General features: G+C 45.0%; 1 protein-coding gene across 1 annotated transcript; it reads right to left on the bottom strand.

The window, feature by feature from the left end:
• Positions 1-26,273: 26,273 nt before the first annotated feature.
• LMNB2 (lamin B2) lies at positions 26,274-78,977 on the bottom strand. Its single transcript, XM_085639894.1, has 12 exons — positions 78,595-78,977; positions 73,113-73,249; positions 63,153-63,309; positions 61,711-61,836; positions 61,191-61,361; positions 53,162-53,287; positions 52,626-52,846; positions 51,655-51,997; positions 50,255-50,362; positions 48,406-48,525; positions 35,477-35,578; positions 26,274-32,936 (listed from the first exon to the last, which is right to left on the bottom strand). The coding sequence occupies exons 1-12, from the start codon at positions 78,802-78,804 to the stop codon at positions 32,895-32,897; spliced, it is 1,863 nt and encodes a 620-aa protein (XP_085496020.1). The 5' UTR covers positions 78,805-78,977; the 3' UTR covers positions 26,274-32,894.
• Between the last annotated feature and the right edge of the window lie 58,976 nt (positions 78,978-137,953).

Here is a 137,953-nt window from a genome sequence, read left to right as displayed (position 1 = left end):
TACACTCCATTGTATGTGGTCGTTTTGAGGAATGTACTTTGTTTGCATGCCTTGCAATGGCCGCAGGGAAAAAATCCCTGCAACCCATGTGTGTGTCTGTCAGGGTACAAAGTGATGTCGCTGCGTACCAACATGTCCCTGATGTTCTTCCCCTTCCTGTATGTGATACTGGGTCTCTTAGGAATACTGGTGCCAATGATGTTATCAGTAGTAAGAACATTCCAATGTTTGGTCAGGATATGTTTGATGTTGTCTGAATTGGTGTTGTATGTCATGATGATGCGCGTGGTATCGTCATCATCCTTGGATGTCAGTGTCTGTTCGTTGGTCAATGTAGAAGTTCTAGAAATCCCGCTGGCCCTGTCTCTAGCTCTGTTGAGTACCCAATTGGGATAGCCTCTCTCTCTGAAACGTTCAAACATCCCCTCACTCACTTGCAAATAGGCTTCCTCTGAGTTACAGTTTCTTTTGGCCCTCATGAGCTCGCCAAATGGGATGCTCCATTTAAGTGTCTCAGGGTGGCTGCTCAGTGCATGTAAGATGCTATTGCCAGCTGTGGCCTTTCTAAAGAGAGTGGTGTGCAGTTGGTTGTCCAGGATGTCAATGCTGACATCAAGATATTCTGCCCTTGTACTGCTGACATGCCCCGTAAGAACAATATTGCTGGAGTTATGATTCAGGCACTCGATGAAAGCCAGTGCTGCTTCCTCATCACCATCCCAGACAATAAAAAGGTCATCAATATAGCGCAGCCATCTAATGACGTGCGCAAAATGATGGGCAAGGTCTTGCTTTGCCCGTATGGTCTCCTCCCAGTGACCCATAAATAGGTTGGCAAAACTGGGGGCAAAGCAAGATCCCATCGCGGTACCTGTTGTTTGCCTGTAGAGTGTACCATCAAATAGAAAGATGTTGTTGGCGAGACAGAATTCTATCATCCCCAACAGCATCCTGCTATGTTCCCTGAGTCTGAGAGGTCTTAGCTTGAGAAAATGTTCACAGGCCAACAAACCTTGTCTATGTTCAATGATCGTGTAGAGGGATTGTACATCCAGTGTGATGAGAAAGAATTTCTCATCCCACTGGATGTCTTGGATCTTGGTGAGGAAATCTTTCGTGTCCCTCACATAGCTAGGAAGTGCCATGACAAACTCCCTAAGGAAATGGTCCACGTATTTGGAGACATGTTCCGTGACACTCCCTCTCGATGACACGATGGGGCGTCCTGGGGGATCTATGGGGTTTTTATGTAGCTTGGGCAAAAGGTATAGTACTGGGAGCACAGGATGATCGTTTTTGAGGTATCTGTACTCCTCCCATTCTAAGATCCCTTTATCTTTCCATACAAGGAGTTTGTCCCAAAGATCGATAATGCTGAGATTGTATATCTCCATGGAAACAGAGATATAGCTTTGAGAATCATCTAGCTGTCTGAGAGCTTCCGCTACATACTTGTCCCGACTGAGAATGACAACATTGCCGCCCTTATCAGCAGGGCGTACTACCACATTGGAATCATTGGCAAGCTCAAGAAGAGCCTGCCTCTGATCGAAGGATAGGTTGTTAAATTTAGAGTTGTTTTTCTTCTTGTTTGTTCTGTAAGTACATAGGGCTTTGGCAACACAGTCATGGAACGTATCAATGTTGTCATGTGGAAGGGAAGGGAGAAACGTGGATTTGGGTTTGAAACCTGATGATGCACTGTCATCCATGACGACCCCACAATCGATAAGGGTCTGAGTGTTGCTGGTCGAAACAGAGTTATCATCCCCATTGATCACGTTGTGGATGTTCACATCAGTGGCACTCGTTGCTTCTCGTTCTAGTTCTATGAGATTGATCAAGGCATCCATATCTCCTGTGGACACCTCATTCTGGTGTTTTGGGATGAATGATTTCGTGCCTACAGTATTGCCCAATCTTTTGAGTGCATGCCATTTTTTCAGCTTTAATTTACGAGTGAATTTAAACAAATCAATCCTTGTCTCAGTGAAGTTGAAAGATCTGGAAGGGCAGAAGGACAGACCCAGGCAGAGAGTTTTTTTCTCTAAATCACTCATGACCCTGTTTGACAGATTAATGACAGTTTTATTTACCATAGTCATATCCATTATCGCATCCTTCTGGAGCGGGTTCTGTAGCTTCCCATGCCGCCCCTTCCTCTGCCTCTCCTCCCATCGTTGGTGGATTCTCTTTCTTCTGTTCCTTCGTTTCCTCGTCCCCTTCCACGTCCTCGACCTCGTCCCCTCCATCCTGGTGTTGTCTTCGCCGGAGCCTCCTTTGTCGTCCGTCTGCTCCGGCGCAGGTGACGATATTCCTCTAAAAAATTAACTTGCCGTGTTGTTGTCTCAAGGCTGTTGGTTTCTTCCGTGGAGATGTCAGATTCAATATCACTGGCTGTGGACGTTGATGGTGTTGGTTCCGTGTCTCTGTCATCCCTCGTGGATGGTGGTTTATCTTTATGCTCGTACAGATGGTCATACTTGCGGCTAAAAGTGAGAATTCTGCCAGACTCGTAATCATTATAGTCCCTGTTCATCTTTCTCTCCTTCCGTGCTTTAATCTCCTCTTCATACTTTTTCAGCCGTTCTTTCATGCTCTGTAGAGATTTCTCTATGGTCTCTTTATCTATGATATTTCTCAATTCTTCAGTGATTTCCTGTATTTGTTTCAGAATTGTCTCTCTGTCAATCCAAGCGTATTTAACTAAAATCTCAAGCATGCGCCTGGAGCTTGTGGCTGAGTTCTCGGACCATTCCTTGAGCATGGCTGGATTGGGTGCTTCATAGGTCGGTGTTGTAAAAATTCTTAGACCCCTGGGCACCATTTCCTGGTCAATGTAGTTCTGGAGTGAAATGGCCTCCCACCATTTCGAGATTTCTGTTCTTTTGAGTTTCTCAAGTTTACTCATTTTGTCGTCTGTGGATACCATCGTGGTTGTTCCTGGTTTGTTGCCTGTCAGGCTTTTGGGTTTCTTGGCAAATATCGCCAGGGCAGCCGCCCTGCGTTCCTCCTCTTCTTCCATGTGCACTACACCCGAGTGCAATGTCCGCTAAATGCGTGAGTACTGTTCCCCTTGTGAAATACAAGTTGCTCCTGCCAGTCCAAGGTTTAACTGGTGTAAAGGGTGCCTAGGAAAGCTCCACTGTGATGGAAATAATGCTGCAGTGACCCCCTAATTACTGTAGATGATACTAATGCCACATGGTGTACTTTTACACCATGTGGCATTAGTATCAGAAGAGGAGGAACGCAGGGCGGCTGCCCTGGCGATATTTGCCAAGAAACCCAAAAGCCTGACAGGCAACAAACCAGGAACAACCACGATGGTATCCACAGACGACAAAATGAGTAAACTTGAGAAACTCAAAAGAACAGAAATCTCGAAATGGTGGGAGGCCATTTCACTCCAGAACTACATTGACCAGGAAATGGTGCCCAGGGGTCTAAGAATTTTTACAACACCGACCTATGAAGCACCCAATCCAGCCATGCTCAAGGAATGGTCCGAGAACTCAGCCACAAGCTCCAGGCGCATGCTTGAGATTTTAGTTAAATACGCTTGGATTGACAGAGAGACAATTCTGAAACAAATACAGGAAATCACTGAAGAATTGAGAAATATCATAGATAAAGAGACCATAGAGAAATCTCTACAGAGCATGAAAGAACGGCTGAAAAAGTATGAAGAGGAGATTAAAGCACGGAAGGAGAGAAAGATGAACAGGGACTATAATGATTACGAGTCTGGCAGAATTCTCACTTTTAGCCGCAAGTATGACCATCTGTACGAGCATAAAGATAAACCACCATCCACGAGGGATGACAGAGACACGGAACCAACACCATCAACGTCCACAGCCAGTGATATTGAATCTGACATCTCCACGGAAGAAACCAACAGCCTTGAGACAACAACACGGCAAGTTAATTTTTTAGAGGAATATCGTCACCTGCGCCGGAGCAGACGGACGACAAAGGAGGCTCCGGCGAAGACAACACCAGGATGGAGGGGACGAGGTCGAGGACGTGGAAGGGGACGAGGAAACGAAGGAACAGAAGAAAGAGAATCCACCAACGATGGGAGGAGAGGCAGAGGAAGGGGCGGCATGGGAAGCTACAGAACCCGCTCCAGAAGGATGCGATAATGGATATGACTATGGTAAATAAAACTGTCATTAATCTGTCAAACAGGGTCATGAGTGATTTAGAGAAAAAAACTCTGCCTGGGTCTGTCCTTCTGCCCTTCCAGATCTTTCAACTTCACTGAGACAAGGATTGATTTGTTTAAATTCACTCGTAAATTAAAGCTGAAAAAATGGCATGCACTCAAAAGATTGGGCAATACTGTAGGCACGAAATCATTCATCCCAAAACACCAGAATGAGGTGTCCACAGGAGATATGGATGCCTTGATCAATCTCATAGAACTAGAACGAGAAGCAACGAGTGCCACTGATGTGAACATCCACAACGTGATCAATGGGGATGATAACTCTGTTTCGACCAGCAACACTCAGACCCTTATCGATTGTGGGGTCGTCATGGATGACAGTGCATCATCAGGTTTCAAACCCAAATCCACGTTTCTCCCTTCCCTTCCACATGACAACATTGATACGTTCCATGACTGTGTTGCCAAAGCCCTATGTACTTACAGAACAAACAAGAAGAAAAACAACTCTAAATTTAACAACCTATCCTTCGATCAGAGGCAGGCTCTTCTTGAGCTTGCCAATGATTCCAATGTGGTAGTACGCCCTGCTGATAAGGGCGGCAATGTTGTCATTCTCAGTCGGGACAAGTATGTAGCGGAAGCTCTCAGACAGCTAGATGATTCTCAAAGCTATATCTCTGTTTCCATGGAGATATACAATCTCAGCATTATCGATCTTTGGGACAAACTCCTTGTATGGAAAGATAAAGGGATCTTAGAATGGGAGGAGTACAGATACCTCAAAAACGATCATCCTGTGCTCCCAGTACTATACCTTTTGCCCAAGCTACATAAAAACCCCATAGATCCCCCAGGACGCCCCATCGTGTCATCGAGAGGGAGTGTCACGGAACATGTCTCCAAATACGTGGACCATTTCCTTAGGGAGTTTGTCATGGCACTTCCTAGCTATGTGAGGGACACGAAAGATTTCCTCACCAAGATCCAAGACATCCAGTGGGATGAGAAATTCTTTCTCATCACACTGGATGTACAATCCCTCTACACGATCATTGAACATAGACAAGGTTTGTTGGCCTGTGAACATTTTCTCAAGCTAAGACCTCTCAGACTCAGGGAACATAGCAGGATGCTGTTGGGGATGATAGAATTCTGTCTCGCCAACAACATCTTTCTATTTGATGGTACACTCTACAGGCAAACAACAGGTACCGCGATGGGATCTTGCTTTGCCCCCAGTTTTGCCAACCTATTTATGGGTCACTGGGAGGAGACCATACGGGCAAAGCAAGACCTTGCCCATCATTTTGCGCACGTCATTAGATGGCTGCGCTATATTGATGACCTTTTTATTGTCTGGGATGGTGATGAGGAAGCAGCACTGGCTTTCATCGAGTGCCTGAATCATAACTCCAGCAATATTGTTCTTACGGGGCATGTCAGCAGTACAAGGGCAGAATATCTTGATGTCAGCATTGACATCCTGGACAACCAACTGCACACCACTCTCTTTAGAAAGGCCACAGCTGGCAATAGCATCTTACATGCACTGAGCAGCCACCCTGAGACACTTAAATGGAGCATCCCATTTGGCGAGCTCATGAGGGCCAAAAGAAACTGTAACTCAGAGGAAGCCTATTTGCAAGTGAGTGAGGGGATGTTTGAACGTTTCAGAGAGAGAGGCTATCCCAATTGGGTACTCAACAGAGCTAGAGACAGGGCCAGCGGGATTTCTAGAACTTCTACATTGACCAACGAACAGACACTGACATCCAAGGATGATGACGATACCACGCGCATCATCATGACATACAACACCAATTCAGACAACATCAAACATATCCTGACCAAACATTGGAATGTTCTTACTACTGATAACATCATTGGCACCAGTATTCCTAAGAGACCCAGTATCACATACAGGAAGGGGAAGAACATCAGGGACATGTTGGTACGCAGCGACATCACTTTGTACCCTGACAGACACACACATGGGTTGCAGGGATTTTTTCCCTGCGGCCATTGCAAGGCATGCAAACAAAGTACATTCCTCAAAACGACCACATACAATGGAGTGTACAAAGAGATAGAACAATTTCTCACTTGTAGCACCACATTTGCCATCTATGTGATTGTATGTCCTTGTAACAAATGGTACATAGGGAGCACTACCCTCCAGGCCAAAAAGCGGGTACTGGAACACAGTAGGGCCATAACACACATGGACGAAAAATATCCTGTCGCACGGCACTACAGGGACCATCATTTCTCTGATTCGACATTACTGAGATACTTTATTCTTGAACAAATCCCCAGTATTCCCAGGGGAGGCGACAGGGTACTGAGGTTGAGACAAAGGGAATCCAAATACATTGTTGATTTCCAAAGCAAAAACCCTGGTGGTCTCAATCAGGACGAAGAATTGGCCATACACCTTAGAGAATGATGTATTTGGACTATGTGTTTATGCATGATGTACATATGGTTGGATTATGTCTTATCGTTGCAACTAGTGTGCACTTTCTTCCCTTCTTCCCATTTTAGAACTTGCACTAGAATTGTGTATGATGCAGACTCATTTGCATCTGTTTTTAACCATGTATTCTTATTTTCTTTTCAGGAGGAGAGGAAGGGGCCCCAACACTGACACTCACTCTGCACGGGCAGCCTACCCTCTCTCCCCTCCATCTCACCGAGGTCATCACCAGTTCTGGACACATGGGCGTGTGAAAGACTTTGGTCCATCACTTGGTCAACACGGTTAGCCCCACTTGGGGAACACATACTATTCTCCTTCTGTCGCCATGTTTTGTCTACTGCTATGCTCGTCCTGACATCCCGCATACACAGGTCACATCTTCTGCCTTTGTAATTTTATCTCTCCATTTGGAGTCACATGGGGTGGTCTGCACATTCTATCGCAGGCACTTGCCAGGTTATAGGATATAATGCAGCTCAGATATCGTTTATGTTGTTTAATTTATTTTGTTCATTAGAATTGTTGCTTATTTGTTCTCAATGCAGCAGTAGGACAACTTGGGAGCGTTTACTTCCATGCTTTTGTTGGTATTTGACCACTCTAAGATGGCCGCCACAGTAGGATACTGTATGATTACCATGTACTTGGTCCTTTGTCTGTCTTGACAGCCCTTCACTCTTTTAAGTTCATTGTCACCATAGCACTGTTATTCACGTGATCAAGGCTTGTAAAGTCGAAACGCGTTGTGAATAAACACCCGTTTCTCCGCTATCTGTGTTGATCTACTTTGTTCCTGAGAGCGCACGTTATCTGACTTTTGGAATATTTAATTTCCGGCGTGCTCCGCCGGCGTGTGCGCCAGCTCCCTTGGGTCGCAGCAATTCAGAAGGAGCGTTGTCTTGGAGTTTTATATATATATATATATAGATATATATATATATATAGATATAGATATAGATATATATATATATATAGATATAGATATAGAGATATAGATATATATATATATATATATATATATATAATCTACTGGCGGTCGCCAGTAGATAGTTATAGTTAGGACCGTGTTTCCATAGGAAATCCTCAACATTCTATTTGGAATAACTTTGGCGCCGGTCGACGAATCCTCGCGAAATTTTCAAAACTAATGGGGCGCTACGCTCCGCTCCTACCCTGAAAGTCTCGGGGGGATTCGTCAAGCGGGGGCTGAGAAAAAAGGGGGGTCCCAAAACGCGTTTTCCCCATGCATTTTCCCATAGGACCTTTAGTCCGAGCTACAGCCCGAACGGCTGAACAGAATTACTTGAAATTTGGCAGAGAGGTAGTCCTCAGGTCAAGGATGTGCCTTTTGTAGGTCTGGTGTAAATCTGTTCAGTAGGTCCTGAGAAAATAGCATTTAAATCAATATATATATCTGTAAGCGCGCTCCGTGCGCTTACCGTAAGCTTACCGTACGCGTACGGTGCCGTGCGCGAGCTCAATTCTGATTGGTGGTTACATGACTGTAAACATTCGAATCGGTCGAATTCAGGAAGTGTCGGCCGCCATTTTCTGTCTCTCGCACTGAGAAACAAAGGTGGGGAACGTAAAAAGGGGGCAACGAAGAGAGTTGCAGACCCCCTAGTGTTTGTCAGGGGGTCCAAGAAGGACCCAAAAGTACGAAAAATACATTTAATAATATTTAAAAAAAATCGCGGAGTGCGCGTACGGTAAGCTTACCGTACGCGCACGGCAAAAAAAAAAAAATAATAAATAAAGAAGTAACAATCACATTTATTAAATAAATTAAAGGACCCACAAGGGAGAAAAAAACAAATGTTAATATCTAAAAAAAGGCGAGGCGCGCACGGCATGGACTGCGCAACGGTGCGCGAACCCCCCACGTGCGCGCAGGGTGTGCGCACAGTGAAAAACCAGAAAAAAAAATAAAAAATAAATACATAACTTAGCATTTAAAAAACCGTACAAATTCACTGAAAAAACCATAGGTTTCACACACGTTATAGTTAGGAATTATCATTTACAAAACCTTGCAAATTCACTTAAAAAACCATAGGTTTCACACATGTTATAGTTAGCTGTACATTTCACTCGTAAAAAACCAATGAAATTCCACGTTATAGTTAGATCAGGTAACTATAACTTGCGCGACCGCAATCCACAATGTGTAATTTCAGATGTCATCATTGATGTCATGAGTGATGTCACTGACCATGTCATGAGTGATGTAATATGTGACGTCATCAGCAGTTTATTGTGGGCGCGCAAGTTATAGTTACCTGATCTAACTATAACGTGGAATTTCATTGGTTTTTTACGAGTGAAATGTACAGCTAACTATAACATGTGTGAAACCTATGGTTTTTTAAGTGAATTATATATATAGACCCACTCCCCCCGCCCCCTTTTTTCTTACTTTTTTGGGGGGGGGGGGGGGGAAGACCCCCTCCAAACCCCCTTTTTTAATTTTAGCCTTCAACACACATTTCTTTACTACGTATTTCTTAGTAAAGGAATGCGTGGTAAAGGCTAATCGTGGTAACCACGCATGCGTTGTAAAGCATGCATGGTTAAATGTATGCGTGGAAACGGCCGCGTTGTAGTGGCTGTTTCCCGGGCAGACAAGACCTGAGCCAACATAAGAATCTTGGACTTTTTCTTCTTGAGGAAGAAACTGACAGTCCGGATGTCCAGAACAGGACGTGGACCTTCGTTCTTTTTTGATATCAGAAAGTAGTGGGAGTAATACCACTACCTGCTTCTGAAAACAAAACCTTCACTATAGCTCTTTTGGCAAGGAAAGCTGTAACTTCATCTTGGAGTCGTAATAGATAATACTACACCAGCTGTTCTGGAATGCTTGGAGGCTGCAGTTGCTGAGGGCTGGGTGGCAGATGACTTCTGGCTACCATTCTCACGAGGTCAGAATGTACCGTATCCACTTCCTTGTACAACTTGGGGTGTTTGTGCAGGACAGTGGCTGGGGTATGGCTGATGCAGTTGAAAACCTCTCCCATTGCCACAAAACGCAGACTGGGTGCAAGGTGTTACAGAGAGGTCCAAGAACCTGGCATTAGCACGAGATTCCTTGAAGCGCTCCAATGCAGAGTTTGCCTTCTCTCCGAAGAGATGAGTCTCATCAAAGGGCATGTCCATGATGTTGGCCTGGCCATCACCTGAGAAGCCAGATGTCCTCAGCCAGGCGTGGCACTGTAAGGCCTCAGTCAAAGAAACCCCCCTCTACCCAGCGAGTCAGTCATATCTAAGCCACACCTAATGTTGAACTTTGCTGCATCTCTACCATCTTTCAATGCCTGGGAGAGCACAGCCAAGGCCTCCTCCGGAACCTGTGGCAACATTTGCACAACTGTTTCCCAAAGCGTGAGCGAGAAAAGGTCCAATAAGCATGCAATGTTCACAGACCGCAAGGTTGGTGAAAAAAAACATCTTCCCATCATCCAGGCTCTTGGTGTGCGAAAGGGAAAGCCCCATGTGATGTGGAAGCCGGAACTATCAAGCTCTCAGGAGTGGGTTGTTAGCTGAGGAAACTTGGATCACCTGGAGCCAGGCGATGGCAGTGTGCTATTTTCCCGTTCACAGGAGCCCCTGTGCTAGGCAAGGACCAGGTGCCTAGGGCATCTGTCAGTGCCTCTTTAAAGGACAAAAGGGGTTCGGATGAGGAAGCCCCAGGTTGGAGCACTTTGATCAAGAGATTAGTCTTGACCTGCACAGAAGGCAACTCCAGGTTAAGGACCTCCACTGCCTTCCTCACCACTATGGCATAATTTGCCCCCTCCTCCGAAATACCATTAGGCGGAGAGCATACCAGTATCTGGAGAAGTGTCTAGTCCACGGACTTCTCCAAGCTCCTCATATCAGTCCAATTCCTCACAAGAAGCTTCCAACTGGTGTTTCAAAGGGTCCTGAAACCCCTCAGATTCTTCTCCCATGCCTGAAACCTCTACAAAATGAAGAAGCAATGGCAAAGAACCCTTGGGCTCCGTTGGCATCGATCCAACTCAGTCGTCGGGTATCAGAATGGAACTGGCACCGAGAGCATCGACTTTAGAGCTCCCAACAGGGAAGGTCACATTGGCACAACCCGCGAAGACCCAAAATCGGATCCATGAGACCCCACCAACGCAGAGGCCAAAACCGTCCGCCTGGTGGGGCTCCTCTGACCCCGCGGGGCCCAAAGGTGCACCAAAGGGATCTGCCTGCTCAAAAACGCGGCGCATGGCTTCATAAAACTCTTTATCTGAGCAAGAGTCGCTCTGGCTCCCAGATATAGGGGGAGGCGCCGAGTCGGACCTGGTAATGATTTAGCGGAACCGTGCCTGGAAAATCAATGCTCCCCACCAGTCTTATTGGCGGACGACAGGTGAGGTGAAGTAAAAGTCCGTTTGGGCTTCTTTTTCTTATGTCTCTTGCCAGAGTGTCCAGACGACCTTGAATGCGACGAAGAGGCACCCACAATTCTATGGATTACCATGCTTAATTTGTTTATGTGTGTATGTAAGTGTCTTGATGAAAGCAGGTCTGTCTGTAGTGACCTGTGTATGTTCTGCTGTTCAATGTGTGCTTGAAAAATCAGGGCGAATTAAGTGATATAAAGGTTTGATGCGTTGTGCATAATCTGGTATGTATGATCTGCCAAAACTGAAGAATCCTAATCCAATGATTGTAACCTTTTAATGATGTTTGGAGATTGTCAAAGAGCACATTTCTCTAGGAAATTTGGTACCAGGCTCTTTACCTTATTTGATAACTCTTATCCTAAAAATAGGACACCGAGATAGATAAGGTTTGTTTTCTTGAAATTTAATTTGTCGCCGTGTTCAGCAAATCTCAAAACAATGCACTCTACTCTGGCTAAGTGTAGGTGTAAGCCATCGTCCATTAGATATATATCGTCAACACAGGACAATGCTTCAGGGACAATATCATGCCGAATATAACATTTCCCAGCTATTGTGAAGGAAAGTTTCAATTCTATTAAGGACGCGGAGGCGAGGATTATGCTCAACTCTTCCTTTATTTTCCGCTCAGCAGTCTTAACTTAAGATAGAAAAAACTACAAATCCTATGAGTCTTTGTACTAGAAGCAACAACGATAGAAGTAGTCCTATATAAACAATAGCAAGGAGCAGGTGTTTTCCCGCTTTCCTTTCAATAATTTTGCTTCTGATCCGACCCTGCTAAGAACAACCGGAAATAAGGTAAAACTGACATCAAATACGACGTCAATCCACAATTCATATAAGACAAGAATACAATTTAGTGAAATACTTCTAAGAAACATATCAAACAACTCATCATAGATACACAAACGTACACCAGTAAGTGTCAGAAAGAAGACATGATTAACTTTCGTCAGGCAATTATATTTATCCCACATCCTGGAAGGGTACAAGTAAACAGGTTTTACCACTTGGGGGATATAATCCTCGCTTCCGCGTTCTTAATAGAATTGAAACTTTCCTTCACAATAGAAAATGTTATATTCTATATACGTACTGGAGGCTCAGATTATGCTAGTACAAAGCTGATTGATCACTAGCGAGGCCATGCTTGAGATTGGCTTGAAATAGAAGGCCTTAAATGTGGAGTCCTAGGACCAATCTGCTGCTCTAAGAATGTCCTCGAGACTACTCCCCGAAGACAAAGTACCACACACAACTTTGGGTGATATGGAAACGTTGGATAATTAATCACTCTGGTACTGGAATTTGTCCGCTGGGAAATCGTAAAAGACACCCCTTCCGGGGCAAAGATGCGAGAAGAGATTTCCAGCACTGGTACATCCGACACTCGTTTACAAGAGATCAGGCACAGAAGCATGGCTAGTTTTCCCATTAGCTCCTTTTGTGAAAAATAACGATAATCCTGTCAGGATTCAAGACGTCTGAGGAGAATGTTAACGTCCCATAAAGAAGAATACTTTGAACGCAGGGAAAAAGACAACCGAATACTCCTCATCAATTTACAAACCAATGGATGTTCCCCCACCGGGACTTCAAGAGGGGGGAACATGCCCTGCCGAGATTGCAGATCGACTGGCATTGATTGACCGGTAGGCCTGGCCCATGTCAACCAATTCTAAGTAATTCACTATGTGAACTATATCTGACCCCACACGATCCAAACCCTGTCGCAAACACTGTGACAACTTTCGCCACGCAGATTTGTAACGCTTGACTGTATAGTCTGCTCATGCTTTCCTGATAAGAGACAAAGTCTCCGCTGAAAGGCCCAGGATTTCCAAATGACCCCTTTAATCCTCCAAGCCATAAGCATAAGTGTCCCTTCTTAAACCAGAGGGTGCAAGTTTTCACTCCAGTTCGTCAAAAGATAAGGAGTGTAGGGCAGTTGGATTGGAAAATCCGTAGAAAGTTCCAGCAGACTTGGAAACCAGACTTGTGATTTCCAGAACAGAATCACCAAGATGACTTCCGCTTTCTGCCGCCTGACTAATGCCGTGAGCCTGGGTATAATGGAGAATGGGGGCCAAGCATACCCCGAAATGGTGTCCAGTCCTGCAGGAAGATTCGAGGTAGTGGTAATTGAGACGAGAGGCAAAGAGATCCACAGGACAGGGTCCCCAATGCACCATGAGGCTCTGAAAGATCAAGAGATCGAACTTCCAGGCACTAAAGTTCTGCTGATGTCTGGAGTGAGAGTCCGCCGTCTGATTGAGACTCCCCAGAAAATATTCCGCTGTGACAGACAGATTGTGACAAATCTTTGGCCAAGTACGCCAGAATGTTGGATCTCGTGCCTCCCCAAGCAATTGGTAGATCACAGAGGAGATATTGTCCATCTTTAGCAAGATGGCGCAGTACACTTTGTTGGCCACCAGACTCCAAATCGCGAAGGATCCGGCCAGGAGCTCCAAACAATTCATATGGAGAGACTGCTCGTGCTCTGACCAGTGTCCACCCGTGGTAATGTCCCTGCAACGGGCACCCCAGCCGAGACTACTGGCATCACTCGATCACTAGTTCCAGTGCTGAGCCGAAGACGGCTCTCCCGTTCCAGGCTTGCATGTGTTCTACCCACTAAAGCAGTTCTGAGCGAGCCTCTGGAGAGAGAGCAATCTGTTGGGTATATGTCAGACCCCGATGTAGATGTTGCGTTTTCAGGCATTGTAAAGCCCGGTCATGTAGAGGACTGGGGGAAATTGCCTGATCAAGGACGACAAGAGGCCGACAATCTGAGCCAAGGGTCAGAGGGAAAAAGTCTTCTTCGCCAACATACGGCGCAGTTCCCTGCGAATCAAGCACATTTTCTGTTGGGGTAATGGAAGGCATTGCTGCATGTGTCCACCATGAACCCCAGGAACATCATCCGTTGCGCCGGCGTGTACACCTATTTGAGGTTGTTCAAGATAAACCCTAGGTCTTGCACTAGGGTTTGAGTCATCTGAAGTAGAGTAAGTAACACCTTTTCCTGGTGCATCAGAAGGATGTCGTCTAGATAGATCATAGATTATGAGGTAGGTGTCTTTTAGGTAAAACCGTACCATCCAGTCGCCCGGTAGTAAGACATCTCTGAGAAGGTGTACACCCTCCATTTTGAAGTGGCGGTAAATCACCCATCGATTGAAATCTCGAAGGTTGCACACTTTGTCCTTCCTTTGACCAGTAAGAGGTTGCTGATGAAACCTAAAGGGTGAAGTATTGTATGTACAATGGCCCTTTTTGGAGGCGGTCTGCTACCTCGCTGTCTACCACCTGAGCTCCCTCCAGAGAGTAGACTAGAGGCCGTGTTTGGGACAGTTGTTGCATGGTCCGTGGAATTCTATGTGAAGCCGGTGACCGTCTGCGGTAACAAGCATCCTGTGTAACAGTTGCCCACTTTTGTCTCAACTACTCCAGCCTTCTTCAGAATTCAGCATCCCTGATGTATCTGGGATGTTGTTGGTTTGAGGTGCATCCATCCGGGGTTTCTTGGCACTCCCTTCTGGGCACCAGGGTCTACTCTGCACTGGCTCATTATCAGAGTCCCCATCTGGGTCGGTATGTCCTCCGATTTGTCCTCTGCCTCATTCAGGGGGCAGGAATCTTCATCAGGGGTATCGCCCGGACGGTAATCCTTTTGAGCGACGTCATATAGGTGCCTTTTTAACAAGACCTGGCACAGCCTCTCAAAAGCATCCAGGGAGGCAGTTTTTGGAGAGAACATGGCGGCCGCGTAGCACGCAGGTCGCGGAGCATTGACTGCACCCACCAGTAGCGGACCGGGAATACCCGTAAAACCCCCACCTCCCACAGCCGATGACGTCCTAATGTGCCTTACAGTTCCCGATCTTCTGGTGTCGCCAGTCTCGGACTCGTTGGACCGGCAGTGGCGTCAGGAGACAGACAAGAGGTAGACCATGCTGGTCTAGGGCCGCCCTGGAGCTCAGGAAGAGCCGCAGGGCAGCAGCGCGAGGCTTCCTTGGTGCTGGCGGTGGCAGCGTCAGCACATATGCTGCACCCGCACGTACTGGAGTTTTGACGAGCTCTGGAATGCTAGAGGAAGCACCGGCTGGTGTGAGTCTGGGTCTGGTCGCCGTTAGCAGCAGAGGGAAACTGGACCTCAAAGGTAGGGGAAGCGGTCGCTGGGATCAGTTTCTGTGGAGCGGTAGGGCAGGCACTAGCTAAAGCCCGCACTGAGAGGGGGATAAAGGCTGTGGATAGTGGGGAGGAACAGACTCCCTTTTTGGAAACTGGTGATTCGCTTGGCCCATTCCCCTCTTCACATTTACAAAAGGGTCTCCCTAGAGAGAAATCTAGGAGGGAAGTGGAAAAAAAAAAGTGAAAAAATAGATTAAAAAGGATGAGATTCCTGATCCAAAACTGAAGATTACACCCTCTCTGCGATCCTTTAAGGTATAGCCATCAATATTAACATTGGAAAGACCAACACAAGCTGAGGCAGAGCAGGTTAGAGATAATTGGAGTACCATAGCAATGGAGGCGGGAGAGCAGCCCTGCCAGGGTACACCCCAGGAAAAGAGCTCTAAAGCCGTTAGTTTAGGCCGAATTAAGCTGGGTGGGCGGTAGCACTCAGGATAAGGATCATGGAGGCCACATACCAGATATAAGCCCCAAACATTCCAACGGTGGAAATCAGGTAGTAACTTTGGTTAGCTCTCTGGAGGCGAGGCTTGGGTCACTCACTGTAGACATCAAGAAAGGGTTTGCAGTATCGGAAGCGAATCAGTGCGAAATACGCGGTTTCTGTGAGGCATTAGAAAAGAAGATAGATACATTATCCAATAGGACACAAACACCTGATAACACAGTGGAGGAGTTAAAAAAAAGATTTTGGGAGTTGCAAAATGGAGCTCCAGGCACTGCGCAGAGACGAGCAGGGTCTTCAGGAAAAACTGGAGCAGTTAGAAAAACTCCAGGACAAAATCTGAGAATTCTGAATATTCCTGAAGGAAAAGAGGGGGATAAGTTAAAAACCTATGTGATATTTCGCATAAAGGCTGCAGTTCAGGTGGATGAGCGCGAGGTAGATATCACAAGGCATATTCAAAGAATACACAGAGACCCCTTCAGGAGAAATGCAGGTAGCGTGAAGCCAAGGAAGATTATCAACTTCCAGACATATGCCCTAAAGGAAAAAAACTCTCGTCTGCATTAAAACTAAAATCCTTAAAAGGCCCAGAAATCTACAAGGTACCTCATTTCATAAGAACTATGGGAATAGATAATTTCTTAGTAGTCTGGGGATACCTTAGATACTGGATACAAGGCGGCCCATTTATCAGATCACTCGGCGGTTATATTAACACTTAAAAACAGCATTAGGTACACAGAAAGTGGACGCTAGACCGCACCACACTGGCAGACAGAGAAGTAATGGACAATCTGAAGGTAGAGGTTAGAGAATTTAATAAGATCAATAGTGGTTCAGCTACAAATGGGATTGTTTGGGATACCCTAAAGGCATTTATTAGAGGCAAGATCACTAGTGCAGTTTGATATAGAAATAAATGCTATAGGATTGAAATCTCTCGGCTAGAGGATGAAATGTAAGGATTAGAAATAGAGATAAAAAGATCTGGAACAGAGAGAACCAGGGCCGATTTAGAAAGGAAGCACCTCCTGTTTAAATCCAAATGTCAGAAATCCTCCAAGCTAGGATTAGAAAGAGGTGGGATGCTAGCACATTTTGAGTATGGAGAGGGGACAGGGAAACTCCTAGCCTGGAAGATTAAGACAGTTCAGAATAGGAATCGGATTAAGGAGGACCAGTCCGGGAATATTCTGAATAATGAGACCAAGCTTGAAGAGGCCTTTAAAGAATTCTTCTTGATCCTATATATGGAGGAGAATACTGCAGATGCAGAAATTGAGGGATGGTTAGCTGATTGTATTCGACCCATAGACCCTAATCAGCAAAAAGTCTTTAACCAGGGGATCACCCAAGAAGTGGTTATGGCCATTCAGTCTAGTAAGGGGGTAAAGCCGCTGGGCCAGATGGTATTCCAGTAGAGCTATATAGAATCCTTGTGGAGGTGTTCTCCACTTTTGACATTGGTGATGGTTGAGATATTAGATCAAGGAATGCAAAAACTAAAATCCTGGAAAGAGGCCACTGTAACCCTCATTTTGAAAACGGGTACAGATCCGGCTATATGCGAGTCATATAGACCAATATCTCTCCAGAATTCAGATAACATTTTTACAAAAATGTTGGCAAGTAGACTAAGATTGCGGGCCAAGTGATACATAAAGATCAGAGAGGCTTTGTGAAAGGGAGGTATCTGCATGAGCTTACCTATCAGCTAATTGGGGCCATTGATTTTGCAACAACTTATGATGAACACTACAATAACATTAGACGCCTCTAAAGCATTCGACAGCGTGAGTTGGTCTTACCTATTGTCAGTTTTGAAAATATATAACCTAGGAGATAAATTCGGTAGAGCCATACAACTAATATCAGGAACCTGCAGCAAGAGTCTTGGTGAATGGGAAGCTATTGTCACCTTCTAAAATACTTAGGGGTACAAGACAGGGCTGCCCTCTTTCCCCCCTCCTGTTTAATTTTTATATGGAACCCTTTGCCCTTAGACCGACAATCGACACTACCCCCTTTCACCAGGGAGAGTGGGTTAGAAAGGTCGCGTTGTATGCAGACGATCTCATGGTCTATTCCTCTGATCTTGGTACGGCTCTACCGACTATTCTACGAGTAGCAATAGAATTCAGGGAGGTGTCGGGGTACTCAGTTAACCAACACAAAACAGAGGTTATGGTATAGAATCAGAGAAGCAATAGTCAGTTGATCAAGAAGGAAATGCGAATCTTGGTTTAAAGATAGTACAAGATATAAAGGCAATCGCAGAAATTAATCTGAGGAGAGTGTTTAAAGAGATTGTTCAACTAATACAGGGATGGGCACACCTCCTGTTAACGATTCTGGGGAGGGTGAACCTGGTCAAGATGACTATATTGCCAAAGATCACTTTCATATTTAATTCCATACCACTGTATTTTGAAAAAGACACCATACACAAAATTCAGCAGGCAATAAATGCGTTTATTCGGGCATACAAGGGGAACAGGATCTCCTGGAAAAAGCAGCGGAGGAAGAAGGGAGGACTAACCCTCCCAAATATACAATACTATGCATGGGCCTTCCAATTGACCAATTCAAGAATGCTCGCAAAAACACCAGATGGATCTATAATAGGCTTAATGTTTTTGGCAATGTTAAAAGAAAAGAAGGCAGATGGCTTCCTTTTTAAATTCGGGGACCCAAAATAAATAAAATTAAATTAATGGTATTACATTTGATGGCGAAGATATGGTATCACATTAGGCGCCTTTTGAAACTAGACTACTACTCTCATTTTGCCCCGATTTGGGATTCGCCAGGGACTCCGGAGTGTCTTAATGATAAACTGGCAGTACCCATTAAAAACACTGATCTAAGGAGCTGGGGAGGGGAGTCTTAACCTGGCAAGATCTAAACGGGTTGATGAAGGGCAACCTTTCAAAGTTTAAATACATACAATTAAAAAGCTTGGATCAAAATCGATAATGGGCATTGGGTGTAGGTAATATCTTGGAGGAACAACTGGCCACAAAACAATCAGGAAATAAGGAAGTCGCATTCCGGTACTGGCAAATACACAACATCCTGTACGGAGATTTTAAGCTGGCAGAGGAATTGTGGGGAAGATACTTGCCGAGGGAGCAGCTACAGAAAATTTGGCAAGTATCAATGCGCACACTCTACCTCATTGTCAAACCCGCTTTAAAGAGAAACCACTTTTTCACTTCACAGGGCATACATAACACCTGAAAAATTATCAAAGATGGGGAAAGGAAGTCGAACCAGCTGTGCAAAATGTGGCCTGGAAAAAGCAACAGATGTCCATATGTTATATCAATGCCCTGTAACCAGAGTGTTTTGGGATCAACTGGAAACAACCATGTCAGGTATTTTGGGACGTCAAATGAAGGTAAGCCTAGCATTGGTTATCTTTGGTGTGGTGGGTGGCCTTACGGGCGTTCTTAGAGATCTGCTGTTTTATGCAATCCTACTTGCTAGAAGAGAAATTTGCCGTAAATGGGTGAATGGCGTACCACCGCAGCATTCGGAATGGCTGGAGTCCCTCATATGTATGTCTAGGATGGACCTGGCCGTTTTATTGTACATCACTGTTACATAAATTATTACATCTATCCAAGGTTTTCGGTGGTGGAGATCTATCTTGTGATTTTACTTTTTCTTTTTTTGTTTGTCCCAGTGTTTTTAGAACACTCTGGTGTTTGTTCGGTATTGTCCTTTTCAGAACTACCTTTAAGCTGTGATGATGGATTCACAATAATTTGTAAACTCGCGCTCTTGGTCTCCTACCGCAATTTGTGCCAGGTGTTGGCATTTCGTAAGAGCTGCTGCTTCCCCTTGAATACTGCTGAATATGATGGAGGATACTGTAGCAAAATTTTCAATTAGTTTCATCCCCAAATTCAGTGCAGGGGCAGCCCCCATATTCGTTTTGAATCTGTTTTAGCACTTCAAGCAAAATAGCAAATGATGGTGTAGCATGAGCTATGGTATAGATTGTAGTAAAGACAGTACCCCAAGTGGCACAGTCCATTGGGGGAACCATCCCAAGTGGCAAGCACATATAATTCTCACTGTTTATCCTGGGGTCCCCATACGGAGAAATCACTGCTTCAGGCGGATTAATAATAATGGCATTGATAGTTACAGGACAAATCACAGGCACAGCTAACTGCGGCTGAAAAGCAGGAACAGTCCTCACTGGTCAGTTATTGTGTGCATAACAAACTGTGTTATAAGTCTGCATAGTCTAACTAGGTCATTCTATAGTTGGCAAAAATGACCCACATTTAATTGTTTCTTTTGCATATTTCGCCTAAGTGGGAAGGGTATGCCCAGACGTGGGTCCCGTGCTCACTACACCACTGGATTTAAGCTAGCCTGGCTGATGAAGAGTGATGCCCTAAAACCGGTCCCAGGATGCTCGTTTCCAGTCCAGGGAGGACCTCGCTTGGCAGTTCGGGCTGGACTGTTCCTACATGGAACAGGGTCAAGACTGATTTGCATATGGCTGGGTCTAAACTGGGAGGGGGGCGAGCAAAAGAATGATGTATTAAACCCAGATCCTTGTGACTGAGGGTGAATGTTTGCATTGTCCAGCATTCCGTCCATCAATAGCTTCTTTTGCACATTAGGATACAGAGTAGTGGTCATGTAGCCCTTTCATAGCTGAAGGGACCCAGTCAGATGTTTTGTAATTCATGTGCTAGGGTGCCTTAGAAATACCAATAACATTTCAGAAACAAACATTGGTTCCAAGTCATTATAAGCTCTGCATTGGCCTGGTTAAGGCAGCTTCAGTGTACGTGCGAAATATATGTGTTTTAGCATCTACTGCTGGAAAAGCGACCCAGGAGTAAAATACTTCAGTTTTTCAAGCTTTGTGAGCCTCAACCACAAAGGTAACATCTCCATCCTATTGGGACAAGGGGTCTGCAATTCGCAGGGATACTAATTACATTTGCCTTTGTAGTGAATGGAATTCAGAAAAGGAGCAACTATGCTGGGGTATCCCTTTGAATGTTTAAGCTTGAACAACCATCAGACACAAATAGGGATGAATCCTCTACATTATAGGGAGCACCTAGCACCGCAGACATCTCAGTTTAAAGATTAATAGGGGACCATAGGCACACAAGGACTACTCGGGAGACCGGTTACACAAGTACCGGACCTATAAACATTGGTGGTGCCATATTATACAGTTCCCACTAAAAAGGGAGGACTGCATATTAGGACGTCAGAACTTTAGAATGTATGGACTGAGTCCATTGACAACATCAGAGACTGTCAGGTCAATTCCTAGCTAGCTCACAGTGCATCACCCGAACCACTAACGTTCCTGGGGTAGCATGTGATTTTGGCAACCTTGAACAGGACACGGATCCCCAAGGGAATTGTCGAAACAGATCTTACCCCTTGTTGCTTACTTATACATACCCATAGTAAACACAAGAGATACAAATAAAGTCTTCAATACATTTATTGAAAGGATCATAGTCTTGCATAGAAAGAATTAGCTGCGATTATTAGGCAGATGAACCAAAGCAATGTACCAGAATTATGAACATGGTGAAAAACAGTCCAACCATGGCAGTCTGATTTCTATACATTTCTACCTATCACTACCCCTAATCTGAGAGATTAGTGTGTGTACCCTCTGCCTGATCTCGAAGGTTAGCCTGAGCCCCCATATCTGGATAACTTGTCCAGGGAACAAGCCTGCATTGGCACTGAGGATTCCTCTCTGCAGGATGAAGGATCAGCGTCAGCAGAGCTGCATGTGGAACACAGGATTTATTCCAGGACAGTCGTGACCGGAGTGCTCCTGTGACCCATAAAGGGGAAGTGCACCATTTATATAATAAAAACCACACTGTTAGAGCTACCACTCTGATGCAATGGTATGTTGAGATGTTAGAAGCGGTCTCCAAACAGGCAACGCAAGCACCAGGATAGCCTGTTCTGCGTTTCTAGCTTTGACCGGAATATACTGATTATAGAACGAGAAAAGCTTTCCAAAAACATGCAAGATGTGCAGCGTCTTCTCAAAATATAGTGCAAGCAAGACATAACAATATTGCTAAAGTGTGTAAAAGTTAAAATGGAGAACCAAAGTGGGCCCCATTAGGTCTTACGATAATGGCACCAAGCGGGACCTATACCTCTTCCATTAGAAGAGGGATGTGATCGAGCGCCATACGTGTTTTGGGTCTACGATTTTTCATCAGAAAGCCAACCGAGCACACTATCTGCCATTATGAAGGTCTGCCTGCCCGATTCAGTGTCTGGCAGACTGTCAGTGACAGACTACCTGTCCCCACCTGAAATCCCTCTGGATGGGAAGCTCACATGAACCACTTCACTGTCCAATTAAATTTGCTGCAGAAAGAGAGCCTGGCTAGTAACATATTAGAAGCCATGGTAGTTCCCATAGCCTTGATTATCTTTTGGCAGCATGAATCTGTTCCAGATTCACATACTATGCCTCCTACATCTAAAGATTTGAAATGTTTTAGGTCAGGTTTCTGAGAAGAGTTCAGGTGACGATGGTGCCACTCAAGAGGACTTTGATCCGACACATATCATTCCACACACTCTAGGTACCAACTTAAGGTTATTTTTGTCATATGGTTCAGTAGTTCTTTTGCTGTTGAGGCTGAAAAATTAAAGTGGTCAGTGAAAGAGCATGGGGATTTTATACTTTGGGACTCAGTGGACAATGTCAGTGCTTTAACATGTTGCTTATGTGGGTGTGAAGTTGCAGTTTATGGTCAACACCAAGCCATAAAGATCTGCCAAATAAGAATGTCGAGCTGCAATCCAGAGTAAACTAATCTGACCAAAATGTAATTGACCGGTTTGCAAGAATCATATTTTTAGGGTTTAATAGGAAAGTAATAGGTACTTCATGCTTACATTTCTCAGTGGTTGTGACAAAATTCTTCAGCTGGTCAAGTGAAGAAAACATTACATCCAGCAATATTTTTGGTGGAGACAGACTACTCCTGTAGATTCATCACCTCATTAATACTCCCTTCCAGGCTTCAGACTGGCTCTCTTGTGCCAGAAGTTTGGCAACGCAGCACAAGGCACCCTCCGCCACCCCCCGATGTGACGTCACAGGAGTGGGGGCATGCTGGAATCAGTTTCTGCTATTTTTTTCATGCCCCATCATGGTATGTAGAAAGCAATCAAGAGCTGAAACAAATACATCACATAGCATGCTTGCATATGTTGGGGGCACTAGTTCAAGAGGCAAGCGTGAATGTATTGAGTAATTTGTAAGAAGATTATGTATCCACCAGATTTCGCACTTGATGAACAAGCCCCAAAACAATATTTGCCTGCAAATTGTTTTTTTGTGTTCTGCTAGTTAACCAAAGAAATCAAGCAAGAAAGCTTGTGCAAAGCTCTAGTCTCTGTACATGCGGGAACAGAGCTTGGCAAAAGGTTTAAAGTTTGGCCATGCAGCTGTCAGGAACCAGTGTGCATCTAGAAAGAGCAGGTAGAGCCAACTATGTCCTGGTGGAATGAGCATGAATACCCTACAGGGGATATTTCTTGGGGGTTATACAAACCAATATCACCATAAGGAGTTTGAGAACCCCAAGCAAGGAATATTTTTGGTGCCTGATCAGATCAACTGTGAGTTGCATTACCCATTTTATACTTATTCAAACCCTATACCAGACAATATGTACTTGTACATTAAGAGGTTGAGATAGAGAAAAAGGGAGCCACAGAACAGTTTCACTTTCACAGGGGCCCTTGAAAGGTAGGGGCCCTGGGCAAGTGCCAATTAGCCCATACCTTAAAGCATCTGTGACACAACTAATATAGTTCATTTTGTCATGGTCTGTGACCTTTTTAGTTTCAACGAAGACCATAAAATGCTTGTCCTCAAATCTGTCCTGGCATGAGTGGCTGATGTATTTGGACACTCACCGTCTTGAGTTCCATCTACGCAGCCATTCCTTCTCTTAGGTTGGATGCAAAAAAAGGACAGTTATAAACCAAACTTACTCTGAAGCAGTGTTAGCCCGTAAAACACTCCATGTAGGTGAAAAATCAAGGCCACTGGCATTTTGTAAGCCCAAGTACATGCCAGTGCCAACACTATAAGGTGGCACAATCTGAACAGCTTCAGTTATCTGTGGCTTACAATCCTCATGCAAGTCAAGAAACTAGACTAAACAGAAAATCACCACCACGTAGGCAAACCTTTGTGCCACATAGATGTGTTCACAATAGGTTTTATTGGTAAAAGTTACCTACCCTAGATCTGCTCCTTTGCCAAAGATGAAACATTCCACTTTCAACTCACTGGCAAGCACCAGAGTTGGCTCTGTGGTTCACATCGAAATCAGCACAAAAAATGTGCCCGAGTGATTAGTCGACACCACACTACTGGATTAGACTCCAACTCTAGCCCATATTTTTAGGCACCAAATATCACCCAATGTCGAGGAAGAGCCTGCATTGGGAAAATGCATCAACGCTATGGACACAGGTGTGGAACTCCCTCCTTCAGCAAGAAGACTTATTTCTATGGCACTTCATATTGTTTTGGGAACAGTCAATCTTAAGAGAATGTTTCCCTGATGAGGACTTACCTTCAGGAGAGTGAATTCACTTAGGAGTCTACATATGGGCCAAAGCCAAAAATAACTTCCCCTCCCACTCCATGAAGGTCTTCAGGTGCGTGGCGGTAGAATAGTCTTTCCCAGGGTGCAATGCTCAAAGCATGAGGCCAGCTGCCTGCATACTTAGCCTAGTTGTTGTCAAAAGCAGAGGAATGCCTCTGCGAGACTATGACAGAGCATAGGGGAGGTATTCAAATCCCGTTATGCAGAGACGGGGACGTTTTTAGACATGATCCAAGAGGGTCTATTAAGAGTTAAGGTTATGAGGCAATTTTTGAAGCCTACAATTTACAGGTTTTTTTTGTTTAGGGGCATTCTTTTGTGGACAACAGCCATTCCTTCAGTCTTCCTTTTTTTGAGATTTGTCAAAAAAGTTTTGCAGCAAGCAGATATGGACTTATGTAGAGCAGGTCTGGCATCATTGCTTGGTGTATTCTCAATTACTAAAAGCATTCAATTTCCAGAGCTCTAACAGAAGATTGTAGACTTTAATGTAGTACTTGATCTAAGCTCTGGTAAATTTAGCACTTAAGTGTTTTTTATGCTAGTGATGTCGGAGGGGTTTGAAGTGAACTCTAGTAAAATCACTGAGTGAAATAGGTTGAGGTGTGTAATTACATGATTGGGAAAGAGGTAAGGTGGATAGGTTGAAAGAGTGTAACAAGCAAGAGAAGAAAGATAGTAGCAGAAGGGAAATTGTATATAGTCGCAGTATCCTAGGTGGCCTCTGCACAGCCTTCATGTTCTGGTGAACTGCATGTCTATTGGATGGATCAGATTGGACCTAGAAGCAGAGCAGGATGCATCAATAGTTCTTGGTGTGGGTTAATATTACCCAACTATTACAATCTTGTATGTAACCTGTAACTACATGAAGTCTCTGTTCTACCTGAACGTGTGAAGTGGTTTTCTCATTCAAAAGGGGCAAAGAGGAGAAAAAGGAGTGCGACAAGATCTTACCGAAATGAAAGGAAAAGAGACCGAGTTGGAAAAGAAACCGATCAAACTGGCAGCCTCCTGAAACAAGTTTCTTTTGCTCTGTAAAGTCTTATTGCAAAGCAACTTTTCAGCATAGTTGTGTTTTGGAAAAATGCTATGTAAAAAATTTGTAGCTAGAAAATTTTCTACTAAGAAGTTTGCATTTATGCTAGATTCAACAAGGTGGAGTATATCAAAGCTGAATATTTGTTGGGGTATTAAACGGTTCATTCCTAATGTGTGTATGTGAGGTACAACATGGGAAATCTACCTTATATTATTTGATATGATGGATGATTTCATAATTTAGAGTTGGTGTCTGCTTTTTACGCGAGTGCCATTTTTTTCCGTATATTCTTTGATTTAGTGTGTTTTATAGGCATATTTGGTGAATGAGTGATGTAAATTATAATTGTTTTAGTGTTCTCTTTGGTGTACAAAGATGTGTATGTGGAGTGTTGATCTTTATTCGGAGGGCATATGAAAGGAGTAAGCAAGTGCTTTGGGGATTAGGTGCTTGCCATGTGAGTTTCTATAAGCTTTGTATGCCCTTCATCTAGGTGTTGTGGTTCGCGACTGTGCGCAGACATGAGGAAGACTAGGAACTTACAAGCATGTACCTTGATAGTTGCACTCTACTTCAATCTGTTAATTACGGTAGTTCTATTTGTCGTGTGACATGAAAGCGTATTCTCAGACCCTGGATACGAAACACAAGCCTCTTTTAATCTAAAGTGGGGCTCTCCAATTTTAGATTGGCAATAAAGTGCAGAAGTATTTGTGATTAACATTTTTGTCTAGGGACATGATATTTAATCCATTAAGTCGTCAGTGTTGAATGCTGCAGAACTCTGCTATACACTCTCAGAAAACTTAAAAAAATAAAGTGAACTAAAATAATCAATATCAAGTCAGATAAAAGTCAAAACTTTTATTGGGAGTGTTGTACAAAAAGGTTCCAGTCAATATGTATTTTACAAATCATTGATAGACATTTGGCATGCATACTGGTATTCAAACAAAAACATTGAAATGATAAAGTCTAGATTCTCTTGTAGATTTAAAAATCTGTGTGCGAATATCGCTTGCAGTTTAGATTTCATCTGCTTTTTGTAGTTCATTGTACAAGCCTACAAATGTTAAAATCTTTATAAGCCATACAAAAGCTCTTGTACAGTAAAATTGAAAAAAACCCTGATAAGTTTACAATTGGGGTAACCACTGTATAAATAGAATATCAGTTACTCAATAGGTTGATAAGATTTAAAAAAAAAAAAATACATTTCAAATCAGAATGTATCAATTATCAAAATAGATTTCAGATAAAATAATGAATATTTCTGAAGCCGCACGGTTAAGCTCTACCTACAAAAGCTTATTGCTGGTTTATTGTGACTGCTTTGGCAGCAAATAGAAGCTCCTTAACCCAGCTATAAGGTTTACACATTTGTCAGTGACAGCAATGCAAGCAATTAGCATTGACAGAGGTTACTCTGTGTAGTTATATAGACATTCGAGCATTAGAAACCAATGGTATGACTTGAAAAGCATGTGTTTCACGGGCGAGTTACATTTTTTGTGTTACCTTTAGTCAACATGGAATATCGGTACTAAATGAACAGAAGCGGTTTTAATATTTGTTAAAAGTAAAAAGAATACTGGTAATCAGTGCCTCAGGAAGACCCACATTAGCTAGCTTTCCTTAACTTCTTCCTCTTAAAGTAAATGGAAATGTGTAAAGAGTCAATTTAAGTGCTATTGCCTAAACCCTGTCAGACAAGTTAATTTGTGCTTCCTTTGTTTTTTACTTTTTCCAGGCGGATACATTTTTATTCGGTCTAGACGTTAGCATTTCAATAAAGGCATTATGTTTACAAAATATTCAATATATGCTAATACAATCATATAAAAATCCCTTAAATTAAGTAGTCTAAAGAAGCATATAGGAGAGCAAAACAAAAATTCTGTTTCCCAGGCATTTTAAACCCTTTAAATAGGTTTTTGGTTATCCAGGGATCCTTTCATCCCGTTGTGGTTTTCATTCTATGATACAATCAACCTTCCATTCGCTGTTTTAAACAACCTTGTTTTGCTGTACAAACCAAACGGTGATGGATTAACGTAAATGTAGCTATATGGCAACTCAATGGAACTGCCATTAAAAAAATATATAGTATAGAGGATCACTTCACAGCTTTGTAGATTCACAGTGAAATAGTGTCTGGACTGGAGCAATCACAGAGCTCTAAAGTCACATAAGTCCTGGCCACTTTACTAGCGATGGAGGTCACTTTATAGCTAAAGTGAATGTACTGCAAATGCTAGTTCAGTCAGAACTGCAGACAACCTGTTAAGACTATAGGCTAACTGTTTGTTATTCTGTCACAATCTGTGTGCACCAAAATGCTAGGCTGACTGAGGAAGTAACATCTTAGTTATCTGTTAGAGTCAACAGAAAAAAGCCCACCGAATAGATAGTGAGATTCAAGACAGATTAGTGTATAAATTACAAATCATGTCTTGAGAATTTTGAAAGTCATTTATCCAAACCTAAAACCACAGTGCAAGTTGCTTTTAAACACTCAATCCCCTGATCCAAATTAGAGGATAGAGATTGTTTATGGTAGAGAACGTTTTGCATGATAAAATCATTTATGTGAGGTCTACCCTAAAGATTGCCAAATTTAACTAGTTGGTACTTATTAAAAGTAATGAACCATGAATCTAATGAGTGGAGCATGATCACTCATTGCAAGAGACAAATGTTCAATTTTTATTGAAGTAAATATAAGACCTTCCTATAAAAGAGGCATTTTATTTGGTGTTTCTTTAAACAAATCCGGCCCCACATCAGAAACAATTTTTGAAGCGCTCAAAAATGCTGTTCACAGTTATTTTTAATTTACCCAGTGTTTAACTGCTACATAAACGATCCTCTTCAGGAAGCACTGTTCTGGTAATTCTTAAACGATGCAATCAAAAGAATAGGCTTACCTTACTTCGAAGAGGACAAAACAGTCAAGTTCACAACTCAACTAAAGTAAAATGTACGGTAAATGCATGAGAAAGTCCGCAAAACGAGAGTTTTTTTACAATTTATTCCCTGTTTTAGACCTAAAGTTGACAATCATATAGACTATGTTTGACCTCCGACCAGTGTAATGTTTAGCCTTGACACTTCTTTTTGGGCTGCTCAAACAAAGGACTATTCCCACTCTTCCTATGGGGTTATTCCCCTTCGTTGCATTGTAACACCATTTTCTACAGTCTCTGAAATCTGATGTCTCTAATGGCTTTCAATTTTCATAGAAACTGTTGAGTATCTGGAAATATGGAACCTAGTACTTAGCCCTACACGGGACGATCTACGGTCAGCTTATAGATATGTATGACCACACTGGTTGGAATAAGGGGCAATTTTAAGATACACAGACCCCGACACTTTACTTGCTTTCAAATTAACACCACAGTATGGTCACAATTCAACATATTTGACTAGCCTGGTACAAGTTCAGAATTTAGTTTCAAAATCAGAAACACCAACATAGTATAAACTGCGATTTCTCCAAGAACTTAGAAGCGGCGTTTGAAATTAATAAACACTAAAAGCAAGTTTCAGAGGTCATCATTCGGCACTGTCAAGAAGAAATACAGGACACTCTTCACAATGGTGAAAAACAATTGATTCCTGCTTTGTGTTCCGGAGTCAAAAGATTGAGAAGTGCTGTCGCCACTTACAACCGAAGAAATTGCTTAGACTCACTACAGTAGTGTACATAATGCAGTTCTGATGTTCACTCCCTGCTGCACAGATTTTAAAATAGCAGGGCCTGTTCAGTACACCCAAACTGCACGATAGATTGGTATCAGGCTAAATAAGTTCATTTGAAGACCCAAACCTACGGCATTAACAATTTAACATCTTACTGCTTTCCACTGAAAAGTATTGTAGGATATTTTTTTTAAATAGGAGAAACAGTTGATAGCAAATTTCACTGTGTTATATGAATACAACTATTTCAGTGATAACCGTGAAAAAGGTGCAAATATGTGGCTTCTAGAAGGGGGTAGGCAATTTTATACTGTCAAGTTATTCATTTTTCAGACAAAACCTACATAGTGAACTGCATTTTGTGTATTTAAGATTGCTATCGAACAAGTGTTGGATGCCTCGAAATTACTCAAAGCAATGTTGCTTTACTAGGTGTACAAAATACTTTAATGTGGAATCAGTTTTGGATGTCTTATTCAATAATGACTGGGGCACGTGTAACTGGTACTATAATAAAAACCTAAAAGACTCCCTTTAAAAATTGCTAGTAATAAATTACCATCATAAACAAGATACAATACAGTTTCCTGTACCAATCAAATGATTTAACCAACCCAAACAATCATAATCTAAATTCTTAATCCGAATCTTTTAATGTACATTAAGCTGAAGGAAGCAATACGTTGATTATTCCACAAATTCAAGTAAACAAAAAATGGCACCAGTCCAGAGAAATTCTGACCCAAATTCTATTTAAGAGTGCATATACTAGCCATTAGGAAATATTCTGTGATGATCAGTGGGCAAAACGCCAATTTAAGTCTTCGGTACGCATTGTTGAACGGCTGCAGAGAACATGCACGAAAATGTGTTAATTTCCTGGTTATGTGCCTATTAGACGAATCCAAACTTTTATTAACTTGAGGTCTAGAAGGTAATTGGTGATTTTTTTGTTGTTTTTTTTAAGTGCACAAACCATACCATGTGTTTGACTCAATGTCAAATAATTTCCCTTTACTTCTTCCAAACTGCTATTACTGCCCGTTCTTTTTAATGACATCATAGAAGATAATATACAACTTTGAAAACCAGTCCACAATTTTTCATGTCAACCTTTGTGCCCCTCACCAGGTAAAGGCTTTCAGAGAAAATCTGTTGCACAAATCGCGTTATTGCAACTTGTAAGAAGTACAAGAACATTAAAGGTTCAACTAGTTGCCAGGATGAAAATTGTTCCGGTCACTGCCTGCTATCTGGTAAATGAGCAGTACAGATCATACTATACCTGAAGTGGGAAACTTCCACTGGAGGCACCCATGTACTTGCACACCACAGCTTTCATGCACCTTGAAAAGTGGAATTACAAATGGGTGGTAGACTGAATGCCCTAAAGACTGAGTCATTTAATCCTCTAACTGGAGTAACAGAATTATTAGACAGTGGAATCTTTCAACAGCAAAAATGCAAAACGCAGATTGCCAAAAGGCAAATCACATGCCAATCATGAGGGAAAGTGAATACACTGCAAAAGTGTGGAAAAGGTAGAGTTTCAGGACCAAGTGCCCAAAATAAAGTAAATCAACAAATGGATTTGTACTGAATTAACCCAGTGTAGAAAGTAACTAAATGTGTGTAAAAACCTGTAACTAATAAAAATAAAAAAATGTTTAAGCTTGCGCTGGAAATCTTTGAAAACCAGTGTAAAAGAAATACCAAACAAGGTGACCTGCCTTACCCATCTAAAGTCTTACTGTCCAATTCCGCTCCTCAAAGACCGTCCAGTTCTGAAACTTGAACACAATGCCCTGTGCACGCAATACTAAAGGCAAACAAATGACTGTCTTGCCCCATGGGCAGTCCAAGATTCACCAATATGTAAATAGGGCAGATGCTTTCAAACAATGCAATTTATCAAAACTTTTTGGATGCCCATGATTCATATAGTGCCTGCAAATATTAGATGGCTGCACGTATTCTGAAGGTTTGAGAATTAGAACAAATATTTGAGCAACTCAAAGCTTCTTGTGGAAAAGCATATATTTCTCAACTCAAGACCTATTTAAAACTAACTTTAAGCTGGCTCTAGCATATTGCGGAATGATAAATGTTGCCTTAATTTCTGAATTCGAACAATACATTCCTCCGAAAAGCAGACCATTGAACCAGTTTACTGGCACAGATTTTTAAAAATGTTAAAAAAATATAGGTTATAAATATATTCACATGTGATGCTTTAACATGGTACGTTAGCAAGGACAACTTGTGTACAGCAGTTGGAAGGTGTATTATAAAAATAGCATCTCAATTAAAGAAGCTGCATATCAAGTTAATCAATTGAATCTCTGAGAAACATAATTTCAGTTGGATATATTTTACATACATACAGTTGCATGATTATACAACAATCTGAACAATTTACTCAAGCAGGGTGGGAAGTGTAGTGCAAAAAAACGGCAGAGTGCCTTTATAATCTGCACAATTAAGAGTTTTTTTGGCTCCTAAAAGAAATTACTTTGAGTTTGCTATTGCTTTTCATTCTTTAGTGATCTAAAAAAATTCTGCCTTTCATTGTGAAATTGAGCACCATCAACTAACTCATTTGACATTTCTGGTTACTTGACAACTATTTTTGCACTATTACATTTCCACCCTACCAGCATTTCAGCAGTCATCATTTAAGCTATAAAAATTGAATATCTAGATAATATCTGTCAGTCTAATAACTTTCATAGAAGCGAGTTTCCAAATACCACCAAAAAAATTAAACACATGCAATTCCAAAATGTACAACAAAGCACCATCAGGAGCGGTGGTAGACCTATGGCTCTTTACAGCCAAATACTAGGACCTGCAAAGCTTATATCTACAGCTCTCTGGAACAGTGAGTTTTAACGAAAATGACTTAACATCCCTATGCAAGAATCCATGCGGCTTAGCAGCCACTTTCATATAGGTGTTGGGCGGCGACTAGGCCAGAAAACTCAGGTTCTATGGTTTTGGTTATGCTTTGCAGCAAGTTGTCTAAAATAAGTTACTTGAATATTACCATTAAAACATGGGATTCTGGATAAAAGGGGATGCCATGTTTTCCAACTAGTCAGATTTTGCTGAAGAGCTCTTACCACAAAGAAAAAACTTAAAGACTGCAGCAGACATGTCAAAAGCAGACTGCTACTTTTCTAGTTCGATGTGGACTCAACCTAAATTGATTTTGAGTGTTCAGGTTTAAATTGCAAATGCATTAAAATATTAACATAAAGCTGTCATACACAGAAAGCCATGGGACAGCTTGAGAACAAGGCAATAAGCAGAGACAGAGAACTTACACAATCACGAGAATCGTCTCAAGGTCTAGTTTCCAAAATAAAGATTTGTACAGATGTGCACCTTTGCATCCACTATTTTCATTACTAAGCACAACTGATCAAATCTATCTCCATATCGAAAGCATGACGATTGAGGCGGTCAACATTTACTCTGCACTCCATGAGATCTTACTCATTCCTTTCCTTAAGAGAAAGTATTCCTGGAACAATGTCTATAAAACAAATGTGATTTACCTTCCAATAGTGTTTTCAGGAGGAAAGATGGAAGCTATTTAAAAGTTCTGGCAGTTTTCTTGAATTAAAAATGTGTTCTACAAAAATGTAACATGAGTAAAATTATAAAGGAAAAAAAGACATATAAAAATAGTTTTCAGTGGCTCCAAGGGAAAAATGCAAACAAATCAAAGTCCGCAAAAATAAAAATCATATATAACACTTTTTACATCACAGAACAGCCTCTCGATGTTGTTCTAGGATCACCCTGAAAGAGAAAAAAAAAAAGGTTAATTGCAAAACAAATAAGAGATTAGATAATCTATAACTACATTATGCAAGCCAGATCGGTAGAGAAGTATAGCTATGGGTCAGCAATCCAGACAAGCTAACTGGATAAATTTACCCCACCAACGTTCCTTTTTCACCGCTTCCAACATTGACATTTGGAGTTGGATTACAAAACAGTCAGACGTGTGTGTATCCCAACGATGTTAACCAGGGGTCTGATTAGAACGCGTACACAAACCAGTCTTTGAGGCAGTTAAAGAATGCCTTTGCCCTCAAAGTACAAGATATACGATCACATTAGGAAAAAAATGTGCACAGATTTGTCAGCTCTCTGTACTTGAAGTTACCAGTTCCTCTTTTCCTCCACATTGGTCAGTTTGCAAACAAGCCCCAGTCTTTAAAACAGTTTTGTACAACAATTATGTTAAATATTGTGTTTTCTTGTAGCAAAAACTAGAAATGATTGAGTACTAGTAGGCCTTCAGGGTCGGGTAACAACGGCGTGCATGTGATAATTTTTTTTTGGTTAGATCACAAGCTATCCCACACAGGCTCCACATCCCTATAGTGAAGCATTCACCAATGGAAGGATAACCCGATATGAATGCACTCTCAGCATAATCTTATTCAGAATTAAAGGAGAGCCCTGCATGACTGCTGGAGCTAGAGGTACCAGAGCATGTTCGACAGCTTTTTGAACAATGAGCCAAGCACAGCAGATTTCCCTTAAACATACATTTCCATTTAGGAGAAAAAGGTATATTTGGAATAGAAGTCTCTCCATTAAAGAAAACTTCATTTGACCAAAATCCATTTCCGACATGAAATGTTCTATACTGGATCGTTAGTGATTTCTGAGGAAGACAAAGCCAAAACCTTTTGGTAGAAAGGTTCCTGGCGTGTATTCCAAAGCTTTTTCTTTTCCTACAATTATAATATTGATTGTCTTGCCTCAAAAGGCAGGTTTGGCAGACTAGAGGTAGGATACTGTATTTGGCAGTAGCTCAAATCTTAAAAAGGTTGCAGAAGAAAGCCTCTATTTCGTAAAAACTAGAGTAGGACATTGTGTCAAGAACACCCACTGTGCACGTCTAGTGAAAATTGATTGGAGTGGACAGAAAATCTGATATGAGTAAGCAACTTGAATGTTTACTTTTCATCACGTTAAATGCCCCAAGTCCCAGACTGGATCTACATTTCTGATTCAAGCCCTCTTGCATAACAAATAGCTATCACCAAATGGGTTTAAGAAATGAAAACCTTGCCGGCCGTTTCAGTCAGATGTTGGATATTATAGGGGGCAGCTAATTGGGAAAGGTCACCTAGGACATCAAAGCAATTGTATACAATTTCCAACCTCTCATCAACTTTACGTTAATTCAACCCTTCATCTACTTTACGTTCATGGTCAGATTCAAATAATTCCTACAGTACTGTCGTAAATAAGGGTTTGAATAAATGTTAATACTAGGAGTAGGCAGACTATTTAACTGCTGCTACGGGACCCTGAGGGAGCGCTTCGGGTTTTGTTCAACGTTTCTACAAATTTCAGTAGTTTAACCATGTCTGACGCCTGACAATGTCAGCAAATATCTTCTCTCATGGCCAGTCCCCATCAATATCCAAGCAGTTCAAGGCCTTACACGTTCCCTGCAGCACGGATAGCTTGATTAGAGGAACTGGAGATGTTATCAAAGAGTTTCCAAGAAGTCTTGGATAATGTCCATGGGTATATTGTGTGCAATCCTCAGCACAGAACCCTACGAGGGCACTGAATCTTCGCAGCAATGCTAAAAGGTCCATGAGGTAGAGAAAATGTTACCCTCAACCTTACCTAAAAAGCGTAACCACTGAAAACCAGGAGGAGAAAAATGTAACACTTATCAGAAATTAAAAGCAGACTCAAGTGGTCAAAGGCAGAACCTGGCCGTAAGCCTCCAAAACAGCAAACATGAGCCTTTAGAATTCTTGACTGCCAGTAGACTGACAATATCCTTTCAAACAAACTACAAAAAAGACGGTCTACCGAATGGCATTCATCTCAAATCTCCTCCAGTCATTTCCAAACACTGGGAATTTAAGAAGGATTGATCAAACCTCGCCACTCAGAAGACATCAGTACAATCACATTTGGCAAATTCTCTCCAACAGTCCAAGTAAAGACACAACATGACCAGTGCAGTGTTCAAGAACCTACACAGAAACCGTGATTCACAGGTCCAACCACTATAACAATGTGGTAAAACACCTGCCTTCATAGGAAGTGATTAAGAATATCCTAATGGATGTTAGGCATTACATATTATTCGAAGGAACAAAGAAAAACTCTAACTTCGCCATGATATGGCCACACTTTCAGTGGCTAATGCATCATTCATTGGATAGAACTGTTTAAGTGTCCAGCTCATGTTAGTCTGTTTAAAGGGAGCAACCCAAATCAAACCAGATTCACAGCTGTGATATAAAGCATGTTCTTAGGGCTAATTCAATAAGTGTTGCTGTAGGTCTTTAAGTCACCTGCTGGTGAAAGAGGTCCTCATCGCCAAAATCTGCTTCATCATCATCTTCCTCCTCTTCACCATTTTCAGTGGCTTTCGACACAGTTCTCACTGCAACTTCCTAAATAATAAGAAAAAGTTTAATTCACCATTTATTAAATTGCAAGTTGGTGTAATACTTTAATGGTTAGTTTGAGAGGAGTTTAGGTCTTTGGTAAACATTAAGAGATATAGTGTGCACAGAGTCCAATAAGTCTCCAAAAGTATAGCAGAAGATAAAGGAGATGATGCATTACTCTCAATTTAGCATTAGCTGAGCTGAGCAGAGGTAGTGTGAAAGCATTTGCTGTACAAACTCATACAAGGCAATGTTTTTTAAAAATATTACTAAAGTTACTTTTATTTTAGGAACCAAGTGGAACTCAGTTACCTGTAAGTAGGCTTTTCAGAAATACAATACTTTCAAAATACAGTTGGAAAATGTTTGCATAGCAATAAAAATACTTAAGATGCATGAAATACTTTTCAATGTCAAAGAGATACTTGTACTATTCTTAAAATCAACATTGAGCGCAATACAGAGAGAAACCAATGCAATCCTATGGGAGGAAAGACAGCTAAGTAATTTGTAGGCAAGCACTTGACTTACAAGTTCAGTCTTCAGGGGGGTTGGACAAGGGTCAAACCAAGGTAGGTACTGCACTACCAGCAGCATTGGAGGGGCTGAGTGCAGAAGTCACTGGGCACCATGTAAGCCTATGATAGCTGGGGGCACCTAAAGAGGCACCGGTAGCAGGTAAGTACCCGTGGTTCAGGGACACAGGCCCTGGGGGTTGAGGTCAGCACAGCAGGGGCCACCAAGTAGGACTAAAGCTGCACCACCAGCAGCACAGGGGTGGCCGGGTGCAAGGAGGCGTCGGGTGCCCTGTAGAAATCAATGGAGATCCTCAGTTGGAGACAAACGCTGCAGACTCTGTCCAGAAGACTGGCTTAAGGAATCCAACGACTGGAGAGGCAAGTTAGATAGTGGGGGGATGCCGGCACACCATCTGTTGGGCACTCCTAGGCCTGGGGGACACAGGCACAGGGGTACCTTGAAGACACTGGTTTTTCCTCACCGGATCAGGTCAGGGGGACCCTACAAGATGAGGCTGCAGGTGTCAGGGGTTTCAGGAGAGGTCTTCGAATGCTGGATCCTAGCTCTGGCCGCGCGGAAGGAGGAGCAGCCTCCCGATCTGGGCTTTCTGGTGCGGGCTGATCGTAGGGTCCTTTGGGGTGTGTGGAATTTGAGTCGGCTGTTCAGGTATGCCTGTCCAGTGTCGTGGAGGGCCTTGTGAGCGTGGGTTAGCATCTTGAGGGCGATTCTAGCTTCGATGGGGAGCCAGTAGTGTGCGCAGGTGCTGGGAGATGTGGCAGTGTCTTGGCAGATCGAGGACCAGTCTTGCGGCGGCGTTTTGTATGTTCTGTAGCTTGCGGGTGAAGTTTTTGTTTATTCCAGCATTGAGTGCGTTGCCGTAGTAGAGCCTGCTGGTGACCAGGGTGTGAGTGACTGTTTGAGGAGGATCCATTTGAAGGTCTTACGTAGGAGGCGGAGGGTGTGGAAGCAGGACGACGAGACTGAGTTGATCTGGCGGTCCATTTTGAGCTCGGAGTCCAGGATTCCCAGGTTGCATGCGTGGTCCGTAGGGGTGGGCGGGCTTCCGAGTGCAGGGGGCCACCAGGTGTCATTCCAGGCATCGAGGTTGGGCCCATGAGGAGTACTTCCGTTTTGTTGGTGTTTAGTTGTAGGCAGCTGTTTTTTATCCATTTGGCGACAGCTTCCATGCCTTTTCGAAAGTTGTCTGGCGGTGTTGGGTTCGTTGGATAGGCAGAGGAGGAGTTGGGTGTCGTCTGCGTATGACACAATGTTGAGTCCGTAGGTTCTGACGATGGGGGCGAGCGGAGCCATGTAGACGTTGAAGAGCGTAGTACTGAGGGAGGACCCCTGCGGGACTCCGCAGGTGGTAGGGTCCGAGAGGAAAGGGGGAGGGGGGGTAGAAAGAGTCTGAACTGCTGCGTTCCGCCAGAGAGGAAGGAGTGGATCCAGTCGAGGGCCTTGTATCGTGCAGTCTGCGTATTAGGGTGCAGTGAGACTTGAATGCCGCCGAGAGGTTGAGGGGGATGAGGGCTGCTATTTCTCCTTTATCCAGTAAGGTATGGATGTCACCTGTTTCGGTGAGGAGGGCGGTTTCCGTACTGTGTTTTTTGCTGAAGCCGGATTGGGAGGAGTCGAGGATGTTGTGCTCTTCGATGAATGTGGCGAGTTGGCTTTGATGGCTTTCTCAATGACTTTCGCTGGGAACGGAAGCAGGGAGATGGGTCTGTAGTTTTTGAGGTCAGTGGGATCCACCATGAGTTTCTTCAGGAGGGGGTTGATCTCCGCGTGTTTCCAGTCAGGGAACGAGGCAGTTGCCAGGGAGCGGATGATGGTGTGGCAGAGCATGGGTGCGATGGTGTTGGCGGCTCTGTTGAAAATGTGGTGGGGGCAGGGTTCTGTGGGGGCCACGGAGTGGATTGACTTAATCATCTTCAGTGTGTCTTTGGTGGCGAGGGCTGTCCAGTTGTCTTTCGCTGGCTTCAAGATGTCGGGGGTGGTTGGTGGGGTTTCAGTGTGTTGGTTGTCTGAAGTGGTCTTGATTTTGTGGTGGAAAAAGGTGCCGAGTTTGTCGCAGAGGTCGTGTGAGGGAGGGATGTCGGTGGATTTACTGATGGGTGTGGTGAACTTGATGATGTTGAAGAGTTCTTTGCTGTGCATGAGTGGAGATTGTCTTCAATCGCTTTTTTCCTCGTTTTTCTGATGAGTTGGTGGTGGGCGTTGGTGACTGCTCTGAAGTTGTAGGCTGAGGATTTGGTGTTCCTCCAGGCCTTTGAGGCGGCGGCAAGTGGGTCTGGACTCTCGAAGTTTGGTGGTGAACCATCTAGCTTTCTTGGCGTGGGTGTTGTTTTTCTTGAGGGGGGCTATGGTGTTGGGAGATCCATTTGTGCAGGGTTCGGGCTGCAGTGTTGGGGTCGTTTTCCACGATGGTTGGGGTGGAGTTGCTGAGTGACGAGGTTAGCTGGTCGTCGGTGATTTTGGTCCAGTTTCTTCGTGGGAGCAGGTGCTGGTGTCCGTGGATGGTGGGTGTTCTGAAGGTGAAGTGGACGCATCGATGGTCAGTCCATGGGAGTTCGGTGGTGTGGCTGAAGGTGATGGAGTTTCCTGTTGTAAAGAGGGGGGGGGGGGGGAGGCCGAGGGTGTGTCCTAATGAATGCGTGGGTTCGGTCACGATCTGGCGGAGTCCAATGGTGTGGAGGTTGTTCAGGAGGGATGTGGTGCTGGGGTCCAGTTGGTTGTCGAGGTGGAAGCTGAGGTCTCCCAGTAGGGTGTAGTTGGTGGACGCAAGGTCATGCCGGGAGATGTCCGTGATGGAGTTGGCGAAAAGTCTGCGGGCTCCAGGGGGTCGGTAGATGAAGGTTCCTCGGAGGGTGGAGGTAGGGCTGGCCAGTATCTTGAAGTGAAGGTATTCCATCAGGTCTGTGGGCTCATCGGAGGGTGCGCTTAGGCGGAGGGTGGATTTGTGGATGATGTCGATTCCTCCTCAAGGGCGGGTGGGGCGGTCCTTCCTGGAGATCTTGTATCCTTGGGGAATGGCGATGGCCGGCCCCGAGGTGGTGTTGGTCCAGGTTTTGGCAATGAATGCTACGTTCGGGGTGGTGCTGTCGAGGAGGTCCCAGATTTCGGTTGCGCGTTTGTGGAGGGATCGGACGATGCATTGCAGGGTCTTTGGTTCGGTTGTATTCTGCGGGCGGGTTGCGCTGGGTCCGTGGTCTTGGCGGTGCTGCTGGTGGGCTGGCAGAGGTGACAGCTACAGGATCCGTGGGTGTTGGCAGGGTGGGACCAAGTCAGTTGTCTTCTCCACTGCTGCATGGCTCTTCAGTACTTCTTTGTAAGCCGTTGAATCTGAGGAACAAGGTTCGGGGTAGCCCTTAAAGACTAAATTTATGGGTGCTGAGATTGGAGGGCCGTAGCCAACAGCTACTGTCCCCTAGGGTGATTACACCCTTTGGGTGCCCTTTTTTTTGAGAGGAGGGGCACATCCCTGTTCCTATTGGCCCAATTCTCCAAAGCAAGATCGAGAATTTTAAGGAGAGGGGTTCACCTCAGCTCCTGGCCACCCTAGGGGTGTGCCAAGCCAAGGTGGAAACTCCTATTCAACTTACTAATTTTCCCGCCTGTCCAGCAGGTCCGCCAATACCCTAGAAGCAATTTTTTTTCCAGCAGGCATCTCTAAAACCATTTTATAATAAATCCACCACAGGCATCAGTGTGGGTTTATTATGGTGAGAAGTTTGCTATCAAACTCTAGTCACCAGTAAAGCCATCATGGAGCTATGTAGTTCCTGTTGACAAACTCCCAGCTCATGGACTCAAAATGGCATCAGACACTGAAGGGGCATATTGCTCATGTAGCTATGCCCTCATCTGTGGTATAGTGCACCCTGCCATAGGGCTGTAAGGCCTGGCAGAGGGGTGACTAACCTAGCCCAGGAGTCTGTAACATATCAACCCTTAGTTTAGCTACACCACAACACATAGCCTGCAATGGCAGTGTGCACGTTTGGTGTGAGACTCATTAGAGTGGCACAATACATGCTGTAGCCCTAGGGGACCCTATCTGGTCACAAGGCCCTTGGTACCACTGCTATCTGTTACAAGTGACTTATATGTGGGCCAGAGGTGTGCCAATTGTGGGAGCAATGGTACAGTTTAGGGAAAGAACACAGGTACAGGGAACCTGATTGGCAGAGTCCAGTGCACCCTCAGTCAAAGTTAATCAGAAATCTGGCAAATAATGTGAGTGGGCGGAAAGTTGGTACTGCAACAAAAACCCACTTTCCTATTAAGCATCAGCCAAGCATTGGTAGGTTAGGCACTTTTGGAATTTGTACTGTGGAACAAGTCAAAGAGGTGCAACTATATTAAACTTCGTAAGCACGCTGCCAAAATTCTAGACCCCCGCACATTACCAAACTGTTTTTCTGCATAATGTAAAATTTAGTTCAGAGTACTGATAATATGTGTGCACGTCAAACTTAAGCTAGTAAACATTAAAATCTCGATACAAGGAAATTTAAAAAAGATCACAATAAGATTTAGGTCAAACAGCATGGCGGATATGAGAAAAGATATTAATGTAAAGATAACTGGCAAAAGTTTGAACACACAAACGTGTGGTCGTGTTCTTTGTCTCAAGGCAGCGCTTGCTTAATTTTAGTGAAGTACACCCACGTAATAGCAGTCAGTGGGCCTTGCCTTCGGAATAGCGGGCAGTGGTTTGTTTTTGCCTTCTGAAAGCTCATTTAAGCTTGGAATAAAATAAACCTTTAAGTACTGTATCAGAGTTGAAACCTCTTTTTGTAAAATACAGTTGGCAAACCTCATGCAGGGCACAGAAGGAATATGCTACTTACCAGTATGCATCTGTTCTTGGCATGTAGAGCTGCAGATCTACACACTTGTGCATAGATCGCCATCTGGTGTTGGGCCCTGATGTTTGCAGTTGTTTTTCCTCTTGGAAAGTCTTTGGAAGTCACGAGGTCGGTGACTCTTCCTTTGGATCGTATTGCGCACGGGCTTCTTCTCCATCCTCAGATTTTGCGCCAGCAGAGGAATGGAGCGTAGTAATAAACAGTGAAGATGCCCATATGTGTTGTATCTAAATAAGATAAACTGGAACATATAAAGGTAGCCGGGGGAGGCGTGTGTAGATCTGCAGCTCTACATGCCAAGAACAGATGCATACTGGTAAGTAGCATATTCCGTTCGAGGAATATGAGCTGCAGATTAACACACTTGTGCATAGATTATATAGCAGTACCCCACCGTTAGCGGCGACCACCCGTATCTGTTGCAGTGGTTTGAAATAATGTTTTGAGTACAGCCTGGCCCACACTAGCTTGGTGCTTAGTTTGCACATCTACACAATAGTGTTTAGTGAAAGTGTGCTGTGTTGACCATGTAGCTGCTTTGCAGATATCATCTAATGGGATGTTTCCTATAAAAGCCATTGAGGCCCCTATTTTACGTGTAGAATGGGCTTTAGGGGGAACGGATAGCGTTCGTTTTGCTTTGTGGTAGCAAATCTGAATGCATTTGACAATCCACCTAACTATCCCCGACTTGGAGAAGGGGTTGCCCTTGTGTGGTGGAGATAAAGAGACAAATAGTTGTTTGGTCTTACGGAAAGGTTGTGTTCTCTCGATGTAGTAGAGTAAGGCTCGTTTGACATCTAGTGTGTGTAGAGCTCTTTCTGCAACAGTTTGTGGTTGCGAGAAGAATACTGGTAGTTCTACAGATTAGTTTAAGTGAAAAGGAGAAACGACTTTAGGGAGGAATTTTGGGTTGGTACGGAGAACAACTTTGTTATGGTGCATTTGTAGAAAAGGTTCTTGAATGGTAAATGCTTGTATCTCACTGACCCTTCTGAGGGTAGTGATGGCTACGAGAAAAGCGGTTTTCCAGGTTAAAAACTGGAGTTCACATTTGTGCAATGGTTCGAAGGGAGGCCCCATTAGTCTCGTGAGAACGATATTTAGGTTCCACACAGGTGAGGGTGGCACTCTGGGGGGAATTATTCTTTTAAGGCCTTCCATGAAGGCTTTAATGGCAGGTACTCTAAAGAGTGATAGATGTTGCCTGTTTTGTAGGTAAGCTGCTATAGCTGCGAGGTGCAGGCGAATGGACGTATAGGCTAGATTACACCTTTGTAGGTGGAGTAAGTAGCCTATGATGTGTTGAATGGAGACGTCTAGGGGATTGATGGTGTTGTTGTGACAATAGACAACAAAACGTTTCCACTTGGCGGCGTAGCACGCTCTAGTGGTGGGTCGCCTAGCTTCCTTGATGACGTTCATACAGTCAGGGGGAAGATTTAGATAACCGAATTCTAGGACTTCAGGTGCCAGATGGCAAGGTTGAGCTGAGCTGGGTCCGGGTGCCTGATCTCTCCATGGTTCTGGGTTAAGAGGTGTGGAGAGAGGCGTAATTTTCGGAGCGGCACTACAGATAGTTCCAGCAGTGTGGTGTACCACGGTTGTCTTGCCCAAGTTGGAGCTACTAGGATTAGTGTGAGGGAGTGTTGCTGTAGTTCGCGCACCACTAGTGGAATGAGTGGGAGAGGCAGAAAAGCATACGCAAATCTGCCTGACCAGTTCATCCATATCGCATTTCCTTTGGACAATGGGTGTGGATATCTGGCAGCGAAGTTTGGGCATTTGGTGTTTTCGTGGGTGGCGAAGAGGTCTATCTGTGGAAGCCCCCACATCTGAAAGTACGGGTGTAGAACTTGTGGGTGGAGTTCCCACTCGTGAATTTGTTGTGTTTGTCTGCTGAGCAGATCTGCCATAGTGTTTTGGACTCCTGGGACATGCTGAGCTAGGAGAAAGATTTTCTAGGGTATGGCCCATCTCCATATGCTCTGTGCTAGCTGAGAGAGCTGTGGAGAGTGTGCCGCCTTGCTTCTGAATATAGTACATGGCTGTCATGTTGCCTGTGCGGATTAGGACTGCTTCGCCTGAAATCTGTGTTTGAAAAGATTTTAGGGCTAAGAAGATCGCTAGTAACTCCAGATGGTTGATGTGGAGAAACTTTTGTTGAGGTGTCTATGTGCCCTGCACGGTGAGATGTAATAGATGAGCTCCCCAGCCGGAGAGCGATGCGTCTGTGGTTAGTACTATCTGGGGAACCGGGTCCAGGAACGGTCGACCTGTGGAAAGGTTTGTGGTGGTCCACCACTGCAGAGAGCAATGGGTGCGACCGTCGAACACCACCAGATCTGTTAATTGACCCTGGGCCTGGTTCCATTGGCGTGCTAAGCACTCTTGGAGAGGACGCATCTGGAGTCTTCCGTGAGGTACTATGAAGATGCAAGAGGCCATCTTCCCTATTAGTTGCATAAACACCCGAGCTGGAAGGGAGTGTTGTGCCATGAATTTTACGCGTAGAGCCTGAATGCTTGCAATCCTGGCAGGATTGGGGTAGGCGAGCGCTTTTGAGGTGTCTATAGTGGCACCTAGATATTGTTTTTATGTGGGATGGTTGTAGATGGGACTTTTCGTGGTTTACCGTGAAGCCTAGCTAGTGAAGTAGCTGGATCGTGGTGTGTGTGTGTTGTACACACTGATTGTATGAACTGGCTTTTATCAACCAGTCGTCTAGGTATGGGAAGACATGAATGTGTTGTCTTCGCAGATGTGCTGCCACCACTGCTAGGCACTTGGTGAATACTCGTGGTGCGGTTGTGAATACTCGTGGTGCGGTTGTGACTCCGAACGGGAGGACTTTGAATTGGTAGTGTTGGCCGTCCACTACAAATCTGAGGTACTTCCTGTGAGCGTTGTGCACTGGAATGTGGAAATAAGCGTCTTTTAGGTCCAAAGTCGTGAGGAAGTCGTTTTGGGAAAGCAGCGGAAGTACCTGCTGAAGCGTCACCATATGAAAATGGTCTGAGTGTATGTATTTGTTTAGGGGCCGATGGTCTATTGCCTTTTTGTCTAGGAGGGAAGATTACCTCCTGCTTGAGTAGCAGTAGATGTTCTAGTGACATTGGGCGTTGTCTGGGTGGAATGTTTGGGGGGGGGGGGAGTAGATATTAGTTCTAGGCAGTAGCCTGACCAAATTATTTGTGTTACCCATTTGTCTGAGGTGATGGTAGTCCAGACCGGAAGGAAATGTTTGAGTCTGCCCCCGACGGAGTGGGATGGTCTGGGGGAAGAGGAGGGAAGTCATTGGGTAGGCACGGTGGCAGAGCAGGCGTTGTTTGTTTTGCCTCTGCCTTTGTTATTGTTGCCCCTGTAGCCGCCTCTTTGGCAACCCCTTGTAAAGGTGGACCGAGTAGGGGATTTGTATGAAGTGGAAGCGGTGTCTGAGGAGTAGCCTCTGGATGTGCTCCGAAAGGAGCGTCTGGGAGGGTGAGATTGTAAGGCTCCCATGGATTTTGCCGTGTCGGTGTCCTTTTTCATTTTCTCTAGGGCGTCATCCACTTTTGGGCCAAACAAATGTTCCTGGTCAAAAGGGATGGTTGAGGATGGAGGCTTGTACTTCCGGTTTGAAACCAGATATCCTTAGCCAGGCATGGCGATGGAGGAGAACACTAGTATTGATGGCCCTAGAGGCTGTATCTGCTACATCTAAGGCACAACGTATAGAGGTATTAGTAACTGTTTTGCCCTCCTGAATTAGCTCATTGGCCCTGGCTTTGTATTTATCAGGGAGATGGTGCATTATGGCTTCTAACTCGTCATAATGGGCCCGGTCATACCTCGCTAGTAGTGCTTGTGTATTGGCGATACGCCATATATTGGCCACTTGAGATGCAGTGCGCTTGCCTGATGCGTCCAAGAGTTTAGACTCTTTGTCAGGTGGTGGTGCGTCGCCTGACGCCTGGAAGTTGGCCCTTTTCCGTGCTGTGGATACTACCAGGGAATCTAGTTGCGCTGGCCCTCTGATGTAGGAGGGATCTGTTGGGGCGGCTTTATATTTCTTTTCAATGTGCGGGTTAATGACCCTGGCCCTGACTGGGTCCTTAAAGATCTCCGGCGCATGTTTTATAACACCTTTAAGCATAGGCAATATGGAGGTGGTCCTATGTGTGGTGTCAAATGTATCTAGGAGGAAATCCTCCTCCAATGGGTCGTTATGTAAATCTACCCCGTGGTAGTGTGCCGACCTTTGCAGTAAATGGTTGAACCCCAAGGAGTCTTCTGGTGGAGAAGGTCTGGAAGGGTAAAGATTGTCTTGTGGGACGTTAGGGATATCAGTGATATTATAATCGTCCCATGGGTCTGGGGATCCTGTGGGAGTGGGGTCCCCTGTAGGTATATCTTGGGGCACATCCCCTATGTCATCATATGGATCCCCTTGATCATCATCATCTGGGGATGGGGTCGGGGAATGATGAAGTGGGGGTGGAGGAGGTAGTCTGAAAGGGGAGGTAGCAGAGTCCTTCCTTTTTGGAGGTGGAGGCGGAGCAGGTTTCTCTAACTGTCTCTTTTTTGATAGAGAGCATAAAATGTCCAGTTTTGGGATCCTTAGCGTATTTTGTAAGGGATCTGGTGCGAATAGTTCCGGAGAGGTTGGTTGGTCCGTCGGCGCCGAAGTCGTTGGTTTCTTAGGTTTATCGGTGTTGGTTCGTTGTTTGGAACCATGCTTGGAAAGCTCTGATTGTTTAGTAGGTGCCGAGATGGATTTCGGCTTCGAAGTGTCGGTGGCCTTGTGCGCTTTTGTCGGTACCGAAGATGGGGTCGGTGCCGAGGAGCTGGGTCTCGACCCCGAGTGTTTCGGTGTGGGGCTCAGTGTCGAGATGGATGCCGGTTTCTTTTTCGGTGCCGAAGAGTGTTTATCGGCTGAGACGGTGGGCTGGCTCGAGCCCGAGCCGCCCGAAGGCTTAATTGGCTTCTTCACCGGTCCCGGAGGTGCGGTGTCGGAAGCAGTGTCTTTGGTCTTGCTTAGGCCCGAAGGCGTGCCCGAAGCCTTTTTCGGTGCCGGTGAGTGTGTGGGGGGTAGATTAGTACTCACGACCCTCTGTGCCGGAGTGATGTCCTCCACATCTGAATCGTCTGCTTCGGATGCGCTGACGAGTCTCTCGTCGGTGTGTTGTTCTGGAGCGCCGACGCCTTCCCCGAAGATGTCGTCCGGGATTGCCGTCGAGGAGTGTGCCATGGTTCTTCTGGCTCTTCGGTCCCGAATAGTTTTCTTGGACTGGAAGGATTTACACGCCGGACAGTCTCGAGTCTCGTGTTCAGGGGAGAGGCAGAGATTGCACACCTCGTGGAGATCGGTGTGGGGGAATATGAACCCACATCGAGGGCACTTTTTAAATGGAGTCCTTTCCATTAGCCAGGACCGGAGCTTGGGTAGGCCCGAAGGCCGCCGTCGACGACTGGAACCGAAGGTGTTGCCGATGAGGCGCGTCGAGTGGGGAGATCGAGATCGAAACAATACCACGAAGTTCGGGTGAGGATTACGCGTCGATCGTCGAACTGGAAGATGTTCGGAACCGGAGCGCGAAGAATACATCCGAGCCCGATGGCGGAAAGAAACAATCTGAGGATGGAGCCGAAGCCCATGCGCAATACGATCCAAAGGAGGAGTCACCGACCTCGTGACTTCCAAAGACTTTCCAAGAGGAAAAACAACTGCAAACATCTGGGCCCAACACCAGATGGCGATCTATGCACAAGTGTGCAATCTGCAGCTCATATGCCTCGAACAGTTTGTATTCTGTAAACTGCAAGGACCTATGGGGAAAATAATTGGAGTTTGGGTGCAACACGTGGTAGTCACTGATGCATGCATGTGGCAATCTACAGATGATTTGCCTTCGTATACTTGTTGAACACCAGAATTATGTACCATGGCTAGCTGAAGGTTCTTGACTATGATCCAATGGCAAGCGTTCCTCAAGAAGATTCCCAGTATACGCCTACTCCCTGTGTGACTGAATTCCTGCCACAATTGACGCTAAGAAACCTTTCTGAATTGATCTTGCAGTTGGATGACTGCTTTTTTCTATCATCTCTAAGAGAATTTCTGTAGCCAATAGGACTGAAAGCTTCAGGTCTTACTTTTTACCCCTTAGTAGAGTAATACGTCCAGTTCTACATGCACATGGTGCAGTCTGTAGGAAATGAGAAGCCTCATTTTAATCCAGAGTAAGTATGTAGCAGATTATTTTGCGCAAGCATGGAGAATGGGGGCCTTTACTTGAAGTTATTCATGATAAATTATACTTTAATTTACAATGACTCAGTCTTGATAAATTGGTAGTCAACTATGTGTTTTGGGTAATGGAGCCATTGCCCGTTATAACTTTGGATCTCTGACGGTTTTGAACTATTTACTTCTATTTTTGTAATGTTCCTAGATTGCACTCAACATATCAATAGGGTGTACAGAAGAACCACCAGAGACCTGAGTATCCCTCACAGGGAACGTAAATCTTTTATCGTAATCAATATTAAATTCAACATAAAATGAGTGTTCGCCCAGTTAGTAACTTCAAAGACATTACAAAAGGAGCAGGAAAATTAGCAGACAGGTGCCAAAATTAGAAAGAAAATGGGCAAAAGAAGAACAAGTTGGAGCACAGGGCTGTGAAGATGCAGTATAGACGTGGGTACATTTTAGGGAGAAATGGGGCAGAGATACAATACATGGGCTCAGAACTGCGGGGCATCATGGTATAATGAGAGGAGTTAAGCTTCATATCATATTGCTATGTCGAGTCACATTTTATATGGACATGCTATTTTTGGGCCTACTGGTCCTTTCTGGCAGGAGAGCTGAAGCAGGAAAAGGACACATGGTCTGTTAATTCAGAAAGTGAAGGCGCAATAAAGATACATTTAAACCTGATTTTAATATGGTCACATTTGCTGTGCATTCGAAGGCAAGTAAAATGTCAGCTTATGTCTTCTTACAAATTGTTGCTCATTTTATCCTTGAGATTGGTTGTCTTTTCTATTTCTGACAGCAAACTTAGTTAAGATTTAATGGCAACAGTTTACTTAAGATGTCCTTTGGTGTCGAGGCAACTGCTCGTATACTGCTTTCAAAGCAAGACAATCCAGTTTCAATTTGAAACAGATTTCAAGAGGGTGGTGCTGTTCTCTCAGGGAATGGGGGGGAAAAGGTTATACGTACCATTGTTCCATAAAAGTCTTGCTGGAGAATAACCACTTAAACGAGAAGTACATAAATTTGCATTCAAACAGTATACATTCTAGGCACTAGGATCAACGTATCCTATTTGATATCACTACGCTTCACAGTAGAACACAGAGGTTAGTTCCAATGACCTACCATGACCCCACACGAAAAATAATTCAGAATTCTCATAATGTAAATGGAGATTCTGAATTATCACTTACCTCTCCGTCAGCATTAACAAGAAACGTCCTGACACTGGACCCTGTACCCCAGTTATTTTGACCTTTCCATACAAGAACAGAAGGTGGACTATGTGTAACACCTGCATCCGCACCATAAATCTGAAAACAAAAGTCTCAAGTCAGGGACATTTTCAGTTTGGATCATAAACATGTCAATACATCACAAGTCTCTTTCTCTCCACCATTTTAGCTCTGCAACAATTCAGTTTGTGGTGCCGAATTAGAAAATCTTTAATTGCGCCATCGTTTCCTGGGCAATGACGGCACTAGTTTATCTGGTTCCCAACTCTATCACTGTATAAGAAGCTATGCTCTATACCCACACACAAAAAGGACACTGTACGGCAAAGCATATTTAACCACTTTAATCTTTCTGCAAATAGCACAGGATTACTACCATCAACTAAGCTGCCAAACAACAAGATTGTAGTAGCTTAAATGCAGATTCTAGCAAAAACGATGAAAGAAAAAAAAATCTAATTACAAACTATTTGTTAGAGGGAATTATGGTGTTAAGATTAAATGTAGGTTGCTATGGGCATATTTACAAAGCCCAGTAAAGGTATAGTTGCAAAGTGGTGAAATTATAGAACGCCAACCCAGATGCATTACAAGCCTCTTCCATATCTGAAATCTCAAATCACATGTGATGAAGCCCTTCTGTATATTAAAACCTGTGGTAAATCCTAGCTTCAGTCTGCTTTTGCCAGTAAAGAAATTCCTGCACTTCCGTCCCGATCGGCTAGGAAGGCGCTTGTTATTGCCTTAATTATCTCTAGGCTGGACTTTCCAACGTACTTTGAGCATCAGGGACTATCTGATTAACAGACTTCTGTGCAGAATGCAGCAGCTTATTCTTGAAATAACTTTTAGAGCATAACTCTTTTCACTGACTCCCGGTTAAGCTGATTTACTATAAAGTTTGAGTTTTTTCTGCTCCGGACCTCAATATCTGGAAGTCTGAATTCATCTCAAGTCTCCAGTGAGGGAGCTGCACGCGTCTCATGAGGCTTTGGCTGAGGTTCCTGCTGTAAGGGTAATCAGGAGGGGCAACAACGTTTTTTTTATTGCCATCTTTACCCTAGAATAAAGTCCCTATTGAGCTTTGGTCTGTACCCTCAGAATCATTGTTTAGATAACAGCTCAAGACTTGGCTCCTTGTTCAGGCTTCATTCTTACCACTTGTTAGTCTTTAGTGCTGGGATACTCTTTGGAGCAGAGGTTGCTCTTTCAATTAGTCATCTTGCGGGACCATTGAAACTGCCTGTATTCAGCTTTAGCCTCACCACACGCCTACATTCACCTACTCAGCGCATGGATATCCTCACTGGTGACAAGTAGCACTCTACAAATCCATCTTACATTACATTTATAAGCCTATGTTCACACACACTCCTGACTTCAATGCCCAGTAAATTTAGAAACGGTGAAGTATAAACAGAGAATATAAATAGTTGACACAGTTTCACAATGAAGTTGGTTATGACTGCAAAACAATGTTGTTGGATCAGGTAGCCTCTGTGCCATGTTACGAGTCAGAGGTCATTTCTTTTTTAATGTGCAGCCTCATAAAACAATGGACGGGTAACATGCAATAAGGCTACACAAGGAACCCATACTACATATACAAAGTCAGTGACAATTGTAAGCATTAAGTCTCTGGACTTCAGACTTCATTCTTAGATGAACTGACAGATATGAACTGCAATACAGCATCCAATTTAACACACAGGAAGAGACATTGGATTGCTGTTAACTTTCAAATTAAAAGCATGCTGAAATAACGGAATTTAAAAAAAATAAAAACGTGTACAACTTAGCAACATACCTTTACAGTCTGCCCAGCCTTTAGAGTATACTTTGGTGTAAATTTGTAAGATATTTCTTCTTCATCTCCAATCTGTCGCTTAAGCCTCCAGTTACCTAGAGACTGATCCTAAAATAAAAATAAATATACTTAATGCAACATACTAGTAAAATCAAATCACTCCAGGGCCAGAAGAAAAAAGGACTCAGAGCAAAGTGCCCAGGAATGACTAATACGGACAAGATCATAAAATGTTTAAACTAGTATAGGCTCGAATATTTTGAAAATCCCAGTGGGTAGCTTAATATGCTACTATCTTTAGCTTTGTGCGGCGCTTCTGAAGTGTTATAAATAGCGAGACTGACCCTTACTAAAACCCATGGGTGAAATTCTGCTTGCACCCCTTGTTAGCAGCCATGCATTTGTTGCTGCTCAAGGTTCAAAACTATGCACGGGTGTAGAGTTCACCACATACCTTTTAGTACCCACACCTAGACACATCTTAATGGAATGCTTTGCACAGAAAAGACCAGTGTTCAAGTACTGGGGCAAAAAATGTGATCCATCACATACTATTGGTTTGTGTGCAATCACCGGTAATAGCACAGATAAAATAAATCAAGCTATTGTAATTGGTCAAGAATTACTGCTAAATCTCCAATGTTGCAGGAATCAGTAGTGCTAGTCAAGTTCGCACAATACAATACATCAGCTGTCAAAAAAGTACACAAATTCCCATAATCAGCTTAACTGAACTGATTTGGAGCCTAGATTTCACTATGGTGAGTGTGTATCAAAGCTCGTCAGACACCCATATGGAAACTGAAGGACACATCAAGATTTGAAGCTCACATGCTCTAAAATATGAAGAACCATACCCGCTAACATAAGATTGTCTATACTTAAAAACTATTAAAGAGGCACCACACTTTACTGCCAAGATTTTTGCTTCATCTGCAAAACCAATCATGGGGCATTCCAGCTGTCAGGGTGCTACTGTTGAAGCTCGAATTGCAACCTTTCTGTGTTAGACAAGCAGTCCTTACCTGCATGCCACGAGCAGGACATTTGCCAGAATTAAGTCTTGATGAAATGTTGGGTCTTTGACGTAGCAGGCATCCTCTCTACACTCAATCGTGTTTAGCCACCTTAAACAACCGCTTAAGTCTAAGGTGTAAAATTACTTTTCTGTCCCATCCCATACACTTCAGGAGTGTATGCTCAGCACCAATTCTATTCAATTGATGCTGCAAAATGAATGTTGTCCCGGTTATCAATGAAACAGGCACTTTACTGGACATGCAAGCACTTAATTTTCTATTATGATCACAACTGGAACATATTCACATCCAGTTACAAAAGCCTACTTAAAGAAATGCTAAAGGAAAGTATGTCCCAAATGCACACCAATTGCAACTTACTTTCTCAGAGTTATTTTTCAGCTCCACGTATTTCCCCTCCAGATCTATTTCTTCAATGCTAATGCTCCCAATGGCTTTTGCTTGCTGCGACATATGGAAACTGCTGCTGCTCCCACTTGCACCTGTACCGCTGATGCTTGTTGCGGTAAATGCAGCTTCGCCGCCCCCAATTCCGCTGCCTGAATGCAGACCGCTGCCGGAATGCAGACCACTCCCTGAAAGTTCTTCCGTCTCTACGCGTTTCCTTTTGGTCCGAGAAGAACGGACAGCAGTTGAGCTGCTGCTGCTGGAGGTAGCCCGTGAAACCGTCACACGTGAAGATGGGCTTGGAGACAATTTCAACCTAAAACAAAATTTGGAATGGATTTTAACGCCATATGAACACAATTGTGGGCTATTTATAAGTTGCCACATCAAATCAACTCACATTTGAAATCAAAGATCAGCCAAAATACCAATTAGTGGTCAGCTCATTGCTTAGCAGGTTTTACACACACCAGAACTACTATCCGCCTCCAGATCCAACTCTACCCCACCCATCTTTGATCACCTATGTCAAATACAGACAAGCCAGTTAGCAAAAATGGCGCCTGGTCAAAATGTAATGTCCATGAATATATTGGTAATCAAAATATGGATTGAATGAACATGTTGGGTAGGGTTTTGAAGGTTGCATTGAAAATCTGATGACCGCAATGGTTCCAATCTAAGGCGTTATTCACGACCGCAATGGTTCTAATCTAAGGCGTTATTCTCCAGTATGTCCTGCATCACTAATATGGTCACAAACGGTTGGTCATCAGATTAGGTAGTTCATTAAGGGTCTGAAAGATTAAACTATCTAATTCTACCGAACTTAAATGACAATTCAAACAGAGAACAAAATCTTCAGTGGAAATGCAAAAATCAATGAACAAACAGTGGGCCAGAACAATCAACTATGAGTGTTAATATTCAATGAGTGAACCAACCGTTCCTCCTCTCCTTCCAGCAGCTTCCGGTAAGCGCTGATCTCCATGTCCAAGGCCAACTTGACATCAAGCAAGTCCTGGTATTCGTTTAGCTGCTGCTGCATCTGTTCTCTCATATCAGTCATTTCCCGTTCTTTTCCATCTAGTATCTTTCTGTACTTATCTCGTTCACTGATCAACATTTCTTCCAATTCTCGGATGCGATCTTCAGCAGCACTAGCCTACATGAAACAGGAAAAAGGTGATTGGGTCACATCTGCACAATTCATTTTCCATGTTATTTTACCCACATCGCCACGCACAATTTAGCTGCTCTCCCACATTGAAATAAGTGCCCAATTTTGACCCAGGTCTTGCATATTTCGCCAGCATTTGAAACAAACTCTAGGCCCTATATGGGTTTAGGTCTTCACATACTTACAAGATCTAACATGCATCTTCATGCCAGTGACCATGACAATGTCCTCCAATTCTTTGAGTTAAGACTTTCGTTTGAGCGCCACAGTGTAAAATGTAAAAATCAGTCTGTACAATACCTGTTTCTGCAGGCCAGAAAGCTGGTAGCTGAGACTTTCTATTCTCATCCGGGCTTCCTTCAGTTCTTCACGGGCAGCACCAGCCATCTGGTCATTATGGTCAGAACTAAGCTTGGCATTTGCCAGCTAAAAAAGAAAATTACCATCATCAGACATGCTAATCTTTTAAATTATCATTTTGTTTCTTGGACAAGAAACCATACTCAACGATGGTAACATTATATTTCCCTTCCTTAGGGTCACTTTCCACCCCTAACTCCATTGGGTAAATTCTTGTTTTTTTTAAAGTGATGGGAAAAAAAAACTCTTTAAATTAACAGATCAATGCAGTGTCCCTCACGTGGTTTCCGAACACTGAATACAGTGGAAAGCTTTGTCCTTTATAAATCCAGTGCTAAATCAGCATCAGCCTGTTTCCTTAACCAGCCTGACTTATTTAGGGAGCCTGAGGAAGCAGCCAACAGTCCACGGATCCCACACCTGATTGGAAAATATGACCTAAATTTTATGAGGCTAGGAAAAACAGCTGCTTTTGCTTCCTAGGAGACTGTGTATTCAAATGTTTATGCATTATGCAAAGACCGTTACACTGAAAAGTCTGGAATCGAGGAAAGGTTTTTGAATAATGAACTTCCTATGTCCTACTGCTCTGCCTGTGAACGGCAGCTGCTTGTATCCAAGGCCTTTCACTCTAACATCTTCGCCCTAGACTGAGGAATGATCTGCCTCATGCTACGTATAAAATACATCCTCTTTGGTTGTAGAATTTACTCAAAACTCACGTATTTTGTGAATATCCTTGTCCTTGGTTGCTAGCAAGTTCACTTTCTCTAGAGCTGCATAGCCCTTGGGGGGCATGTTCTTTATAAATAATAAATACAAATAAGATTGCCCACATGAGATGATCCGAAATGATATATGGTTTATAAGTGCAACAATATAGGCCACCCAAAGAACAAGAAATCTTTCAGACGCTCAAAACACAAATCAACCATTCTAAATTTGCTTATTTGGTGATAGCAATACACCAAGCCCCTTTCATTCAATTGTTTTCACAGATATTTTGTCTTACAATATTTCTTGTGTTTTCAGATTTCAAAAAGAAAACTAGTCGTGATCATCAACAAGGAGTAATATGTATTTGTTTTCACAGATATAAACTCATATGCGTATTGCAGTTACCAGGCGTTTAAAATGCAAGAAACTATCTGTCAAGGAATACCATGTTATGACATTTTTTATTGATCAAGAATACCCAAGCTTCGTCCTTAACTATGTTTGGTGAAAATGGTAGCTCTTTTCAAACTAATGCTTACCCAGAAAATAAAGGTTTGGGGACAAGGGTATTCACCCCTTCGGGTATATTATTACATATAAACTATCTATTATATTAGTGATCGTTTCCAATATTCGGGACACAACAGCAGCAGACAACCGTGGCAATTCTGTATTTAGAACACATTTCAAAGAGAATTACTGAGCCTTTATAAATACAAATCATGAAAAACGGCTGTCCCAAGAGAACATTGGGTCTGAAGCACAAGTTACTACTTGTGAAACGATATATCTGTAAGAGAAGTTAGTGATAGATTCCTTACCATAGAATATCCTCAGACGTCAGACTGGATCCGGAAAAGATTTGTCAGCAGTACCCCTGCACGCCGGTAAGTGGCGTTGTGCGGCTCCACGCCTGTCGCTGGCGTGGTAAGCGCCGAGCTGACGTCACAGAGACTACTTGGGCGCCACCCATGCGTGCTGTCAGTTCTGTACACAACTTTCCACACCAGGAACGCAGAACCATGCAAGAAACTGACCCCTAGTGCCATGAAACTAGGGCCCTAAAAGGGATAACCTTAACCCTAGAATCAGTACGCAGACCGGGGAGGATGGGTGGGGCGGTATGGAATCTATCACTAACTAATGTCTCTTACAGGTATATCGTTACACAAGTAGTAACTTGTGCATCTGAAAGAGACACGTTAGTGATAGATTCCTTACCTTAGAATAGATACCCCAGCAATACCAACCCCGGTGGTGGGTCTGCGAACAAGATTACACCAGAAAGTCACGGAGAACAGAACAGCCAAAGAAGCCGTCTCTCCGGACTGGACTGTCAAGGCAGTAATACTTAGTAAATGTGTGCAGCGAAGCCCACGTAGCTGCCTGACAAATGTCCTGCAAGGGAACGCCGCGTCCCAAGGCAGTAGTGGCCGCTATTGTCCGGGTAGAATGGGCATGCCGCCCCACAGGAGGCTCCTTCTTGGCCAACAAGTAACATGCTTTTATGCACAGAACAACCCACCGAGAGATGGTTTGTTTGTGCACAGCCCGACATTTTGTGGCGCCCACGTAGCCAACAAAGAGTTGGTCATCCACCCGGAACTGTTGTGTGCGCTTCAGATAGAACGAGAGCTCACATTTTGGGTCCAGACGGTGGAGCCGCTCTCCATCTTTTGAAGGATGCAGAGGCGGAAAGAAGGTGGGCAAAGTGATGGACTGCCCAATGTGGAAGGGTGTGACAACCTGTGGAAGGGTGTGACAACCTGTGGCAAGAAAGAAGGACGGGTCCTTAAAACCACCATGTCCGGATGAACAGAAAGGAAAGGATGTTTGGAAGAAAGAGCCTAGAGATCACTCACTCTTCTGGCAGAGGTGATCGCTACCAGGAAAGCAGTCTTAAGAGCGAGAAGAGGCAAAGGACAGGTTTGAAGGGGCTCGAAGGGAACGCACATCAGATATGTCAAAACAAGATTTATGTTCCACTGAGGCATTATGAACGGCAAAGGAGGAAGTGTGCGCGTAATGCTTTTCAAGAAACGGTCAACCAGGGATTTAAACAGAGAACGCTAATCTGGAAGCCGTAGGAAGGCAGAGATGGCCGAAAGATAACTTTTGATAGTGCCCAAAGCAGAGCCCTGCTGGGCCAAAGAAAAAAGTAACAGAAGGACCTCAGAAAAAAGGGCAGAGAGGGGATCCACAGCCTTTGCTGTGCACCATGCCACAAACTTATTCCATCGGCAGGTGCATACCGTCTTAGTGGAGGGACGCCTGGCTGCCAAGATTACATCACAGACTTCGGGAGGCAAGTCACATGACAACTGCCGCCGCTCAATCTCCAAGCATGGAGGTGGAGGCTGGACACGTTCGGTTGGAGGACCGTCCCCTGCTGCTGTGACAGAAGATCCTTCTGAAGAAGCAGTCGGATCGGGGGAATCGATGGCCATGTAGAGCAGCTCGGGATACCAAACTCTTCGTGCCCAGTCTGGAGCCACAATAATGACTTGGGCCCGGTTGTACCTGATCTTCACTCAGGGCAGAAGTGGTATAGGCGGAAAGGCGTATAGAAGACCGCAACTCCACTCGTGATGAAAAGCGTTGCCGAGCGAGTGCCTGCCTTGGAAATTCCAACGCACAGAAATGCTGACATTGCGCGTTCTCTTCGGTGGCAAATAGAGCGAAACAAGGCTCTCCCCACTGCTGAAAGAGACCTTGCACCACCTCAGAGTGCACCATACTTCCCCGGACAGAGGAAAGGAATACCTTTAGTACAAGTCGGATCGCCCGAAGCTCCAAAAGGTTGATATGGAGTCAGGATTCCGCTGGAGAACAGAGTCCTCTGACCTCCGCCTCTCCCAAGTGGCCTCTCCATCCCAGGAGGGACACATCCGTCACCGCTGTGTGCTCCGGTTGGGGAAGGGAGAGGGATCTGCCAATGACCCAATCACGAATCGTGAGCCACCACTGCAATTGTCGTACAGTGCCCTCCGTGATCTGGACATGATCGGACAGGTTGCCCTGATGCTGCGCCCACTGGAACTTCAGGTCCCACTGCAGAGCCCGCATATGCCATCTGGCGTGTCGCACTAGCAGGATGCAGGAGGCTATCAGGCCCAGGAGCCGGAGGGTCATCCTGACTGAAACCCGGGATGGAGGCTGAAAGATCGGAATCATAGCCTGAATATCCCGGACTTGCTGCTCGGGAGGATAAACCCAAAACCGCTCTGAATCCAGAACCGCTCCGATGAAGGGGAGCTTCTGAGAGGGACCCAGGTGTGACTTTGGCACGTTGATGGAGAAATCCAGCAAATGCAGGAGGTCGGCCGTAGTCTGGAGGTGGGAGACGACTGCCTGGGGCGAGCCCGCCTTCAACAACCAGTCGTCGAGGTAGGGGGAAGACGGACACCCCTGACCTGCGCAGATGAGCTGCGACCACCGCCATCACTTTCGTGAACACCCTGGTATGGCCGAAGGGGGGCACGGCAAACTGAAAACGCCCCTGGCCTACCGTGAACCGCAGCGAACGCTGTTGGCCCGGCAGGACAGGGATTTGAAAATATGCGTCCTTCAAGTCCAACGCTACCATCCAGTCTCCAGGGTCGAGGGCAGCCGAGACCAGAGCCAAAGTCAGCATTTTGAACTTCTCCTTCTGGAGGAAGCGGTTGACGGTCGAGGTCCAAGATGGGACGCAGACCCCCTTGGGAACAACCACCACTCCCTACTTCTGGCCCAAGAACGCACTCGATGGCCCCCTTGGCCAAGAGGGTCGTGACTTCCTGCTGGAGAGTTACCAAGTGTTCCCCCGACATGCGGTGGTACTGAGGTGGCATGGCTGGAGGGCTGGACTGAAAGGGAAGGGAGTAACTCTTGCGAATGATCTGCAACACCCGCTCGTCCGACGTGATAGCGCGCAGTGGGAGAGGTGAAGGCGTATCCTGCCATCCACTGGCGTGGGGTGCCCCCCAAAGCTTGGATTAGGAAGGTTTGGAGGTAGAAGCAGCTGGAGGTGGACTGACCCCTCCCCCGCTGATTCCCAGACCACCCCCTGCGGAAACCGCGTCGAGGCTGGTCCTGCGCCGGCTTGCTGAAGGAACGTGCCTGGGCACCCCTTTCGTGGCCACGAAGGGAACGAAAACCAGTAGTGGCTGGGCTTTTCGTGGAAAGACCCAAGGACTTGGCCATAGCTCGCGAGTCCTTAAAACGCTCCATTGCACTGTCAGCCTTATCGCCAAACAGGTGAGTGCCATTAAAGGGCATGTCCATGAGTGAGCTTTGTACATCTGGCGAGAACCCGGTAGATCTCAACCAGGCATGGCGACGAAGCGCCAAAGTCGTTGAAATTAATCTACTTAGTGAGTCCGCGGTGTCCAAACCACACCGAATGGCGAACTGAGTCGCATCTTTACCCTCGGCAACAGCTTGAGACAGCACAGCTTGGGTCTCTTCAGGACACTGAGGGAACACCTGTGCAATGGCATCCAACACCACGGGGAATAGTGGCCCAATAGGCATGCGGTGTTCACCGACCGCAGCCCTAAGCTGGCCAAAGAGAACAACCGCTTGCCAAACTGCTCCAGCTTTTTAGAGTCCTTATCCAGCGGAGCCGTGGGAAAGGCACTCTGGGACGTCGAAGCTTGGATGACAAGGCTCTCGGTCGTAGGATGAGTGGTCAGAAAGGCAGGATCACCCGACACCGGGCGATGACGCCTGGCGACATTCTTATCCACCGGAGCCCCGGAGGCTGGCCGCGACCAAGTGCCCAGTAAGACGTCAGTGAGGGCGTCATTAAATGGCAGCAGGGGGCTCTGACGGAGTGGACGCAGTCTGGAGCACCTTAGTGAGGAGATTAGTCTTAAGGGCCACTGTAGGGAGATCACGGTGGAGCACCTCAGCGGCCCAACGGAGCACCATCGTGTACAAAGAGCCCTCCTCCATGGTAAGCTGAGGAGAGGCAAACCCCGGGTCAGAGGAGAGATCAAGGCCGCCGGCCTCCTCTAACTCGTCCGCCAGGTCCTGCTAGGAGTCACACTGATGAGCAAGAGGGTCCTTGGACCCCTCTCAGTCGTCCTCCACCTCCGCCGTACGTGGGACAGACTGCGGCGGCAGGGACCAGGGAAGGAACAAACTGTGCCTGACGGAGCCAAACCGGCGCCGTGTCCCAATGCGGATGTCAGGTAGGGGCAAAATTGTCAGAGAACCTGGGCAGGGGTGGAACAAATGGCACCCACTGTGGCGCCGGAGCTGGCAGCGTGGGACCTTGTGGCACTGTGGCTGGAGTCAGCAGAGCAGGATCCTGCGGGGCCGGAGCTGCCGGCGGCCCGACAGGATCCCGACACAGGACCGCGGGGCTCGAAGGCGCGCCGGCGGGAGCCTGATGCCTAAGCAGGCGGTCCGCATCCGGGGAACGATGGGGGACGTCAGAGAGCGACACCGCTTCTTCGACTTCTTTTTGTGTCGTCTCTTACCCGAATCAGAGGGTGAAGACTTGGAGCCCGAGGAGCGATGATGGTGGCCCCGCAAGCGTTCCCTGGAGTGGCACCTGGACCGTGAACGGCGCGGGGACGAGTGCCTGACCTCAAACAGCTTCCGGCGCCGCTCCCACAAGGCCATGGCCAAACAGTCCATACAAGACCGGGAGTCGTGGTCGCTCTCCAGGCAGCAGAGACAGACGTCGTGGGTTTCCGCCACCGACATATTGCGACGGCAGGCCCCACAAGAATTAAAACCAGTCATCCCTACATACACCAGAGTAGACTCAAACTTACAGGAGACAAAAATGCTCAAAAAGATAGTCAAAAAGTGACTAAGGTACGTGCTCTAACTGGATCTGCGCTTACTGGCGCAAAAAAAAAAAAAAAAAAAAAGCTGACGTCAGCACGCATGGGTGGCGCCTAAGTAGTCTCCGTGACATCATCCCGGCGCTTATGACACCAGAGGCGGAGCCGCACAACGCCACCTACCGACGCGCAGGGTTACTGCTGACGAAAAACTTTTCCGGAACCAGTCTGACGCCTGGGGATATTCTACGGTAAGGAATCTATCACTAACGTGTCCATTTCCGATAATGCTACAGACACCACATGTGGCAATTCACACAGGGGAAATTGAGGGACATTATTTCATCAGCTCAGTATTTTGTTTTTATTGTTTAACGTCGACACCTTAAGGGGTGATAAAAACTCAAAAATTTCAGTCACTGAACTATGCAGATCAGAATCTTCTCTCATAACTAGCCGACATACTTAAAACTGGTTTCAATGATCTTAAAGCTTTCTTTTTTGTCTAGTCGATAGTACTATTAATGCCTTGTTTTATGCTCTACGGGTGACAGAAGGTGAAAGCTTTCTTAGTTGTCCACTTCACTGCTTAAAGCTTTCTTTTTTGTCTAGTCGATAGTACTATTAAAGCCTTGTTTTATGCTCTACGGGTGACAGAAGGTGAAAGCTTTCTTAGTTGTCCACTTCACTGATATAAATCCATAGGACAGATGCCTTAAACTCCGGCAGAAGAATAGGATGCGCAAAACAAATCTCATACTTTATACTAAATAACAAGCCTAGAAGCATAAAATGCTCTATAGTTTACCACTTTAGCACGCCAAGAGGTTAGGCCCTCCTATTTTTAACTGGGTACTATTTGTTAATATGCGGTTACATGCCATGCTGTGGTGGTAATGTCCGTTGGAGTGTCATATAAATCATATAGCGGTTAACAGCAAGTGGAGATTGGTTTGACTTTAAATTCTAGATCAAGTGGTTGAGTAATTCATAAGTATGTGTTACGAAATACATTAAAAAATATATAATTCTATTCATATTGCAAAATTTACAACCAATAAACACGTTTTGATGAGGTTACTACAACGGATCAAGTTCAGGCAGTTCTGTTTGGACAATGCCAGAAAGCCCTACTAGTCAAGCAGCTTAAAAATGTAATTTGCATTTTAAACTTATTGTGAAGGAAACTGTATACTCCTATACGTTCATCATTCAGAAATAAAATTAGGTGTCTTACTGAAGACTGACTCTTGCATTAGACCTTAAGGTGGTTTAGGACCTGTGCACTTGGCAGGAAACACTAACTAGATGCCCGATTATGCGCAGAATGCAAAACTGGTGTGCCATACCTACAACAGCACCTGATAAATGTGGTTTCGACTACTACTCAGAATGAAAATTGTAATGCGTAGTTTAATACATGAAAAAGGATATAGGACAACTCAAATGAAAGTAGTAGTGTAATCAAGTCTTACTTTAGCCTGGAAAGTCTGCTCCAGTTCGGCCTTGTACATCCGTACTTGCTCGTCATGCTGGTTTCTCAGTTCCTCAAGAGCCATTGCAAGCTTAGATTCATAATCAAAGCTGCGGCCAGTGTCTACCTCAACCATGCGTCGTTCTTGTCGCTTTCTGGTCTCGCGGGATTCCTAAAGAGAAAAGAAAAAAGTAACCAGGCGATGTTACGTTGAAGAAAGTGGAAGAACAGGAAATTTGGGACTCATTGGAAAGCCGGGATGCCTTTTTAACTTGACCGGTGCGTATCAAGATTCCACTGTTACATATAAGCTGTGCCGTTGACCGTTCGAAGTGCTCAAGGACAGTTGGATTACGGTTCTACTTGGATACCTTAAAGAGGTTAAATTGTCGAGGACGTTCCTACATCCTATAGTGCAGTATAAACTTGTACCTAGCCGAGAAACCCAGCTGATCGGAAATAACCAACTCAAGCAAAGCCATCGACCGTGGGAGATGCTGCCGCGCAAACGGTTTCAGTACCTCCGCATAGACATTCTTTTGGAAGTCCAGTTCTTCCTGCAAACTCTGGCAGCGATTTTCAAAGTCCACCCGCATAAGAGTTTCCTTCTCCAACTGCTTCTTGGCCACAGCAAGTGCATCCTCAGCCTGCATAAAATTAAAAGATGAAACATTGACTACATCCACCAAGCAATGCAATTTAACTGGACGCAAATCTATGACTTCAGAGTAATAGTTTAACACATTTAAGCCAAGGATATCACAACATCTATTGGGTCAAAGCGTTCTCTATATTTGAAAAAAAGCATTAGAGAAAGTTGAAAGAAAACCTGGCGTAAAATAACTGAGGCTAGCAATTGATTTAGCAATATAAAATAGCTGTCAATTTAGCAAGTAGAGACAATATATTGCACTCTGAGGTTTGTCCAATATTTAAGTTATTGTTATTTAAGTTCAAGAATTTACAAGTCATCATGGGGCAAATAACATCCAATTTTTAAATTATTTTGTATAGCCATTATACATTCCCATCACAACTACCTGCGGCCTAGCAAAAACACTCTGGTTACTGACATAAAATAGGATTATGGATCCCCAGCTGGTAGTTTCTAACTAAGCGCAGATACGCTGTTTACGGTGCATTTTTGGATTTGCCCATGGTGCATGCACCACTTTAAAGCACAGTCATTTGTAGTACATCACAAGTCCCTAAATCATCTGAAACTAGACACAAAAATGTCGCAGCTTTGACAAACCTATCATACTAGGGCATCAATTTCATTGCACTGCCCAATCCTCTACTAAACCCATCCACGTTGTACTAGACACTCAACTATAAACTTTGTTTTGTGTTGGCATACATACACAAATCCTTAAGATTACAATGTTACACATGTTCTATTCTGCATTTGAAAGATCACCCAATTGCTTGCAAATAAACATTTGGACATTGGCATCTCCTTAAATCCAAACAACAGGCAACGCGGAGGGATAAAAAAAAAAAATTCACTAAACACTTCAATTAAAATCAAACTGTTACTACCATGAGTACTACAGAAGACAGTGAAGTCTCACTTAGGCAAATGGCAACCTATGCCACAGGATCTCTGCTAGAAAACCACTCATTTGAGGTGGGCAGATTTAGAGCATCAGTTGTGTTGGATAGTGCAACGTGTGAAGGAGTTGCACTCCATGTAAAACACACAGTTTCCTGCTTCCTTGTTTGCATAAATTATGCATTCCAAGCCTGAAAGAGTACTGTCTTGAGATTACATATACATATACACACACACACACACACACACACACAGAGCTGTGTAGCATGTGCTAGAAATAATGCAACATGCAGGTACTTCAGCTAAGCAAAGCAGCTCATGCAGAAAAGAGGTCATCAGTGTTGCCTCTCTTCAGTAGGTTGGCAGATTCGTACGAGCACAGAACAAGTTATGCAACCTTAAACATACCTTGGCAAGCTGAGCCTGTAGATCAGCAACATCACCTTCCAAGGTCCGTTTTTCATTTAGTGCAGTATTGAGCTCCGCTTCACTCCGGTGGAAGAGCGCTTCGAGATCTTTAATGCGGGCGAGAGCTCCGGCCAGATCAGATTCTTTCTTCTTATAGCTAAAGGCGAAAAAAGAAACTGGATTAGCAAAGCAGTATCACTCTTCAGACAAAATACTATTTTCTATTGCATCTTCTCAGCTAAATGTATCTTGCTACATTAAAAGGAAGATCGACAATTGTCTATTTTCTATTGAAGATATTTTTTCCATTTGGGACGTAAACAGACCAGCACATTAAGCGATGGGTTTCACTGAAACACAAGAACCTGGAAAATAAAGGCCAACCTAGACTTTCTGTTCATTGTATTATTTACCTATAAAAGCCTTACATCAATAAAATTTAAGAGAAGAGCTGCTTATAATATAAACTTCGTTATCCAAGAAGTAGACAAGCATGACTAGGATTATTTTTTCTTGCTAATCTCCAGCACAAATCAGAGAATCAGGTGACTTGGCCTCACGTCAGGCATGTGCTTCTCCCCAGCAATTCCAGAGTTATCCTAGAATGCGATTGTGTGGGTGTGCATTTTTAACGAGATTAGGCATACTATGCAGCAGCTCAAAGGAAAAAACAAAAATCATTTAGGGAAACTCATTTTAGTTATTCTATAAGTCTAAAAGTAAATTAAACGTCATAAGACCTATTTAACTATTTCACAGCCAATTGCTAGGCTCCGTTTCAGGAAAGGCAACGAGAGAAATGTAAAACCATGTAATATGCGGTTAAAAATCCAATTCCATACGAAAGACCACCACCAAGCATGTGACATGCCCTAACTATCTCATCTGTCCCCAGTCATAGAAAGCATTACACGGTTTTGCACCTACACTTGACCTCTACAAAAATGTTGCTTTGAATCAAAGCTCCAATGCACTCTGGCAAATGCATGACCCGCATTACCAATCACACTACCTAGATTGCAAAACCGCTTCTACATACGTCCAGATAAGTTGGTACTTAATAGGCTGATATAGGTTACTGGTCATGGGTGCTATCATTTAATGATATAATGGAGAAACACTACTCAGGTGCACAACTTTATTTAAAGCACCGCAGGAGCAAGAATGCGGGATTCTGAAAAGTCAAAGATGGAATCAAAAACTGAACAGTCAAACATCACATGAAACCTAGAGCCAAGAATGCTGTGACGTGACAGTTTATAGCAGGCCAGAAGTCCTTATGTGCATACGGCACCACGCTGAGGTACTTGGGGATCAATGACTATTCTGCAGCTTTCAATTTTTTACCTAAAGAGCAGGTCAAGAGTCTTTTTACGGAAGGAGTGAAGGTGAGCAGTTCTGATAGAATGCGAAGTTAACATGCCTGACTATTATTCCACAGCTTTACTGCCTTAGTCTTTTCAACATAGGACATTCCAATATTTGTGAAGGAAAGGGTCCATTTCATTATCCAAAAATAGCTCTGCTAATATAGAAAGGTGCAATTACAAGCAATGCTTTTATAGCAATGACAACCTCCTGGATTAACTGGAACGAAGGATGGGTCTCTCTGGCCCTGTATTAAACTGGTTTGCCTCTATTCTTAACAACAGAACGCAAAGATTTAAAGTGAATCATTCCCTCTCTATTTGCCATCCACTCTTGGGCTCCCCAAGGAAGCTGCACTCTCTCCCACGCTCTTCAACCTTTTCTTGGAGCCGTCTAATGAAATTACTCAATTCATCCAACATTCACTATCACATGTATGTCGATGGCACCCAACTGTACCTGAAAATTTCCTCCCCAGACATCAAATCACTCAGCTCAACCCTACTCAAAACCCAACACTGGCTGACTTCCCAACATCTTAAGCTTAACTCCTCCAAAACGGAATTCCTCCTGATCGCGCCAATCAAACAGTCTAACATCCTCGCTGAGTATTTGAACCACCCAACAGCTCTCAACCGTACCCCACACATCATTGACTCGGCATGGTCTCTTGGAATTATACTTGACAAATCACTGAGCATGCAGGAACACATTAGCTCAGCCACCAAAAGTGCCAAGTACCACACGAGTATACTAAAACATAAAAACCCTTCCTCCCGCCCAGACGACTTGAAGTCTGATGTTCAAGCTCTAGTAATTTCCAGGCTAGATTACAGCTGCACAACACTGTCGGCTACCCAGCTTCAAGTTGGCTCCGCCCAGGGCTAGGAGTACTAGCACTTTGCTGCTGACACCTCAAAAATTCCAGAAAAAGAAAACATATAATCGGGTGTTCTTGGGTATCACCCCGAGAATCTGGAACTCCCTGCCTCCACACATCAGACTGACTCCCTCTACGGCATCTTTCAAACAAGCATTTGCAATGCAATAGGTCTCTCATTTGCGAGATTTTGAGCTATTGGCATTGTAAGTGACAATGCCTTTTTATTTATGTGTTTTGAAAACCTGCAAGCAATGACAAGAAGTACAAAGTGCACATAACTAAAAGGCATTTTCATTTACAATTCCAATAGGTTAAAGTTTAGAGAATGCGAGACCTATTGCATGTAAATGCTTGTTTTTCTTGTGACAATTACTTTGGTCCTAGTTGATGGCCCTGTCAGTTTCCGCCACCATGTTATATTCTATCTAGAAAAGCTGATTCTGTGTATTTGTCTCTCGTTTCTACTGCCTTTCAGATAGGCAAGTGTACTAGACTTCCTTCTTTCATTGCCCCTCCTCACAGAGGCGCAACTAGAGCCAAATTTCGGGGGGGGGGGGGGGGGGGGGGTCGAGAAAAAATTTCCGGGGTGGGCTGAATCTTTAAGCAATAGGCAGAGTGGCGCTGCAGGGACTCTTAGAAGGGGTGAAACAGCAAGGCCTTATTAACATGCAAATGGTCTTTAAAAGACCTGTGAAGGGCTCGGGTGCGGCTGTGTGTGTGCACGGGAAGTTGTCTCATCCCGGGCTGACACACACGACGGGGGGGGGGGGGGGGGCTGAAGCCCTTTGAGTCCAATGGGTGCTGAGCGCCTGGCTCCTCATCCTTTCCCGGAGGACCAGCGGTTACAAATGCTACACCCCCTGCTAACTTTCTCCTATTCCAAGTTCCAAATCTATCCCTTTTTTCCAGGGAAATAGGAGCGCTCCAGCTGGAAAAATGCAATTTTGCCTGGAGCGCTGTACATGCTTGCATCGTTTTTGGAAGCATCTCCGACACTGGAGATGTCAGTATCTTAGAAAGAGTTTGAGTCATACAGACAGCTGACAAGTGATAGTCATACAGACAGCTGACAAGTGATATCCTTATGTTTTGCAGTTAGTCCGTGTAAATTAAGCGGCGTATTGGCACGGAAAGTGCGGCGGAAGCAACTGTAAAGCGTGCGCATATGTTTAAATGGCAGGAGGGAGTGCGTGGCAGAGTGAAAGGCAGGGCAGGGAATAACACCAGGATAGGTGGCAGGATAAAGTGCGTAACACAGGAAGAGGCACGGGTAGACAAAATTATAAGGATAAGTACCAGGACACACTGCCAGTGCCTATTTTTCGTCCTAGTCCGACCCTGATGAAGAATCCTAGCAGTAGAAAGCACTGTAGTAATGCTTACAGTTGCAGAACATATTCATTCTGGGATAGGCTAGAGCAGTGTCTTTTTCAGTTAACAGACTTTCAGGGCATGAGAATTTCCTTTTAAATAAACATCGAGCCACTGCGGTCTGCAGCGCCTTTGTGGGAGAAGTGAATTAGCACGAAACAGACAATACTGCCTTTTCATATAATGGGAATCAACGGGAAAAAACAATCACACAGTGGCACGATAAGCCGAGCTGTAATTGGGCGCTCCGAGTATCGGCGTCTCAGCTGCCGCTTCCGGTAAGGCGAGGAGTCTCACCGCCTGCCTCATTTATTCTTTCCTTTTTCCATGAACAATAGTAAAACAAGCATTTACAATGCAATGGTCTCGGCAATATTATAGGTAGAGCTATCGGTATTGCTCATTATTTTGTTATCATTTTTGTATCCCTAAATAAATGGCATTCATTTCTATTGGCATTAGCTTTTTTTTTGTTGCATATGTGATACCTATTGCATTAGCAGAGAGAGTGAGGTAGTGAGATAGAGCGAGAGAGTGAGGTATTTAAATAGAGAGTGAGGTAGTGAGAGAGTGAGGTAGATAGAGTGAGGTAGTGAGATAGAGAGAGTGAGGTAGATAGAGAGAGTGAGGTAGTGAAAGAGTGAGGTAGTGAAAGAGTGAGGGAGAGGGATGTTGTGAGGTAGTGATATATAAGCATAGAGTGATGTGATGTAGTGAGATAGAGAGAGAGGTAGTGAAAGAGAGAGTGAAAGTGAGTTAGTGAGATAGAAAGAGTGAGGTAGTGAGATAGAGAGTGATTGAGGTAGTGAGTGAGAGAGAGTGAAGTTGTGAGCTTCCAATTCTGAACTCTGCATCTTATTAATTTTCGGTCAATGCATATACGCTGTTCTCTTAAACCTACTCTGCACATTTCTTTGAAACCTCGCTGGTTTAAGGTCGTTCTGTGTAACACAATACATTCATAACATAAATTAAGCAGTGTGTCCTGCTAAGGAGATCGGGAGCAGTTTGTTCTGCTCTGTAGTGTTTATCGGCAGCATTGCCTCGTGGTGTTTTTTTCGGATGCCCATCTGAAATACTAACAGTTGGTAAAGCCGGCGACCATGTAAAGCCTGTGCGTCGCAAGGCTGCAGAGAAATTAGCCAATTGTCTTTCTTTTTTGGTTTCATGCTGCCGTGGCTTGCGTGCTATTGTTTTTACTGCACTGACATTTTCAGAATTCTGCACATTTCTTTATCCATCTGAAAGGTGGGCCCTGCCACCCTTCAGAGTCGCTGGGGTGCTTAACTTGCTAAAATAGTGCAAAGGTCTAAAGTTGTTCTTAGGAGCCCGCCGCTGCCGAATGCCAGGGCTGCAGACTAGTACTATTCATGCCAGTTCTTGATTCCTTCTTCCCTAAACCCACACGTCATATCTTTTTAGTTCACTCTTGCATGTTCTTTTCCCCCTGCTTTCTCCCCACGTAGCTGATTTATGTTATCGTTATCTGCGTCCTTCTTTCAAACTCTCTTCCTACGCTCCTCAATTTTGCTTTAGCTCGGAGTCGGATACTGTAAAACAAATCCGCTCCCCAAAACTGCTCACCGCCTGTCCAACGTGAGCACCGGACAGAGCGGGCACGTTTCGTCATTTCTGAGGCGGGCCCCTGCTGCCCCAGCGCGCGGTGTTGCAGTGTCCTATTGTCCTCACTATCAGCCCTTAATAGAAGACTCCGGCCTGCAGCCTTTTGATGCCGAGCGGAGAGCAATCCACTTCGAGCGGGACAAAGGCCGCAAAGATGGCAGATTAGATGGGTCTGGCTGTGTTTGAAGGGCTCGCAGGCTTCATTTGAATACAATGAGCTCCCAGGTCTCTTTAAGCGTTAATGAATGTATCGCCCTGGACTCTGGCCAGGCATGGGGGGCGAACGGGGGGGGGGGGGGGGGGGGGGCGGGCATTCAGCCTGTGAAAATGACCGGGCTGTCTTTTTGTTTTTAAAACATTTAAAGAAACGGCATTGTTATTTACAATATCAATAGCTTAATCACTCACTGTTCGCTCTGTTGCATATCTCTCAATATGTAGAGCACACGCAACAGTACCAACTCGCCTCACACGCAGAACAAATGTATTGCACCCAGAAGCAGTGACACTTCCCACGCACACGTGACAGTGGCAGCTGTTGCACCAGATTCTTCCAAAACACAGACAAGCTTCCCTCCCGCACAACAGACTAAAGTGGGCAACAGAAGCAACGCAAGCATCATTCATGGGGTAAGCGCAGCATGGTCACCCGCACACAGCACACGGACCGAGCAGATATTTTAAGTCCGTATATGTTAAGTTCCTGCGTTGCGTCCGTATATGTTAAGTTCCTGCGTTGCGTAGAGTTTTGTTAATTGTCAAGTTTTGTCATCTGCAGACTCAACACATTTTCAATCGAAACCCCAGTTGAAGCCAAGTTAATCCCGTCAGGCTCGATTCCTCTGCGGCTTGTCTTTGTTTTCTGCTACGGCTAGCAGTCCCTTCCGAAACAAACTTCGCCGCCGCTTTCCTGCTGCGGCGTTGCAAGAGCAGTCTCCCGCCTGACGTTTTCCGTGGGAGTGGATTTGGGGCGGGGGAGAGAGCCGCTGTCTAACTCACTTCCAGGCTCACCTCTTCTCAGGTGTTCTTTCGAATGGGGTCCAAGTTTGCGCCTGCGCTGCCCGGGGCCACCAGCTCTACAAAAAAAAAGTGACTAACTGGCGGCAAATAGATACTATGGAAAGGAGTGGAGGAGGAGGAGGAACCAGAGGAGGAGGACGCACGAGCGGATAGGGTAAATGAGAGAGTTGGTGATGAAGGAGGTGGGAGAGCAGAAACAAGCACGTACCCAAGGAGAAGATCGCGACCTGGCTGGAGGACTGCAGGTAAGCCCCGACTTTGGAAACTTTTTGCTGCGCAACTCTTACGCGTCAGTGTGTGGGGGCATTACGTCCAAGACATCCATCCTTCCATCAGCAAACAAGCACACCACCGCCTTTCTCCGAGGCGAAGCAGAAATGCCTCGGCGAAACGCAGTGGCGTTTCAGATTCGAGGGCGTGTTTTTCTTTTCTCTCCTCTTGCCATTGGCTGGAGGAGAGAAAAACACGCCTAAAAAGGGCATGGCTAAAAAGTGGAAAGTACAGCAAGGAACACGCCCCCGAATCTGAAAAAGACGGAGCCTATTTGGAGGGACGGCTCTCTCCTCCAATGGCTGGCCTCCGTTTAGGAAGCCAGCCAATGGAGGAGAGGCAAAAAGAGGCGGGCTAAGGAGCCACTCTCAGAAACATTAATATTAAATCTCCGACTTCCGGTTCTGCCTTCGGCAGACGGGACGGTCCTCGACCTAAAAACGGCAGAAGTCATCAAAGGGAATTGGAGATGTTCCAGGAAGGCTGCAGCTGGGAGGATTGGCGCTGACGAGGACAGAGGCCCCTCTTACCTAATTTCTCCTCACTCATGTTATTTGACGACTGCCTTGTTTTATCCTCCTTTCAGCTGAGGAGAAATCATGCACGCAGTGCTTCTCCACCCGGTGCACGCCATCATCATCCTCACCGCGGAAGAGGGTTGCGAATGCTGGTATATTTTCTGAAGTTTAAAACCTGTCTATGTCAAGTCAGGTTATCTGCATTTACATAAACATTTCAAAAGGAAAGTGGGAGGTTAAACAAGAAAGACGAAAGAGAAAGTAGAACAGGAGAAGGTAAACAAGTCCGGCAGAGCGTGGCGCGCGCCTGGGGGTGGGGAGCGCACCCTTTGAAGTGCTCCTAAAAAGCAGATGGCATGGCGGCACGATGCGCGTGATTGTGCGCGTGCTAGCCATGCAATCCGCTTTTTGGGAGCACTTTTCAATCCCGCTTTCTATAGTCTCGCTTTGCGATCGCTTACGCGATAGCAAGGTCGAGACCTAAAAAGAAGTGAAAGATCCATGGATGAACGCCCTTGTTTGACGGCACCTACCCCCATCGGGTACCTCTTGTGGTTGGCTCCGCTACTGGCTGTCTTTTCACCTTCTCCACTGACTTCCTCGCCCTGATTAACGCTACCTTATTGTTTTTTTTTTTTGCCGGGGCTCCTATGCTTTTGACTGTCTGTGACTTAAAACTTTATATAAATAAATAAAAATGCTTCTATAATCCACGCTCTTTAAACATGTATTTTCCTACAGAAATACAACACTGGTCAAGATTCACTTCACCTGAAAGCGAATGGGTGCAGAGTTTACAATAGTGTGCTATATCAATAGCTCAACATTGAAAGAAAAAATTATAACGAAAGGTAGAATGTAGCCATTTTATGTTCAGGACCTTCATCTTAGCTAAATGAGGAAGCTCACTGACTCGGCCTATGAATCCAACTGAAGGCCATCTTATCACAATACAGTTTTGGTGTTTTTAATTAGATAATCGGCCAACAAACATTGCTGGTACATTACAACTAGATAGCTGGAGTCTTTAAGGTAGGACATTTGCATTATGAGCTAGAACCGTCCGTGATGGACTGTTTGTGCAATGGTATCCAGAAATCAAAGAACTACACTGCCTTGAACACATGACGCTCAATGTGAATGAACAGAATAAAATATGGACTCCTCAAGGAACGAGGACAACAATGCTGGCATCTGTTGGTAGTGTCGACTTGTACCATCTCAGTATTCAGCTAAAAAGGGGGGTTTTGCACCATTTAAAGACAGCAGTGAAGCACCACTACTATCGCCTGTTCAGACTGATAACGCCTGGCATCGTGAGAAACCAGCAATAAAGTTCCCAGATCCATATGGGTATATACAGAGCACCTGGTCGATTAAGTCATATATAGAGAGAGAGACCAACACTAAGAGCAGATATCTTACCCTGACACTTGAAGGGTTGACAAGGCACAAATCTCTAATCTAAAACAGGATTCTGTTAGTCAGAAAACGAGAGATGGCATTAACTAGGATATCGCCGACTTCTGGCTCTTAGTAGAAAGCATGTGGATTGAACTGCATGCCAAATTAACTACATTCACTGAAAAAACATTCGGATTGAAAAGCACCAAGTAAGCAGCAGCTTTAGAAGCAATGTCCTGTAATGTCTGAATACTAAGTTTTTTCACTTTTGTTCCATACTCCAATTGAAAGTGCTTCATTTGCAACTGTTAAATATCCGTTTTCAGCTGTCTCTTTTCAACATTAACGGTTTGAGAATTGCCCAAACTCTGCCCCGTTTAAATGGCACCTGTTCTTTTGGAGCACTATTTGATGGCTCGCAACAGCTGCACACACCACCCAGCATACACAGCTGAACAAACACGCCACCTGTGCAAAGGGAGTAGGGACAGTAGAAATGTAAGCAGCAACCCAGTGGCAGGAGATGCAAGGGCTTCAGCTAAGTAAGCTTTTCAGCGGCCACCCAGTGTCTAGAGCAAAATAGGCTAAATACACAACTAAAACGCAACTTTTAGGAGGGCAACCTACACACAGCTGAAAGGGGCTATAAGCAACATGAGCAAAATGCATATAATCAATGTCTTCTAGAAGTTTTAACCACACCAAGAAGAGACTTTTCAGTGTTTACTTTCCTCAAAAGTAACAAGCGGAATAAAAGCTTAAAAGGATAAGAATGTAAGTGTGTGCGCTTGAGCATGCAGAGGCAAAGCCGGTGTAACTTTGGTAACCGACAGACCTCTTTACTAATAAATAAACTTGCATGAGGATTGAAAACAGAAGAGAAGACTCCAAACCACACTCCCTACCTCGGGCTGAATTAAAGTACCCAGCTGGACACCATCTCCATCTATGGTACATGGCTTACCAAAATGGAAATGTGCAGATATGCAGCAGATGGTCTGGAAAACGGGGGTGATGAGGATAACTGGCTCTGCAGAACACATCTAATGGCAACCGCCGAGGCTCCAGCAAACAAAGTAAAAGCTCAATATGTAATAGATGGCAAAATATTTACTTTAACCTGCGAAGACTCACCCCTTTCTTTTGGTCACCCTCACCGCAGCTCCTCTGGAAGTTATATTGCCAACACGGCTGTCTTTCACCCTCACGCATGGCCAGGACTTTGTCCTAATATCTTTTATCCAGGACATAGGACCTCTGGTCGATACTGGAGGTGTCATGTCAAGACTACCAGTTGCAGTAAAAATGTGAACCCGTGATTCACGCACTATTTTCCCCTACTTCTCCCGTTTACCTGCAGCCTACTTGTGCAGTAAAACTTTGAAGAGCTGAGATGTGCGAGGCTGTTCTTAATCAGGTTGCAAAAAAGAATTTAATCACTAAACTTCAGTAACCAACAACATACATCGAGCATTTTACACCACGCCAAGGTAAATGTCTTACTTTTTGGTTATCTCGTCCAGGTCAGACTTGAATTTCCCAAGTTCGATCTGAAGCTTGGCCCTCTCTCTGGCAGTCTCATCAAGCACTCGCCGGGCATCGGCCAGCTCGCCCTCATACAGCGCTTTGACACCAGTTACCTACAATGGGAGGAGAAAAACAAATAGTGGCGACTTAATAGGACATGTCTGAGGTCATACAAGTACTCAAATCCCAATACACAAACAGATAACTAAAATGGGAACAAACAAGATCCGTCAGCGATACACAAACATCTAATACAGTAGTCCATTGATCACATTAACAAGTATTAGGTGATGCTCATAAAGGACATACGGGTAAATGATGTTTTAATAGCGCATCTCACACTCGTGCAATTACAGTGATGGCAGATTATGTGGGGATTGGCTATTGGCTCGCATTGAAGTGTAAATCCCATCTTGCATTAAGAACTGCAGCTGCTGTCCTCTCACAGGGGAAGTGACATTCTCGTGGACGATGTCGTAAAGTAGGCATTGATTGATTGAAGGGGTATACAACTAAAGTTCGCACGCTGCTGGACAAGTCAAGGATGCTATAGAAAGAACAAATACGAAGAACCGATGGCGAGTGGCAAGTTAGGCTTGAGGCTTACTGCAAGAGCCCTTTGTTTTTGCTACCACCACCCTGCACATGACAGCTTTGCCTATGTCCTGATGGCGTGAGGTCAGCAGCTGACCTGCGCTTCCATTTTTGCCTGGATATGTTCCACAGGCCGTAGATTCAGGGCAGGTAAATGCGCGGCTGTCGCCTCCAGTCACCTGGAAACAAAGGCCGCTCGCTGTCCCTGCAGTGTCCTTACAAATGACCTAATGGGGCTCCAGGTGGTTGTCTCAGCACTACAAAGCCTACCCCTGCAGGTAAAAACGGAAATTCTTAGGACATTGTACCTTCTTTCTACAAAGCGTTTTAAAGACAGCAATCTACATTCCTAACTTTATCTCAGCGTTGCTATGCTTCACAAAAAAAGTTATTCCGAGGTCAAATAGTTTAAATGTTTTGGAGCAAGCCCCGTGTCCATTTATTTGCAGTGGGGCGAGCGCAGACTGGAGAGGCGGAATCCTACGTGTCCCAGTGTCCGACGCATGACGAGTTACCTGCTAAGTATTTTCTTTATATCACAATACCGACAACATTGTACCAATGCGCCCCGTACCGGTGCCTCAAAGCACTTATCGCAAAAAAATAATGCAAAACAACGCCTTAGGGTTTACAACATTACTTTGTAGGATATTATTGGACGGCACGTTTATGCCCAAGTCAGTTCAGAGAAACTTCTCAGGATAGTAAGGAAAAAAACACAATGGCCACAATGTTAACAGATGCAAATTCGTATGCATTGCACCGAATGGGCATCTTTAAGGGCTGTGATAATACATCTTCAAAAGGAAGGCAAAACTATTTGTTCCCAGGGCGTCTGCCAGATAAGTGAAGACAATGTCATGTTCTGCCAGGCATGTAGTCACCTAGTGGGGCGAAGGAGCGTTAGAGCTCAGATGACGTCCGGGGTAAGATGATGTCAAAGCGACTCCTGGTGGAGTTTCAACTGAGTTACACTTGTAAAAGTTGACTTTTTGTAATAAGCACAGCTGTTAAAACAGGAAACAATAGCTCCCATTCGGATTGGTGCCGATGTGTAACGTATGAAAGAGCACCATTCAGGGCGCAGGCGACCTGCTGTGGCATCAGATATGGACACAGCGAGTGGGGCGCAGGGCAACCAGTCTGACAGTTGTTTGTGGGAATCATTCTTGCTGCAGAAACCGTAAGCCGTGAGCAGAGGTGAGCTAGGAGCAGCTGCAAGGTGCACACAAAGCCTCTTGGAAATGAAAGAACATAGTGGACTGCACGGCACTGATGCTAGGGTTCCAGGGTGTGACCTCCGGGTCAGAAGAATGAAGAGTCAAAGCTTCAACGACTTCACAAGCATCTTAAAGTGTGTTGAGCTGAACAATGAGCGATTTCAATTCAGGATACAACTAGCACATCCTGGGAAATGCAAGCAAGTGGCCCAAGTAAACGGGAACACTTACGTATAGTTCTCTAGTACAGGACACAAGACTACACACGTCCACCAAACTGGAGAAATGTTTTTGATAAGATCTTAATAAAGGTGGGTGGGGGCAACACACACCAGTTAGGTCTTGAAGCACTTGACCAACAAACCCCAGTTAGACCCTTACTACAGAAGGGGGCATGTATATTGATCTGAACACTACCCAGGTCTAACATATGTTGCCTACACAATTATTGACTTCATTTTCCATGGCCATGTCAGTTTGCCCAGGTTGGTACCACCCAATATTGACTCAAAGCTGCACAGGACGAGGAAGCGTGCACTTTAACTGCTCGTCATTTCATAATGTGTTTGTAGGCGTCACTTGTAGTGTACTCTTACTGATCACTGTCCATTCTGTGAGAAAAAAAGCATTATAAACACCCCCCATATAAGAACGAAAACGATTGGATTTTCCCTTTATCATTCGAAAATCTTCAAGTTGATTAATCAAACGCCGCAGCCACACACAAAAATGGTCTTATTGCTAGTAGGCACTGATCTTTCGTAACTGCCTATCATTTTTCATGCAAGAAGGGTGGGTTTATCCAACAGCTGAGATAAGCAGCGTGTGCGATCTGTGGTGACATTTTGACAAGCTGAGATTGTTGCAGCAGGATGCCCAGTTCACAATATCAATATGGGGAAGTCTCAATGGATGACACATGAGGATAAGCTGCTAGGCAGAGCAGCCATGAACTACTGACAGTGGTTGGTCCGAAGAGGCAATCAGCACCGGAAAAGATGCAAATAGACAACTTGGAGGGGCAGCAAGAGCCCCGCAACGAGTAATGAAGCGATCTTCAGCTCAGAAGGACAAAGACTGGCATTGAGTGAGGGGATTAACATAGCTTCCATCTGAAGTTCACCATGAACAGTGAATGGCGAAGTAGCTGTAAGTACTAGGTCACGCACATCAAAAGGCCTAGAAATTACACTGCGAACAATCTTACTTTATCCAGAGGGTTTCAGCTTCTTTCCTCACATGTACCTTGCAGCATTTTCAGACGTAGCAGCTGGGGTCGTTTTGCTTTTGGCTACATCTCTCATTTTTAATGTTCGGTGAAAGACACCAATGGCACAAAAACGCAGAATTGCCATCCGTGTGTTGCACACTTGGCTTTTGAAATATCTTGCTTGGAAAGGCGTACGAAGTGCGGCTGTAGAATTCAATAACCATACTGATGGCTTCGTAAGGGTTTCAATTATAAACTTAGAAAACTGAGGCAAACCTGACGAGTATGTAAGTTGTAAATGTAGTTTGTCAAAAAAAAAAAAGACACTGGAGGCGCAACCTAAGTTATCATGTCATGGGTGGAAGTATAGGATGAAGTGCAACAGTGGAAGTAGTAAGTTTAAGTACTAAACAATGCATCGTGTTCTACTAACAGTATAATGCCAAAGCCAACCAACAGCCCTGAATTTACTGTGGCAGCGCAACTGAACAGGCATTACAACAAATAATTACTGAAACAGCAGTCGTATATATTGTTTATCACTTTTAGGTCTACCCTATTGGCTTTGCCACTGCAGAGAAAGAACAAGGGATTGATTTGGAAACCAATTTTGGGGGCAAGTAGGAGACGGAGAAAGTAAATTGAAAATGGCATGACGACTATTTCTCTTTTGTGATGGTCTTTCGCGCGTTCCAATCTGAGCTCTTCCCACAAGGAGGAATTAAACACCACATAGCCAATAGCGTGAAACGAGGTGGTAATTCTTCTCTGAAAGGAGCCAAAACACCAGGATTGGTGACAATATTTATTCTGTCAAACCAGGCTTATAAAAAACGAGTGATAATCTCCCGCGTCTTCTGTGAGTACTGCTGTCCAACACAGACATGGTTGAAGCGTACATACAGTACTTCTTCATTCCTCGCCTGAAACCCGGCTAACTGTTGAAATGTTACTAGCAATCAAAGTTCTCTACATGCGATCGTGCAGCCAAGACAAACTGCAGAGATGCGAACACGCCCACTCATATCACTTTCAAATTTTGAACTCTGGGTGTTGGCAGGGAGCCTGATTATTAAAATCGTGGCTCGCAGTCATTCCTTCAGTACACAAGCCTTCCTCGAAGACTGGAGGCGGGCGGTTCAGAACGTAACGTGCGCCCTCAAACCACTCACGCTACAAATGTGCAGTGTTGGTGTATTGGAGGAAAATATAATGTTGCATTGTTCAATGGGAGGTACATGCTTAAGAAGAAAGTAGCAAGTGGTTAATCCCATTTTTACCGTAACAAGTATATGAACAAAATGATACTTCCTCAGAGAAGCAATTGATCTTGGGGTACACGTCAACTCACGTCAGACCTGACAGATTGATGCATGTGTAAAATTAAAACGAAAGCCATAAAACTACGGTTGCAATGCACAACTTGCAATCAAAACCTAAATGTTTAAAGAGGGACAGGATTCGAGGCTAGCCAATAAAATCCGACCTAATCGTTCTTGCGTAGACTTTCAATTGCATTTTACAAAAGGGTTGTAGGTGTGCCCCCACGTGACCAAAGCGAATGCAGACAAATCAAGGCTTGCTACATGAATGGATCCAGGGGAAGCTACTGTAACAAATGAACTCTGGTGCAATTAGGGAGGCTCAGAAAACCAATGGAAAAAGCCAATAGTCTCAACTTCCCAGAGTATCTCAAATTATTACAACCTTCATCCGAATGTATACATAGTGCAGCGTGCTTTGAAGACAATGTAACAAGCACCTGTTAAACCAGCACGCGTAGTTTAAAGCGATCAATCTTATTTTATGCCATACAACTTGTCACTCCGGGAACTGCAACGCTGAACTAAATAATTAACAAAGCTTGAAACTTTAAGATTAGAGACCAGCAGTTAGGCACACATGAACGGCTCAGTTCTGGTCGTTACTGTAATAACTGGCGCATTCAGATTTAATAATCTCGCTTAAATCTGTTACTGTTAGCACTGTTGAAAGCGGTCGAACCGAGGTGTGCCATAAAGAGCAACCCAAAATATAATGAACTCCACATGCCACACCCACCTTTCCACAATCTTAAACAACAAAAGGAGGACCCCGGTTAAATGTCACCCGGGACACCTAAAAAAAAATACATGGTTAATCTGCTACTCCTTCCCCAAAAACAAATAGAACTGATCCTGTCAAAGGACACACTGAATGTACTCCCGTTATTTTAACGTTGCTAAACTACGCCCCTAAATAAAGGATTCATGCTTTACCCTATATCATCCATTGGCAGGAAACCTATATATAATTTATACAAAAATAATGCATTGCAAAAGTCAGATCCAGCGGGCTTTGGAACCTCACCCTTCCAATGCAAGGCACCTATTGATGATGCCGCCTCCATAGGGATCGTTACAACCTGCCCAACACCCGGTTACGCCCTGCTCACCTCGCGCGTGGTGACCTCTTCCTTCTCCGAGATCTTGACCATGAGCCGGTCGTTCTCCAGCTCCAGGGAGCGCACGCGGTCGATATACACAGCTAGGCGGTCGTTGAGGTGCCGAAGCTCCTCTTTCTCCTGCAGGCGGGTAATGCGGGTGGGTGAGAGCGGGGTGCCGGGCCCGGCGCCGCGGCTCGGGGTACTGCTGCGGCTTGCCATATTGCCTGGAAGGGTAGGGTGCGGGGGGGACGTCCCGTGCTCCAAAGGGCGCGCTGCGGCGGTGCTTGACGGCTCCTCTACCCGGCTATAGTAGCTCCACCGCTCATTCAATCTCCCGCCCGCTGGAGCGAATGGAATCAGAAGCGCGGGCAAAAGCAAAACAAAATGGCCGCCACCCTCCCAGCGCAGGCGCGCCTACAATAGGCAGAGACAAGAGTGGGTCGAACCGAGACCACGCCCCCTGGAAGCGATTATTGGACTGCTCCGTTCTAAAATGGCCGCCCTCGGCGAAATTGGTCTTTTAATTTGCAACATTGTTAGCAGGAAGATAGCACATATTCAGTTGAAAGGACAAGCACGTTTGCCGAGGTCATTTCGGACCAGAGATTATCCTTTAATATTCACTCCCTCAAAGGCCTTGAAATACTACTTTAATACCTAAACTATAACTTAGTGAGATTTCGATACCATGGATGAACCCATCATAGTTGTTCGAGCCAAAGGACATTATGCTAAAATATTTAATTTGCAAACAACAACGCTTTGCAAAAAGAACATGAATGCTACAGAGTATCACCACGAAACAAAATGGCTTCAGTATCTATTTTTTCTATTTTTCTTTTAAACATTTCAACTCTTAAAATGGCCGTTATTTTAACTCGCAGAACCAGCTGAGCGCTCGTTTAAGCGTTTGTCCTTCATCAATGTTAGTTCCTTAAATGTACCTCTTACAGTCTCTCTCGCTTGGCTGCTCCACACCAGTGCATGCCGGGAGCCCCTTAGTCTAGAGTGGAGCATAGCGAAGCGTCCATTTTGTGGAAGGGGTGCCAAGAAAGTCCATTTTGTGTTAACTGTTTCTAGCTCTTGCTGTCTTTGAAAGCAACAAAATGCTTACGAAGTTCGACATCTTTGAAACGCTTCTGTCGATCCCCCGAGGATGCTCACCGTAAAATCACTGGAAGATAGTCTTGTGATAATACCGCTTTCAATTAGACTGAGGCTACCACCCCTGCTGCCATAACAATCCTTAGGGGCTGGTGGCGGTTAATCTTTTATCTTGAACTGTATGCGGTGCTTGTTGAATGAATGTATGCGCGATTAACACTGCCCAGAAAGTCTACAGAATACGTATGTATTTAGTGTCAACACAGAAGTAAGAGACGCTTGTACCTAAAATGTATTTTTACGAAAACGCGAATTAATTTAGATTCAAATGATTCTGAACTGCATAGACAGGTTTATTCGATTGAACTTCTTCCGTGGCTGTCGTTATATTAAACTTCTAAAAAATGCAAAAGCAAGATAATGCTCGTCATAAATTAAACTCCTGTAAATGCACTTCGGCAGTTGTGATTGGATCCTAGGTAACAAAGGCAGTCTAACTCACCCTACTCACCCGGTGCACAAAGCTGGGAATATGCGGGCTGTAGATAAAGGAAATGCATTTTGCAAGATCAAATTAAGAATCGGACAACTTGGCAGTTGATATTTTCTCCACAACGTGCTAACTTGTATCTAAAACAGATGTATAATTTTAGTAAATGTTATGGAGAGGCAAACATATATACTAGCAGGATTTTTTTGTGATGTAATCCTCTTCACTAGTTGGGTGGAGTATTTACCACACTAATTATATTACCAAGGCGTGATGTAGTTACCAGGTATGGTAATTGTCCCCTGTTCCTAGATTTAAATCTGGGAATGGGGCATAACCTAAAGGATCAGTTTTTGACATACGAGATTCAGAATGTTTTGCCTCTCAAATAAATCTTGTCTGGATTGACCTGCCAGGATCTATTAGGAGGAAACTGTGAGTGTATGTTAACAACAGGATTATCCAGGTGATATCCTTTCCTTAACAGTGTATATGCATGTCGTAACAGAGTTTCGTGTTTCAGAACCACACTCTGATGTAAAATAACCCCACCTCCAGTGGGCTTTGTGCCATATTTAGGTCTTTTCCCAACCTACAAACCTTTATGTTCATAGTGTTCCTTATGTGCTATCTTGCGGTCTACGGGGCAAAGATGTAGCCTTGCGGCTAGAGCTGTCGACCTCGAAGCTGGCGAACAGGATTCGAGTCTCAGCAACGACGCTCAACATCCTGTGATTCTGGGCAAATCACTTAATCACCCTGTGCCTAACAAAAATAAATGTGTCCTTCTGTAACACACCTGGTTGGTGCTCATGTAAAGCGCTCTGATATCTACGGGTCTAGTTCGTACTATATAAAACTAAAAAAAAAAAAGCTTATACAAACAAATACCTGAACTAACTTGGAATAAACAATAGTTCTTTGTACCCCTGTGTTAGCAGAACAATACATAAATAGCTCTTGTAATTGAGAAATATAATTCATCCAATCTCTATTGTTGACATAATTAAAGAGACATGAAAAGTGCAAAACTAAATGGTGCCTAACCCACAATAATCACAGAGTAGCCATCTGTAAAAAGTAATCTTTAATCTTCTTTTAAAGCAATTGAAATCGCTGACCATTTTGACCTCTTTAGGGAGTTTTTAGGTCTCGCCCGGCTATCGCGTAAGCGATCGCACAGCGAGACTTATGTAGGGACTTCAGAAAATGCTCCCAAAGGCTTCCCAGGCGGATCGGGTGGCGGTTACGCGCACAACCACGTGCATTCCATTTGCCACCAGCTACTTCCTGCGCCGCCTCACGCATTCAGAGAGATTTAGTAAGGGGCACAAGACCTTAGGAATGCGGTTTATGGCCAGTGCATGTGAGGCATTCAAGCGCGAAGCTGGCATCGGACTTGAAAGCAGCAGACTGCTTTCGCCAGCGCACGCTCGGCCTCACTTCCTGCATCCCCTCCTACAACAATTAACTTTCGTTATAACTCACACCCCATATGCTCGTTCCCTCCCACCCTTCCTTTGATGTCCGCTTTTCTTGTTTACAAACCACGCCACACTGCTGCACGCCACGCACTGCTGCACACTACCGCATGCCACACACTGCTGCATTACACACTGCTGGACGCCGCACACTGCTGCACGCCTCACACTGCTACACGAAACACTGCTGCATGCCTCACACTGCTGCACGACTCACACTGCTGCACGCCGCTCACTGCTGCACGCCGCTCACTGCTGCACACTGCTGCACGCCGCACACTGCTGCACGCCACACACTGCTGCACGCCACACTGCTGCACGCCACACACTGCTACACGAAACACTGCTGCATGCCACACACTGCTGCACGCCGCACACTGCTGCACGCCACACACAGCTGCACGCCGCTGCACGCCACACAGTGCTGCATGCTTCACACTGCTACAAGAAACACTGCTGCACGCCGCACACTGCTGCACGCCGTACACTGCTGCACGCCGCACACTGCTGCACTCCACACACTGCTTTTATGCAAGTTTATGCTACTGACATTGTAAATGACAATGCCTTTTATTTGTTTTAAAACCAAAACATAAATAAAAGGCATTGTAATTTTACAATGCCAATAGTTCAAACTCTTATAAATGCGAGACCTATTTCATTGCAAATGCTTGTTTTCTATGACTTTGGCCTACATTCCTGAATAATTTTACCACTAATTGTGCAATTCAAAATATATCAGACTACCAGAAAAGATCTCAAATTCCTTTCTGACATGTCATTTTTAATTCTATGCAAAAAGAACAACTGATGGACAGAATGCACTACAATGTGATACATTCACCCCAGTACAGAGATCTGAGCCTAAATCCATGTTTTTTTGCTCACCATGCCATTCCAGTTTGGACACAGCCATATGCAAATCAGTCTTGACCATGTGCCCAATGGGAACAGTCCAGCCAGAACTGTCAGGCCAGGTCCTCCCTGGACTGGAAACAAGCATCCTAGGACCGGTTTGGGGCTTTCAGCCCTCATCAGCCAGGAGAGATTGACACCAATGGCATTGAGAGTACGGGACCCATGTCTGGGCATACCCATCCCACTCGGGGTGACAAATGCAAAAAGAACAATTGATGGACAGAATGCAGAACAATGTCATACGTTCACCCCAGTACAGAGATCTGGGCCTAAATCCATAGGTTTTTTTGCTCACCATGCCATTCGAGTTTGGACCCACCATATGCAAATCAGTCTTGACCCTGCGCCCAATGGAAACAGTCCAGCCCGAACTGCCAGGCCAGGATTTGCATATGGCTGGGTCCAAACTGGGGTGGTGTGGTGAGCAAAAAAATGATGGATTAAACCCAGATCCTTCTGACTGGGGGGTGAATATTTGCATTGTCCAGCATTCCGTCCATCAATTGTTTCTTTTGCATATGTCGCCCTAAGTGGGAAGGGTATGCCCAGACGTGGGTCCCGTGCTAACTACACAACTGGATTCAAGATAGCCTGGCGGATGAAGGGTGATGCCCTGAAACCGGTCCCATGATGCTTGTTTCCGGTCCAGGGCGGACCTGGCTTGGCAGTTCGGGTTGGACTGTTCCCACAAGGAACAGGGTCAAGACTGATTTGCATATGGCGAAGTCCAAACGGGTGGTGAGCAAAAGAATAATGGATTAAACCCAGATCCTTGTGATTGGGGGTGAATGTTAGCATTGTCCAGCATTCCGTCCATCAATTGTTTATTTTTTATTCTATGACTTCTTTTCGCAAAGCAAGTTGAATTAGTCTATATAATATTGGATGAACTTTGTCTTTGTGCATTCAATCAGCAAACACCATGAAAGTATAATTTGGGATGGTTTTGTACCGCCCAATGCTGATGAAATCATCCATAAGTATGACGGTTTGTAATACACGTTTGACACTGAAAATAGTTAGAGAGCTATATCTAGAGCAAATGTATGCATAGTAGGGGGTTTACCACCTAATGGGGCTAGCGTTTCTAGAGGGAGTAGGCTACAGTGTAATTATTTTAAATCAGATATTATGTTTATTTAATTCATGCTTTTCACAGTTCTGCACCATTTAGTACTTTTTTTTAAACATAGTTCAAAGGCTGTACTGGTTTGCATATTATATTGAACGGTAAGGTGGATGATGCCATCAATTATGCCATTGAACATGTCAATAATTATGTAATATGTGCAGTCATCAGCAGTGCATGATCGGGCACAAATTTAGCTAGCTCAGTAAGCTATAAATATTGAATTTCCTTTTTTTTTAAAGTTTAAAATAGTATGTTTTAAATTACATTTTCAACTAATCATAACCTCACTTTAGTCATTTTTTTCAGTACATTTCAGAGTTTTTTTTAATGTAAAGTAAGATCTTAATTCCCTACCTAGCTATAATGTCACTTTAAACTTAGGGCCCCATTATGACTTTGGCGATCTGACTGTTGGACAGCCATTGATGCGGTCGGGTAGTTCGCCGCCAAGCCATCAGCATACCGACCGCCGCATTACGGGTTAACCGTCGGGGTAGTGGTGTTGCATTGGTGTGGCCACGGCGGCAGAGTGCTTTGGCTCATATAGAAGCTGCAGCACATGCTGCCGCCACAGCGCTGCCACTTGCTCTTCGGTGCACTGTGTACCATGTCGTGCATGACACACAGTGCTCCCATGACAGTAAAAGAAGATGGGGTCACAACATGTGCCCCCCATGCACACCCCCCATGGGCTACAACACCCGTCCCGCCAAATTTTTCATGGCAGGGTCCCCGCCCTGAAAAGGTCGGTGGTAAGGTAGGTTGTAATCGGCCCGTCGGGATCCAGGATCCTGGCGGTGGCAACGGTGACCACTTTAACATGCAAAGCAAGCCTATTGGCAAATCAACCCATCAATATGTGAAGACAAAGCTTTTGCCCTTGTCTGCAATATTAAACAAATCTTAGTTGTTTTACACACCTCAGTCCATATAATACAGTCAAATTAATATCATAAAATAAAATGGATGGAGTTTTGAAACTTTTAAAACACTGATCTGGGTTTTATCCATCGTTATTTTGCTCGCCACGTCAGGGCGATTGTTTCCAGTCCAGGGAGGACCTGGCATGGCACTTTGAACTGGAATGTTCCCATGAGTAGCAGGATCAAGGCTGATTTTTGCATTTGGCAGTCCAAATTGGGTTGGCGTAGTGAGCAAAAGAACGATGGATTAAACCCAGATCTCTTGACTGGGGTTGAGTAGTTGAAAAGTGTCAGCACTCCATGCATCATCTTGTGTTTGCGAAGTGGCCATGGGTATGCCCAGACGTGGGTCCCTTGCTCCTGGTGTCAATGGATTTTAGCCTGGCTGATGAGGGATGGTACCCAAAAACCAGTCCCAGGATGCTTGTTTCTGGTCCAGGGTGGACCTGGCTTGCCAGTTCAGGCTGGGCTGTACCCAAGAGGAGCAGAGTCAATAATGATTTTTGCATATGACTGGGTCCAAACTGAGGTGGCACAGTGAGCAAAAGAACAATGGATTAAACCCAGATCTCTTGACTAGGGGTGAGTGGTTGAAAAGTTTCAGCACTCCGTCCATCATCTTGTGTTTATCATATAATACAGCCATCACAACAACTACAAGGGAGTCCTGCGATTCTTAGCTCAAGCAATAGGAAGGTTTTCAAACAACAAAAACTTTTCCTGTGGATACACTGTACACTCCATGAAAATTAGTGTTCACTTTTAAGAAACGATTTATGGGAGGTTGCTGCTGTCCCCCTCAACACACACCACATTTTTGTAACATCGCGGTGTCACTGCCCAGATTGAGGCACCACAAAGCAGGAAAATTTATACAAATTAGCCCACAAAGGACATTATAGGACATTCTTTGCCAGGAGCAGTGAATAATAAATAAATTGCTGCGGTCGCTCATTTATTTCTTTAACTGTTGTTTATCCAGTGTGTGCCTCGATGACACCTGGGACACCCACAGCTTGTCATTGCGTTGGAGACCGTGGGGGAGTCCCAAAGGCTTGTTGCCTCTCCAGCCTACACTCATCCTCGGTTGCGGGCGGGAAACGTCACACTTCCCGCCAGTTGTTTTTATTTTTGTCGGTGCTGCAGTCCCACCCGAGGCACCCACAACTCAGCTCCCTGTTAGGGGCAATGGGTGGGATGCCCAAGGCCCCCCGCTAGCACTCACCATTGAGTGCCGGTGGGAACCAGCCATACTTCAATATCCTCCCACCCGGAGGTAACAGATTTTATTGATGCTTTTCCATCATTCGAGACGAAACTGCGCCTGACGGCAGGAACAATAACCAGGCTCTTATCAAGGAGGCCCTTGCTACTGAGCCAGCGCAGAGGCCAATCCTTTTGGCCTTCACTTCAACGCCCGAATCACATTGGGCCATCAAAACAACTCTGTTAAGAAGCACTGCTCGCCACTATCCGCATATCTTCACGCTTGCCCTGACGAAGTTCAACAATTGAACGCAACGCGTTGACTGATGCTTTGCATGGACAGTTTGAAATAAAGATATATATTTTTGCAACGAAGACACTGATCGAGCTTCCTTATTGACAGTTTATTCACCTGGTAGTGCACCGCTCCAGTGTTTTCAAAGCTTTTATTTCTGCTTCCGCCTGGCTGGAGCAATCCGGAATCCCCAGCCCGCATGTGTGCGGGAAGGAATCATCTTTGTGTCCTGGGGTATGGAGTCCCTGGGATGTCTCACATCGAATCCCAGGGCCATTACAATGCTCAGTGAGTGGGGCACACGCCTCCCCCAATTAAAAAAATATATATATGCATAGTCAACCATCCAGGTCTTGGGACACGCAGCCGGATTTTATGAAAAAGGGCTTTTTAAAAACTTTTTTACCATGGGACCGCCCCCCCTCCCAAGGCCTAGTTGACAGGGTATCCTTACCCAGTCCCCTTATGACTTTTTTCAAATATTTTCAGGTCAGGGTGCCCAGTCCTATAAAAGGTGAAGCATAATTTCTGTTCATGTTGCGGCAAGCCAATCAGAACGCTCGCTCTGATATGGCCTCCTCAGCCATTCAGAACACTTGCATTTTTGAATTTCAGCAAAACAGTCCATATGTCGATAGACTTTGAACCTTAGTTTTTAGCAAGCCAAAAAGTTTGTGCTATGGTAACTAGGTCCTAACTCTACACAGTGGTGACCACTACTGTGTTATATATATATATATATATATATATATATACACACACATATATATATATATTTAAAAATCAGGGTACCATGTGTTTTCAGTGTCATGGGCAGTGGGGCGGTAATTATTTTATCTCTGACAAGTTAAGACAAGCTGACAAGGAATTCTGTGCTGCCTCTTCAAAAAAGGGCTCTGTATTGGATTACTCAAAAGGATCATCACATTAGAATTTAGCCTTATTCAACTGTTGGTTTGAGGCTCACTTAGGGATCAGACATAGATGTTTTGAGGGTGAGAACACTGTTGACCATGCATGCCATGCCAGATTTGTCATTGCTTTCAATGTTAAAATAATCCCTGTAGTATGCAGTGGACCGGGCTTGTTTCATCTGTGAAAAATGTCTACTCTTCAAAACAAGGCACAAGACCACTTGCAGTGGTCATGAATGTAACTTTGCTTGCAATTAATTAGAATGGCGGTTTAGAACCCAAAAACAAAATTATTGCTTGATCTGCCTGCCATGTGCTAATGTTTTGAAAAAACTTTTGATCTGACCTGGCCATCATTACAAATCTTTATAGACACCTATCCTCAGCATCTGGTCCGGGTGCTGACTACTAAGTGACTCAAAACCTGTACTCGTATTTATCAAGCTGCGATTTCATCTTTACTCTTAACCTCAGTAAATTAATGCAGGTGGGGGCACAATCACTCGTTTTTAGGGACCAGGACTTTTTTCATCATCAGACTTAACTAGTACAAGAGTGAAAGAGGCAGAAATTGGAGATGTAAGGAAGGAAGAAATAGGAAACAGGGATACAGAGTGAAGGCAGGAATGGAAAATATATATGTATAAAAATACAGGAAGTGGAGGCAGGTGGAAGTAAGAGACAAGGGGCCTCATGTAGGTAGCCAAATACCGGTCGGTAACGGCCGAAATTCGGTAAAAACCCGTTACCGACCGGTATTTAGATAGTTGAGATGTAGGAGGCCAAAAACCCATATTCGGTAAATATGAATCGGTAAATACCGATTCAAATTTACCGACTTCAAAAATACCGCTTCAAATTTACCGAATACATATATTCCGAATCGGTAAATATGAAGTGGTAAATATGAAGTGGTAATACGGAAAAATGATATGTATGTAAATTTGGTAATTAAGAAATCCTTCAAAATCGGTAAATAAGAGTCGGTAATTAACACTGATAGAAAGCAGGTGGTAATTTTCAACAGTGCATTTAAGCAATCCCAAAATGCAACAGCATGGACAACATGGCCGCTCTGTATGTCATTGCAAGGCGGCTACGTCTACAGGCTGCAGGACTGAGGATATGGAGACGGGAGGAACGCATCTACAGACAGCGCATCACACTCTTCCAACTGACTGACGCAGAGATACATGAAAGGTACAGGCTACACCCCCAAACCATCATGGACCTGATAAGGGACCTGCACCCACTCCTGGACCAGCCAACAAGAAGGGCGCATGCCATACCACCACATGTGCAGGTGCTCTGCAGTCTACACCTACTTGCATCTGGCAGTTACCAGGGGGTGATAGCTGCGGTGGGCGGTGTATCCCAGAGTTGCCTGTCCCGTTTCTTCAGGAAGTTCCTGGATGCCATGATGCAGAGAATGCAACACTACATCAGCTTTCCAAACACACAGGCTGAACTGCAGAAAACTAAAACTGACTTTTATCACATGGCACAGTTCCCCCATGTCATTGGCTGTATAGATGGCACACACATCCCAATCTGCCCACCAGCTGCCACTGAGCACATCTACAGAAACAGAAAGTCCACCCACTCCATCAATGTGCAGGTAATCTGCGATGCAGGGAACATCATCACTGATATCGTTGCCAAATTCCCTGGGAGCACCCATGACTCCTACATCTTCCAGAACAGTGGGATCTACACACGACTGCTTGCGGGAGAATTTGGAGAAGGATATCTGTTAGGTAAGTAACAGTGACGCTACATAGTACTCAGTGCAAATCATAGTGTATTGAGGCATGTGACTGATGTCTCCCTTTTACTCACCTAGGGGACAGTGCATATGCCGTGCGGTCATTCATCCTCACTCCCTACCTACACCCATCAACCCAGAGTGAGAGACGATATAATGTGGCACACAAATCTACTCGCAATGTGGTGGAGCGCACGTTTGGACTACTGAAGAGCAGGTTTCGCTGCCTCCATAAGAGTGGAGGTGCACGCCAGTACACACCCATCCTCTGCTGCAAGATTATTGCCACTTGTGCAATGCTGCACAACCTTGCCACAAAGAGAGGCACAGAGGTCGAAATTACATATACTGAGGACACTGATGATGAGTCTGCACATGCAGAGGCCAACGCAGCAGGAGTACAAACAGCAACAGATGGAAGAGTGAGACGGGCAGAGATCACATGCAACTATTTCTGAATGAGTAAGGGGACACAGCCTGTAGTTGGATGCCATAACGTAGTTTAATCAGGCAGCACTACGCCACAACACAAAGGAAATTGTATTCCAACAACAATGAAAAATAAATATTTTTGAGTTAAGGGTTACTTCACCCAAATGTGTCATTGTTTCTCATGACGCATTAATGTTTGCGCCCACGCGCAGCAGTGCGGGATGGAATTGAGGGGGCGTCCTCACTGGCTGGGGTACCAGTGGCACCACGTTGACGCCTGTTGCTCCGACGAGTGTCTGGGACAGGGGGGGTTATGCTGCTCCTGCTGGTCGTGTCTTCTGTGTCGCCAGCATCCAAAGCGCCAGCTGCTGCAGACTGGCTGGTGAGCAGCACTTCTAGTGCACTTGTGACCCTAACCATCCCCCTGGACACATCTGTGCTGCACTGTGCAAGGCCCTCCTGCATCGCCACAGAGCGCCTGCAGATCAGCGATGTGGCAGTCGCCAGCCGGTTCACTGCCCTCGAGGTCTGATCCTTCCTCTGATGTCCCCTGCGCCGTGTGGCCCTGTCCTCATCGAACTTCGAGCACAGCAGCATGATGGATTGGGACATGTCCCGCATGCCCGCATGCCCGCTGCCCTTTTCAATGTTACCAAAGGTGTTGTTGAGGCCACGCATCTGTCGCTGTACGGACACCATTGCCCTTGCCTGGACGCGTTGTATCTTCACCATGGTGCCCTCAAGACCTGAGAACACTCCATGGCCCTGCCCAAGGGGAGGTGGACTCTGCGGCCGAGCCCTGCGGCGCCGTCTGCCAACTGTGTTTTCTCCCTCAGACTCGGAAGGCACACTGGCATGGGTTACATTCTGGGGTACAGTGGACGTTTCCGGGCCCCTCGACTCCTCTGATGATGAGTCGGTCACATCCAACCTGGCTGCAGGACGCCTCCTCAACCTGTGTAATGCAGGAGGTGAAGATGGTGGTGAAACCTGCAGGACTGGGGATGCTGGCAGGAGCGGCGATGCTGGCTGGGGTGGTGTAACTGCCTGTGGTGCCGTTCCCTGGGCGGAACTGGTGGTGGCCTTCTCTGTGCTGGGTGTGTGGTGTGCCCTCTCTCCCTTCTCATGGCCAGTTCTGTGCGCAGTAGTGCCTGTGGACAGAAAAGCGACAGCAGCTAAGTGTACCTGAAGCTTTTTCTAGAATGACATGACAATACAATTTCTAGACAGTATCTCAATGTCCTCGTCTCATGTTTGGCCTTTCAGGGACTACATCTCCCATGATGCATTGCAGGCATGCACTAATACCTGTACTGGAGTGGGATTCTCATGGCACATTTTGGGAGTTGGGATAGGGGTAGGGGGGGGCACATTGCTGTGCAAGCGTCTTACCTTGTTTGGAGGTGCCTCTGGCGGAGCTGTCAGCGTCCCCAATCCCCACGATGCTTTCTGGCTCAATCGTTGTCTCCACTAGCTCCTCCAGTTCTGTCAGGGCTGGTGCTCTGTTGCGTCCACCTCCTGTCTGGCTGGCCTCTTTTTTTAAATCTGCCACCTTCCTCTTTGTGATGATGCGGATGTCATACCACCGCTTCTTCAGGACATCGATGTCCCGGGGGGTCACTCCCACGGCATTCACCTGTGCCTGGATTCCAAGCCAGATCTTTCTTTTTTCTGACTCAGGCACTTGCTGTGACAGTTTTCCAAATAGTTTCTGGTGCTGCTTCACGACCTCCTCCACCAGAACTTGCAGCTCCTTTGGGCTGAATTTGAGCTTTCGCTTCCTCTCCCCTCCTTCCCTCTCTGTGTCCTGGCTGGCCATTCTTGCAGTCTCCAGGTCTGAATCTGGCAGTTGCTCTCTTCCTCTCCTCAGCACTCCCAGCCTCTCCAGAGTCTGCTAATTGTGTGCACCTGCCTGGGTGTGGCCACTCCCTGGTTGGGTGGGGTTGAGGTTGCACAGGATTGGCTGCTTGAAGTCATGTGTTTTTGAACTGCCGATTCGGTATTTACCGAATCGGAATATACCACGTCGTTATTTTCCGAATCGGAAAATACCGCTTCGGTATTTACCGATTCGGAAAATACCGCTTCGGTATTTACCGAATCGGTAAATTCCGATTCATGTTTACCGAATTTTACCGATTCGGTAATGTTTACCGATTGTTGACCTACATATAACTTACCGATTCTTAAATACCGATTCGGTAAAATTCGGTATTTAAGAATCGGTAAAAATAATTTACCTACATATGGCCCATGATGTGGAATCAAAATCGGGTAGCCTAGGAATTCAGAAACACTGCCATTTGGCAGTACCATGTGAAGTTTCCTTAAAAACATTTGGGATCTGCACTTTTTAAATTACTGTTTACGATTTACATACTTAGGTGGAGGGCATTCGGCAAAGCTTGTGCCGCCAAAGACTCTAAACTGTTTTTGCAGATTGTATCGTGGGGGCATGCCCAGAGGCATCTGCCAGCAATATAGCAATCTCCGATTGGCAAGATCATTTAAAACTTTTGTATACAGACTCTGCGTCCTTAGACAGACCCGTCCCAACTTGCCCTGCCCTTGACTTATATCAAGGAGCTTTTCACTAATGACAAAATACTGACCTCTATCAATGCAAGTGTTCAGGGCAAAGGCACCCGGACCTGATAGCATTCCCGGTGACTTATTTCTATATGATAAGGAGAACTGGTCGGTCTATATTACGATCCTGTTAAATGCTATAGCAGCGGGAGCTCCAGTTCCCCCGTCAGAAAGGTGCCGAGGTGATACCGATCTTCAAAAATGACGATAGATCATCTCCAAGTAACTACAGGCCGATAAGCTCTATCGATTCTATTCTGAAAGTGGAATTTATGGGAGAATAGGGGCTCTGCATCATTCCCCTCTAAAAATCAAATAAAACTGAAGTGTTGGGGTTGGGATTCCCAGCAAGCCGCTGTTAGGACTAGTGAGGGTCGGCTATGCAACGATATCACAGACTTTAAGTCTGACACCCTCCTAGAATCCTTTGTAGACATTATTAAAACCCCACTAAATAGGAAGCTGTACATGCAGTTTAGGTTCGGCACACTTCCACTCAACACCCATACTAGCTTATGGCGCAACACTAGTGTATCTACACCGTCCTGTCCACTCTGCACTGCATCTCTTGAATCCCCAGCATATGTCTTCTTTGCCTGCCCTGCCTACTCTCGCCCATGGTCTAAGTGGCTTACACCCCTATGCAAACAATTGGGGACTCGAGCCCACACTGAAACCCTGTGCATATTAAGAGCGGACTCTCGGCAAGTCATAGCTTGCTCAATTGCAAAGGTTTTATGCCACATGTGGGGCATAAGGAAGAAACTACTGCAAAGAGGCGGAGACTGATAACTTCATACCATAGTGTATAAATCTACTGCATGAAGTAGTGGTACAATATTTCTCATTGGAACCGTACATATTTGTGATGCCAGCTACTCTACAGTTCTGAGGCTTGGTAACATGGATTACATGAGTTTTTAAAAGCGCGGACCATGTGATTTGTGGAGAACTTGCTATTTGCGATTTGTAAATAATGATCAAGTTTTAACTGGCCCCATGACCAGGCCATGTTTTTATAATTTTATCTTTTTAAAAACTTTTTAAAATTGCACGAAATCAATTAGGAAATGTATTCAATAAACTTGCAGTTGCACTTTATGTCCATCCAATCATAGGATATAGAGTGTATGAGTGAATGTGCACATTGCACTTTTATGGTCTGTGACTGAATAAATTTGATGATTTACATACATGGAAAAGAGGATGAAAAAGGTTTTCCACAAAACACTGATTATACTAAGATTTTCTATTCTATAATATTGCTCTGGAGCTTTTCACATCTTTCTTCTTTTGCTGTAGGATTACACTTCTCAAATTTCTTCTCCCAAAATAGCCATATTTATCAAATTAGGATCTCTGTGCAGAGAAGGATTTTACCTCCTACACCAAAATGCAATGTAGCTAATGGCAGAATAATAATAATACACATCTCTATACCATACCATACACCAAAAAGCGATATTCATCTGTGAAACGCGCGGAGTAGGCTCTGTCCTTATGCTAATAAATCAGAGTCTAGTAAAAATCTTTCACTACAACAAGCAGTGTTCTTAATTTAGTTTTAAAAACAATGGCAAGTGGTCTTTCCCAGTCTGGACATGTATACCTAAAACTAGCTGCTAAATTGAAGGTTTCAGTTATCACATATTAAAAGAAGCACCTACTTTAAAAATATTATGTGGCATTCTAGACCCAAGCAAACTGTTTAATGCAAATGTAAGTTCGCACGGATCCTAGTTATTGGGTTTTGTGTATTTTTTCTTATATTTTTACTTTTAGTGTAATTTTTATTTACTGCAGATTGGTTTGAGCATGATATATCTTGCAGGAACCGTGAAACCGGATGTGTGGGCCAGCTGTATGCACCGGACTATCCACAGTCACCACATATTTAGGTCTCGCCTGGCGATAGCAGCGCATGCGCTGCTCTCGCCATGCAAGTGCCTTTTGCGATCGATTCTCGGAAGGTTTGCATGCACGCGTAGGGATGGACAAAAATGGCTGCTCTCGACATTTGTCCAAACCTAACAGCATGCGCGTGCACCATGTATGGACAGTGGACAGTCCGACGCCATCTTTATTCCAAGCTTTCCATTGTCATGGCAACTAAGCTTCTTATCAGAAGCTTAGTCACGCTGCCTTGTTTTTATAGCGCAAACTTCACCCGAAGGTATCGGTTATCAGAGCGCTTTACATGAACATTAGTTGCGCTACACAAGGCTGTAACTTTGCTTGGCCAGGATATAGGGGTCTGCGGGGTCCACTGTGATGGCGACAAGATGTGTGACAAAGTGTCCAGCAGAGAGTATCCCAATGACCACATAGGCGGCATACGTCCATCTGGCTTGTTGTGTTTTTCTGCTGTATACATAGTATGGCAGGCGCATTAGTCTTCCTGGTTTTCTTTGCAGAGTTCGCAATTCCTAAGCACTACTTTTGCAACTATGGAAACAGCTTCTCACTTTAGTTTTTCCGATCGCTTACAATCCCCCTCGGTCCTAGTGCACACAATGTTCACAGCACGTGACTGACAAGGCCTCGCCTTAGTATGTTACCCGATGTCCCCATGGCACCGGGGACATTGTTCTCCTCGCTTGAATGCAGTTCAGCAACCAAATGCATTCTGGGACTTGTAGTCCTCGTTCACGTCCATGGTACTAACGCACCAGAATGCAGAAAAGCCCAGGCCTGGAGTACAGCATTTTTGGTGACCTGGGTTCTTCTGCCAAACACACTTATCATCCCCAAGTTCGACCTTAGGCGAGGGAGAGAATTCTTGAGGGGAGCTCAGGCAAAAGCAGAGTTGTCACGTGACTCCTGCAGCTAAAAATATTTGAAAATCACGACGTGAATTGTGCTACATAAAATAACATTTTTGAATGACTGTATAATTTATTTATGAGACAATTAAAGAGGAACACGTGTTTTATGTGGCCAGGACGTTGGAGCCTGGATTTCTAATCCAAGACAGATGATGCTAAAATGAAACTACACGCCCCAGAATGCTGTCCGCTGTTTATTAAAAACCAGCACTGTCTAATATATTGGAAACTGGATTTTACGGTCAGCGGTGCCTGATCAGCTTAAACACAACATTGTTTTACATATATTTGAAAGACTCCTTCAGACGTAAATAATGCAGTGCTGTAAGTTACTACCTGTAGTTGAAGTTACATGGTCTGCCTTTCAAAGGAGTGCACGCCATCCACAGGACTGCTCAGAAGTGTCTTTCTGCTTCAACTTTGGGAGGCCCAAGTACCCGCGACAGGCAAGGGCCCAAAACATTTTTCGATAGGCAATGTTGATGTCGCCTCACTACATTTTGGGCTTTTGCCTGTGGCGGGTACTTGGGCCTCCCACACAAGTGAGGCACCATTTTTATTGGGAGACCTGGGGGAACGCTGGGTGGTGGGAAATTTGTGTGAGACCGGTGATGCCACAACTTTCCCTGAAGAACCAGGCTGAATTAGGCCTGGCGGCGCAGGGTACGCCTGAAATCTTCTGAGTTCGCCTTCTAAATGTACAGAGACACGGAACACTCTGTTGGCATAGGAACTTCAATTTATTAGCTGCAGCTAGGTACAGTTGTCCTAGAAGTACATCAGCGGTAGGTTCTCAGGAGACTGCCACTTCAATCCGTGGCTCACAGTCTTTTATATCGCTTAAATCCCCTAAAGCAACAGCGCCCTCAATGTGCAAAGAAAAAACATGTCATCCACTAGCAAACATTCCTTTTACAAGATACAGGATAACAGGTAATAGAAATTCCTTCCCTAGGGTCGTGTTCTCTACCTGACCCTATAGGCCAGGTGGCATGAGCATTCCTAGTTTAATTAATTTACAACAGGACGTGTTTGCGTGATGCAGGTGGTGATTCGTAAAACAAAGGGAAGGCAGAGAAGGATCACCAAGAGTCAATAGATGGTTATCACGGAAATTAGTTGCTTCGAGCCGGGTCCCAGAATGTACATTGCTCAGAGGAAAAGAAAAAAGGTAATTTAACATGTTACAGTTCAGAGTACGAAGAAACGCTACGAAGGTCGTCGGTGCCTGAGTGAGAGCAACATCACAATGGTGTCAATACGCAAGATGGAGCCGTAATCAAATTTCCTCAGACCCTCCTTTTGCCATTAATCAGGCAAATCCTAAATCACTGCTAGGTGAGCATTTTCCATTCTACACATTTCATTTAAGCAAGTATATGTAAGCTATCAACAGGGATACAAAGAGAACTAAGCATCGAGTCATAATTAACATTCAGATAGCAGAAGAAAGTAATGACCATTATTACAAACAGGATTATCATTTGTTCACAACCCTAGGCAAAAGCAAATATTAAAATTATTTAGCGAACCTTTTTAGGGCTCTTATGCATTTCAGTGACTATTGTATACTCAGGTGAAACAGTGGCGATACTTATCAATGCTCTCAGTTGAAATGGGGATACTCTTCAACAGAGGATAGACTTAATTCTGCTTTTACTAAACAGAATACTACTCTAAAAAAAAGGCCAGCTAAACAATAAGAATCAGTCTCCTAACACCCATTCTATGCAATTGCACGGGAACCGCTTGTGCAACCATAACTATGCCAAAGTCCGTTCTAAGCCTCTCTGGTAGGCTTCTAACGTCCATCAAATCTGCTTCTGTTGTTTTCTTCCGCATTGGGCCTCTTCATTCAGGCCTTCCATGAAAATAGTGCTTCTCAGTATCCGTTGGAGTGCCCTCCTGGCAAACACTCACAGCTCACTCGAAAGTCTCAATGTCTCAAGGCAGTGCACCAATATATTTCCTCTGCGGCAGGCACTACAGAAATTGTGCTCTTCGTTGGTCATGGGCACAGATCATCTCGTGCAGACCCAAGTACTATTAATCGGAAAGAGCAACAGACTTTCACGCTCAGCAACACTTTCAGGCTCCAACACTCGCTATTCAGTGTCAGAGGATGATTAGGCTGCTCTTTCATTTAATTTTCCTTTCATCATGTAGTGCCTTACATCCTCCGGTGCACTCCCCTTCCGTTGGAGCAAAGAAAAGAGGGGGGGGGGGTGGCCAAAACTCAGGCCAAGGGGCTCAAGGGACTGCACACTGTCGGAGGTTACCAGCACATGACAGGTAAAAAACTGAAGCCTCAAACCAGCCCTGCCATCAACAACAGGGATACTTCTCTTTCGCTCTTTTACATTGAAACTCTGGTTTTGTGATGTCCAATGCCGTCTGATGGAGCAAGTACGATGCTTTGGAGATACCATTGATGGCGCGCTGGCGATCGCTGTCCAGCCTTGCTACTTTCTGGGTGCTGGGACTGTAGGGCCAAGACGTCTGCCTTTCATCTGTAGCTGTCACTGATGGGAATTAGGCTTAAATCAATGTTCTGCAGGTTATTATGACTTAATTCCCGCAGAATCTAGTGACGTAGGAAATGTGACACAGTTGTTAGTTTCCTTCAGTTTAGTATAAAAACAGTTCATTGTATTTAACAATAGGACTGCAGGCAGGTGGCCTGCAATCTTCAAGGGAGTGGCCAGAAGCCATGGGACAACTCTGGTTTAGAATGCACTGTCACTCTCATAAGATGCAAAGGCAGTACTTCTAGTCCAGGGGTCTCCAACGGGTAGCTCGGGAGCCACTGGTAGCTTGCCAGTACCTTCAAAGTAGCTCTCTGATGTGAAGTTAAGCCCAGAATCAATTTCAGAGTAGGTGCCTATTAAAGAAGGCAGCACTGATCATCTCAAGACCCTAAGAGTGACAGACAGCCAAACGTATCACAGTAACTCATACCAACACTCAAACACACAGTGTGCCAGCCTATAGGATCTGCTAAATGACAGTCTGTATCCAATCTCAATATAATTAAGCCACAAGGAGATTGACCATGTTGCACTCTCTCCTTTATCAGTCACAACATGTGTGTGAACAGTGCACCATCAAAAAGGTATGGCAGCAGTAGCCTGAGCTGTAATCAGTGCTGACCCACCAAAATGCGGGACTGCAGGAGTCAGAGTGAAAATGTGTCAGTTTAGATGCATGATCAGCTCAAAACCTGAGGAGAACAGGGTATGATACAGACCAGAGAAAACTAAGAGACTTTTAGAACAGATCACCATATTAAATGCTCCTAATAGAGAAAGAGGTTGCTCCAAGGGGAGTGTGAAAAAAGAAAGTGCTCATGAGGTAGGACAGATATAAAGGAGGAGAATCCAAAAGGCAAATTCAATAACCAATCAATTAAACATTCTGGTATCATTAGTAAAACTGGACGTGGTTCATAGTGGCACCAGTTTTACAGATAGGCCAGTCCCTTATGGATTTACAAATATTCATTTCATGATTTTCTAATGGGATAAACATCTCTTAAATTACTACATCTGTGTGTTCCTATATTCCTTATCTAGAACACCTCAAAAGGGGAAACGCATGATACAAATTATCAGGGGCATGCAGATACCTCCCTGTAATAATTGTGCAGCAAGTGCACCATGCAATACACAGGCTAAACAATATCTCCTCATGATCACTGAGAATACCTGTCACCCTAGTCTAATAATTCTCAGGTCTCTGGTGTCTGATCTACAATTTTTCCTTTCCCTAGTCACCTGTCCGGAGGGGGCACTATACCCACTTAAAATCACAATCCTGCTACTCAGGACAGCAAATAAGAAACTCTTGGTGTCTCTTATGACTACATGTAGAAGTGCAATATCATAAGGAAAGTTAGGTCACCTTTAGCAAGAGCCACAGATGTATAGTTCATCCTTAGGGTCTAATCAGGGAACATCAATCTAGGCTGCTCGTCCCTTAAAGGAAGGAGCAGTAACATGACTAACTGCAGGCGACACACTTTTAATCCTGTATATCTCTTTTGTTTATATATTTTTTTTCAATACCATTATAGCCAAATAGACATGCACTGGTGAAGTGTTGTCTGTCATATTCACAGCATGAAATATCATATCTGTGAAATTTAGTAACCAGAACAAGTCCAACCAACTGTTGCGTAGCGATGGGCATCGTCATGACCATCCCCTCACAACACAGGGGAGCTTGTAACAGTATTAAAAGCAAAAGCGTAAACACAACGCAAAAACCAAAAAACGTGCATAAAATAAAAACACACATGCCAAGCCATCAGCTATACTTGCTGTATACCAAGCACAGAAAGCATAGACAAATTTCAATATCATATGTAAATGAACGGTGACGCACAACACTATGTCATGCACTTTATGCACAATGAACCTGCAACTCAACAACTAATATTCTGGCCTGCTTAATTTGTCAGGCTCAAAAATAATATTCCATTTCCTTACTCTTTTCTTTTGACAGCAGGTAACCAAAGTGGTGACCGGCTGTCAAAATAACTGACTGTGTCGCTTCTGACACACAGGATCAGCAGGAACAATTCATAGAAAGACAAAATGCACAAAAATAAACACAAACATTTCTTTGCAAAGAAGTTATGCAAAAACACATCTGTTTCAACACACAGCTGACAGCACCCTCCTTTTTGCAATTTGCACATTGATTAGGTCCCACAGGGACATATGGAACACTCGTTCCACCACCTCATGATATGGACCATCGCTGTTTTGTTGGCTGTTAACCCCTGCTTTTTCACTACTCCTCTTCACCTACTGTAACATTCTCAGTCCTTTCTAGTCTTCTCTCACCCTGATTTCCTGCCTATAGCCATTCAGGGCGCTCATTTCACCATTATTCCTTCACAACTGACATCTTCGTCAAACCAACTCACGTGTCCAACTGTAGTCTTGTCAGCCCTCGAACCACCCAGAACAATCCATGAATGATCTGTGGACAGAAGCAAAAAAAAATACACAGCACACAAAAGAAAAACACTTCACATAACACACAAAAATATCAACTATAACTTTTAATCAGGAGACAAAACATACCACACATTAACAAAACACAAAAAATAAAATATACAAACCTACAAACCTAGTGGTACTTAACTGTAACCATTTTGTCAATTTTGCAATGACTAAAACATGTAAGCATGTTAAGCCACCTTAATTTTAACTGTCTAAAAGGAAAACATTTTCACAGACACTCTGTGTTCCCTTGCGCCACAATTCCTCCTGTGAAAAATAAATCTTAATTTGCTGATCGTTTTTACCTAGGCATGTAGCCCACAAAATTCTAAGAAAGAGCTTCATCTTACTTTTTGTCTGAGGCTAATGCCACATTTGTTAAATGAAGGCAACTACGTGGACATTATTTTTCAAAAGCAGAAATACCAATGTATCATGTTCTTCTCAGCACCCCTTTTTTTAAATTTTATTTTGTCTTGAACAATATGGGAACAGACAGGGCTCGGTAACGATTCTCGGCTGTCCTATCTTATCAGAAAAGCTAAAAATAGCACCTCAGCGCGGAACCAGCCACTGCGAGCACTCCTGGCCCCCACCACTTGTCACGGTTCCTATAGTGTGCAAGCATTAATGTCTTCTTGTCAGAGAAGCTTTTCCAAGCAATGGTTTCTCCATCTGTTTACACTCACTTCTAACTCCCACCTTACTGACCTCAAGGTCAAAATCTGCCTCGCGCTCTGGGCTCCTCAACCCTGAAGCTTGTCACAGACAAAAGAAAAAACCTTCCTAACTCTTCCTAACCTGCAATAATTAACCCTTTTTAAAAACACATGTTATATATATTACTTCTTTTAGGGGCTACAATTTATTTCTATTCTTAAATTATTAAAACATTTACTGTGAATAACTCACAGAACATAATAACATAACATACTAGCTTTAGAACAAATGTTTGTTACTACCCTATGCAACGGTACTTAGTTCATCAACCTTAAAAGGATGAACGTCTCAGTAGGTCTAGCTAGAGTTATAACCTTCAATCTTGATATTAAACCCAAACCTCTGCACTGGGCACATTGGCTCACTGAGACATTAAAAGCAACCCCAAATGGGAACAACCTGCAAATTTGTATTATACCTAAATATATGCATTTACTGAAGCCTAAGGCACTATAAATCTATTGTAAAGGGCAAGAATGCTGTTTAAATAGTCTATTTTACCCAATTTCGACTTTGATATTTGGGGCACTTAAAAATAAATATCCTATAATTGTGCTACATATTAATCATCCTTAAAATGTTCCTTACAGATTGCAGATATTGGATATTAGACATATCTCTTGCAAATCCTTTAGAAAAATGAGTTTTTTAAAGCCTGCGCCAAGTGAAATTCCATATACAAATGTCCTCATTATGCAGTACAACACAACTTAAATTAAAAACAAGAATATTCTTATAAAAATGCTTAAAGAGAGGAAACCCTTAATTGAAATGTCTTCCTGTAATACAAAATAATGAACCTTAGTTTTGGAACCTTTTTAAAACAACATTTTGAAATGCAAAGTTTCACCCGTGTTCAACTGAGGGCGAAGTCCTAGAATACTATAAGTTTATTTTTCTACAAAACACACAATTTCGTTTTTGAGGCCATTGTATTCCTAGTGAATGTGAATTTTAATTTTATTTTTTTAAGCATTTAACAGTTTGTACATGTGCATAGTTGCTTACTCTATAAATGATATAGCAACATATAGCTATTTAGCATATCACATGCTTCATTTCTGGATTTTTATTTAATTTCTACTTAATATTAATTAACTGACATTTTGCTTAAAAGACTGAAAACATCAAGAAAAATCACAAACACACATTGAGCTCATTTGAGACATAAACAGAAAGGGGTCAAACACTCAGGACACATACATTTAACCCACAGAAACACACATTTAACCCACAGATCAACACTTAGGACAGAAACAAAGGACAGCCCACAGACTGTACTTAAACCAAACCATTTGTAAATACTAGTTGCAAGTCATATTTATAGGAAACGCTTCTTAATAGTGTTCCAAAAGACTGCAAAAAAAAACCCAGCCCAACAGACTGCTATATGTCCAAGAAGCCAAAATACACTCCATTCATAAGATTGCGCAGAACAAAGGATCCTTGTATGTATTATGTCCATATTTTAATTCCCTGGGGATACAGAATCACCAAGGAAGAAATATGTTTTTATACCTAAACCTATTTAGGTATTCCCTCAAGGGAGCCGGCTAATTTAATTCACATAGTTCCAACCGGAGGAATTGGAAAAGAGTCCTCCAGCCGGGAATCCCTATCACAACCAAAACAACAAGACTTTCTAAACTTACTCAGACCAGGCATCGTTATTTCACTGGACTGTTCACAAACATCAAGGGGTTAATTAGTCACTTTATAGTACAAAAACTGCACTCACCCCTCGGTTTCGGCTTTTGTAAAAGTCGAACAAAGACAAAACAAAGACAAAGGAGTAACCACTATACTTAACTTAACCAGATGTTTTCTTACGCCAACAGAGGTTCGTCTAATGTCTCGCAATACCAATCATCAAGGGAGCCAAAGCGTGGCGGCAGTCAGGGCAGCAGATCTTCGCAGCCGTTGGAAAGGACAAGCCACACTGTAAAAACCTTCGGTCCACTTACGACATGCAGGGGTCGATCACGTTGTGCGCGTCGTCCGGAATTTCCTTGCGGGGCTCCTCACGATCCTCAGGCTGGACCCACGACCTCTGAAGCCGCCTCACAGTGGGCACCATTTGAAGAACCAGGCTGAATGTACAGAGACACGGAACACTCTGTTTGCATAGGAACTTCAATTTATTAGCTGCAGCTAGGTACAGTTGTCCTAGAAGTACATCAGTGGTAGGTTCTCAGGAGACTGCCACTTCAATACGTGGCTCACAGTCTTTTATAGCGCTTAAATCCCCTAAAGCAACAACGCCCTCAATGTGCAAAGAAAAAACATGTCATCCACTAGCAAATATTCCTTTTACAAGATACAGGATAACAGGTAATAGAAATTCCTTCCCTAGGGTCGTGTTCTCTACCTGACCCTATAGGCCAGGTGGCATGAGCATTCCTAAATTTAATTAATTTACAACAGGATGTGTTTGCGTGATGCAGGTGGTGATTCGTAAAACAAAGGGAAGGCAGAGAAGGATCACCAAGGGTCAATAGATGGTTATCACGGAAATTAGTTGCTTCGAGCCGAGTCCCAGAATGTACCTTGCTCAGAGCGAAAGGAAAAAGGTCATTTAACATGTTACAGTTCAGAGTATGAAGAAACGCTACGAAGGTCGTCGGTGCCTGAGTGAGGGCAACATCACAATGGTGTCAATACGCAAGATGGAGCCGTAATCAAATTTCCTCATCCCACACAAAAATGTGTGAAAAAAGTGTTTTTTTCAGCTAAAATTGAGGTTTGCAGGGGATTCTGGGTAAGGAAACGTTGGGGGATCCACACAAGACATACCTCCCTGGAAGCCCCTGGGTGTCTACTTTTCAGAAATGTGTGGGTTAGGTAGGTTTCCCTAGATGGACGCCGAGCCCCTGACCAAAAACTCATGGGACCCCCTTGCAAAACCTGGTTGGTTTGTGATAGGTAATTTTGATGTCACATCAATAGGTTTTGGGTCCTTCCCTGCCGCAGGTACTTGGCCCACCCATACAAGTGAGGTACCATTTCTATTGGGATACTTGGAGAAATGCAGGGGGGTTGGAAATTTGTTGTTACTTTCCGCCGTGTGAAAATTTGGCCACAATAATGCAAGGAAAATGTCACAGTCACATTTTGAGGTTTGCAGGACATTGTGGGTAAGATAACTTGTTGGGATCCACAAGAGAAACATCACCATCCACTCCCATGTGTGTTTAGTTTACAACAAAAACTACAATTGTTAGGTTATCTTAAATGAAATGTACAGCTTGGCAGAGAGACAAAACAGACAAAGATTACTGCACAGCTATCTATTCCTCAAGCACACACACATACTGGTTGGATTTGGCACGAGGGCAAGTGATGGTTCAGTATATAAAATTGTATTAACAAGAGATTTCACAAAAATGAAATGCACTGTCAATAATTGAATGGTAAAAAAACTGAACCAGCGACTCGCAGCTCATGAGCTGTATAGTCACTTCAAGGCACCAACCGCTTTACAGGCCATTCACACACCTTTCATACATGATACACACAAGACCATTTACACCACCAGGCACAAAACCAACACATTACAACATTCACAACAAAGGACAAGGTACACCCTGCTTGACAAAAACAGAAAAGACAAATTTTTATGCAGAACCACCAATTCCTCAAGCACACATACATACCAGTTGGATTTGGCACAAGGGTGAGTGATGGTTCAGTATATACAGTTGTATTAACCAGAGATTTCACAAAAATGAAATGCACTGTTAATTGAAAGGACGAGAAACTGAACCATTGACTCACAGCTCGTGAGCTGTAAAGCCACGACAAGGCACCAACCTCTTTACAGGCCATTCATACACCTTTCATACGTGGGACACATACAAAACCATTCACAACGCCAGCCGCGGGCCCAGCACATTACAACACTCACACCAGCAAACAGCGCCATTCAAGGGCCCATCACTTTCACACGCCCACATTCCTGACACAGCAACCACACCAGCTCACGGATTGTGTTGAGTGGCGTTTGGCTAGCAGTGTGTGTAGTGACCAGCAGCTAGTCACTACTCACACACCGCCAGCCAAGTGGCAGTCCACGCACACCGCCAGCCAAGCACACCGCCAGCCAAGTGCCAGTACAAAAACACCGCCAGGCAAGCGCCAGTCCACGTACACCGCCCGCCAAGTGCCAGGCCATGCACACCACACCGCCAGCCAAGCGCCAGTCCACGCACACCGCCAGCCAAGCGCCAGTCCACGCACGCCGCCAGCCAAGCGCCAGTACAAACACACCGCCAGCCAAGCGCCAGTACAAACACACCGCCAGCCAAGCACCAGTCCACGCACACCACATCATCAGCCATGCGCCAATCCACACTCACAACACCGCCAGCCAAGCGCCAGTCCACGCACACCGCCATCACATTTAGGATTTTTTCTTATATAAATAAGAAAACACAAACAAATTGCAAATAGATACAAATCTACTAACACAAAAACTGGAACTAAATACACTACACAAATGCCAACCTTAAAACTGAACAAAAAATATTAAACAATAGAGGCCAGGCGGGTCACTTTACCAATCAGGGATGCTCCCAAAAATTCTTTTGCTTGTGGTACATTCTAAAACAAGCAGACACACACAGCCCAGGGTTAGAAGGACTCTCGGGGCAGTACATACGAGTCTCCTTCCGCGTACTTCTTCGCCAACAGACTCTACATCTCCTACTGGGAAAGTCTTTTGAGGATGTGGGAGGAATGGGATCAGGAAAGTGGAGATCTTTCAATCTAACAACATCCCCCACCACTCCAACTCTAGGAACACTTGCCTGTTCCACTAAAACAAGGCTGCCTATTACAGACTCCTGAAACTTAGCAAAAGTCATCTTTGACTCAGGGCAAGAATCCTGGAACACAACAAAAGCATTAAAGGTTGCCAAGTGGAAACGATGGATAGCCAACTTCTTGTACCAAATGTAAGCCTTACAAAGAGCAGCTTAAGGTTCCAACATCTGATCTACTCTGTCAACACCACCCATGTGCCTATTATAGTCTAAAATGCACACAGGTTTGCGCACTTCAGCAACCTGACCCCAAACAGTCACAGGTGAAGTGCTTTCATCATGGATGGTAGTCAGCATGTAGACCTCTCTCCTGTCTGAAAACTTCACAGCTAGAAGCTCCTCGCAACGCAACGCACTGCACTGTCCCCGCACAAGCTTTTGACAAACAAGTTCTTTTGGGAAACCTTTACGGTTAGAGCGTATTGTGCCACAAGCAACAGTGTCCACTTTGGCCAATTCACTGAACAACCGCACACCAGTGTAGAAGTTATCTACATATAAATGGTGGCCTTTGTTTAAAAAAAAAAAAATCCTCTACCAAGTTCCCACACAATTTTCTCAGTCACTCCAAAAGTGGACGGACAACCAGGGAGGTTAATCCTGGATTCCTTACCGGTGTACACCCTGAAATTAGAGACATATCCAGTCCTACTGTCACACAGCATATACAGCTTAATTCCATAGCGTGCCCTCTTACTAGGAATGTATTGCCTAAAAACCAAGCGGCCCTTGAACAATACCAAAGACTCATCCACTGCTATTTCTTTCCCTGGAGCATAGATCTCAGAAAATCGATCAACAAAGTGATCTAGGACAGGCCGAATCTTAAAATGACGGTCACAATCAGGGTGATCTCGTGGCAACGCTAAACCATTATCGACAAAATGCATCATCCGAAGCAGAAGCAAATACCGATCACGACTCATGACTGCCGGAAATATAGCAGTTGCCATCAAGGTACTAGAAGACCAATATGAAGACATTAATGGCTTTCTTAGCAAGCCCATCAAAAAAGTTAACCCAAGAACTTCTTCATCTCATCCAGATTTGTGGGAGTCCACCAGTTAGCTCTAGAGTGGGGCTTAAGGCTGGCAGTGTTGTCCCTCAAAAACTGTTCGGCATACAAATTAGTCTGCTCAACAATGTCTGCCAAAAATACATCATCCATAAATAACTGCAAAAAGTTTTCAGTATTCACTCTACACCCTGGAACACCAGTAAAGTCTGGCAATGCTGGCTGCACCATCCCAGGGGCAACCCAGACGTCAGCACTTTCAACGGGAAGCCTTGCAGCCCCAGGCTGCAGTCCAGATGCCTCTTGCCGCACTATACCATCGAGATGCCTTGCAGCCCCAGATCCCTCTTGCCGCGCCACACCAACGGGAAGCCTTGCAGCCCCAGGCTGCAGCCCAGATGCCTCTTGCCGCACTATCAGCACATCAATGTCCTCCAACACTGGCACTTCATCTGCACTAAGAGTAGCTTCATCCGCACTGAGAGTAGCTTCATCATCCGATGATGCCACGTGGAGAGAAAACTCACTGCCTGAATCTTCCCCTCCCACCTCTGCCTCAGAATCAGAGTCAGTCTCTGGACCATGGACAGAGGAAGACTCAAAAAGCATACCAACAACCTGATGAGCAGTAATCCTGCGGCTAGCCATTATCCTTACTAAGAAAGGAAACTGCACAAACAAGTCAACAGCAACCAACACTGTGCAAAAGAAGTTTAAAAAATGCGTGCCTTTATCACAAAGATCAATATACTCAAAAACTATACGATTCACTTGCAAGAGACCGCTACACTCACCAGCATCTACTCTGCAGAGAGACAGCAAAAACGATATCCCCCCTAGAAAGAAAAAAAACAAAACCAATTACTCACAAAAGAACAACATCCACATCGAGCACAAATGCAAAAAGTTTTTGACACTCAAAAAACAGAAGCCAAACATACTGCAATTCTTACAACATTTGCAAAAAACACATTCATGCAGAGAAATGAAAAAGATTTAAATTGTACAAAAAAAAAGTCTCTTACCAAACACAAGCAACTACACAAACAGCAGAACCAAAAGTAACGAAACCGCAACCTGGAACAGTCTAAAGAGCAAAAGCTTTCAACTAGAACAAAAAGGGAGAAAGAAAGCATTACAATTGAAATTCACAAAGAATAAAAGAATTAACATTATAACACACGGTCACTACCCAATTGGTCAATCTGCCAGATGGGCCTTCTAATAGGGCTCTGCAAAAATGGGGGTGAACTTGCCCAAGGGATCGGGTGAGCTTGTCTGAGGGCGGGGCAGAAAACAGCAGACAGAAATATGCCCCCCTTGCAAAAGAAATAAATCCCTGGTGTCTAGTAGGGTTTTCTGCCCCCCTTCCCGCCTAGGGCAAAAAGGCCACAAAAAAGGGGCAGATCTGTCCAAAGGAGGGGCAGAAATAACAAAAAACAAATTTATTTAAAAAAATCTGCCCCCTGGGAGCGACCTTTGCCCAAGGGGTCGCTTCCATTTTAATTTCAAATACGTCACTGGTGTCTAGTGGGGTATTCTGCCAAATACACGGGCCGATCTGCCCCCGGTGGGGGCAGAATACATATAAAAAAATTAGGCCCCTGGAAGTGACCCTTCCGCAAGGGGTCGCTTCCATTAAAAAAAACAAAAAAATCCCTGGCTCTAGTGGGCTTTTCTGCGCTCCCATCCGATCGTGCTGCAGGAATGCCCTGTATTGAGACATCAGGGGAGAGGAAATACTCTTTCCTCTCCCCCGATGCCTCAATACTTGAAAAAATCCCCCCACGGCCCCACCGGAAAACACAACTTACCTCCTCCTGCTGGGACGCCTGGAAGCAAATGGCTTCCAGGCGTCCCAGCGCTTCCTGATGACGTCGGCGCGCGCTGACGTCATGGGGAAGAGTGGGGGGGGGGGTCGGGGGTGGCAGCGGAAACTCTTCCGCTGCCATCCCCCTCTGAAGGGGCAAGATCGATGCCCCAGGGGTTGTGCTCATGACGGAGCGGTTCCGTCATGAGCACAGCCCAGCCGCTGCTCATGATGGAACCGCTCCGTCATGAGCATCGAAGGGGTTAAGGGTGATATGCTTGTTTTCCCAAACAAAAACCCAGAGCAATAATGCTGCAGACTTACTTAGATCACATACATAATCGATGCCCAGTTCCTCATGTAAGAAAGAGTGAGAAGTTGATAGGGAAGGCCAACCAAGCGCCTGCAAAATCGGTTCTCCTCGACTTGCTAAAGTCACTGTAGACCCAAACTCCAGCACCATACATTAAAACAGGTAAACATTTTACATATAGCCTTCCAGAAGAGGCTGAATCAGTTTGTTGCCTATTGTTTTTGCCAAGTCAGACAGAGCCCCAACAGAATGATTAAAGGGTATACATCGATTAGATATACAGGGCATCCACGAGCATTTACAAACAAATGTAATTGCCAGGTATGGAAATTTAGAAACCTGCTCAGTATGTGTTCTGTATCAAGAAAAGGGACACATTTGAGCTAATCTTGTATCACATATATATTTAGTTTTAGAAATATTAGGTTCTAAATTGTCCATGAAGGTGAAAAAAACTATCAATTAAAATTCTCAAGCCATTAGGGGTGAGATATAGCATAATCTGCTTGAAGCAGGGCTGGTAATGAAGTGGACTTAATCTTGGGCAAATCCTTCCCTGAATATTTCAGGCAGTCATTAAAGCCATTTATGTAAAGAAGAAACAAGACAGGAACCAGGACACAGCCTTGGTGCACAACTCGCTGCAAATCAAAAGGATCAGTGCATTCACATCCAAATCCATACCTTACTGTGGCACTTACCCCACAGTGTAAAGCCCATAAGAAAACAACCAAATCCACATCACGCCCCAGGTCTAACAGGATTTCCCCTAATTTACTTCAGATAACTGTGAAAAGCACTGGTTAAATCCATAAAAGAAAGGAATTACCCCCCCCCCCCTTTGACTGTCATATATTTGTTAATAATCAAATAGAGGTTAAGACAGTGTTCTATGGTACCAAGCCCCTCTCTGAACCCATATTGCACTGGAGGAATCACTTGGTTTCAGCCAGCCCAGCTCTCAATCCTATTAAGGATAATGCACCCATTACTTTTGATCGTCTAACAGAGAGATTGGCCTATAACAGGGATCTTGTTTACAGCCTTTCTGATATATGGGAATGATCACAGCAGTATGCCAAGAACATGGGAGGTTACAAATGTTAGCATTGTTAACCACATTGGTAATAATGGGTGCCCAAAACTCGAGAAAGCCACCTGAACTCTGTCAGGCCTGGGGGGCCTTCCTCAATGGACTGGCGCTTATCGCCTAGTCACCTCGGTTAAATCAAATGTAATTTCAGTGGTAATTCTACATGGCTACAATCTGTAGAGTCCAGGTAAGAATAAATGGATTTAAAATCAATCCAGAGCTCTGAACTAATATTTGTCCCTAATCCATCAGTCTAAGCTTCGGGGACTTCAGGTCGATTAATGAGTTCCCAAAAATTATTGGTGTCTTTTGCTGCAGTTGCTTGAAAATGCTTGTCCCACATTACTTGTTTGATTGCCAACTTTGTGGCACAAATAGTTTTTTTATACTCAACAAGCAGCCAACGGAACCCTTTCCTTAGGAACAGATTTGATGGCTTCCCGTAGCCATTTGTTAGCCGCCCTGCATTCCTCATTAAATCAACCTGGATAGGGTTTGTTAATAACAGGAAGAGGGCACAGTAAACTAGTCGTAATGATAATATTAGGGGAGATGAAAGCTCAAACAATCAACTCACTAGACTGGTTTAAAGACAAAAGATGTTCCATGAATAAAGGTAAATTAGTTTTGATTGAAGCGTCCTGCCACCTGACTCTTAACTCACCATCATGTGAGGTAATGCCCATTAATCCAGTTAGTGCAGGAGAGTGAACTGTTTCAAGGAGATTGAAAGAAAACTTAATGGGGTTATGATCACTAAAAGTACTTGATGAAACAGCTACTGAACGTGCTAACATGCCCATAAGGGGAGGGATAAAGATATAATCTATGATCATACCCCTACCAGTAAAGGTAGGAGTTTGTGTTAATGTCTCCCTGTAATTCCATTGCGTTAAAGAATCGAAATTCTAGTAGGTACTTCTATATCTTTTCACCCCTTCAATCAGTATTGACGGCAACATAATCTTTCTTATAAGCTCGAAAAGGCTGAAGCACTGTGATTTGAACCTAGTTTGGCATTAAACCCCCCCCCCCCCCCAATTAAAGGAACTTCTACGTAAACATTGCACTGTTAAAAACAAATCTATATTACAAGTATTATCGGAAGTAAAAACAGCATTGTAAAAATTAGGTTAGGTGGGTACCAAAACTGCACCACCTACGGCACAGGGGCGGCCAGGTGCAGAGGTCAGAGTTTGGCGCAATGCTTTTCAATGGAGAGTGGGGGTGCCTGCAGCCACACTGCTTGCAGTTAAGTGGATCGGTTGCAGGGGCCAAGCTTTGGGTGTTAGCACAAGCACAGGGGGAGCCACAAAGCAGCACCAAACCTACACCATCAGTGGCACAGGGGCGGCCGGGTGCAAAATCAGCGTCAGGCGCCCAATGCTTTTCAACTGAGTTTCTTTTTTTTACAAATAGACTGCAAACGTCACACTGGAGGTTGCAAGGGGGAGACCAACCGCAGAGGTAAGAAGAGGTGTAGGGGGTCGCAGGGGCTCCACTGTTTCAGCTCACCAATGCCCAGGGGCTTCCGGTGCAGGGGTGCCTTTCAACTGAGTCTTCTTGCTGGTCACAGTCAGGGGGAGCCTCTGGATTCAGTCTGCAAGCGTCGTCGTGGAGGTCAGGAGCAGTCAGCCAACACTTGACTCTAGGTCAGGATCGCTGGGGAGACTTCACTGGGCAGGTGTGCCACTTAGACTCGGGCCATGGGCGTTGGGTGCAGAGTGGGTGCAGAGTGGGCAGGGATCGGGGTTCCCGTTGGATCCGAACCCCTTGTTTTCTTCATGGACAGGTCCGCTGTCCACGGGAAATTGGAGTCATTTTCAAAGGTAGCAGTTCTCTCAGGGCTTTCAGAGGTCGCTGGCTGCAAGGCAGGTCACTGGTTCACAGAAGCTGGAATCAGGCTGGTAGGGCTGGGGCCAAGGCAGTCGTCGTCTTCAGTCTTCTCTGCAGGGATATCTTCTTTTGTTTTAGGTCAATGCAGATCTAGTTTCCAGGTCTGGGGAGTCACCTTAATATGAAATTTAGGGGCGTTTTAGGGGAGTAGCAGGTAGGGCCAATGGGCACCTTACCTGGGGAACTAACTTGTACCCCGAGTACCGAGGGCCTGGGAGCTGAAGAGGGTCCCCTGGGATCCCCTTCACTAGGAACATGCCACTGCTCTTGCAGATGGAAAAACAACATGGCACCCTGCCTTGGTGCCATGCCAGCCTGCACTGCCTAGCGGGATAGGTAAGTCACCCCTCTAGCAAGCCTCACAGCCCTAGGGCAGGGTGCACTATACCACAGGTTAGGGCATATCTGCCTGAGTAAATATGCCCCTACAGTACTTAAGAATTAACTTGTATTATAAGTGCCAGGGAAGCAATAAAGAGTACATGGCCCTTGAGTTCCCCAGCACCATAATTGCTTCACTGAAACCACGAGTGTTTGGTACCAAACAACTCCTTGTAATAAATCCACACCGATGCCAGTGTGAGATTTTTTACACCATGTACTCAGAGGTGGCCCCTTAAAATCTACCGACCCCCAGTGAGGGCATTGACTGGCTTTATGAAGCCTGCCACACACACGTTTCTGGGACCCTGGGTGGAGAGCCTCCTCCACAGGATGGGGCAATGCTTGAAGGGGAAGCTTCGAATGCCTGCCGCCTTTGTAATGCGACCCCCCAGCTGCTTTCATCAGATTGCAGCCCCTGGTTTAACCCCCCTTTGGGAAGAAAAACCTAGAAGAATAGGTGGTGTGCCCACCTCTGCCAACTCTACCCCTAAGGTGGGGGCTTAGAGGTGAAGCACATCTTTCAGTCTCCGCCATCTTGAAGATGGGGAGACCCCTCTCAAATCACTGTTAGGACTATGCCCCCTCCCCCAGGAGGGTGGCATAATCGAGGCTGTAGTCACCCCAGGTAAGGTGCCCATGGCCCTACCTGACACTCCCTTAAAACGCCCCTAAATGTAGTATTTAGGTGGCTCTCCCAGGCCCTGAAACCAATTCCTGCTGACCTAAGAAATACAAAGAAGACACCGTGCAGTGAAGCCTGAAGACGCCTACTGACTTAGCCCCCAGCCCTACTGGTCTGTCTCCAGCTTCCAAGACCCTGCAAAATAAGACCCCTGTCCAACAGCCAGCGACTTCCAGAGTCCTGTAAGACTGCCCTGCTCTTTGATAAAGACCAGAACTCCAGAGGACAGCTGATCTGTCCCTAAGAAAACTATACAAAGGACACTGGTGCCCTCCGGCACCAAGAGTCCTGCCCACTCTACACCCAACGCCTCCGGCCCGTGTCAAGATGGCCCACTGATCCAGAACAGGTTCTCCAGCGATCCTGGCTTCAAGTTCAGTGTTGGCTAGCCCCTCCTGAACTCCACAACTATGCCTGCAGACTGAATCCAGAGGCTCGCTCCAACCGCGACAGGCTCCGGTGAGAAGAATCCAACGTCAAAGGACACTTGTGAGAACATGGCTCTGTATATACGGTTCCTTAATAGGTACAGGGTGTACAGAAACCACAGTCCCCCAGGGTTGACAGAGGTTAAAGTTAGATATAACCTTACTCTCCAAAGTGGTAGCTTGGTCGAGCAGTAAGGCAGTATCAGAGGACAGTGTAAAGCATTTGTTGTACACACTCAGTCAGCAAATGGTCTCACACACTCAATAACTGAACTCTAGGCCAATGGTTTATATATAACAATATATGCTTGTTTTATTTTAGAACCAACAATTGGATTTAAAATATACTTTCTCAGAATGAGATGCTTTATATAAATACTTTTGCAATATGCAATTGACTTTTGTAAACAGTTACAAGTGGTTGCAATAGGCAACTCTATTTTAAACACAACAATGCATTGAGCTCAATGGAAATTTCAAGTTATTTGCAACAGATTACTTTTAGGATTACTTTTGGAATTCCAGGACTGGATCCTAGATTCAGTCCTGGGCCAATACTTAGAATCAAGTGATGAAAGTCGACTTAATTACTGTGATGATTTTTAAACAATATTTAGCTATTTTAAAAGTTGAGACTTAGAAAACAGTCAATGATTCCCTATGGAAGAAAATTCAAGTTGCAGGTACAGTATGTTCTCGTTACTTTTGTAATCCAGTACTGGGTGCCTAGACTCAGTACTGGGACCTTTAACCAAAACAGGTAAGTAATTACGTTTTCAGATATTATACGATTTTTAAAGAATATTTAAAGATTGCAGAAATTGACACTTAGAAGAAATTTCACAGAAAAACAGTCAATGATTTCCTACGGGAGAAAATTGGGTTATTGGTAAGTACAATTGTAAGTATTTTTCAGAGTCAGTGCTGGGCACCAAGATCTAGCACTGGGAGCTCACCTAAGAGCAGGTGAGTATTTTCGTTTTCGTTACTCGGCTGATTTTTGGTGAATATTTCAAGATTTGAAAAGTCCACACTTAAAAGAAATTTCAGGAAAAAGCCAGTCAATGTTACCCTCTGAAGAAAATGAAGTTATCGGTTTAAAGGTAAGTACTCGACTGGCAGAGTTGAGGTTCTGGGCATAGACTCAGGGGTCCCCCAGGGTCAGGTAGGTACAGTTGGTTCACCCTCAGCGACTCTAGGGCGGCCGGGTGCAGTTAGAGTTAGGCCCAATGTTATCCTATGAGGGATAGGGGGGCCTTGGTTGGTGGCTGCTGACTAGCAAGCCACGCGGCTGTGGGAGCTGGGCTCCTGGTCACTTACTCAGGGCAAGTGGGGAAGTAGGTAGGTGTAGAAGTTGCACTGCCAGGGCCACTCGGGCGGCTGGGTGCAGGGTGCTTTTGAGCCTTCGGGCGCTCAATTGATTTCAATGGGAAATCTCCGGTTTAGAAAAAGACTGCAAGCTCGGGGACGAGGATTCTTCAGGTGCCACCACCACTTCGAGAGGTAAGTTGGGTAGGTGGAGGATAGGTAGGTACCCCGGGAGTGGGCACAGGGGGCCGCGGGGCGCCTTGTGCAGGGGTGCCTTTTGGTGTCGGGAAATCTTACCCTCTGTTAATCGCGGTAGGGGGGGCATCTTGTTCTGAGGCTGCAGGCTTCTTCAGGAGTGTCGAGGAAGGTCCTTGGGTGCCGGACTCAAGGTCACAGTCGCCGTGGGGTCGTCCTCGTGGTCTTTGTTCACTCCGGCACTGGCCAGGCTTGGCTGGTGCAGAGTGTACTTGGTTTGCGGTTCCAGGCTGCTGCCAGGGATTAGAGGTAGGTTTTGAGTAGAGCCTCTACTGATGGGACTCCCAGGGGCTTAGAGCCAAAAGGTAGCCAGGTCCTCCGGGGTTTGTGAGGTTGCTGGCCACAAGAGATGCCGGGTTGGAGCAGGAGCAAGTTCGAGGGTCGACAGGCCGGTAGGGCTGGGGCCAAAGCAGTTGGTGTCTTCCTCTTCTTAGCAGCTGCAGTGCAGGTCTTCTTTCTTCTTGCTCTTCTTTGTATTTTGGAATCTGGAATCTGGGGAAGGAAGGTTCAGGGTGCCCCTAAATATAGATTTAGGGGCGTTACAGGTAGGTGAAGGGCAGGGACCAATGGGTCCCTGTCCTGGGGTGGGTACACCCCCTATCCTGCCTCTGTCCTGTGGGAGGGGGGCAGTAGCCTAGTCCTGATAGGGTAAGGCTTCCCATCTTCAAGATGGCGAGAGCCCGGAGATGTGCTTCACCTCGCCTTCCCCACCTGAGGGGTGGGGTTGGCAGCCTGACACATCCCCTGTCCTTATTTGGGGTTTCCGGCCAAGCTTCCCGTCAGAGTGGGGGGTTGCAGTGGCCTGGGGAAGCTCACAGAGGCAGCATGCCTTTGAAGCTTCCCCCTGCCCATCCTGGGGGAGGAGATTTAGCACCTCGCCCAGGATGTGCATTGTTGCAGGCCCAGGAGAGCAGGGGCTCTCCCACCCAGTGGTCCAGCAACAGGTCTGCTGTGTGGCTGCCTAGGCAGCCTCAGAGCAGACGTGAATTGTAGGTTAGGTTTAAGGGGGCATCTCTAAGATGCCCTCTGGGGTGCTTGGTACATTAAATCCCACACTGGCATCAGTGTGGGTTTAATGTGCTGAGAAGTTTGATACCAAACTTCTCAGTCTTCAGTGTTGCCATTATGGTGTTGTGGAGTTCGTGTTTGACGAGCTCTCAGCACCATGTACTCTTAAATGGCAGCACTGCACTTACAGTACTTAAGAATGGACCTGGGTACTGTAGAGGCACAGGGCTCCTGCTCCCGTGCCCACACCATTGGCATAAGGCACCCAGCTAGAGGGGTGGCTGATGTATGCCATGGCAGTGTAGGTGATGGGCATGGCACACAGGGATGTGTGCCATGTTGACTTTGTTTTGTCTTGCACCCAGACACCCAGCCTGCAAAGGCAGTGTGTGTGTGTGTAAGGGTACAGGGCCCCTAAGGGTGGCACAATGAGTGCTGCAGCCCTTAGGGGCCTTCCCTGGTCACAAGGCCCTGGGTACCTAGGGTACCATTTACCAGGGGCTGACATGTGGCCAGGGTTTGCCAATTTGGGTTTTGTGTGTTTTTAGGGAAGGAACATAGGCCCTGGGCACCTGATTGGCAGGAATCCAGGGCACACTCAGTCAAAGTACATTCAGCAATTCAGCAAAACGTGGGGGCATACCATGCAAGAAAGATGGCACTTTCTCACAACACTCCTGTACCCAAATCCCCTGGCCTTGGTGAGCAGAACCGACAGTGCCCCTGCGACCCACAACACCTCAACGTACCCCTGTTGTCACTGCTTTCCTCTGTGCAGCCTCCGGTTCGACACCTGCAGCCTGTTTGACAAACCAAAATTTCACAAAGCTTGCCCCTGAAACCGATCTACTTACTTGCAAGCAGTGTGGCTTCAAGCACCCCCAGTCTCTATTGAAATGCATTGGGCCAGCTCCAAATTTGACCTCTGCACCCGGCCGCTGGTGGTGCAGACTTTGTACTTACCTGAACCTTGCCCTCTGCTGATCTTAATTCCTGAATACTGGAAACGTAAGCTGGGTACTTACCTGTAAAACCGCATTGTTGTTTTCCTCCACAGGATAACATTGAACTGCTTTAAAACTGTACTTTTAAAAGACGAAAGTATTTTTCCTGTAAAACGTACTTACCTTTTTGCGAAGATCTTGGTCTTAAAATAAAACTTGAACAAAGCTTATTTTTCAAAAAATTGGTGTGGACCTCCTTTTCGAGTTGTGTGTCCCTTATTCAATGTTGTGCAATAAATGTCTTACACTCCTCTGTGTTAGGCCTGAGGCTGCTTGCCTACACTACCACCAATAGAGCACTTTAGGTTTACATTGAGCCCTGTACACTTCTGGGGAATCTCTGGACTCTGTGCATGAAATAACCATCTAGTGGCATACCATATACAGAGCCAACTTCCTACAAGGTGTGTGCATAATTTTAGAAGGAGTTAACTCACGGTGAAAGACCACGTCTTATGACCCCATCCCCGCTCTCACTGACCCCACCCCCAATGCACTCAGGATCACAGTTCCCAAACTTTATTTTAATGCACTTCATCAGCTGTGGACTAGCATGGTAAAGATTAACTCTAAGTAAACAGATAGTGCCCTTTGTACCTTTTGGCACACATGGCTTGACACTTTCACCAAGGAACTGAAAGAGCTTTCCATGAAAAGGATACATTTTTATAACTGCCCCGGATAAAAGTAGTCCTCTCACTGCTGATAACCAACTTTTTAATTTCAGACCTGATTCACATTTTATCCTGTAAGTAGATTACTCTTACAAATTCAGGAACACATCATATAATATCCTCATTAATATGCTGGCAAATATTGAAAAATGTCCAGTAATCAGAGGGTGTAAAAAAATATAAATTTCACCTTTTTAGGTCTGACCTAAAGACATCTTTATCTATTTCGCCATTCTCATATTTTCCAAATTTGGCATGAACCATAGATAGCTGTAGCATCCTCATTATAAAAATATATACACACATAGGGGCTTTCTGAGAGCCCTCTTCATCCATTGGTCTATTCCAGTGTCTTTTACATTTTTCTTCTGCCTATGACAAAATACAGTATGTATGTAGCAAATGGTTACCACACTTCATCCATTGGCTCTTTTGCACTGGGATTGACAGGATTTCACCTGATCGCATGTGCACAGCCACCAGAAAAGGCGTGCACCTCAGTGGTAGAACTGGTGTGTATGAGCCGAGATATATATATATAGTTTCTCTCTCTCTCTCTCTCTCTCTCTCCCCCCGTTTGGTGACATTTGATGAATGTTCAAGAAGTTTTCAAAACTAGTTTTTTTCCCCCTGTAATGTCCATGGGGAATTTTCAGTTTTTAGACACAACTACAGCCCAAATGGAATTACACAAAATTCGGCAGAAAGGTAGATCTTGGTCCAGAAAGCTCTCTCTTTGTAATTTGGTGTAAACATATTCAGTAGCTTTAGAGCTATTAAAGAAATATAGATATCTAGGGACGCATATGCTCAGCGGATCCGACTGCCAACACTTCAGTCAGGAAGTGTTGGCAGCCATCTTAGGACTCGGGTGTAGGAAGGTAGGATTTGACTGCATAGATACCCCCACTTTTTTCCTGGTGTTTTGACTAGTCTGACTGGGATCCTGCTATTCAGGACCCCAGTCTATCTGCTTTCTCCCTTAAATTGATATGCATGTACTTTAGGTACACCTCAGATTGGATTCTGGGGTACCCTTATTAGTCCCTAGTATATGGTAGACCATGTACCCAGGGCATAGGTACCCCAGAGGCCCCTCCTTGGGCTGAAGCATGTATTATGCCACCCCTGAGAGGCCATCCAAATTGACCCGACAAGCCTGCTACAGCAGACTGTGTAAGCTGGTGCTTGCACCACTTACTTAAGATATAGGTTCACTATATCTATCTAAATCACGACACTTAGTCACCCCTATGGCAGGCCTAAACAATCCTAAAGGCAGGGTGGTGGGTTTTACGTGATAGGGTGCCCGTGCGTGAGCAGAGTCCCTCTGCAGCCCTCGGAGACCATTCTCTGGGGTTGTCTGTGATGCAGCCAGACATATATGTTTAAGTGCATTATAACCTCGCAGTAAATGCTAACTTTAAAACTGCTGCTTAGAAACATGTTGTGTTTGGTGTCAAACACCTTGGAATCATACCTCCACACCAGTAACTGGTGTGGGAGGTATAATTCCACCCTTCCAAAGGGACCTATGTGGGTCACCGGTCTACCCGGTACCAGCTTTCTCGACCTGGGCAGCACAAAATGGACTCTGCCAGCCACAGACACGATTTTTCTCTCCTGCTGCTGAGCCAAGTTCAAGCAGAGGAAGGCATGACAATAAGCATCCTGTCACAGGGAGGTGTGACAGGATGACCACCACCCAGACAGGGTTTAGTGTATTGGGACTGTGAGTGCACTCAGAGTGCCAGAAAGTCTGCACTGGGGGCACATTTGGTGTCCCTGTGCATTGTCCAGCTCAAAGCAGTTCTGGGAGCCATTTGCTCCTGCTCTGGCACGAAACTGGACAAAGAACATGGGTGTAGCCACCCCTCTGTCCTGCCCCTCCCCTAGGAGGGTCCACAGAATCTTTCCAACCCCTTCCCATGGGTATAAAGTGGGTTACCTGACTACAGGACTTTAGATTTGACCTGAACAAGATTCTGCTAAGAAGAAACCAAGTACTTCGACTGCCTGCACGATGCTGGACGAATCAAAAAAATCCCTTTGAGTAAAGGAGTTACTCCCCTGCAAAAGCAGGCGCCTAAACGCATCTGACCGGTTTGCTTCTCCCAAGCTCCTGAGTACTCTGAAGATTTCAGCAACACAGGAGGTGGGTTCCCAAAGGTCCCTGAGGTCGATCTGCCCTCTCAGCGATTCTGAGACCACTATCCCTCATGGGGACCGTGCAACTCGAACCCCTGTGCACTGCGTACATTAGCAGTTGCATATGCTTAGTGACGATTCCTTAACTTGTGCTTTGGACTCTGTGTAGTCCTGACCCCGAGCAGTATTTGCACTGAAGATTTCCAGCCTCCACTCCTCGAGTGGCCTGTGGGCTGGCACTTTGGAAACTTGCTTGAGGTCTCCTCGCGATCCCTGGTTCGTTGGCCTGTGGGTCCTGGCCAGGGTCACCTTGTTTGTACTTGGGCTTCCCTGGTTGCTCCAGAAGTGCCCCGATTCTCCATTGCTTGGAGAGTCCCCTGGACCTTGCTGGTCCACACCATAACCTGTTTCCTCTGACCGCGTGGGTTGCATTTGCCAAGGCTTGTTGGTGCTCCAGATGGACATCCACCCCTCAGCCCTTGACATCCTTCATGGGACAGCTCATCTCCGGATCCTGGTCATTCTCGATGTCTCCTGGTCCCCGTGGCTGCAGAGTCAAGCAACCCTTTTTCACACCTGAAGCACTCAACATCGGTGGCCATTCGACTATCAAGCCCCTGGTCACCTGAAGTGTTCCAGACTCTGTCCCCTCTGCTTTCAGGTTCTTCTCACCTCGAATCCAGGCTTGGATTCCACCAGACATTCATCGCCCTCCTGGCAGCAGTACTTCTTTGCAACTCTCCATTGAAAACGACGAAGGTTTCTGACACCACTTGACCCCTCTGCACCTGGCTCCTCTGGGATAGGTAACACAGGTACTTCGGTACTCACTGGTGGGTTGGCCTTAGAACCTCCTAAGTTCCAAAGGGTTTGCTCGAAGTCCTCTTAGAAGTGTCCTTAACTTGTAAAAATGCAACCGGGACTTTCCCCATAGAGTTGCACGGAGCATGTGTCTGTTTCCTCACTGCACCCGTCCTCCGTGAGCTCCCGGTGTCACTCCTCTGGGTGGTGCCTTGGGGTCCCAGCGATTCTGCGGGCACTAGGCACTATGTCTAGTCAAGTCGTTATTGTTATACCATTTTTTTAGTATATGGTTCGGTCTTCCCCTGGAGCCCGCTGTGTATTTTGCTATTTATGAATGTTCTATTGATTTCAGTATTGTGTGCTTTGTGCCCTAGTCTCGTATAGAGACTAATAGAGAGTGTTATAGTAATAAATACATATTTTTATATAAAAACTGTGTGGTTCTCCTTTCATTTAGTAATTTAGGAGGTGATATTCTGGAAAAACAAGCTGCTTTACATTCCTTCAGGATTAAGCCTGATCTCCATAGCTACCACTAGGATAGCTTTCAATAAGGTTATCTTTGACCACATACATAATAAGGGTTGTGTAGACTGGTACAGGGTGGCCACTTTAATTAGTGGACAGCATTTACCAGGCGACCTTCTCACATCGGGCTCGTCCGACTTCCAAGAAAAAAGTCAAAATAAAACCTAAGGGGGCAGGGTAGGAATACCCTGAGCCCCTAGGCCTGGCGGTGGGATCCTGCTGGGAGCCAAAACGGTTTTTTCACTTTTTCTGCAAATTTGCATAGGATACGCAAAACTGACAAAGAAGAAACAAGCGAAGTCTCCCGGTCTTGCTTCCCTCCTTCCGCCAAATACTGCTGCTGCCTCCCATTGATACCACCTCCTGACTCGTTCTTCCCTCACCCTACACTTCCAGTCTCCATATGCCACAGGTTCTTCAGCATCAGTTTCCTCCCTTATCCACAGCGTTACGGTCTTCCTCTTTGTCCCTTTCGCTCTTCCTCTAAATTAAAGTCAGGGACGGCTCCTCCGTAATGTAGATGTGTGTGGGTGTACTTGTAAAGCGCACTCTGACTCCATGGAGTATCCTGGCGCTGAAGACCGCTGGGGAACCCGTCCTGGTTTTCCCTGTGAGATGGTCCCTTTCTGGGTATCTCCAAGGTGAAACCAGGCATCCCCGGCGTCTGTGGGGGGCTGACAGAGGAGCGTCGCACCACTGCCAGCAGATAAATAAAACATTGTTATTATCATTTTATTTATCACTGTCTGAGCTGTCTTCCAACAGGAGGGGTGGGGCCGGGCCATGGCAGGGAGGAGTACTGTGCACTTATAAGTGCGCATGTCAGTTTGGCCGGCCGTCTTAGGTCAGCCAACAGACATGCACACTTATGTTTCTCCAACCCGGCTGTGTTACAGTTCATCAATCTCGCTTACGCCTTGATGATTAATGTACAATGATATTGCTGTTATTGCTGTGCAGTTATGCCATTTTGGGTTTGTCAGGACTTTAAACAGATATCCTAATGGCTGTGTCCCTACATATAAGGCTTTGTATGCCAGAAACGACTCAGTGACCCGTTGACCAGCAGTGTTGTTTGGTGACCACAATTACATTATGTTACGGAGTCCGACATATGTGTTTTCAAATGCTTCTGAGGTTTCCATCACAGACTGGAGTCGGAAGTACTATCAGTCAGAAGGACTATCAGTGTGTGAACTGGTGAGTGCATGAGGCGGACTCTATACTCCTTTTATTGATGGAACATTGATTTCTTTCGGCTATTATATACTTATGTTAGCACTAACTATATGTAAACCCCGGAACAAGTCAATGTAGTTGAGCCGGGCACAGGTAATATAGGAACCAGAAGTCTTAACCTGTGAAAGCACCTTGAGGCAGGAATCAGTGACTTTAGGCTGTGGGGCCATATTGGACCACATCCTGGGCGGGTGGGTGATGGAATCAAGCTGCTCCTGATGTTGCTGTCTGTACCCATTTGTGGCTGATGGACTGTCGCCTATGGCTGGGAGACATGATCAGGCAAAACAAATTCACTGGTAATGGGGTATCTATGAAAATGACCGGGCACTTATCAGAAATGGGTCTTTCTGCATTAGATACTCTGGATTTTTCCAGGCAGAATCAGAACAAAAATGGAAAGCCCTTAATAAAGACCATTCATGAGCACCTTGTGAGTGATGCCCACCCTGTTCAGTAGGGAGAGAGGTGTTTAGCACCTATGAATCTTGGGCACAACACGTACAGGCCAGGTTTGAAGGAAAATTCATATGAATGCCACTGTCTGAGTCCAATCATATGTCTAGGCTAAGGCAGCCAATGGAGGCCAGCACCCTTTCTCAGGAGGCCTTAAGAATTCAAAAGAGGAAGCCCTTTTCTCCAAGTGCAAGAAACTGTGTATGTGTGGGAGCCAGTGAGTGTGTAAGAGGTTACCTGCGATGCAGAAGTATTTCCCTCCAAAGAAGTCAACGTGTTCCAGATGCACACTCTGCCATCGGGGACCACAAGTGAGTCTGGGGAAGAGGTGATAGGCTAAACGGCATCTTTGTACAAAGTATTCATTCCTTTTAATTCACTATGGCACTTAACGTTGAGGCCTTCCACCTTTAAATTAAATTCCAGTCTCTATATAGCTCGCAAACCGAAGAGCGATACAATTCCACAAGAGGACCTGAACTCCTCTAATCGGAAGACAATCCACTGGTTCTTTGGACTCTGAAAGATATGACTGCGAGTATTCATAAAAACACCAAGGCTAATCAGACACAGGACTAGACTTTCACCTTTACAACATTTCCCTGAAATCCAAGTGCTAGGAAGTGGCCTCAAGGTGACATGTAGTGCTCAACAAAATACATTTAAAAAAAACACACACTCAGACTCATGGCTTCAGTTAGTGGTGCCCAGGGGAAGCATCTGCTGTGCTTGACTCCTTTTTGCTGTCTGTGGTCCAAGGAGTGGGAAAGCAGGAGCAAGAATAGAAATCAAATAGTTCTAGGACCAGCCCTTGCCCTCCGTCTACTGACCCCGGCAGCAAATAGGAGGCTGGCAAGTGGCTTGGAGGACAAGGGCTCAACCCTGTGATGTCACTGGGGATCAAAGGGTGTATGATGATGTCACGCATTGCAAACCAGGCATATTGCTGAATCAACATCCAGGCTCAGGTGGACTCGCAGTTTAGCAGGCACCAAAAGAAGCTAAAGTGTGGGCCTGATCTCTGGAAATATCAAGATCATCTCCATTCAAATTAATGGGTTTTTTTGTTAGTTTTTAGAACCCCAGGTAATTCAGCTCCTGACCACGAATGACAGCTGTCAAACCCCTGAATGCGCAGCTAATTGCCATCACCGACAAAGGGTGAATGACAGGGACACCGGCTGATCAAGGGATTAGAATGGCTAATCCTGTGCTTGGATCAAGGCTTGCTCTGATGCGGTGTCACGCTAGGGATGTGCCCCTTTGATGCCCGGAGTTATAATCTGCAGAAGTCGCTTGCTTATAAGGGGCAAAACACACACCTGGTCGAATATCAAAAGAGAGTTACTTCTAACTCAAAATTGAAAGTAAATAGTTACTCTGTTGCATGAATTCTAAATGTTCATTAATGTCTCATATACCATTTGCGAATCACTCTTTCCATAATTTATTACATTTTTTAGGCTCAAGGCTTTTCTTAAGGGCTGAGGTTGCCCAATACCAAGATGACCTGTTCTTGAGTCCACCTCCTGTGTTTTTCTTTCAACCACTACCATTTCTGTATCTTTATTCGCAACTTGCAAATTCCTATTTATCCATTTTTCCCCACTATTGTACTGTTTCCTAGATTTCTTTTTTTGCTTTCATTCTCTATATTCTGCTTCTCTGTTTTTTACTCTGGGTCAAGGTTTGAGCATGAAAAATATATCCAGGTCCTCAAAAATAAGGACTGGTGCCCAATACGTGCAACCACCGCCACAATTGGGGCACTGACCTATAACGGAAATTGTGAAAAACCAAATTACAGTATTGAGTTACGTAATGACCGCGGATGTTGATGTAAAAGTTACTGTTTTGAATTAAATAGATCCAGACCAAAAGTACAAAATCCACACTCAAAGGCCAGCTTTGCAACAGGCCCTTCTATCGTCTTGGCTTCTAAAAGCATTGTTCCAGAGTAAGTTGTTACCGGTAGTTGATAGCACACATTTGATATTTATGTGACCTAGCACCTGGTGAACTTTGGAAGTGGTGGTGTGTAAACAGATGCCAGAAGCAAGTGGGCTGGACTTCCATTGCAAAGATGCAGCTGTGAAAGAGTTTTTCCACCAACTCAATTTTGAAACAATTGTGTCAACTGATACATTAAGCAGCCAAAATTGCCTAAAAACCACTGGTGTTTGACGCCTCTTTCGGGGCCTTTATGAAATATTCTCGTGATTTCACAGTGGTCAAGTAATCCAAATCTGACATTTGTGTTTTGGGAGGTGAACTTCGAGAAATCTATGAAGATCTGGTTGCAAAATAATGCATTTTTCAGCAACTGTCTACAGAGCCATAGGTTTTATAGGGTTTTCAATTATTAGTCTGAAATTTGGCATTGCCTCCCATCATTTTTAAGTTGCATGTACCATCACTGTCCCTCTATTTTGGATCCTGCTCGTTCCATGATAGATTCTCTGTTGTATACAAGTAAGACTCTATTTGCAAGGGACGGATTGGAAAAACAAAAAGTTGTAAAGATTTCTCACGCTCATACTGTAGACAACAGATCCTTCAGTTTACACTGATCTAATAGGCTCAGATACTAGAGCGAGGTTACAGGTGCTTTTACATGTTCTGATGGTAGATTTATCCCTTAAATTATACAAAAGATTACATGCATGGTAACAGATTGGCCTTCGACAGCAAGTACATTTCAATACCAATACGTTTACACAATTCAGCACAGATGACTCAAAAACATGTTTGAACATGTGATAAACATGCTAGAATGTTGTCCCTCAAAAATGTGCCCTTCTTCTAAAATTCTCAGAGTGTTGCCTTAAAATGTTAAATGTTCTAATAAAACTTGTTTTTTTAATTTTCATTATTTTCAATCAATGTTTTGTTTCAGCATTAACCCATACAATAACGCACACAAAACGTTACACTAGAAATTAATCAATAATACCATTCTGTATAAATTTCAGTTAAACGCGGAATTCTAGATAGACATATACCGTTCTGGCTCAAAGTTGAAAAATAATAACATACCTCTGTATACATCAAATGGCATTATCCCATTCTACTACTAAAATGCCATTATTCAACTTAACATTGCACGTTCCCTCTATCAGCATGTAGCATTTTACCCAAATTACAGTGCATTTAAGTCATCAATTAAAAATTCCTTAAAGTGCATGTGCCTTATCTCATACAGATCATTCAAATAGTGTTAATAGTAATCTAATTTTTTTTTAACAGCTTTGCAATCATTAACTACTGTACACAAATCCTACGTACAATAAGACATCAGAGTGCAGAAACTAATACCGTAAAGTGCATATGCCAACTATAGTGCAGGTCGGATCATAGTAATGATGACAATAATCTAGAATTTTAACAGCCTCCCAATCATTAAATGCTTTACAGGAATCCTATGTACCTTAAAATATCAAGGTACAGTTACTAATACGGTATAAATCACTACCCATCAGATATAAATTCTATAAGCCCAGTATCTCAAGTTGCCAGGCTGCCCAAAGCTATAGAATTAAAATGATTTAATCATCTGTCCTTAAAACAGAAAGATAGGGCAGTTCCAAAAGAGCTAACATCGTAGTACCTAAACAGGGGCAGCAACCCTTTTTACAAGGCATAGCAAATTCTGTGCAGAAAAGCAAAAAGGTGCAAAGTATTATACTTTCCACCATGCATACAATCACAATATTTGATTCCTCTCTGAAGTCTTGCATATCTAACAAGGTAATCCTGGTAGGAAAAATCTCTAATCTGAATGTAATGCACAACGTGCATTTCGGACCAGGATAGATTTTATCCAAACAGGATCTACTCCACTCGCAAAATAGTCGCTTGATATACTGCCTGGTTTTAACATAGCTAACTGATTCACATCTACGTTTGTAATAGCAATCTTTCACAAGATCAGTGGTATCACATCCAACCGTACTCAGATCTGCCCATAGGGCCCCTAGTTGCATTTCTATTTGCATATTCCTCTCATGCGCCAACCAGTTTCCTGGACTCGGACCACCACAATTATGCATGAAAGTCACCCCCGCTAGGCATACTTTTGGTAAGAAAAAGGCTTGGTTATGAATGCTATTAACAACACGGCTCGATAGGGACAATGTAGATTTTCCTAATAAATTATGACGGAAAGTCTTAATTTTATTAAAGACACGGAGGCGAGTATTATGCTTACTTTTCTTGCTTTATTCCAATAGCAGCAAGATAAAACTACCACTCCCAGAAGGCTTGGTGGAAGAACTACCAGCCAATGGGAAACAAAGAAACAAATACTGACCAATCACAACCAAGGTAATAGTATAAGGTCTATCGTGACTGCGAACAGCCCTCTTTTCTTATGCGAGCAATTACAGAGAATGCAAAAATAAAGGAGAAACAGATAACAAAATGCATAAAGTCAAAGTCCACGTAAAAAGTTATTTTCCGAAGACCACCAGAGGAGACTCGGAGAGAAGGTCAAATCCAAGAACGGAAGGTGACGTATCAGAAGGAACGATCTTGGCAGAATTCATGATGACCTCAGGATGATGCCAGTGGCTGCGCTGGAGTTCCTGTGGGGAGGGAGAACACCCGTTAGAAGTGTTGTGGCGGGATAATACTCGCCTCCGTGTCTTTAATAAAATTAAGACTTTCCGTCATAATTTATTAGGAAAATCTACATTTTATGTCAAGACCGGAGGCTCCTATTATGCTTGTTTAAAGCATATCTACCACCAAAGAAGAAGCAGTAACAACAGGTTTGCAATAAAATGTACGGAACACTGTATCATTAGACCAATCTGCTGACTTCAGGATATCCTCCAGACGGGAGCCAGCCCAAAAGGCTTTAGAAGCCATGGCTCCTCTAGTGGAATGCGCTCCGAAAACGGAGACGTCAATACCGGCCAGGGACATGACCCAACGAACCCAACGGGCTAGAGTAGCAGCAGACAGCCGCGGTGCGTCCATTGGGGCGTAGGGGCGTAGCCCCACCAGCCGCGGCTGCCGAAATGTACGTGCTATTAATTAAAATAAATGTACGTGCGTGCTTTGTACGTGCTTAGCACGATATTTATCCGGCGCGCACCCGACTGAATCGGGAGTGCGTGGGGGGCGGTAGTTGGTTTCCCGCATGTATGCTTCGGGCAGCAACTTGCCCGAGCATGCGCATTAAAGTCGGCCCCATTACATAGCTAGTAGGGGGGGGGGTGCAGGTTATGCTGGCGGCAGCCCCTGGCAGCAAAAGGGTGACAGGGCGAGCAGTTAGTGTGCCCTCCAAGCCAATCCTGGCGCTGCATGCAGCGCCAGGATTGGCCGGTCACCGCGCAGCACAGCAGGGGCAATCCATATTGGATGCCGAGCGTGGGTGGTTCAGCCGCCCTGCACAATGGCCAATCACTGTCTCTGACTTCATGTAGTCATGCAGTGATTGGCCATTTGCGGCGCGCGGCGCTGTTGGGATCCGGTTCTGCCTGGTTACAGGTAACGGTCGGGTTCACTCCTCGCCTGAGTCGCCTCGTGGATTGAAGTCCTTCGATTCTGCCAGCAAGCGAAGGTAAGTAAGTCACTGCATACTCCTAAGTTTAGTGACAGCAAAAATAGAAATAAAGTACCTTTTCCAGAGAGGAAAATCAGATCAAATCTTAGGAAACAGGTCAACTTAAAGTACAACATATCAATGTTCTGCGTGGTCGGTCTGTTTACCTTCAAATAATAAGATGCGGTTTTGATATTTCTGGAAGCTCCCTGTAATGTATTTTCCATTTCCTCATTCATTACCAATACTTACAAACAGTACTCTTGGGACTGTTGCTGGTCCTTAATGATGGCTGTGTTCTCATTCCTTCCGCCCAGCCTCACTAATCAAACCAAAAATATGTTTTTGAATTTCTTTGCTGTGCTACCGCCAGGTATCGCGAAATAAATCTGTGGCCTCATGCGAAACTCTTCCTCCGCTGTGCTTGACAGGCCTTTGCAATGTGCTTCAGAGGTACCTGCCTTAGTGACGGCCATTTCAGGCGCACGTCACAGTGAGTGGAGTCATTTGGAATGATGACCTGAAAACTAACTCCATTGCTGCATGGCCTGCAGAGAAGTGCATGCAGAGATAAAAGAAGGGGCAGCGCTATCTTCCAAGGGGTCTCTAAATCACCCACCGTATGTGTGAGGGGCGGCGGGAGGTTCGTTTAATCAGTCGAAATGGGGCCGGTAGTATGACACCTGTGCAGATGGCTAAGGGCCTGAAAGTCATTTGAACCCTGATTCGAAGTCACCAAGGAGCTTGTTTTCACCATGCCCTATTTAATTTAGTAGATTGCATAACTACTCTCTACGGCGGGGCCAGAAACGTGATCAAATTATTTAGGTCTTTAAAGTTTCAAGGTTTATAACCAATTGCGATTCATGATCATGATTGTGTTGAAAAATGATTTGCATTTGTGTTTTCATAACGCCTGTACTATGTGTAGACATCCCCAAATTGTGGTCTATTAGCAATCCGATTTTGGGGGAACACAGGAGTTTGTGCCACAGGCGAGATTCATAGTCAAATCGTGATCAGAGCTCTAACATTATATATATCCTTATACACAAAGCAATCTATGAAATAACAATGCGTGGGCTATACTTTTATATTTTTGGTTGACTGAGATGAGTAGTATTTGCTAATTTCGGAATTTAAATTGGAAATCTTAAATTTGCGAGTATTAAATGGTTGATTTGTCAAATGTTCAAAATGAGGTCCCCATTGGGTAGGTCAGGAGCGAAATAGCAGATAGCATTCAGCCCCCCCTTCAAACGGTGGTCACTGATAAAATGCTCAGAAAGGAGGACTCTTGAGGGCATTGAAAGCACTACATCCACTTAGAACTGTACAATACCTTTCATTACATCTGTTATTCAGCGCCAAGATACCCGTAGTGGTGAACGTGCGCTTTACAAATACTTATGTTATGTTATATTGGCTTCTACTGCGCATAATCTGGGAGCTGTTCTGCACATGGTCACTCATTTATTCTGCTGGCCTGGGACACCCTGCACTGCTAATCCGAAGTGTATGTTAATTGGTGGTTTCTTTTTATCCTTTTTTGACACTTCGTGACCTGATGGGTCGATATGTATCGTGATACCTGTGCAGTATTGAATAACAACAAGTTTAAAAAAACGGTACATTACCAATAAAAATCGGTTCATTCTTCCGTTCTCTGCATCTACACTGCTCACTCCATACGTTATCACAATTAGATTATTGTTGCTCTTTATATGTAAGTGTTCCTTAATATGCTTATGCTTTGATTCCATTTCAGTCTTTTCTTTATTCTTCTCTGCGAATCCTTTTTTTTCTCTCTAAGCGCACACTCTGCCTCTTAGCTAGTTGGTCATTCATTTTTTGTTTCTTGGAAAGATACTATAGTTTTTCAGTCGTCAACTACAGTCTATTGCATGCCTCTGGCCTTCTTGGTTCTTTTCTTTTTAGTCTATTGCACTGCCTTCATTTCAGGTTTCTCAGCTGGCACAGGTCAGAAAACACATCCTCTCAGTCAGTAAATAGAAACATAATTAATAGCAGATGCACAAGAGCCACGTGAACAGGGAGACGGCGCCGTTGAGCACCGAAGTGTGAGAATCGCAGCTCCAAGGCGGACAGAGGCTGCCGACGTGCAGCCGTCTGAGGAGATGTGTGGAATCAATAGCCATCTGTTCTTCTGGGAATGCCCTATCTCAGAGTGCGCTCCCTGTATGTACATCATGTTTGGGGGCGTCCCAGGAAGCGCGAGGAGTAGGAAGCAGAGTGGAAATAATCACGGTAATGGAATGGATGCCGACTCCATGCTCGGCTCACTTTGCAGTTATTTAAAGCAGGGAGATGAGCCGCAAAGGGCTGTCGTTTAAATAAGGTTTTGATTGTGATATACAATATGTGTTGGGAGTCATGGGTAAGAGAATTCATTTTCCTAGCTCCTGGGTGACACGGCGTCTTGCCAGTGGCTAACACAGTCTGCTGCATCCCCCCCCACACCCCCCCTCACACCCTCCCCATGCCAACCATTCAGGGGCCCACTCAGTCTGAGATCTACATGGTTGCAGGAAAGAAGCTGCAGTCTGGGGGGTTACAGAGGAGAGGACACAGCATGTAAGAGTTACTGCCATTGAATGGGATTTTGCCAAAATAGTGGTTAGCATTGACTTTAACAATAAAAATGTATTGCCACCCAAATAAACCTTTTAGCAGGATTAGGATAATGAAAGACTTGAAACAAACATATGTTTCTAACTTGTATAATGCAGCTTGCAAGCAGCTCTTTGATGACAGTTTATAGGTCACTGCGCTAGATTACTATTGTCACTTATGAACTGCACAGTAACAAAAGAATCTGTGACTAAAGCAGTAACCCACTAACCTAGGCACATAAAAAATGTTTTTCAAAATGCATGGTACACGTTCTTTGAAGTAGGCATATTAACCCTCTGTGCTACATTAGATAAGTCAAAGCTGCTACTTGACACAACTCTCATCTCTCTCCAGCAGGTACATTAATCACCGACGTAATCTTGACACTTTTATTGTTGCTGGAAAACTGCTGATTCTACAAGGAACTTTTTTGTGCTTTTAAAATTACTGCCTGAGGACCCCCTGGGAATGTGTCACGGACCCCTGGGGGTCCGCGGACCACAGTTTGGGAAACACTGCTTTATACCATTTATATTTGGGGTACTTGCGTGGACCTATGTGAAGTGTGTGTACAAAGTTCAGCTCAACCAGAATCACGGTAACAGCGCATTGCGCTGCCTCTTTTATATTCAGTATATTGTAAGACTGTTTTTCTTCCCCCGCCTTTCCTTGTTTTGTTTCCCTGTTTTCCCCTTGCGTGCCATTCGTTACTCTAGAGTCTAATAGAGTCGGAAGGCCGTAGGGGAAGACTGTGGACTTTTCTTCAAGTTCCTGACACTCCTGCGGGACGAGCCTGGCATCCATTACACTGCTGTGCAACTTCTTCTACTCTTAGAGCTGAGATTTCCAGGAGTCTTATAGTCTGAATTCAGCACCTAAGCATAATAGGCCAGAATGTATGAAGCTCTGTGGTAATACTGAATAAGCAGCTACCTATGTTATGCCATCTATTAATGTAATAACTGCACTTTCACAATTGCTTTATTAACCTTCCTGCTTTCTCAAATTTGCTTGAAAATGCACGATTGTTCTTCTTTTTTTTCAAAATTTTCGTGGGGGGGGTAACCCCCCCAAACCCCCCTTTTGGGGTGTGGGCTCGCTCGCTGCGCTCGCTCGCTACGGTGCTGTATTCTAATTCGTTTGCGCCCCACCACTTTCAAATCTCACCCACCGCCCCTGGCAGCAGAAACAGGATGAAAGGGTTTACGAAAGGAAATAAGGAGTTGGGAGCTGGAGGAAGTCCTGAGAGCAGAGGTCTTACTTTCATAAACTTTTAAACATTGACCTACACACAATTTGGGATTGGAGGGAAAATAGGGATAGAACACAGTATGTAAATTGGTCTTGGTACGTTTATGAACATGAAACATTACACCAGTAGGAGTAAACTGTCTAGAAGAAACATCTAAGGCTTTCACATCAGATACTCGTTTAATGGAAACTAAACATAATAACATAGTAAGTTTAGCGGAAATCATTTTCAAAGAAAGAGCAGAATTGTCAGGCCAGTTAGAAAACAACTGCAAAACCAGATTGACTTCCCATAAACTAGAATACTTAGCCAATGGAGGTTTTGAAAAACGAATTCCTCTTAGCAATCTGCATACCAAGGGGTGAGCTCCCGCAGGTTTTCCATCAATGTGGGCATGATTGAGAGAAATGGCAGATCTGTATAGGTTGATGGTACGATAGGATTTGCCAGAGCTAGCCTCAGAGGCTAAGAAATTAACCATAAAATTTAAAGAGGCTGAAACGGGATCGAAAGATTTCTGCAGACACCAGCTTGACCAAAGAGACCAGGCGGACTTGTAAGCCTTGGAGGTGCCTGGGGCCCATGCCCGACTAATGAAGACTGAAGCTTCCTGTGAAATGACGAGATCAGAAGAGGAAGGCTGGAGATTTTCCAGGCGGACAACGTCAGAGACTGGTCGACCACTAAAGGATGGGGGTTGCCCTGAGGCTCCGAGAGAAGATAGGGGGAAGGAGAAAGAAGGACGGGAAAGTCTACCGCCAACTCCAGGAGTGACGGGAACCAAATTTGGGACTGCCAAAAGGGAGTTACTATCACCAGAGACGTCATTTGGCGACGCACCTGTGATAGGACTCTGTTGATCAACAGAAAAGGAGGAAAGGCATAATTGAGGTGAAGGGACCAATCTTGGAGGAAGGCATCGGTCGCCAGAGCCAAAGGATCCAGACGTCAGCTGAAGAAGTGAGGCAACTGCGAATTGAGCCGGGAAGCAAAGAGGTCTATTGAGAAAGGACCCCACAACTGAGAGAGGGAGAGAAACACGGAGGGAAGAAGCTTCCAATCGCTGGAATCCCGGAGGAAGCGAGAATGCCAATCGGCAACGGCGTTGAGATCTCCTGGGAGGTATTCCGCAGAGAGTGAGAGTTTGTTGGAAAGGCAAAATTCCCAAAGGCTTTTTGCCAGATCTGCTAGAGCCTTTAATTTTGTGCCACTGAGATGGTTTATATAGCGAACCGCAGAAACATTGTCCATGCGTAGGAGGATGGTACAACTTACTTTGTCTTTTGCCAGACTCTGAATTGCTAAGGAGCCTGCAAGCATCTCTAAACAGTTGATGTGCAATTTGGACTCCTCTTTTGACCATGTACCGCCAGTCGATATTGGTCCACAACGGGCGCCCCAACCCGTCAGACTTGCATCGGATTCTAATACAAGATCTGGGGCGGAAGCGAAAATGGTTCGACCGTTCCAGGCCTCCAAATGGTTTAACCACCATTGCAGTTCCAGGTGAGATTCGAGATCTAATTCTATTTGATCGGAATACGCAAGACCTTGTCGAAGATGTCTGATCTTTAGGCGCTGAAGAGCGCGATAATGGAGGGGACCTGGGAAGATTGCCTGAATGGAAGCCGATAGAAGGCCGACTATCCTCGCAAGGGTCCTGAGAGAAATGAATGGACGATGCAGAGCCTGGGAAATCTCCGTTTGAATCGTGGAGATCTTGGATTGAGGAAGAAACAGAGAAGCCAAAGGAGAGTCTATGCGAAACCCCAGAAACTCCATACTCTGAGTCGGGATGAGAGAGGACTTTTCTAAATTGAGGAGGAAGCCCAATTCGAGTAGAAGAGAACGGGTAGTGTTGAGATCGTTCAATAATGCCAATTTGTCTAGGTTCATGAGGAGAATATCGTCGAGATAAATAATGAGTCTGATCCCCAGAGATCTTAAATAAGCTACGACGGGTCTCATTACTTTTGTGAAGCACCAGGGTGCTGAAGAAAGACCGAAAGGCAGAGATCGAAAACGATAAGTGACGTTTTGCCATTGAATTTGGAGGAATTTCGTGAGCGATTCGTGAATAGGAATAGAAAGATAAGCGTCTTGGAGATCGATGCGGACCATCCAATCGTTTTGACGCAAAGTGTCTCGTAAATGAAGAATTGTCTCCATTTTGAAGTGGCGATAAACCACGAATTGATTGAAAAATCTGAGATTGATCACCGGTCTCATCTTTTTGTTCTTCTTTTGAACAAGAAAAAGGGTGCTGAGGAAACCTGAGGGATCGAAGGGGGAAACGAGAATAGCTCTTTTGGATAGAAGGGCCTGTATTTCCGAGGTGACCAGAAGGGACATTTCTGTTGAGAACACTAGAGGTGAAGGAAGAAAATCTTGAAAAGGTGGAGCGTAAAGCTCGATACGATAACCTTGGACGGTGTCGAGAACCCATGGATCTGCAGTGAGGGTCTGCCATCTGTGAAGGAAAAGAGCTAAACGACCCCCCACAGGAATAACTGCACTCACCTTGTTGAGAGTTGTTGTGGCGGAAACCACGTTGGCCCCTGCCTCTGTAACCCCGACCTCTTTGGGGGTAAAATTGGGGCTTGAAATCCTGTTGGTTGGAGTTGAAGGCACCACGGGAGCCTTGGGACTGGAACCCACAGCCGGTAGAGCGGCTCCTGCCTCTTCCGGCCCTGCCAAAAACCCGAGAAGGGAAGACCTTCTTGATGGACTGCTGCGCCTTATCCAAGGAGGCAAAGGTGGTGACGAACCGACTTAAATCTCTCACTAACGAATCTCCAAAGAGAAGACCGTCAGCCTTGACACTAGGATCAAGGGGGGCAAGGTTGGCAAGCTTGGGATCTAACTTTATTAAGAGGCCCTTGCGGCGCTCATGAGTCAAGGCCTCATTAGCGTTGCCTAAGAGACAAAAAGCGCGCTGGACCCACAATGAAATATCTTCTGGATTAAGATCCGTGCCCTCCAGGCGAGCTGATTCAGCCAAATCAAGAATGCGGGCCAGCGGCCCCGCTAATTCAAGCAGTTTGTCTTGGCAGGAAGACCAAGCCTTGTCCACCCCTTTATGTGGATCCTTGCCAAACTTTGAAAAGAAAGTGAGGAGAGGTTGATCAATAGCAGGGGTAGAAGTTATATGAGAAGGGAGAGAGGGCTTCGGACACTCGGACTTTAGTTTAGCCCTGACAGTTTTGTCTAAAGGAAGACGAAGTCTGGAGGTGATATACTCTCCCACATGGTCAATGGGGAACCATTCGGTAGAATTAGGGTGTCTGATAGAAGCAGGGTCAAAAAGAGGGGTACCTTCGGGGTCAAGCACCGGCTCCGATGCAAAAGCATCTAATTTTAATTTCTTAGGAGGGGACGATGGGCTTACAATATCAAAGATATCATCAAGGTCAGTGGCGTCACCCATATCGTCATCTGTATCATAAATTGTTGAAATGACCAATTTCTGTGGTACCTCCGGGTTGTTGGATTTGGCCTTACGTTTGCCAGCTAAACTTTTTAACCCCTCCTGAGTAGGAGGCCTGGGAGGAACCACGTCCTCTGTCATATGTGAGGAAGACTCACCAACCACTTTTGACGCCAAAGAAGAAACCTTGGAGTGTACCACTGTTAGTTTTCTGCTATCCCCCGCAGATTGGGCCATTGCTTTGGTCATTAAACTTAAAAGAGAATTCTCCATAGTCTTTGAAAAACGCTTCATAGAAGCCTCAACAGCAGTTTCTACTGAGGAATTAATAAAAGAACTCAAATCTTCTTTAAACTCTTCACCTTCATTATCATTGTGCTCGTTTGAAACCTGCATGGTAAAAAGAAGGCTGGGAACCTGCCACAAACCCGACGAGAAAGGGTTAATTGTTGTGAAAAAAGGAGTGGGCGTGTGAAAAGGAGGAAAAACCCCTCCCTCTAGGGGCGTGTAAAGCAGAGAACGTTAGACCACAAGGACTGAGGCAACGAAGCGTGTGGAACTGATACCAGCGGAGTCGTCGAAAACTGAGGAGAGGTTTTGGAGCGCTGCGCCACCGTTAGAGCCAGCGACCGGTGAGGGAGGCGCGCGCGGGACAGACAAAGCGCGCAGAGCGCGGGGGGAAACGGAACAGAGAAAAGGCATGTACGCGCGTAGGAGCGCGAGGGAAACAGCAACAGCGAAGTTTCGCTGTAAAGCCCACTAATATGATTAAAAGAGCACAATTCAATAAACCTTAGTCAGAAAATAATGGCAAAGATAGAAAAAGGTACTTATCTTGACTGCGAGCAGCAAGAAAAGAGGGCTGTTCGCAGTCACGATAGACCTTATACTATTACCTTGGTTGTGATTGGTCAGTATTTGTTTCTTTGTTTCCCATTGGCTGGTAGTTCTTCCACCAAGCCTTCTGGGAGTGGTAGTTTTATCTTGCTGCTATTGGAATAAAGCAAGAAAAGTAAGCATAATAGGAGCCTCCGGTCTTGACATAAAATTAGTATATCTGACCAAAATGTAACTCATGCCAGCATAAGCAATGTAATTTCAGGAATTTTGCATCGCACTTGTGTTGGAGGGAGGCCCGCCGGGTAGTCGGGGAGACTATTCCGGCACCTTCCTACCGCAAAGTTATAGCCGAGCGCCGCTGAGAAGCCTCCTCGGGGAGGTCTTTCTCCTATGATCGTACTAGGCCCAGTAACACCACCACACAGGACTCAATAGCAGTTGCGAGGTTAGATTCTTTATCGGCAGTAATACGTGCAATATTTACAGAGGGATCCTGTCAGAGTTTCAGTGTTCGTTCAAGAGGATAGGGTAGCGGGACAGTCTTAGTGCCAGCCAGGCACGGGAGGGCTCTGCGCCAGACCTTGGATGCTGGTCTCAGAGCGGCTCGGACGTGGAGAGCCGCGACGTCGTCTGCAGGGCTCGGATGGTAGTTCCGCTTAGGTCGAGCCGCGACGAGGTCAGCTGGGCTCTGGTGGTAAGGTTCAACAAGGTCGGGCCGCGACAGCGTCAGCAGGGCCCCAAAGGTTCGTGAAGGTCTTTAAGCACGGTGGAGCCGCGACGTCGTCAGCAGGGCTCAAGAGGTGGTTCTAGGTGGGTCTTCTTCGTAGGGTCAGCCGCGATCCGATCAGCAGGGCTCTCGACTCCAGGATACAACTACTGCCCTGTTGTCGGGTCGCCCCAGATATAGGACGAGAGCCCTTTGATGTCCGGACCCGTGCGCCCGGAGGGGGCGGAGAGGACGGGTAGGGGGCGGCCAGACGCCCAGCAGGAGAGGCGCCAGGCCCCAGGCCCCAGAGAGCTGTGGGGTGATCACACCCAGGTGTGGAGAGACGGTAGGGGGTCCCATCGATACTGCCCTCCGCCGAGAGTGGGAAGGGCTCACGTGGTATCCCCCGAGCCAGGGGTTGGCGTCTCGATGTCGGGCCTCGCTGGGACCGAGGCCGGGTAGAGCAGGGTCATACAGGTGGTCACGTGGAGTGACGTGCAATCCAAGATGGAGGAGCCCCGATGTGCATGGGACCTCGTGCGGCTTAGCGCGGGGAAACAGGACCACGCCACGAGGCCGGCTCCCACACGCGTCCCCCCCAGCTGAAGGCAGGGAGAGTCACCCATCTTCTTGGGGGTTCTCCTCGCCGAGGCGGAAGAATCGGGACAGGCCGTCGGCATTGGCGTGGTCGTTGCCGGGCCGGTGTTCAACAGTGAAGTCCATCCCTTGTAGCGAGATGGACCAGCGTAACAGCTTGGGGTTCTCGCCCCGCATTTGCATGAGCCACCGCAAGGGCCGGTGGTCAATCTGGACCCTGAAGTGGGTACCGAAAAGGTAGGGCCGGAGCTTCTTGAGAGCCCATACCACAGCGAAGGCCTCCCGCTCGATGGTGCTCCACCTCTGTTCTCGCGGCAGCAGTCGGCGGCTGATAAAGGCCACCGGTCGGTCGAGGCCCTTGGCGTCCAGCTGGGAGAGGACTGCCCCGACCCCGTACTCCGAGGCATTGGTCTGGACTACAAATTCCTTGCTGTAGTCGGGGGCTAGTAGCACAGGGGCAGCGCACATGGCTGCTTTGAGAGTATCAAACGCGGTCTGGCAGCGGGGCGTCCAGTGCACCGCCTTGGGTTGTTTCTTTGAAGTGAGTTCCGTAAGGGGGCCCACAATGCTGCCGTAATCCTTTATGAAGTGTCGGTAGTAGCCTGTGAGGCCCAGGAATGCCCGGACAGCGGTTTGGGTGGCGGGGGGCTCCCACGCCTGGATGGCGTCCACTTTTAACCGGAGGGGGGCCACCTG

The sequence above is a fragment of the Triturus cristatus genome, chromosome 12 (genome assembly GCF_964204655.1).
Source record: "Triturus cristatus chromosome 12, aTriCri1.1, whole genome shotgun sequence".
Classification (NCBI taxonomy): Eukaryota; Metazoa; Chordata; class Amphibia; order Caudata; family Salamandridae; genus Triturus; species Triturus cristatus.
Note: the sequence above shows the minus strand (reverse complement) of the source record. Positions and strands in the feature narration are given on the sequence as shown.

Bases quoted from the DNA above. Each gene is read 5' to 3' on its own strand.
- LMNB2 (XM_085639894.1), bottom strand. From the start codon at position 78,804: ATGGCAAGCCGCAGCAGTACCCCGAGCCGCGGCGCCGGGCCCGGCACC. The intron at 73,250-78,594 runs GTGAGCAGGGCG...CTCCCATTGTAG, and splicing joins AAGAGGTCACCACGCGCGAG to GTAACTGGTGTCAAAGCGCT. The intron at 50,363-51,654 runs GTAAGTTGCAAT...TTTTTATTTTAG, and splicing joins TGAAAAATAACTCTGAGAAA to GATCAGTCTCTAGGTAACTG.